General features: G+C 39.1%; 9 protein-coding genes across 23 annotated transcripts in view; 4 read left to right on the forward strand and 5 right to left on the reverse strand.

The window, feature by feature from the left end:
- Window positions 1-3,708: 3,708 nt before the first annotated feature.
- Window positions 3,709-9,050, forward strand: csrp1b (cysteine and glycine-rich protein 1b). Its single transcript, XM_065955176.1, has 6 exons — window positions 3,709-3,860; window positions 4,824-4,933; window positions 6,870-7,038; window positions 7,346-7,475; window positions 7,603-7,696; window positions 8,379-9,050. The coding sequence occupies exons 2-6, from the start codon at window positions 4,825-4,827 to the stop codon at window positions 8,453-8,455; spliced, it is 579 nt and encodes a 192-aa protein (XP_065811248.1). The 5' UTR covers window positions 3,709-3,860; window position 4,824; the 3' UTR covers window positions 8,456-9,050.
- A 5,463-nt stretch (window positions 9,051-14,513) lies between these two features.
- On the forward strand, window positions 14,514-17,093 carry LOC109981751 (troponin I, slow skeletal muscle-like). The gene is made up of 5 exons (XM_029276763.2): window positions 14,514-14,633; window positions 14,711-14,842; window positions 14,995-15,084; window positions 15,870-16,046; window positions 16,466-17,093. The coding sequence occupies exons 1-5, from the start codon at window positions 14,625-14,627 to the stop codon at window positions 16,568-16,570; spliced, it is 513 nt and encodes a 170-aa protein (XP_029132596.2). The 5' UTR covers window positions 14,514-14,624; the 3' UTR covers window positions 16,571-17,093.
- A 3,204-nt stretch (window positions 17,094-20,297) lies between these two features.
- On the forward strand, window positions 20,298-29,441 carry LOC109981749 (troponin T, cardiac muscle). Of its 3 annotated transcripts, none has more exons than XM_065955172.1 (13): window positions 20,298-20,406; window positions 20,541-20,960; window positions 22,164-22,259; window positions 24,003-24,023; window positions 24,146-24,167; window positions 24,259-24,322; window positions 24,431-24,547; window positions 24,701-24,778; window positions 25,010-25,111; window positions 25,200-25,309; window positions 25,435-25,525; window positions 26,347-26,387; window positions 29,082-29,441. In XM_065955172.1, the coding sequence occupies exons 2-13, from the start codon at window positions 20,801-20,803 to the stop codon at window positions 29,113-29,115; spliced, it is 936 nt and encodes a 311-aa protein (XP_065811244.1). In that variant the 5' UTR covers window positions 20,298-20,406; window positions 20,541-20,800; the 3' UTR covers window positions 29,116-29,441. The 3 variants fall into 3 exon arrangements, with proteins under 3 accessions (XP_065811244.1, XP_065811246.1, XP_065811247.1); XM_065955174.1 differs by having other exon boundaries at window positions 20,299-20,406; window positions 25,203-25,309; XM_065955175.1 differs by lacking the exon at window positions 22,164-22,259 and having other exon boundaries at window positions 20,304-20,406.
- Window positions 29,442-29,990: 549 nt separating this feature from the next.
- LOC109981744 (plakophilin-1) lies at window positions 29,991-46,338 on the reverse strand. Its single transcript, XM_065955160.1, has 13 exons — window positions 46,019-46,338; window positions 44,153-44,241; window positions 41,781-42,574; window positions 41,541-41,682; window positions 38,412-38,619; window positions 37,816-37,975; window positions 35,614-35,731; window positions 34,324-34,500; window positions 33,664-33,834; window positions 33,416-33,569; window positions 33,008-33,194; window positions 32,758-32,842; window positions 29,991-31,291 (listed from the first exon to the last, which is right to left on the reverse strand). The coding sequence occupies exons 1-13, from the start codon at window positions 46,209-46,211 to the stop codon at window positions 31,217-31,219; spliced, it is 2,553 nt and encodes an 850-aa protein (XP_065811232.1). The 5' UTR covers window positions 46,212-46,338; the 3' UTR covers window positions 29,991-31,216.
- A 2,849-nt stretch (window positions 46,339-49,187) lies between these two features.
- Window positions 49,188-58,110, reverse strand: smpd2b (sphingomyelin phosphodiesterase 2b). Of its 3 annotated transcripts, XM_029276765.2 has the most exons (12): window positions 57,745-58,010; window positions 56,371-56,470; window positions 55,808-55,927; window positions 55,609-55,705; window positions 55,355-55,431; window positions 54,757-54,850; window positions 52,966-53,055; window positions 52,790-52,872; window positions 52,465-52,597; window positions 52,041-52,145; window positions 51,750-51,933; window positions 49,188-50,710 (listed from the first exon to the last, which is right to left on the reverse strand). In XM_029276765.2, the coding sequence occupies exons 3-12, from the start codon at window positions 55,855-55,857 to the stop codon at window positions 50,286-50,288; spliced, it is 1,338 nt and encodes a 445-aa protein (XP_029132598.2). In that variant the 5' UTR covers window positions 55,858-55,927; window positions 56,371-56,470; window positions 57,745-58,010; the 3' UTR covers window positions 49,188-50,285. The 3 variants fall into 3 exon arrangements, with proteins under 3 accessions (XP_029132598.2, XP_065811235.1, XP_065811234.1); XM_065955163.1 differs by lacking the exon at window positions 56,371-56,470 and having other exon boundaries at window positions 57,957-58,110; XM_065955162.1 differs by lacking the exon at window positions 56,371-56,470.
- A 1,124-nt stretch (window positions 58,111-59,234) lies between these two features.
- tead3b (TEA domain family member 3 b) lies at window positions 59,235-95,203 on the reverse strand. 9 transcript variants are annotated; one of them, XM_065955164.1, is made up of 16 exons: window positions 95,030-95,202; window positions 94,518-94,684; window positions 78,976-79,230; window positions 70,551-70,615; window positions 68,900-68,962; window positions 68,695-68,757; window positions 65,848-65,859; window positions 64,774-64,899; window positions 64,650-64,690; window positions 64,423-64,479; window positions 63,903-63,967; window positions 63,678-63,814; window positions 63,237-63,410; window positions 62,177-62,320; window positions 61,923-62,075; window positions 59,235-61,470 (listed from the first exon to the last, which is right to left on the reverse strand). In XM_065955164.1, exons 3-16 carry the CDS (start codon window positions 78,980-78,982, stop codon window positions 61,357-61,359), a joined length of 1,221 nt encoding a protein of 406 aa, XP_065811236.1. In that variant the 5' UTR covers window positions 78,983-79,230; window positions 94,518-94,684; window positions 95,030-95,202; the 3' UTR covers window positions 59,235-61,356. The 9 variants fall into 9 exon arrangements, with proteins under 9 accessions (XP_065811236.1, XP_065811239.1, XP_065811237.1 ...); XM_065955167.1 differs by lacking the exon at window positions 64,423-64,479 and having other exon boundaries at window positions 95,030-95,203; XM_065955165.1 differs by lacking the exon at window positions 94,518-94,684.
- A 2,668-nt stretch (window positions 95,204-97,871) lies between these two features.
- LOC109981701 (tubby-related protein 1-like) lies at window positions 97,872-110,869 on the reverse strand. 3 transcript variants are annotated; one of them, XM_065955177.1, is made up of 15 exons: window positions 110,830-110,869; window positions 110,646-110,705; window positions 110,070-110,118; window positions 106,680-106,812; window positions 106,458-106,568; window positions 106,241-106,369; window positions 103,491-103,610; window positions 103,145-103,279; window positions 102,975-103,057; window positions 102,724-102,888; window positions 102,449-102,561; window positions 102,234-102,342; window positions 102,008-102,106; window positions 100,339-100,510; window positions 97,872-99,364 (listed from the first exon to the last, which is right to left on the reverse strand). In XM_065955177.1, exons 2-15 carry the CDS (start codon window positions 110,690-110,692, stop codon window positions 99,231-99,233), a joined length of 1,599 nt encoding a protein of 532 aa, XP_065811249.1. In that variant the 5' UTR covers window positions 110,693-110,705; window positions 110,830-110,869; the 3' UTR covers window positions 97,872-99,230. The 3 variants fall into 3 exon arrangements, with proteins under 3 accessions (XP_065811249.1, XP_065811250.1, XP_020486269.2); XM_065955178.1 differs by having other exon boundaries at window positions 110,070-110,115; window positions 110,830-110,864; XM_020630613.3 differs by lacking the exons at window positions 110,070-110,118; window positions 110,646-110,705; window positions 110,830-110,869 and adding an exon at window positions 109,566-109,724.
- Window positions 110,870-124,918: 14,049 nt separating this feature from the next.
- LOC109981767 (adenosine receptor A1-like) lies at window positions 124,919-129,034 on the reverse strand. Its single transcript, XM_020630718.3, has 2 exons — window positions 128,666-129,034; window positions 124,919-127,078 (listed from the first exon to the last, which is right to left on the reverse strand). The coding sequence occupies exons 1-2, from the start codon at window positions 128,995-128,997 to the stop codon at window positions 126,364-126,366; spliced, it is 1,047 nt and encodes a 348-aa protein (XP_020486374.1). The 5' UTR covers window positions 128,998-129,034; the 3' UTR covers window positions 124,919-126,363.
- Window positions 129,035-134,933: 5,899 nt separating this feature from the next.
- LOC109981768 (adenosine receptor A1-like) overlaps window positions 134,934-142,207 on the forward strand; it is an 8,083-nt gene continuing 809 nt past the window's right edge. The window contains exons 1-2 of the mRNA XM_020630719.3: window positions 134,934-137,354; window positions 138,334-142,207. The exon at window positions 138,334-142,207 is cut by the window's right edge and continues 150 nt beyond it. Of these exons, the coding sequence (XP_020486375.2) occupies window positions 136,999-137,354; window positions 138,334-138,949 (972 nt within the window). The 5' untranslated portion in view covers window positions 134,934-136,998 and the 3' untranslated portion in view covers window positions 138,950-142,207. The remainder of the gene's footprint in view (window positions 137,355-138,333) is intronic.

The following is a 142,207-nucleotide window of genomic DNA, read 5'->3' on the forward strand; positions in this document are numbered from 1 at the left end:
AGGCTTCTTGAGTTCATCATTGTCTCTTCCTATGATGGTGAAGAGCCTGGCGGGCTCAGAGAGCGAGAGAGAGAGAGAGAGAGAGAGAGAGAGAGAGGGTGGCAGATCGAGCAGCATCTCTCTCTGCTGGATTTTACTTCCCGGATTGTATCGACTGCAGTCTCCATATCAGTTTCACCTCTGCTGAGCCTCCTCTTATAGGAAGACATCTGAGCCATGCAGGAAGTGATAACATCCATGTTTTTTTTGCAGCACAACAGATCAAAAGAAGTGAGGAGAAGAAGATCCAGAGTACATGGTATTGTAGGCTGGGAGTTGATTTGGTGGACAGCAGGATGAATTTATAGTAAAGCTGACCATCCATCATGTAAAGGTCACGTGTGTGATGTGCTCTGATAAAGCACAAGAGACGGTGAAACCCTCCCTGCACGAGTGTTGAATGTCAGAGTTTACAGGATCACCAGAAAATGCCAACCATACAATGTTCAAGTATTCTTAGTGTATAGGGTAACGCATAGAAGTCCTCCAATACTACGATTGTGTGGCTGAATTATTTTTTCAAATTCAAGTAAAAATCCAGAATGTTTTATGAATTTGACTTTTTCTAAGGGTTTCTTTGTCATGCCTGAAAGACCTTGAACCAATTATTTAATCACAGGACGGCAAATTCAAGAAATCTTTCAGATACAAAATAAAAATCCAACCTTTGAATACGTGTGCTATGGTGGGTCACACTTTGGTTTGTACCTTCATTTTGGGATCAGGGTTATAAACCAAAAAAAGAAAAAAAGCCACAAAAAGTCCCAGATGCATATTTCTAGGTGTGTCTTTGATGTATTTTCAACCGACAGCTAAGCAAGCTACAGTTTGTTCCATCTGTTGTCTTTCAGATCTACCTGGGATAGATGGTACAGCCTGCTGTGTATTACACGTTAAACAAAAAAAAAAAATAAACGACAAAAAAATGAGGCAAAATAAAAAGCAACACAGAAATGAATACAATCTCCTAATATGGACATTTTAAATAAATATATTGTAAAATATAAGACAAAATAAAAAACATGCCATTAGGAGTGATGTATCATATTTATAATGATTTATGAAGTGTGTGATCACATAGCTTTAAGTTTCACGGGAGGTCCATCCATCTGTTGTAAGTGGACAGCGGATGCAGCAGTTACTCATGGTCAATCAGTCCTCATGTACGCCACTAAAGGACCACTGATTGGCTCATGCGGGCACAGGATTGGACATTGAAGTATGAGCACTTTTAATTCACACTTGAAGCCGGAGCATCTACCACTGCATATGTGTATTTTACAATAAAAGGCAAAGAAACTGGCCTCAGAGGGAATATACTCATTTTAAGAGTGAGCCTCAAGTGGCCATTGGAGGAAGTGCAATTTGGCGCATCTTGTTGGCCTGTTTGTAGTTCAGCCACTAAGGCTGCCGCTCGGTCCAGGAAAGGTTATGCAAAATGTCCCAGAGTAAGATTTAATAAGTTACAAAAAGCAATTAATTTAAGATTTTTCCTGTTGGGTTTATGATGTTTGTTTTTCAATTACAGGGAAATAGGACACATGCAACATACTGTATATATCAAATGATATCATTGCCGGAGACAAATGTCTGATTGTTCTGACCCCATGAGTCACACAGCTGGATCAAATCCACACAGAATGACTCTGAAGACAGCCACTAATCAACAGAGTGAGATTAGACATTCCATGCTTTCAGCAGAACACCTTCTAAGGCAGCAGTGTTTCCTCTTGCATCAGACGAGATATCAGTGCTTTCCCTTTAAAAACAGGGAGTACAAACATACAACTCACACGGTCACTGAGTGAGAGGACAAACACACGGCCGCACAGACATCCACTGCAGGAGCTGTCGTGACAAAATGTCAGATATGGTTAAGAGCAAAAAAAAGTCCAACACTTGGTGGGGAAAGGAAATGGTGGTTGTTGCTTGCTTGACATAACATGGTACTTTCAAATGTGATTACTTAAATGTGATTCCAGTGAGCCATTTTGAAAGAGAATGACCTTCGAGTCGAGTTTGGCAGTATTCTCTGACCTGGAAGTTAAGGTGAACTTCCAGCTTTACGGTTGTTTGAGGATCACATCCATATTAGGTGAACAGTGTTGGATCTGTTAACCTTTAATCTTAATAGTACCCCAAGTTTCATGACATTGCTGCAGCAGGACAACAATAATAAACGGATGCAAAAAGAAACCAAGGAGCTTTCAGGGTGCCTAACAGTGGAATGCGCCTAACTTGCCAAATCAGTCATCTGAGCTCAATCCAACGAATCATGTGTTCCACTTATTAAAGATCAGACAGAAGGGGGGGAAAGTAATTCCCTGAAACAAGCTGGAAGGAAAGATGGCTGCAGTAGAAGCTGAGCAGAGCATCACCAGGGGGCCTGATGTTATCTGAGGGTCTTACACTGCAAGAGATTTGCAAATGAGAAATCGCTATTAAATGCATGTTATGGATAATTGGGAGAACTTTGCCATTTTTTTTTTCTTTTCAAGATGCTGTGGTGAACTTGCTTGCAACAGAGGCAATATATATATATATTTGTTTTTTGGGGGGGGGCAGATGTGTATGGAGTTAGATCAGTCTCAATATTCACAAACGCACACAGAAGGATTCACAAATGTATTTCAATGCACACACAAATATATTTAATTCTATATAAATGTAAAACAAATCACAAGATTCACAAATGTATTTCTGATTCACATACAAATATTTATAGTTTTGTATATATGTAATAGAAATCCACAAACGTATAATATACATATATATTTAAAAAACACATTTATATCATCTTACATTTATATACAAACTGTTCAGTCTGCATTTACAAACTGTTTGACATTTGTGAACCTCACTGCATTTGTGTGTGGGACTTTTGAGACTCCCCTGCCGTGGTTAGATTCACAAATGCATTTTTTTCAGCAGGGAAATGTCTGTAGCCAATCAGATGTCTCCTTCCTATTCAGCCAATCACAGTAGCGTAGATTCAAGGGTATGTTTTAATGTGATCACATTCAGCGTTAGATCTGCGCAGACAGCGATTAGCCTATTGTCTATCAGACAATCTGATTAAGTCATCTTTATTCTGACCAGCACAAATAGTCCCTGTGATTGTCGTACTATATGGAAAGTTGTTTATCGTGTTGGGTATATTGACTGTGTGTCGTTGGTTTAACTGGTGTTGAATAAACTGGTGATATTACGGCCGAAGTGTTGGGTCCGAAGCTTTTGATGGACCCATTGTTTACTATGCTGTTGTTTGTGCTGGTCAGATTCTACCCCCGTTCTCTACTAGCCAACAGTCAAAGCGCGTCCTCAAGGACAGAGTTTATACTGGGAGTTAACTTACCACTAAATGAGACATGAGACGACGTAGTTTCTACACAATGCAAGAGATGAGCTGAGGTCCACTTCTAGAGCAATGGTGCTTGTGCATGTGAGGGGCGTGGCTTTTAAGGGAGCACAGAGGGGGTAGGTGTAAACAGAGCACTGAGGGAATGCTACTTTCAAAATCATCTTCGAAAATGACCAACCATCCCTTTAATGAAGGGTACTTCATTCAGCTGTGTGCATGACGTCAGACAGAGTTGAGTCTGTAGGGAGTGCTTTGAGAAGGCCCACTGTCTTTCTCTTCCTCTCTCCCTCTCCGTCTGTCTGTCTGTCTGTCTCCTGACTCCTCCTCCTTCAGTCCAGCCTGGTGTCCTCTCAGAGTTCCTCTGCCTCTCCTCATCTGACCGGAGTCTCTTCACAACTCATCACTTAAAACAACTTATCACCCACAGAGAGGACAAGCCCTTCACCTCAGCTCAGTACAGGTAGGGTTGTGTACATTTTAAGGGCAGAGAAGGAAGTTTAATATGCATTGCCTGCTAAGTTTTATAGTTTTATAGAGTGTCAAGTTGTAATTTTATGTTTGGATGTTAAATTGATTTGTGAAATTAAATTAAAAAGAAAGTTCAATAAGTGCAACTTAATAATAATGCCTCTTAAAAGCAAAAAGTTTTGTTTGAATCGTATACTTGAGATCTAAAGACAAAGCTACTTGTACTGAAATAACTATGATGTTATTGTAAGAGGCCTACATTTCCTCACGTCTTGTATGGAATAAGTTTATTCCTCAGACATGTTTCCCAAACCTCAGCAAGAAAGGCATTGGAAAAAAAATAGAAAAAAAAAGGTGGAACTGACCCCGGCAAACACCACAAGCGAGGTTTTTAAAACTTGAATATTTTGGCTAAACTATCCCCAGAACTGTGTTCTGCATTTTGTTTTATTTAAAATCATTTCAGGACTAAAACTTGAATCATATGTATCCTGGTTTGTCTGAGGTCAAACTGTTAACATTGGCGATTACAAAGTTAAATTCAGGGAATTTCCTGTTTATTCAGAGTGATGAAGTAGATTTCAGACTTTTTATTGTGTGGAGGATAACCTTTGGCTGACACCTCTTGAACATGATGTCATCATCACCATAGAAAGACATAATACTTGAACTGATGTCATTTTATCTGCACGAGGTGGTTTGGTGCCAGCAGGTACTTTGCATTTTACAACCAGGCATGAAAAGTTCTTTAGATATGTGCTGGTTCACTGTATCAAAGAGAGAAGGAAAGTACAGTGCAACACAGCAAACTGTTACCTCTCCTTTTATAGGTATTGTTGCTTCTAGCCTCAAGTGTTGCAGATGTTCTCTGTCTGCTTTATTTACCACAGAAGAGCTATGATGTGTATACAGTGAATGAAAAATGTACACACACAGCTCTCCTGTACGTTCACAGAATGCCTTTCGGAGGAGGAAATAAGTGCGGCTGCTGCCAGAAAACAGTCTACTTCGCTGAGGAAGTGCAGTGTGAGGGGAAGAGCTGGCATAAATCCTGCTTTCTTTGCAGTGAGTATTTAAGTTCTCAAGTAATCTGCTTTATTCCTCCACTGACTCCCACTTCATAAAACACTCTGAAATCACAAGAAGTGCCAGGATGGAATTTCAAATATTTGGCATCAGGGGATAAAAGTGAGCGTCTGCAGGGTTTCACTCAGATGTCTCAGTCCTTTTTTGGATCCAGTGGAAACATGTGATAAAGGATTGGTCTCCCTTATATGGCAGAGGAAGGTACACACACTCCCTTCCCCCCCCCCCCCCGACAGCACAGACTAGTATTTATCTGAGGCATGAAGTGGATTTGCCATATTCTTCTTTGAAATGTCACTCATAGTTTGCGGCAATGTCACAGCAAGACTTCTGTGAAAAATGTCAAGAGATATTTGAGAGTTTTTGTATGATGTGCTGTAGACGGTTGTGAGCTTAAGACGGAGATAGAAGTCATGGTTACTGTACACAACACTGATGTTGTACAAGCAAATTACTTATGGATCCATGCAAATTGTATCTTGCTGTTTTACTGATTGTTTATTTTAATCTCGTTTTTACCAATGGTTCCCTTTAAGTATTGATCATCGTTGTCACTTTGTCTATCATGTCTTGTGCTGTTGATTGTGTGTGTACAAGGAGGACGACTCACTCACCAGCTATGTTTACATGGACACAGCTAATCGGAATAAGAGCCTGATCAGAATAAAAATGCTTTATGTAAACACTCGAAAAAGACAGATCCAATCTGGCTCATTCTGAAAGAAAGTTCAGCTTCGGTTTATGCCGATTGTTGTTCCGACCATTATCCATGTACACACTTGATCCCATCGTTTCATCCTGGTTGGTGTTAAATAGCCTTACTGTGCATGTCTGAAGGTCCTCATGCACTCTCCCTGTTTAACGACCGCAGGGCAATTAGCTCTTTGCGTGTTCAGAATGTTTTAATTCTCATTAAATGCTTGACGCATGAACTTGATGTCACAATTAGATCACTTTATTTTGCCTCCATGTAAACTTGAAATGAAACCAAATCAACCTATGCATACAAACAGAGCAACCTAATTTAACCCAACATTACCTAAGAATAATAGCAATAAGATTTTTTTTATACCTAATACCAATTTCAATACCTACACTTGAGTACTGGCCAGTATCTCGTACCCCTCCAATACCAGTACCATAAAAGAAGAATCAGTAGACAAAAGGAATTCTCACCTAGAAAACAGCTACACTAAAGTTAGCCTCAGCTCAACTCTAAGCCTGTCCTGGCATTGTGAAACTGCTTACTGTGTTTTTTTGACATCTTTACTATGTTAGCACCAAACTGCTGTTGTTGTTTGTTTTCTATCATCTCATGATATATTATCTGAGATTAGAGCCTCTTTTCTGCTCAGACAGCCTTCTATGGTGGCAGCCTCACTATGTATACGTTAGAGCTGTAATGGAAAAATGCAATTTATGAGCAGGTGTTATGACCAGCTCGACAAGGCCATAACAGACAATGGAGGTCCACACAGTAACTTGCATATAAAGGTATATTTGATTCCATACAAAACCCCAAAACACACCATGTCAGAAGGTTGTCAGTCTTGGTTTGCAAGGGAGAGGGGACCAGGAAGCTGTGGCAGCCTGGCTTATATACCCTGCTACTCAGGTGTAGCCCATCTGCAATCAACAGGTAGGTGGGCGGGTCTCCCAACAACCAGCAGGCCTGACACCCGCAACCACCAGATGACACCAAAACCCTGAAACACATAACAACAACAGTACCAGGCGAAACATCATGGCCAGGGACGTCACAGGGGGCTATTCAATTAATTATGACATTGATCAGTGTTTCCGATCGATAACATTTTAGGTTGTTAACAAGGCCATTGCCAGGACTGAAATCAAGGTTGAAAATTAAAGTGAATCTGTTTGTCTAATTGTTTTCCTCCTCCTTTTTTGTTGTAAGTGGTGTGTAAGAAGAATTTGGACAGCACAACAGTAGCCGTTCATGTGGATGAGATTTACTGCAAGTCATGCTACGGCAAGAAATATGGGCCCAAAGGCTACGGCTTCGGAGGTGGAGCTGGCACCCTGAGTATGGACACGGGAGAAGGACTGGGAATAAAGCCTGAAGTGTGAGCAACACACCCCCTGAGTCCTGTTTCTTTTAAAATGGAGAACAGTATGAAGCATTTTGTGGATGCAGTTAATGTGATTATAATTAAATGAATGTCTGTTATGTGTAATTTGTATTTAACGTTCTGTTTCAATTAAACAATGTGTAAAAACGATCTCCATTTTCAGATGCTGGAAAGTCTTATCTGAGAGATGAAACAAAAAAAGGAACTACAGTATATTAGTTGCTATTCCTGATGTTATATAAAGTTGAACAGCTGATTCGTTTCCTTCCTTCCTATTATAAAGCTTTGTTTATTTTGACAGACAAGCACCTCATCGCCCTACAACTAACCCCAACGCTTCAAAGTTTGCCCAGAAACCAGGAGGATCAGACGTTTGTCCTCGATGTGGGAAAACAGTGTACGCAGCAGAGAAGGTCATCGGAGGAGGCAACGTAAGAGACTTAAGTGTACCATTATGTGTTTAGAAAATTGAACCTAAGAATACATTAAGAGATGATTTGTGAGTTCTTCTGAGTATAATCTTTCTGTGGTTGAACCAACGCTCTGCTCTCTCATCAGTCCTGGCATAAAAGCTGCTTCCGCTGTGCCAAGTGCGGCAAAGGACTCGAGTCTACGACTGTGGCTGACAGAGACGGAGAGATCTTCTGTAAAGGTCGGTTTATATTAAAAAAGGAGCTTAAGAACTTGGATGGTGATTTGATTCACTGATGGGTAGACAACTAAGGAGAAACTATGCTGATCACATATTGCCAAAAATACCAAACATTTCCTTCATACCATAGAAAAAAGCTCCATGAAGAGTTCCACTGGGCTTAAGGATATTTTTATGGCCATTTTCAATATTTGCTGACAGCAAACACTTAATAATATGTTGATCAACAAAGAAATTATACTAACGATAAATAAAAAATGGAAAAAAAAAAAAAGATATTGGCAGTCCCAAAATCAAACATGAATGAATTCATTAAACATTAATGTAAAGGAGTACATGCAACTTTTTGTGGCAACAGATATAACTAATAGATGTAATCAGTTCATCTACAATCTAGTAACATTTATTCTTCATCCAGCTGAGCAAAAGCAGTTACTTTAAATTACTTAAGACGGGACCAATAGGTCAGCGGCCCCTCTCCCCTTTTGCCATTTAGTATTCTCTATTTTTTTTATTCTATTTGAACACCGGATATGTATTTATTGACCGGTTTGAATAATCGGGCATGTGGCTGAAACATTCCCGGGTTCAGATACTGTGTCTCTGATCATTTCAATTTATTAAACCTTGTGTTACTGTAGCTCTAGTGTGTGTTTCTAAGTCTCTGTAATGTCATTGACAGGCTGCTACGCAAAGAACTTCGGTCCCAAGGGTTTCGGCTTCGGTCAGGGTGCAGGAACTCTGGCTCACTCGCAGTAAAGCCTGAAGGTTCATCTCTCCTGAGACTGACATCTGCGCTCTGATAACATCGCCTCTAGGATCCTTCAGTCGATATCTCACCTATTTCACGCTGCCCTTTCACTCCAGCTGAAGGCAAAGAGGAACGGAAAGATGAACACAGCTTTTTATCCCAGTTCACTGAGAGGTTCTGCTCTGAATGTTGCGTTTGAATGTGGATTCTGATGTCCTACTTTAAGACTGGTTAGAAAACAACTCACTGAATTCTAACTCTGTGTTTGGATGTGAACTTTATGCGAGTGGTTTACAGCATGCTATAAACTTTGTGGTAAGAAAAGGAAGAGACATTTGCACAGCTAATTGAACAGAGCAGAGTTTGACAAATGTCGAGTTTGATTAATATCATAGTCTGTCTGAGCAAGAACAAAATAAATCTACATTTGTCAAGACTGACAGCTTTGAATAAACAGCCTCACAGCATGCTTCTGTTACACTCAAAATAAAGAATTTATTTTTGCCCTAAATGTCAAGTGCTGTACAAACTGTTTCAAGATATGCTTTATTGCTGACATACAAAATAAATATTAGGAAAAGCAAAAATAAAAAATTGAACTTTTCTCTTTTTTCCTTCAAAGCCAAATTTTGTGAGCTTTACACAGTTGTCTTTGTTCTGCCTGTTTCTCCGGTCTGATGAAATCAGTGTTTATGTGTGCATGTGGGTGTGTTGTTATTCCTTCTAATCATCGTCAAACAGAGCAAAATGCCAGCTGTTGTGGTGAACAACGGAGTCGCAGTGCTCAGCGCCGTCACTGCCTGCGCCGAGGAGCTGGCACCCTGACCGGAGAGCCAGGCAGCTGGGATGATGGTGGTGGTGGTGGTGGTTTAGGTTGCAGCTGTTTGTTTTGGCACCGACTGCAACATGTGTGAGTCACATAAATGGCTAAATAGGTCGGAAATCCATGCAAAGATCAAAATATTAAAAGGGGTCTGATGAAAAGCCTTCATGTGTTGAGGATAATGGTAAATAACTGGAACAAAAACCTGATTAATCTCTGACCTTAGACATCTTGGATTTATTGAATGTTTGCTCTTAATGTGCTGCAGCAAGTATGACAATAACACCGCCTAGTTTAAGTCCCTTTAGCCTTTTATCCACTAGAGGGCAGCAGAGTGACCTAATCTGACAGTGAGTCATCAAGTAAAATGATTCTGTTCGTTTAAACGTAGAATTAAAAGCTAATAAATTATACCATAGATTGTATTTTCAGCTAATGTATAAATTTAAGAGCATTTATTTATTTTTTTGCATAAATTGCATTGCTTAGCTATCATAATAATCATTTACATACAATCAAAAATGTAACTGTTGTTTTCTAAGCCCCTCCCCCAAACACAAACTGTCCAATCATAGCTTTGCAAAGGTAGCAACACAAGATTTACTGTCAACTTTCAAATGATGAGTTCGAGCTTGTTGTGCTTCCCAAACCAAAAAACACAAGAGCAAAAATATGAGAATCAAATTTCTTCTTCAAAGTTATTCTTATTGAATTTTGGATAATTACAGACATTAACACAAACAGATCCCACCCGAGAATCAAATTTCATGTGTTTGTCTGCTTCAAAATGAGCTACACATGCTAGCATGCCATAGCTAACTTGCTTCCTATTAACAGCAGCAACTGTGCATTAAATTTTCTAAGGAATATTTCATACAATCTTATTTTTGGTGTTGAAGGTAATATATAAGGATTTAAAGATTACACTCAACCCATGATACGATACAGTATGTTTAACAATACTGTATAACGCCCAATCATAAAAAAGGACTGTTTCACTGTAGCCAATCATATTCAGTCATACCACGTGACTGTGCCTGCCCACTGACTGCCAAAATAAGTTTCTGTTGCAGCAAATTTGTATTTAGGATAGAGCTTTTAACTTTAATGTAGGAATGGTTCTATGTGGAAACTACTGTATAATACACTGCTCTTTAATCCCCTGGCATCTCTGCGTATGAGTCAGTGTTTCCTAGAGACACTCCAGCAAACACATAGGACTTTGTTAATCCTGCAGCCATATATACTGTGGGATTATAATCAGCTGCTGTGAGCCAACAGTCTGAATCCCTGGGTCCTAAATCAAATCAGCATCAGAGACTTTAAAGTCCTGAATCAGCGGGAGCGAAAGAACAGTCCAAGTGGAAATTTCAACTGTCATACCATGCAGATGAAGTTATTTTATACATGACTCATGCAGTGGTGACAGGGAATAAGAACAGGCAGTAGTTTCCGATCCTTTATGTGCTGACTATAAGTTTGTAATAAACAGCGGAGTTGGTGGGCCAGCAGGTCAAAGACACTGTGGTGTCAGGATGTCTGCAGCTCAGCAGTTCTCCCACTGAGCGGCATGTTGCTCTATTCAGACTGCTGCTCAAGGTGCCATATTTACATCGCAAGGGATCGACGGAAGCAGCGAGGGAGCGCAGCGCAGGGCTGTGTGTGGCGCTCCTGCTGTGCTTCCTAGCACAACTATTAAGAGGTTAGAAGCCTTCTGAAGCAGACATATCGGCCTGTATGAGCATATCAAGTGACTATCCGTATCGGCTACTTTGGTGCATACATCAAGTAATATCTGTTCAGTCAAAAAACAGTTCATTTTATTACAAAAGCTTTTTCTCTTTCACCAAAAGTGTGCTATAAAGATAACAACTATCGCTCTCCAGAGTGTCCAGCAGTGATGCACATACATGCGCAGTTACTTTCCAATTGAGTGACCAGAAATCACGCAATAAATATGGGACAAATCAAATATCTAATAAAGATATCGGCCAATATATCGGTATCAGATTTTCTCTCTCCCTAATAAAAAAAAATCCCATATCAGTCGGGTCCTGTAGCGACCTCTACGGATAGCCTTCCCTCTATAGGCTATGCCCCATCTCCCTTTGTCTACCTTGTGATCAAAGATGCTGTGTCATTAACAAGTGTTACTATGAGACCGACTCTCAGTCTGAACTTCTAACTTTGTGCCTCTGCTGCACAAGCTGAACACAATTCCACCCGTAACACAAACCCTAACCTCCTAACCCTAACACAAACCACCAGACACAGGAGGATTCATTGAAAGACTGATTGTCCTTGCATGAGTGAAATTGACTTGAGTTTGCACGTGCAGACACTTTCATCTGTGTTTATAATTCTGCACAAACGCACACAAGGGCACACAAACACTAATTTGCTCAGTGCAAGAATCAAAGAGTGGCAGCATCACACGGAGCAGCAATTTGTCTATGTTTAGGCTTTAGCTAAATGTACAGTGGAAACAGAATTCCTAAGCTTAAACCGCGGCTTAGCTTCGTCTGCAGCTATTATCCTAATTAGACCGAGGGGGCCCTGCAGTCTCAGGGGGGACGGCGTACATTTCCTACTCCCTGTTGGTAGGCAAATCACCTCAAGAAGACACCTGTAACTATAAAAAGAGTTTGGATTCCGCTGCTTGAGTTTACTACAAGACGAAAAGATAACAAGATACTTCAGCTTTCAGTAAGACTTGTGCTGTGTGTAGGGCTGAACAACACTGGTGAGTTAAATTAGAGATCTCACTACAAGGTTTATATAGTACAGGCATGTAAAAAAACAGAAATAAAAGATTAACAACTACATGGAAACTCCCGAAGTGAAAGTTGATGAGGATGCTATGTCGATCCCGTCTTGGCACACTGAAAGGTTCACACACATTATAACAAAGTAGCAGAAAGCCGCAATCTGTCAACACAACATGACAATCACAATCACTATTATCCAGAGACCTCCCCCTCTCATAGTGTGTGTGTGTATGTTTGTACTGTGTGTGTGTTTCTATTTAAATCTCCCTGTGATAGAGGAGGGACAAAGGGGAGCAGGAGATATCACTGTGTAGTGTTCTTCTCTCCATCACTTTGCATCCACAGCATCAAGACACAGAGGTAAGGCCTGCAATCTCTGATACACTACATTCATTTAACTACTGGGTAAATTACTTCAATAAAAGATAATGCTCTCCTTAAGTCGGGTGGTGTTGTATTGGTTTGATCTAAACTGAATTTTTACTTTTGGATTGGATCAGTTTGACGAGAAATATTTTTTAGTTTTTTTTTAATGAAGTAGACAAATAATGTGAAAATTTAAGACACAAATTGAGGTTATTTTTTATCATGGAAAAATGTACCTGTTGTTGTCTTGACTTATCAATTAATAATACATTTTTAAAAAGTTGCATGAGCCTGGCAGGACCTCTTAAAAAGGCATCTTATTCAGTTAGACCATTACTCTAAAACCTTTTAATATCACAGACAATGAAGCAAACACTTTAATATGACTCAAATATCAACCACATTAAGATTATTGGCTAGTTGGTCTGCTGTTAGCTGATTGAGTGACTAAACATAGTTTAAAAGATACACTACAAGGTTTAGATGAAAACATAATTTTTGCTCGAACTGCATAACAAATCTGCTATCAATGCAGTATCAATAAAACTGTTGTATTTTGCAATATAGATGTATATTATGACTAAAGTGAAAATGACGGTTCAGTGGTATCATGACCAAACAGAACAACAATTTCTGGGGATATATAGGGGGTAACTGATTTGAAGGTCTAATACACCCAGAGATAGTGTAATGAGAGATACCACAATATATAACAAGGATATTCAAGTGTAGAGTTATTAATCGATTAGTTCTTTGACGGAAAAAATTATAGGATATAGACATAGACAATAGAAGGTTTGTTAAAAGGAAGAATGCCAGACATGTCCTAATTACAAGGTTAAAAAGCTGCTTTTGAATGTTTTTTTTTTACGTTTTATTTTGGGCTTTTGTGCCTTTATTTTGAGATAGGACAGTCAATAGAGTTAGAAATCGGGAAAGAGAGAGAGTGGGGAATGACATGAGGGAAAAGAGCCACAGGTCAGATCTGATCCCGGGCTGTCTGCTTGGAGGACTATAGCCTCCATACATGGGGCGCATGCACTGACCACTAGACCACCTGCGCCCCCCAAATGTTTTTCTTATGTGATGGTAAACTGACTCTCTAATGTCCGTCAGACAAAGCAAACCCTAACCCTATGAATGAAGAAAATAATCAAAAGGGAAATAAGTTGGTTGAAACCTTAAAGAAATTGATGACAAAATTACACAACCCCAAAAAGTATTAAATCAACCAAACTATGTACAATAAGCACATTGATTTCATATTTTTCAATGTGATGTAACTTTAACTTAACCGGCCAATTGCTGTGTAAAGTTAGCCCTGCATCACTCAAGGCTTCGGTCTTCTGGGAATTAAGGAGCCGGTCTATATTTGTGTCTTTTATCCAGGGGAAAAGTGAGGGTGCAGGCAGGAAATGTTATCTGTTGGGGCCTTGCATGCTTCACTTTGCTCCCTGGCAGATAGGTGTGTTATCAGCACTGAGAGGTGACTGTATGAGTCCGTCCATCAGGCTAAGACATGACAATGCATGATCAAGTAAACAAGAAAACAAAGAGAGGGAGGGTGGCTACGTGAAAAGCTCCATCATCGAGTAATGTCTTACATATACTTGACATTTGACTGCAAAAGTGCAATAAACTGATTAAAGTCAACACTTTTAGACAGTCAAAAAAGATCACTGGATGTCTATAAATACTGTACATTTCCGTTGTTGTAACACTAGACAGTCGACTCGTGGTGGAATGTCTCCATAGTGGATCTAAAAGGAAAGCTAAAGTTAAGACCCTTTGGGGCACTGGGCACAAGTGGTCCCCTCGGCTGAGCACTTCAGAGGCAAAAAGGTTTTATTTCTGTCTTCCAGGGGGAATCCAAATAGCCAAGATGCCTGAGAAAGCGTAAGTGTCATTGTGTTTTTTGTCATTGTTTCCATTTCCAAAATCAGTGTTGGATTCTTACAGCATATGGAAATTAAGTATAATATGGAAAATGTCGAATTACAGTTCATTACAATTGTTGTAACTGAACGCTAACACTTCCTTTTCTGTGTCTGCTGTGTCCTCTTTTTCAATTTCTACCGACAGGCCGGAGGTAAGATTTCAAAAGAGAGAACTTAATTTAACCCCCAAGTAGATTGGTTGCTATAAATTGTCACACTGAATATCTATAAACGTGTTCTTCTTTTGTAGAATAAATCTAAAATCTCGGCCTCTCGCAAGCTCATGCTGAAGGTGAGTCCAGCTTGCACAGACTGCATCTTCAATGAGTGAATCGAGCCGTTAGATGTCCTCTGTGTTTGGTATTTCAGAGCTTGATGGTCGCCAAAGCCAAAGAGGAGCTGGAGCAGGAGATGGAAGAAAAAGAGGAGCAGAAGGCCAAGTACCTGGAAGAAAAATCTCCTCCTTTACAGGCCAGCAGCATGTCCTTAGCTGAGCTACAGGTATGATTTACATTCATTACAGAGTTGTTCATTATGCAAACTAAAAATGTGAAAATGATCTAAGTTACTGAAACCGTGCATCTAAAGATCAATTTTTTTTTACTCAGAATGAGAGAAACTGAACTTCCACTGCTCTCTTTTTTTCTCTATAGACGTTGTGTGAAGAGCTGCACACTAAAATCGACACGGTGGACGAGGAGCGGTATGATATTGAAGCCAAAGTCATGCACAATAACAGAGAGGTAAACGGAACACTTGATAGGAAAGATAACAATGTAAAGCTGTGTTAATTGTTATTACATCAGCCAAAGCAAAATAATATTTAAATATCAAACTTGCACCAATTTAACCCATTGATTGACCAATAGACACTCTGATAACATTTTCCTGTGCCTATAGCGCCTTTGATACCGAGACTTGATATGGCGATTACTCTAATACCAGTGGGATAAATACACTGACACAGACCTTTTTGTAACAGCTACTTCTAACATATGTCATGTGGTTACTATCATTACCAGCCTGGATAAACACAATGAAGAAATCAGTAATACAGTCCGTTGTGTCTCAGGGATTTATCCATTCTATGTGTACTTTCTCATCATTCTGGACGCTTTGTAATGAAAACCGTTTCTCAGATCTACGACGTTAACATGGCTTAAACCTGGAGCATAACAGAAAGACACCACAACAACATTATGGGCTTCCCATCCTGAGCGTGAGGTCATGGCAACATGGCCGGCCGTCATGGGAATATTGTCCATATTAGTTTATGAAAAAGGTATAAAACGGGCATGCAAATCACTCGTTGGGGCGGGCCGCCCCCTTAATATAATGGTAGGGGAAACACTGTATTGGATCTGTGTAATCGCAGATACTTGATACCATTTCAGGCCGTATCAGAGGCTTTTTCCACAAGTAGCTGCATGAGGACAAATCAAGTCAAAACACCTCAAATATTTACCTTCATATGAGCTCACACAACAATGGGACACCTTTGTTAACTTCCTCTCTACTGTCCAATCAGATCAAAGACCTAAACATTAAGGTGCTGGACCTGAGAGGGAAGTTTAAGAGACCCAGCCTGAGGAGGGTGAGGGTGTCTGCTGATGCCATCCTGCGCTCCCTGCTAGGCTCCAAACACAAAGTCTCTCTGGATCTGAGAGCTAATCTCAAATCAGTCAAGAAGGAGGACACGGAGAAGGTGGGTTTGGGAATAATGTGACTAAATACAGAGCGAGCCGAAGGGATGCTTTTGGCAAAGGAACCACACAGCATGCAGCTGCGGCAGAGATGTTTCAATGCCATCATTTATGTTTGCACCTCAAACCTTTGGCCGTCATCCAGAATTAGAGCGACTGACAAAGAATAAACCAACTGAATCAGCTTTCTTAGTTTCCCAAAAGACAAATATGCCACTGACACAAGGTGACATCACATCTCTGTGTAAGAGATTCCCAAAGGGCTTATATGGCTCCAGTTAAAGAGATTAACTCTTTTTTTTTAATCTATTTGAATAATTTTAGACTTTTGGATGTAAGTTGCATTGGTCTAAATTTGCAGAACATTTTTAGATTACCACCTAACTGGTGATGATTTGAATGATTTTCTTCCTCTGCGCAGGAGAAGACGGTGGAGGTGAGTGACTGGAGGAAGAACGTGGAGGCCATGTCGGGGATGGAGGGCCGCAAGAAAATGTTTGATGCAGCGAAGGGACAAAACCAGTGAACAGGTGTTACTAGAGAAACAGCTGGCTTACTGTATATATTACATCAGATGTCATCACTTGTAAACCAAAGAGCGCAGAGTGCAGCATTAACACACAAACCCTCCAGTACTTAACAACATCACAAAGTACATGTCTTCATATGTTCTGTTTGTTTTGTTTCATTATCACTGAAATAAAAGCTCCAGATGTGGCATCTCTTGTCTCTTTGGTCGTTTAGGGCATTTTTTCAAGAGACAGTAATATGATAAGCTTTCACATCAACCAGGTCTATTGTTTATTGTCATTTAGATTTGTGGATATATTTTTCTGTATTGACATTTGGTGTAGGTCTAGGGTCGTGGTTGTTGAAGTGTAAACTTTATTCCTTCCTCTTTTCGACATCATGTCACACGATTGTTTGCTTTGTCTTCAATGATATTGTCCTGTATGTTTACTTTTCATCTTAACTACTGCGTTTCTTATTAAGTTATCTACTTGTAGTCTATTTATCAACTTGCCTGAAGTATAGATATTAATCAATCAATCAAATGTAATCCAGGTCAAATAAACACTACAGTTGTTAAATCAATCAGTTGAGTAACATTTAGTGAAGACCCACAACAACTGAGGCTACAAGTAAATATAGACCTTGTTGAAAATATTATTTGCACTTAGTCACAATGGATGATTATTTCCAATAAATGTAATATACTAAAACATCATCACGTGCAGCAGGAGCAGACGAAAGGTGTCGTAAGCAGCAGATGGCCTACCTGTCGTAGCCCGGTAAGGTGAAGCAGTGATAGGCCTACGTGACGTCTCGGTGAGGATTAATCCTCTCGGGAAAGTTTGTCTGCCCGTGACAGCACGACACATACCGCAGGTGAAAGGTTATATCTGTGGTTGAAATTGTTTTGACCTCCAAAAGTCCAAGTCTGTCCAGAAACAGCATCATTTTCTCTGCATCTGAAGTCAACATTGACCGCGGTGGAGAGGGGGGGGGGGCTAAAACAGTTAAATAGCCCGCTCACCTGCTGTGAAGGATGACGTCACGCGTCATTCAAACTTCTAATTATTTTTTTATACCTCAGTTTTAGTGACTTGACTTCTTCTGCATTTGGATTAATCATAGTAGGCTACAGGCAAATAAACTCTCAAGTCACAAAATTATAAATACAAACATGGAAGAGTCGGTTTTTATTATTTGAAAGTTATTTTTTACGTCATGAGTCATAGGGTTTTTTGTACATTTTTGGCTACAACCTTATAGGCTGTTACATTACTGTTTATGGTGATGATTATCGCTCCCATAAGAACACAAGCTTTTAAAGTTGCATTCATAACTTCTGTTTAGCCTCTGATCTTCATGCCCAAACTTGTTTTGATTGTTTAATCTGATTTTTTAATGGCCCCAAAAACTACAGCTGAATCGTGAAATCCTTAAAGTGCATGTTTGACCTTCTTATTGGACAATATCAAATATTTAAAATAGGCCTACAATATGCCAATTTAATCAGTTATTATTGTTGTTATAATTTTCTTCGAAATGACTAAATACAAAGATCTAATATACTTTGCCTGTAACGTTTTGGCTAAGTTTTGCTACAACATTAAAAATAACTTTCATTCTTTTTTGTCACTTACCAATCTCTTACTCTCTGAAGGCAAAGATCCCAAAAGAAAACTTTAAAAAAGAAAACAGTAGCTTTGGATTGCAGTTTCTATTTCTGCCACAAGATGGCAGTAAACGCTCACATCCAGTCCACTGAGAAGTCATGATCAAGGTTATGCTTTATGCACAAGTTCAACAAACTAAAGATGTTATCAATCATGGGTGATCGAGACTTATCTGAGCTGAACATCTCTGTCTGGACACGTATTGTTTCATGCTTTTAAAGACTACACAAAGAAAATGCTTTGTGTTGTTTGTTTTAGTTGAGTCAGCTGCCAGACGGGCGGAGTTCACAGCAACACAAAGAGGAGGAGAAAGTTTATTCAGTACTGTGATTGTATGATTTCAAATGTCGCCCTGGCAGATTTTACTGAATCTTTTGATGGTTACGAGTAGCGTAACACTTTCTAAACATTTAACCATAACACGTATTTATTGAGATGTTTATTTAGGATATTTAATTATCTACAAGCCATGTTTGTCCTTGTCTATTACAAAAGTCTCTTTTAAGGTCATGTTTTTAATTTGAATTATCTCTTCTGTATACTATGAATTTATGTAAGCATGATGTTGATATTTATTTCATCATGTGGACACCAGCCGTTTTTTCTCAATTCAGTTTATTTAGGAAGGGGACAGTGCAAATTAATAAAACACATGATCATACATCATAGAAATGTCAGAATTAGCCAAAACGCTACTTGTCATCTGTAGTCCCCTGGCCTCGATGTTAAAGAGGCTTTTTAAAATACAAATAAACAAGGAGATAAAGGAAAAAGAACATATTTTTTTGAACATAATAAACAAGAGGGAGTATTTATGGATAAATCGTAATGCATGTATAAATAAAATAATAACAGTAAATTGAAACAAATATACAATATTAATCTACATAACAAAACAGCCTAGATTATTTAGACAATAATAAACCATCCTGCTAAATGATAAAAGAATGAAAAGTAAATGTATACAAACCTAAAATATGATTTTTTTTTTGTTGATCAGAAAATGCTTTTATTAAAACATGACCAACAAGTGCTTTTTATCACCCAGCCTGGTTGTTTAATAATCTGTCTGCTTTACATTGGTATCTCCTTCTATTCTATATTTTGAGCTCTTTTGTATAACTTGTCTCTACGTCTCTGCGTCTTTATTTATGTCTTTCAAACCAATCGCCCCAAGAAGGATTAATAAAGTTGTTTGAATCTAATTTAATTGTCAGCCTTCAGAAATCTGATATTGACATTTCTCTTTTCCACGTTTGTGAATTGACTTTCATAAACGCCCAAAGACTCAAGAGTGCAACTAGCCTCAACAAGATTTAAGACATGAGTCCAACTTGTCTCCACTGACTAGAGACTTGAACTCACTCCTGAAGGCTTTAAGAGAGCCGCAAACAATTTGTAAACAAAGCCAGGAATGAGGTCGGAGGGGGAACATCATTCAAGTAAACAGACTTAACATTTTGGCGTTGACTCAGGAAAGACAATCTGTGATGTTATGATCCAAACTGTGAGGTCAGGTTCAATATTAACAGCAAACAGAGGGAGTATCAAAAGACTTGGCATGATCATAAGGGAGTTGTTGATAACATGCTGTTGCATGCAGGACTGAGGGCAAATACTAAAAATTAAAGGTGAGGTGCAGGAGATGGAGTCACTTTTATTTTTCTCATTCCACGGGTAACCTGCTGTGGGAACAATGCACAAACATTTGACAGCTAACATCTCCAGCCTGTGGAATGAATGTTCCCTGTCACTGTAAAGTCAATATTTAAAGAGCTATCAATTGATAGTAATACAAGGTTAATAGTCTGTATATGCTTGTAAATCAGAGGAGCTTCAGCCGTCCTTTTGTGTATTTCTGTGCACACAGGAGCACAGGATCACATCCAGCCTTCCTCATGCCACAGCTGAAATATTGTACAGTAATCCCGTGCTGTTATGGCTCCGTTTTTGCCGTGTAAAAATAGACAATGCAAGTCCATGGAGAATGCATGTTTTCCCAATACGAGTTAATGCCATCTGCCATCTGTTTGCAGGTATGTGCACACCCATTGTAGACACGGGCATGGTGCCGCCATGTGATCCGCTCCTGGGTTTAAAAGCTTAAGGCCCACAGAGAGGAGCACAGGATACAAGTTCCCCATTGAACATCCTCTGAAGAGCACATCACACTCACTTGGTAGGTCTGCCTGCTCTTCTTATATGTTTTTTTTTAATCAGTTATCAGATTCTTTCAACACAAATATTCAAATTGGGCTGTTTTTAAAACTTTATCAGTCATTATGCTTCTTTGAATTTGATTTTCTTGTGCAGGCGCTTCATCATGTCAGACACAGAAGAAGCAACACATGAGTGAGTAAATCTTTAGTCTGCACAGATTTTGGGGCGATAATAATAAATGTATGCAATGCACAGATGGAATCAATTCTCACAAAAAAAAATGATGTGTTGTGTTTTTCTTTTCTTTCAGGGAACAGCGTAAGTCATTTTGTCAGGTCACAGATGTGAAAGAGATGAGTTGTCACAGTTTGTAAATGTAGTGTAGCTAAGGGGCTGCAGATTCACACATCTGGATGCAGACAATTGCTTCAAATTCGCATGACTTTTGTGAATATGCTGAATGTGTACAATCCATAAATGCATTGATGTGTAGACTGCTTTATATTCTTGTTGCATACACTGACCTCTTCTCTTTGCCTCTCGTTCGCTGTGAAGAAGAGGAGGATATTGTTGGTATGTACTGTAATACAAACAATATCTATTTGAACAACGTTGCTTTTAAATGCCAAAAAACTAAATTGCTGCTTGTAATTTTTTTTGCCACTTTGTAACTGCTTTACACACTTAAGCCATGCATCTCTTAGTTACTTAACACACTGCATCTGCTAAGCTGCTGGCTTCACCACAGCTTACTGTATTTTTGGCGTGCTGGTGCCACCGTATAGAGGCAGCTGCTGGCTTTGAAGCTTTTGTGCAGGATCGACCTTTGACCCTCAGTCAGTCCTGTTTGTCTGCGGCTGGAGATAGTTCAGCTTCTCTGAACATCCCAGCAGATATGTTCTTTCAATTCAAATAGCACGGTGGGTCACCATCGGAGAGATAAAAAGGTCATATATCTTTATTTCTGTCTCCACTGTGAGGTGGTCCAAGTGGGCCACCGTACAGCCCCTCTGTCCCTGACACTAAGCAGCACCTGTCTTCATCTGCGTCGCTGTTGGAGAGCAATGTAGGTCAGCTTACGTTCTCAATAGAGGACCTTGGGGAGAAAAGCGCCCCAAGCACAATGCTCACTTTCATTTTAAGGCCTGTTAGAGGTCCGCTAAAAGCAGCTTGGCTTACCTTTGCTGCAGCAGAGAGAGGTTAAGTTTCCCTCTGTGGCTAAAAGGACTCTGACAAAAGGGTCAGTATGACCTTTTGTCCAAAAAGGTCAATGAGGAGGACGGCACTTTTTGGGACAAACACACACATTTTAGCTGCAAATACATCTTACGCTTAATGCTGCTATTGGAATCTGGTGGCAAAAAGTAATGTCTCTCCTTCAGTGATGATAAGATGTATCCAATTTAATGTATATAAATGATGAACCTTGTGAGTGCACTTTAATTTAAACATAAACATTTTAAAGGTTTTTATTTGCACAGCTTAATTAAAAAAATTATAATTAAATGCTTCCGATTTCATAAAATCCAGATATCGCTAATCTCCAATACCTGTATATTTAGAGACCCATTGTACAAATCACTGTTCGATTAAAAGTCCAAATTAAAATGTCAGGTTGTAGAATGTAACACGAAATCCCACAGTTCAAGCAGGAATCTAAGAAAAGTACTGTCACTGTCAAAAATACGCATAGATCGTAGAAATACATTTTGATCTAAATGCTTTTGAGATTATTATTTTGTTTGCTCTCTAACTCTTCATGCTTGCTTTGCACAGAGAATGAGGAGGAGGAGGAAGTGGAAGAAATAGAGGAGGAGGAGGAGATGGAGGAGGAGGTGGAAGAGGTAGAGGAGGAGGAGGAGGAGGTAGAAGGTAGTACAGCTTATGCTAATATGTTTTTGCATGCCTGCAGTAGATAGAAGTGACTGTAATCTTAATACATTGTTGTAAACCATGACGTGTTATTATCAGGTGTTAAAATGTAAAGAATGATCGTCACTGTAAAAGGAAAACCATGTTGGTGCATTTTCAGATTGGTCTTAATAATTATTAGAATAATCATATCTTGATTTTTTTTTAGCATCTTTGAAAAAAAATGTTTACAAAGTGCGTCAACATAAAATGTGCAAACTGGATGCTCAGAGGGCAACGCAAAAGTTGAAATGATTAACGTTGTAGCTTAATACTCACAAAGTGCCAAAATGAGCAGGAGTTACATGGTTTGTCTTCAACAGTGATGACTTCTAAACAGTGGGATACTAAACGTGCAGCTACCGTTTCTCTTCCATTTGAAGTTAGTCATTATGGTTCAGATTCCAATATTTAACACTTTAATATAAACCTTATATTATGAAAATATGTGTATATGTTTTTGAGATATTAGCATGTTTCTTGTATTTTCTCATCTCAATCAAAGGAAATCCATTTTAGAAATAAGAAGTGCATTTCTGTGTCACAAAGCAACATTGATTTATTTTCTGTTTCCTGTGTAATTTCTTACACTGAAGTCTTTGTTCTTTGTTCTCTGTCGTTTTGTTGCTAAGCCCTGCCTCAGGTTGAGACACACACAAGTTATCACTGCAGGTCATCTAAAGCTCGCTTTTTTAAAACTGTCAGAGAGAGAAAAAAACACGACTGCATCTTTTACCAGCTCTGTTCATCAGCACTGACAGCAGATGTTATCTGTCTGACTCTGTCACCTGCAATATGTCAGAGGTCATGCCAGCTCCATTATGATTGACAAGTCAATCCATACTGACACCCAGTTTATTAAGATAACGTCATGACAAACCAGAAAATACGGAAGCCCTAAGAGGGAGGTTCGACAAAAAATGTAGGTGTTTCAGAAATCATACATCTTTTATTTTATTTGTTTTAATCAGGCATCTTTTAACAACAACAAAAAATAAGTTAGATACATACTGCCACATGTTTTAACCAAGTCGAGTTGTTAATTGTTCTCATATACCTGTAAATAGTTTTATACATATATTTTGAAATCTATAAAATCAATTCAAATTTATTTTTAACAACTTAGAAAATAAATCCTTTCAAAATAAAATTTCACTTGGAAATACTTAACTCATAACTGCTCAAAGATAAAAACACCAATCAAGGAATTCTAAAAGAGTGACCTGGTAAAACCTTTATAAACCCAACAGTTCTTTAGTGAGAAACACAAAAGAAACAAAAACGTATTAGGTTCAGATTTAGAAATGAATCACAAGATTTGTTTTTATAACTTGCCTCTAACTTGCCATATAAAAAAATAATTTAGTACCCTGGTGAAATAATGTGTAAGGGCTTTATTCATATTTATTTTATCAAAGCACAGTAAGTTTTTTAAAGTAAAAAAATATATATTTTACTCCCACATACATGCAATGATAGAGATAAACTGGTACAATTACTTTAACAAAAAAATCCAGATGTCAACATCAAGATTGAAACCAAATAACTACCTCCAACTAAACACATTTCTACAGCCGCATATTCAATTTAAAGACTTCATAACACTTTGAATCCACTGTGATCTTGTTCATGTGGGTCATCGTTCTTCACATTTCACCTCTCACTCAACGTCGACTTTTTACTGACCTTGTTATCTCTCTGCAGACGGGGCAGAGGAAAATGGAGGTATGTATGACAATTTGAGGAAGATCAGAGGAAGGTGTTGAGTGAAGAACATGTTTGCTATATTACTTTTAATTTATGTTTTTTTTAAACTTATAACTATATACTTTGTTTTATTTTCATAGAAGATTCAAAGCCCAAGACAAAGTAAGATCAGAGTTGAAACATCCTTATACCTCATATAAAAACACAATTCTTCATGATAGTCACACAAATATTTTCTGATTTCTATCCTTAGGACTGGTTTTGTTCCTGGCCTGGCACCTCCTAAAATCCCAGAGGGGGAAAAAGTTGACTTTGATGTGAGTTCATCTAATGATTGCTCTAAAGTTACTCCTGCAAGCTGTCTGTGGAGTTGATTTCTTGATTATATTTCAGCTCACACTTTGACCTCTTCTTACGATTTCAAGGACATTCACAGAAAACGAATGGAAAAAGACCTGAATGAGCTCGGCACGCTGATTGAAGCTCACTTTGAGAAGCGAAAGAAGGAAGAAGAGGAGCTTCTGAGCCTCACTGATCGCATTGTCTGTTCATATCTTTGTCATTCAATGTGTTAAATGACACTTTTAGAATTCCAATATCACTCATATTTTTGTCATTACTGTCGTATTTCAAGTCCTATTCTGATTTTACAGGAACTGTTTTTGACTGTAACTTTTACACCTTTTCCTCATTAGGAGAAACGCCGATCAGATCGAGCAGAGCAGATGAAGATCAGGGCAGAGAGAGAAAAAGAACGACAGAACAAAGTTAATGTACGTATTGAGGAAAAATACTTTGTTTTAGATCATAACTGTGGAACAGATGAGCTCCCTTAACCCTGTAAGATGTCTAGGAAGCCCAAAAAAGAGAAACTGACATTTCAGAGTCTGACCTCAGGCCAATCCCAACTATGAATAATGCTTAAACTTCATTAAGCAAAGTACAAAGAATGAAATTAATCAAAATATGTTGATAATGGTTGGAGGCACATTTTTGTCCCCCAGGAAGAAAAAGCGAGAAAAGAAGATGAAGAGGCAAAGAAGAAAGCGGACGATGACGCCAGGAAGAAAATGATTCTTTCCAACCTGAGTTTCACTGGATACAAGGTGATCGATTCCTGACCCTTTTAAAATACCCACACACAATGAACTGTACATTGTAGCTAACCACCACATGTGTCCTTCCCCTGACCAGCAGACACAGACTGGGCCAAAGAGACAAACAGAAAGAGAAAAGAAGAAGAAGATTTTAAATGAGCGACGGAAAGAACTGACTATTGATCACATGAGAGAGGATGCCCTTAAGTAAAATAAAAACAAAAACATTTCCTGTTCCTCCTTTCAAGCCAAAGACATTAATGATCAATATGAGATACAAAACTTCCATACTTCATCCTGTGAGCACTGCTTTACCTTTTTTGTCCATGCAGGGAAAAAGCAAAGGAGCTGTGGGAAAGGGTGCACCAGCTGGAGGCAGAGAAGTTTGAACTTCAGTATCAGGCCACAAAGCAGAAGTATGAGGTAACATATCACAAGGAAATGCATCACACACAAAAAATGTCTTCATTCTCATGTGTACATCACAAACATTGATGAACACACAGACTCTGGGAAGCAGGCCAAAACAAAACAGGCCATGACAGAAAGAGTTATGAGATACTTACATAGGACAACAGATAATATCTGGCAACAGATTTCACAGCTCCCATAAGTGGACCTCAGCCAATGATAACTTGTGCATTGACAGTGATGAAGGAGAAAAAGTCTTAGCTGCAAGCATGTTTATTACCCTGCTAATTAGCTTAGGTTTTAGCTCCTCTTCCAAGTTATCATACATAGACAACACAAGGCTTAAAAAGAAGTGTGTAAATCCAAGCTGAACTAATAAACGAGTACTTTTCATCAATTTTAAAACACCTAATTAGGTTAACTAAATGAAGGACAACAACTTCAAGTGGCAGGAATTTCAATTAAGTCAGAAGTTGAAGCTACAAATGAGCTACTCTGCTAGCTTGTTCCGATTTAGCACGACTAGCTAGTTCAGAAAGTGTTAGCCTAGTGTACTTTTACATTGTTCCCTCCATAACAGAAGGTTTGGTCATTTCCTTTAATGAAAAAAAAAATCTGTTAATAAGCCACATATGAAATATCTGAAACAAGTAGGCCAAGTAGGTTTATTTTGGTAAAGCAAAGGCTAGTTAGCTATCTCACAACCAAGCTTAATTTTCAGAACAAGCCTCACTATAATAAACAATTTCCACATTTTTCCTTCAGATTTTTTTTGAAGCAGTACACTGCAGCAGGTTTTTAATAAACATCCAAACACATCTTTTTCTTTGCAGGTCACTGTGCTGAGAAACCGGGTCAGTGACCATCAGAAAATGTAAGTCAATTTTGCTATGGGAACAGTGGTATGTGTTTTTTTTTTTTTTAAAGGTATCATACTATCCTCCTTTTTAAACAAGTTAAATAAGTCCCAGAGCTCCCTGAAACATGTCTGTGAAGTTTCTTGACAAAAATCCACTCTGATCCTGTATTTGATCATGTCTATAAGCCCCTCTATTTCAGCCCTGCTCTGAACAGGATGTTTCTGTGTCTGTAGCTTTAAATGCAAGTGAGCTATGTCTGACCACGCCCCTCTCTAGAAGGGGATATGGCTTGGGCTTTCTTGCACCGTGCCCAATTGTTTACGGTGAGAAGGCAGACTCAGAGGGCAGAAAAAACACCTAGCTGTGGGAGTGACACCCACCTGGGGGAGAGGTTACTGCCCTTTGTGATGTCACACAGGGAGAATCTCCAAAACAGACTGTTTGAGCACTCATTTTCTGAAAAATGGAGCAGGCAAAAGACGGAGAGGATGATCTTCTCATATTTTGGGGACTAGGTACGCATATTTGTGTTTGAAAAACATGGTAAAGTGTATTTTGCATAGTATGTAACCTCATTCGGCATGTAAGCTAAATATTGAGAAACAGCAAGAATAACATATGTTCAAAGAGAGACATAAAAGGCTATTTCTGTGCAGGCCTGTATCACCACTTTTAATAATTAGGCTACTTAACAAACAAAGTGAACCTTCTATAAAGATTGTATAAACTCCGAGCAAAGTAGAGTCCAGTAGCTTTGAAAGTAAAATTAGATTAAGTATTGTTCAGTTATTCCTGCACTCCACTCTGCTTTGATAGAATAAGTCCTTAAGTGACCTCCTTTATTTTCCCCCTCCTCTTCCTGGTTTGGCCTCCCTTCAGCTCCTCTCACATCACTGATCTCCGTTCGTTTGAAGCGGCTTCAGTAACAGCTGTTTGTGCCAGCTCAGTACATCCAGTCAAACAGGACTGGGAAAACAAAAACGCTCAAGCACATGAGAGGTGTTTTTATAAAGGGCAGGCCAGGGCATCTAAACAAAATATATGAAATTGCAACAGAGCTACAACAGCTGATAGATCTTGTAACTGCTATATGATATCATCTGGGTTCATGTAGCTCACAATAAAACAATGACTGACCCCTGCTGCCATCCAAATCATGTCAACCCTTCCTCCTGATCACTCAAGGATCTAAAGAAAACTTTAACAAGCTGATCATGTTCTTATTTCAGCAGAAGATGGAGACTGGCTTTGCAAGCATTTCGATTATGTTGCTGATATTATTCAACTGTTATTTATAACCATAAATTGTAAAAGCTCAGAGTGTGTCGCAGAATAATAATTAAATGTAAGTTGCAGGAGTCTTGTAGATGGGGTAGCAACAGAAGATAAAGATAGCAGGAAACTATTTGGTCCCAAATCCCCCTCCAAAAACAGACTGCTGCAAAGCTTTCAGTAGCTACAGTATCTGAGGCCAGCAGCTGCTTTCTGCAGAGCAGTGGTTCCCAATCTGTGGGTCAGGACCGATAGAAAGAGCCCCAAGATAATTATTTGGGTACAAAGATGGGACAAACTAAATCTTAAACATCTCTAATTTTTCCAGTACCTCTTGTTGAAAATTGCATTGTTTTGCATGTTCATACAGGCAAAAGAAAACATCTAACAGCTAATTCTGAAATATGAGCATAAAAGTATTAAAATAAAATGTTAGTAGTGGCATTATATCACGTTATGTTGCTTGAAAAAAGCAAGGCTTACCTCTCCGGCATGATTTTTTCTGAAATGATTTAAATTTCAAATTCAGCTGAAGAGAATGACTACTTTGAATCAGTAGGATAAAGATGTTCTGCAGACTTTAAAGGTCATGTATTATGCAATATACACTTGACCATGTTTTTCTAACACTAATGTGTCCCCAGTCTGTCAAATAATTAAAAAAAGTCCATCCTCTCTGTCTTTTTCCTGCTCCAACAGAAAATGTGTGCTTAAACAGGCCATTTAAAGATTTTCCAAAGTAACCCCTCCCCCAGGCGGATGACACTCCCACAGCTAGGTGTTTGCTCTGCCCTCATAGTCTGCTTTCTCATTTTCAACAATTGGACATGGTGCAAGAAAGCCAGAGCCACCCAAACCTTTCCAGAGGGACGTGGTCAGACACAGCTCATTTGCATTTAAAGCTACAGACACAGAAACAGCCTGTTCTGATCAGGGCTGAAATAGAGGGGTTTTATAGACATGATAAAATACATAATAATAAAATGTATAACTTGTTGAAAAGGATAATATGTGACCTTTGATATGTTTTAAGAGCTGTTAAATAGATGATATGAAGATGAAACACATGAAGGCAGGTTGTGAAAAGACATTTCTTTATAAATCTAAAAAAAAATCAGCATTTCATAAATGTAAAGATGTTTAACAAGGCATTCATTTAACAATTAATCTGTTTGGGACTTATCCATGCCCACATTTTAGCACTGATTGAAATTATGCAGCAGGTAGAGTCTGGACCTGAACCAAGAGGTGACTTTATAATTTCTAAAGTTTAAATTTAGAAGTAAAACAAAAGCAAAGAGCATGAGCAAAATAGCTCATACTATAATACTAATGCATGTACAAAGAAAGGTGGTTGAGTTCGCATAACAGATAAGGCAGGTTGTCTATATGCTGGCTTGTATTAAAGATTTCTGCTGACTCAGCTTTATTCTTAGTCCAAAGGGGAAGAAGCGCGGCCTGAGGAAGTAACACCTGACATCAACCTGCGAAACACTGGCATCATTTGACAGCCAAGAAATTACAGAGAGAAACGTGAACAACATTCTGATGCTTGAATACTAAATACTATGTTTATTTAACAGGGATTTGACAGGACGTGTGTGATTCATAATGACTTTAGCATTTAAGGGCACATAATTCGACACAACTGTGCTTATGCAACACCTACAAATATATCTGTAATTTCTAGAGTACTAAAAGTGGAACTGAGACCAATTAACTGGTTCTTCGGCCTTGGATGTTGTGTTTGCAATAAATACAAATCTTTCTTTAACAAGCAGAAATAGAATCTTTTATTACCTGTAAGACTTTGGTTCTTTCACTTGTGGGAACTTTTTGATGAGCACTAACTTCAAGATGGTCACATAAAGCCACACCTTGTTTAATGAGGTTGAATTGTGTTTGCCAAATTTCTCAGTCATTGTTTGCTATGGCAAACCAGTTTTTGCAATTGGCAGTTTTAAGTCAATTCATTTGGCTTAGAATATAAAGATTATACCTCTAACAGTGCAAAGTGATTAATTTAAAAGTGATAAAAAAGCCTCATAAATCTAAATATCACCAGTGACACCAGAAAGCTCTCACTGCTTTTGTTGGATTCTGTGTTACATAATGCACAGTGTAAGAAAATGACAGGTGTCTGGCTCCGGGAGCTCATTCTAAAGCCTTAGATGATAAATTATCTGGGTGGAGTACAACTGAATTCGAAAGATGTGCAGCTCATCTGCCACATGCATGAAAGGGGTGTGATGAGACGTGAGGAGGTTCACTGAAACTCTTTCTGGTGCACCAGCGACGATGACTAAGGATGAGCTTAAGTTCTCAATAAGAGATGATTCATGGAGTCATTTTACGGTAAATCTCCGCCGGCTTTATTAACACTTAAAGACACAAGGTGAACCATTCAACATCACACTCATACATGTTTGTAAAAAGCTGTCTTTACTAAATGTAAACACACGTCGCTGCTTAAGATAATGAGCCTGTTCTTAAAGGCATAATGACAAAATCTAACAACTGAACATTTTCTGTAATTCATTTTCAATTTACAATGTTATATTATGATATACACTCATCGACCACTTTATGAGGTACACCTTGCGGGTTGGAGGGGTTGGACCCTCTTTTGCCTTCAGAACTGCCTTAATTCTTCGTGGCATAGATTCAACAAGGTGCTGGAAAGAGATTTTGTTCCATATTGAAACGATATCATCACACAGTTGCTGCCGATTAGTCGGCTGCACATCAATGAGACGACTCTCCCGTTCCACCACATCTCAAAGGTGCTGTATTTGAATTGAGATCTGGTGACTGTGGAGGCCATTTGAGTACAGTGAACTCATTGTCATGCTCAAGAAATCACACTGATTTCTTGAGCATGATATGAGCTTTGTGACATGGCGCTGCTGGAAGTAGCCATCTGAAGATGGGTACACTGTGATCATAAAGGGTTGGACATGGTGAGCAACGATGCTCAGGTAGGCTGTGGCGTTTAAATGATGCTCAATTAGTACACAGGGACCTTGGCTGTAACAAGTGGTTATTTGAGTTACTGTTGCCTTTCTATCAGCTCGAACCAGTCTGGCCATTCTCCTCTGACCTCTGACCTCTGGCATCAACAAGAGAACTGCCGTTCACTGGATATTTTCTTTTTTTCAGACCATTCTCTGTAAACCCTTGAGATAAAGTGGCTGGTGAGTGTATAACAAACAGGGATTTTAGTGCAAAATAAAATCTTAACCCTAAACTTATAAAGCAGGTGCATGGAACCAGAGAGGAACAGACACAGTACTTATATTTAAAGACATTTGACATTTGAAAAGTTTGCATCTGGTTGCTAACATGTTACATATCAACCTTCACCCAATTTTCCTACAGTGCTTCTGTTTGTTACTTTAAGATGATGGAATGATTATATGGTTATTATATGTTAAAAAATCTCTAAGTCTTTGTGAAATGAAAAAGGATGCTGCTTAGCCTTCGGAGCGTTTCCATCCCCGTGGATGTGCTGAGGACTTGCAGGTGAGTTTTGGCAGAGGAGGACTTTCAGAGATAGGTTTGGGCTGCAGAGTTAATCCACTATTTGAATTGACTTTTGTGCCGCTGTGGTAATGTCGTTCACAAATGAGGCCTTAGTCATCCCTTGCTGCAGGATCAATAGAAAAACATAAATCAGTTTTCTATCTCAGAAATAATGATGCACAAACACAAAGTGACACATCAGCAAACACATGAACAAAGCTCCACTGTTAACACAGACATTTCTTGATTTAAAAAAATAAAATAAGTGGAAGTAAAGCAACAACAACTGAGGTTGAGAAATGAAGAGAACGCAACAGTGCCAAAATCTGCAGTACCTGGAGCGGTCACTCGAGGCTGGCTCCGAAGTGAGTCAATCCCCATCATGCCTCACATAAATATGGCAAATGTAACAACAGACTTATAATGTTTACAGCTGGTACCAAAAAAAAAAGAGAGACCATTTTGTTCTTTTTTAGCTTTCATGAACTGTATAAATTTGTAAAATGGATTGAGAGATTAAGGCGAATGCTAGGTGTTACTCTTGCTATTTCACTCACTGAACTTGACCTCTCGGCTGTGTTTGTATTGTCGGTGCCTTTTAAGGACTTTTCATGCAAATATTAGACAGATTATATAAGTGGTTTACAATTTACCAACAGATCCGAGACATATGCTTCTTCAGTGAGTTTAATTCAAGTATGAGTGTATTTGGATGTTAGCATTTAGCATTGATTTATGAATGGTTCCCAGGGCGTAGGAGTCAGGATTGTTTGTATAAATAACCTTGGTAATACAAAGAGCAGTCCTTTAAAGTGACCCAGTACATTGCTTTTTAGTCTTAAGATATCCAGTCATCTACAACCAGAAATATAATTTTATTCTGTGGGAAACTCAATGGTTGAGTAGTTCATTCGCCAGTTTAAGAATTAGCCATGGGCATCATCTGTATTACTTTGATATCTTGATAGCTTTACCTCTCCCCTCTTAGCCAAAGGATTGATTTCTACTATGATTAAACAATCTGATCAAACTCTGCTTACAGGGTGCCAAACCTAAGTCTTCAAAAAGACAGTTGTCAGACTGATGGCTGACGCCAGGATGGCTACTGGGGTTTGCACAGACTTGTCGACTAGTTGACTTTACAGCTGGTGACAAACCTGCTGTTTCTGTATGTGTAAACTCTCTGATTTCAGCAGCACATGGAATAAGTTTTGCAAATACATATTTTTGGCTGGTGGCAAAGCTTTACGTAATGGCTACGTCCATTATTTCACTGGTTAAAATGTACTCGTACACTAAGAAGCAGCATTATGCATCTTGCTAATATGCTGTCTTACAAGTGCAAACATTGCCCTGCATGTGTTCCTCTGAACCTGAGCTGCTAGATTCCAAAGCTGTATCTTTTTAGTGCCTCATTTATGTTGGCTGGGCACTTTCTGAGAACTCTGTCTAATCCCTACAACCTTTCTCCTTCAGTTTCTCACAAATACCTGAGAGAGGTGTGGACGCTTTAGCTGAGGGTAGCAAAAGGAGCGAGGACACACCCAAACCCTGACAGATCTTGGCACTCAGAGTTATGATTCATCTCACCTTCTTCAGGAAGCCTTGCAAATCTTTTTCTGACCAGAGGTTGTAGAGGAGCAGAGCTGCAGCTTTTTTAGACTTTGGAAAATATCTAAAAGGAAGGAAAGCAATAATTAAAGATCAGTTTGGACTTGTGGAAATCTAACATGTCTGCATAACACAATCCCTGGTGAGTCATAGGTATTCCCCGTGTCTTGTATTATTTTATCTAGTGCGTAGGCAGATACACTCTCGCTCTGCTTATAAGCAGCCTTACTCGTTTTGGCTGAGTTCATTCAGTGAGTTTATCAGCTTGTGGTTTAACAGGTGCTTGCCCATCTCAGGATCCTTCATAAGCAGGTAGTTGGCGGTCCGGCAGGCCATGGATAATGTATCGTCAGACATGTCCCCTCCCTTGGTGCCGGCGTTGATGATGCTCAGCAGCTCTGGGAGGGCTTTACGAGCTTCAGAAACAAGACAAACAAAAGCCCACGGGGCTGTTTAACATGAGCAAACACTGCAAGTGAACACTTAAAATGATCAATTTCCAACCTGCCAAATACCTAAAAGGAGACTCTAAAGATTTATTTTCTGTCATATTTAAGTATTTTAAATGTTTCATCATGTTTATAACAAGCAGGTGATGTGTTTTTAATGGAAATTCCATCCTACACCTGCGTCTTACCGAGGGTATTGTTCAGGTTTGGGTTCTTGGTCAGGTTTCCTACCAAAGCCACTGCATTCCTCTGCAGGTTGACTTTGTTTGACTTTAAAAGGGGACTGATAACTTTCAGGCCATTTAGCTTCTGTACAATGATCTGGCTCATTACACTGGAGACCTGTAAATAAAGAAAACCCCCGGTTGAGTGCATGAATTCACTGTAATAATACAATTTAAAATATTCTTCTTTTGTTTTCTTTTTCTTTTCTTACAATGCCCTCCTGAGTGGTGAGGTTCTGCATCGCTCCACAGCAGGCTTCTTGGGTTTCTTCTTGCTGGCTGGTGGCGAGCAAAGACAGGTAACTCTTCAGGGTTTGGGAGTGAATCAGCCAACCCGCTCCGTTCGGCTGTGGCTCCTCAACGACTGGGAAGTCAAAGTGGCGCTAGAACAGCAAGGAGACAGATCATCCTCAGCACAAACGGAAATGTTTTTTTTACTTTAAAAAAAACAACTAAATTTTAAAGATTGTGAGGAAAAAAATGTGTAAATCAAAATGTTTTTTTTTTTTTTTCAAACGTTGTCCCTATGCATGAAGCAAAGAAGCAACACTTTGAACACTTGTGTTTATCTTGCCTACAGACTCCATACAAAGGAAAAAGGAAAAAGGTATCACCTTCAGAAATCAGGGCACAGAGCTTTACAGGCCAGCTTAATGCCATTCAAAAGTTTTAATGTAATCATTATTGCCATAATGTTTATACAATTACAGTATAAGCCACACTGAGGAATAGGATTAATGGCAGTATGCATTCTGACAGGTACTGTCTAGACAAACTGACAGGTACTATCAACAGGTACTCCTGATTCACCGTCATAACCAGAAGTATCCCCTGGGCATCAGTATGTTTGTTGATCTCTGTTATCGTCTCACCTCTTGTTCTGGTGATTTGCTCGGCGGACTGAAGCAGCCGATGGGGCCGCTGTCACCCGTTGACTGGCTCCTGTTCACATTTTTGGCCAAAGCTGTGATCCTGCTGAAAAGAGCCGGAGCCTCGTCCTCCAGCTGGAACGTCAGGTTGTGCAGGATGCACACGCAGTTTTCTACAGACTGTTTCGAAAAGGTAACACACAACACAAGGGCGATTGTTATACTCTGTGTGTGTACGCGTGTTGAACCTTGATTTCACACAGAAAAGGCAACACCTCAATTTAGTTGTCGAGCACTTTCCCACACACTATTGTTTTGCTTTGTGACATATTTAATCGGATTGTCAGACGGTGCAGGATCGGTTATTACTTTGCACCATCCCTGTAAATTAAATTGGTAGCTGAAAACAAAATATTTCTCAGTCTATTGTGAATGGAGATACTTTGCCTTTAATTAAGCTGCAACACTGAAATCGCTAACATCAAAGGGATTTGAGGCTGAGAAATTAAGACAACATTTGACTGCCTTTCCTGCATTAAAACACTTTGAAGAAGCTCTGGTATAAAAAAAAACAATCTCATAAATGTGTGTCACATTTTGCAAAAATTACTTTGTTATATTTATTTTAGTGATCAGGTTTAAACAAACTTCTCTGGCTTAGTTGAATTAAAAATGGTTTGGGACTTACATTTTAACTCAATCAGAAGAAACTGATAGTGACAGAAATAAGACGTGTGCAGACGAGAGCTTTTTAGTTTTCTAAAGGAAGTTTTGCAGAAGAATACAGAGCACAACCGCAGTATGACTCAGCGATGTGTTTCTTGCAGTAGAATTATTTCTTTCTGCAAATGACAATGATCATCTAAATACGGCTCATGCAGCTTAACTTTAAACTGCGGCTCCTCACTGCATAGTCAGTCGATTTATCTCAAAAAGAGCTGAATGCAGACACAATTACAATAGTTACAATTACCTTATTCAACATGTGTCCAAAGTAAATCTTCATGCATTTATGAAACATACTTATTTCAGGTTTAAGGGTAAAGTGTGAAGCAGTCTTGGTGAAATGGTTAATATGCTTGGCCTTTTTTTACCTTTGCCTTTCTTTGTGTGTGTTTATGAGCTCAGACTTTCCTACTAAACACTTGTAGGATATTCCAATTTCTAATATCCATTTTTGGTAATGTCAAACATAATTTAGGGACAAATTTCAAGTGAAAGAAGGAGAGAGAGTAACAGAGACAGAGCGATAGAGGAGACACAGTTGACCTTGCTGAATAAATCAACCCTTACCTTATCATCTGGCCTTCCTGCGTCCACACAGTCTCCTACATAACTGACCAAAGAGTCGACCAAACCTCGACATTTTCTCATCGCCTGTCGGTTGTTTTGCTTTGCACTGCTGATGTTTCTGTGCAAAATAAAGATGTTTTACATTCTAGTTTAGAGAAAACAGACATTCACATTAATGTAGGAGGTAAAAGAGAAGAGGTATGAGGTGTCTTTTTATGAACACACAGATTGTATTCACAAATACGTTTTTGCAAATATATATGTAGGCATTACTCAGGAAGAGATTGACACCGTTTGACCCAATCATGTCAGAGTTAATAAGAAAGGATTTAATAGAAAGTTTGACTGATAGGATTCCACATGGCGTTGAAAGCAAACAACAGTAATCTCGTATAAGCTCAAGGAAGTGAATAAAATACAGCAACAGTGGAGTCAACCAGTAACAACACCTCCCAGAGTGAATCAGGAAGTCAGTTCAATCTTTTTCATCTCTCCCATGTGAATGGCTCACACAGAATTCATGATAACAACGGAATAAGTAGCAACACCCTTTGGACGATCGATGGTCGTGTGACGCACATCGATTTCAAAGGAGGGTTATAAAAAAAAAACCTCCAGACGCTTCTGCCTGACAATCTCGTATTTTTTTTGTTTTTTTAAGCAGCAACTGAAGAAGCAAAAACCTCTGCACACAATACTTTGGCTTCATCTTTGTGCAACAAGAAAAGTTATTTCTATCATCCCGGGAAAGATTGAGCAACACCTGTATGTGAAAGTTTGCACAGCTGCATAAAAAACCCTGCAGTGCAGTTTAACAGCACAGCCAAGTCCAGCCTTCTAAAATGAAAATATCTATCTAGAAGTATTAACATTAATGTTTGTTTTTACGGAATTATTTAATGCAGAGTTTCTGAATCAAACTACATTTACATCTCATTTAATGTAAGGTCTTATTTAATCAAAGTAAAACACTACAAATATTTGTTCAATGGGTGAGCAAATAAATCAATGTTTTAGCTCATCAATTAGCATATGCTACATATACAATATATATCCACTTTATTGAAGAAGTATTTGAAAAAAATCTGTGTTTCCCTTTACTTTGAAACCAAGAACATCATGCTCATTACAACCCTACCCACCTAGATATCAACAGTTTGAAGGGTTTGGATGTTTGACAGAGTGTACTTCTATTATTATTACTAAGCAAGTTATTTAAAGTGACAGTGTTTTGAGCACATTTAAGTCTTCCCTGCCTCTTGTTCACTTCTATAATGACTGATTCAACATGTTGATGATGCAGAGCAAGCAATTATTTACATGGTTTGTTTCAGTCTTGGCTTATCATGAATCTATCATCATGCATATAATCATAATCTACAATTCATTTAGCAGACACTTTTATCCAAAGTGACGTACATCAGAGAGTAAGAACAACACAAGCCAGTTTAGGAGGAAACAACGTCAGTAAGTGCTAAAGAAATGCTTTAAGTTTGCACCGGTGCTGACAGGCAAACGCAGAGGCAAAGCATATTAAAAAATGTCATCATCAACAACAACATGAACAGCTTCTCATGAGAATTCTTATCAGCATCGACAACATCCTAAATATCATTGTCATCATCTTCATCATCATTATCATTATCAGTGACATGGATATCATTAAGTGCGTAAGTGTTCCTGAAAGAGGTAAGTCTTCAGCTTTGTCTCAAAGGCTGAAAGGGACTCTGCAGATTGAATATAGGTTGGTACAATACATATACCACGTATTTGTGTATATGCATATAAACATCGCACAAAAAGTAAGGAAATGTGTGTTTGGTAGATTATTTCTTTGTTGTAACAATGCTTTTTGGCAATAAATCTTTATTTCTCTTTTAAATGGTGCCACATTTGTAAGGAACATGCATTCTTGGGATGAGCAGCAGAGCTGAGTATGTGGGTCGCACCCATGAAAAACTTGCCAAATCTTCTCTGCCAACAAAGAAATAATCGACCAAACACAAATTTCATTACTTTTTGTCGGATGTTTATGTATCAACCATATGTACAAATTAATTGGACCTTTGCAGGGAAACATTTAAAAGGCATACAAAGTTTAAGCTTTGTCATGAGCCACACAAGGGAAACATGATCAGCATACGAAAGCCAAAGCAAAGTCACGTCTGTGACACAAGACGCTGTGTGGAGTTTCTTGCTTACCTTAGACATGCGGTGGCGTGATAGAAGACCTCGGGGTCACTGTTGGACTGGTCAGGACCTGTGGTGTAAGGCAGGATCACGCGCTCCATCAAAACCGGTAGAGCGCTCTTCAGCAGGTCTGGCTTCAGGCTGTCCACGGAGGACAGATTCCACAGGAGACCTGGAACGAGTAAACATTAGCTCTTTAAGCAGAAGGTCAAACAAACACTTACTTATTGCTTGAGTCAAAAATATTTAACAGTTATATTGTTTGAATAGATTCAACATTCACTTGAGGCTGATGGCAGGACGAGAACAACATTTTCTGGATACAGTTCAAATGCAATCATATTTTAACCACAGAACATATGTATCCAAATCAACATTTGGATACACGTTACTGCAAGCACAGAAGCAAGTCGATTTTGGCAACGTGATTTAAGCTCTATTAACACTTTGTGGTACGACGAAACTCAAGAAGAGGCTTAATGATTCACAGCAGTAGTCAAACAGGGTTCTAGTATCTCCTCTCTCCTGCCTCTGTCTGCTTTGTTTGCACTAAAAGATGTTTGTATGTGAATGCATGCTCAGTCGCATATTTCAGAGTTTACTCATACCTGTCAGCTGTTTCTGTATCTCCACAGAGTCGGTCTCTCTGAGCAGAGCCACGGCCTCGGTGATACCGCCGCAGCGATGCATCTCCTCCTTGTTAGTGTTGCTTTTAAAGGACAGGTTTCGCAGAGCAGCAGAGGCCGTCTGGTTCACTTGAACACTGGGACTGCGTAGAAGACCCACCAGAGGAGGGATCCCACTCAGCTTTAACACCTGCAAAACAAGAGGGTGTCATGAGTTAACACAGCTGAGGGAATCATTTTCAAACAGTCAAATTAATATCAAATCAATCACACAAAGGTACAGTTATACTTTACTTTGGGAAAATAGCACCAAAAACACATGTCAGAGGCAAAGCTGCTAAATAAACTAAGAAATGTCAACCATGCAGACTCTCTAAGAGAGATTACATTAAACATTAGCAGCTGCATTTTAAAGATACATTTCTTGAAATTATAACCATGTTTTTGATGATAAAAATAGCCCTGCATTTTTCAGCAGTAGCCTTTTTATGTGTTACTCTCCTGTTGTTACCTCTGTATGTAGTAGTTTTCAGTTCAGATTTTCAATGCATACACAAGTGACTCATGGGAAGTCTAACAAGGCCGTATTAAAGCTAAATGCTAATGCAAACTGGACATTTTCTATTGTTACAGGCTCAAGTTGAAGCATTAACCTGGGGAAACAGAGCAGCTTTTATCATCCAATCACATAACTTTGTTTGGGCTGTGCTGTTAACATACACCAGCTGCTCTGTTATGTATTTCACAAAATAAAACTTGGTTAAGCACAAACACTTGAGAAAAAAAGGGCGAAATACCTCAAATTCTGTAAGATCCCTCCCTAACAGCATAATTGTAAAATGCCACAGAGGAGTGAGAGGCAGTAATGTGGGAGGCGTGTCGTTGTGGTTTTGGTGGAGTTTGACCTCAGTTGAACTGAGCCTGCAGTTTTACTACGAGATTCTCTCTGCTGTTTGAGCGAGTGTGGACGACGCCCTTTAGTAGTTGTTATCACATTATTTATCTACAATTCTACAATTCTACAATTCACTTAGCAGACGCTTTTATCCAAAGCGACGTACATCAGAGAGTAAGTACAACACAAGCAAGAATCTAGAAAAGAAAGGGAACAATGTCAGTAAGAGCAAACGATCTAGCTTTTTCAGATTGAATGGAGTTTGGAAGTTCATTCCACCACCGGGAGAAGAGTCTAGACAGCGTCTGAGGACCCTGTTGTGAAGGTTGGATCAGACGCCTTTCATTGGCAGAGCGTAGTGGGCGGGAGGGAGTGTAGACCTGGATGAGAAAGTTAAAGTAAGGAGGAGCCGTTTTTGTCGCTGTTTTGTACGCGAGCAGCAGAGTTTTAAATTTGATGCGAGCAGTAACTGGGAGCCCGTGTAAGGAGATGAACAGCGGAGTGACATGTGCTCTTTTAGGAAGGTTGAAGACCAGTCGTGCTGCTGCATTTTGTATAATTTGCAGAGGTTTGATAGTGCATGTAGGAAGACCTGCCAGTAGAGAGTTGCAATAATCGATGCGTGATATCACAAGAGCCTGTACCAGGAGCTGAGTAGCATGTTCTGACAGGTAAGGTCTGATCTTCCTGATGTTGTACAGGGAAAATCGACATGACCGGGCAATCGAGGCTACTTGAACCTTAAAACTTAGCTGGTCATCAATCATGACACCTAGGTTCCGGGGAAACTTTGTGGGCATGAGCTTGGTTGTTCCAAGCTGGATATTGATCTGTGGTTGCATAGAAGGACTGGCTGGGATGACAAGGAGCTCAGTCTTTGAAAGGTTGAGTTGAAGGTTCATTCATCCATTTAGAGATATCAGCAAGGCATGATGAGATTCTTGCAGAGACTGTAACATCGTCTGGCGGGAATGACAGGAAGAGCTGGGTATCGTCTGCATAGCAGTGGTATGAGAAGCCATGAGAGCAGATTATTGAACCAAGTGAGCTTGTGTATATTGAGAAGAGAAGGGGACCAAGCACTGACCCTTGAGGATAAGCTGTGCGCTTTGGACACTTCTCCCTTCCACGACACTCTAAAGGATTGCCCAGAGAGGTAGGACACGAACCAGCAGAGGGCAGATCCTGAGATCATCTTCAGCAAAGGTGACTCTTTATCAGCCTTATATGTGTTGTTAAGCTTTGCATATTACAAAGTCCTCAACAGGCCCTAATAAATTGTGTTTAAAGCCTCTTATGAAGCGTAATAGTTCATTTATGATGTTTGTTTCTGCTTATCAGACGTGCTAATGCAAACATTATCAACAGCTGTGAACTGCACATTCTGAGGCTATAAGCCATAGTTCTTCTTTTAATGCTTGGCACATTAGCTGCTCTCACATACACAGAGTCTAAAGTATGAAATATGCCTTTTTAAGATAGGACGGCTGAAGAGAGACAGTTCATGTTGGGAGGAGAGAGTGGGAGGGATGACATGCAGCAAAGGGCAGAGGTGGGATCCAAACCTTCAGCCACTGCAACGAGGATTAAAGCCTCCGTATATGGGGCATGGGACATAACCGCTAGGCTATCTAGCGCCCCATTTTGGCAGCTTTTTTAACAGACGTGTGTAAAAAACTGGAAAAAATACAAATTTAATGTCATATGTCCTCTTTGAGTTGTTTATATCATTTACCAATATCAAGTTTTCTCTCAGAAATATGCACCAATGAAGTACAGTATCAACTAACAATTCATTTTTTCCAAATTGTAGTAGTGTTTTTTGTTTTGCTGCATGCTCCTCAGTTGAGGTAGTTGCTAAATAACAGCTCAACTGGACTCGTACAGTTTGTTATCTTGTTCCCTCAGAAAGGATTAAAAACACATTCTTTCTGGTCCCCATAACAAGTCAAACCAACCTTGGTCAGTGTGACCTAATTCGAAAAATATCTCACTTCAGGGTGAAAATTTTAATTCAGCACACATGGCACACATGGATATCAGCAGACACGGTGAGAGTAGGTAATGACTCAAATTTGGCAGGAAAATACATCCGATATTTTCCTTCAACTTTTCTTACCTGCTATTTGTCAAACTCCCCTCACCACTAACTCTCAGGTTACACCCAGATGGAAATTATGATCAGTCTAACTTGATAAGATAACAAAGCACCACACCTCGTCTTTGGCCTTGTCATCAATAAAAGTATTGTGCTGTATGAAGGATGCGCCGCAGTGCTGATACGTCTCATCATTGTTGGACAGATACTCCACAGCCTCCTTTATGGTGATGTCTGCAGCGCCACTGTTTCCAGTTGACCTGCAAGATGAACAGTAACACAAAGAAATGGTTTGTTGGTTCAAATATTATTCACATGATCTATAAAATTGATTCATGTCAGTGAAAGAAAAACTCACCCAGAATCTATTTGAGTCTTGGTCGCACTCTCGGTAACCGGAGACTTTGGAAAAGTTTTCAAAGTTTCAACTTTGCTGTTCACAAACTGAGTGTTTGTTTTGGTCAGACCTGTGCCGTTCACAGCGGTGAAAACAGGCTGCAGGTGAGTGGGAGACTGAATCTGAGCCTGGCTTTGAGACTGAATCTGAACCTGGCTATGAGTCTGAAACCGAGGCTGGCTATAAGTCTGAAACTGAGGCTGGCTATGAGTCTGCATCTGAGCCTGGCTATGAGACTGAATCTGAGCCTGGCTATGAGACTGAATCTGAGCCTGGCTATGAGTCTGCATCTGAGCCTGGCTATGAGTCTGCATCTGAGCCTGGCTATGAGTCTGCATCTGAGCCTGGCTATGAGTCTGCATCTGAGCCTGGCTATGAGACTGAATCTGAGCCTGGCTATGAGTCTGCATCTGAGCCTGGCTATGAGACTGAATCTGAGGCTGGTAATGGGTCTGAATCTGAGCCTGGCTATGAGACTGAATCTGAGGCTGAGACTGAAACTGACTTATGGGCCTTTCGATCCTCCTGGTGCTCATGTTTGAGAGGAGTATCTGTGAAGCCCCAGAGCGTTTTGGCATAGAGCGCTGCCAGGCCAGATCTGGCTCACTGCGACTGGTTGTATTTTTCCCAACTGCCACGGAGCCGCCTGCACCTAAGCTCTCATAGTGATAGTTAGAAGCTGCAGCGTTCTTCTTCAAAGTGGATCTTGTTTGGTTGTTGACGACCTGACGGCTGATGTTCTTCTCCAGAGTGAGCTGCAGAGCCAAAGAATACATATGTTTGTGATGAATGCCCTTTCTTTACAAGGCTTATTTCAACAGCAAATATGTGAGGCGACAGAGTGATCGACACTGAGCTGTCAAATCAAATTGAGAAAGATCGTTTTTGGTGTTCAGTAAAGCAGCTTGTTTATATGAAACTCTGGTAACCTCTGTGGGAATGTCTCGAAAACACATTTTAGTTTGACAAGAGGAAATAACTGGAATGATGTGGAAACAGGTATTTGAGGAGGAATTGGGCGAAAAGTCAACTGAGGACAACATTCTCAAGCCATTGAGTCATACTATTGGTAAGAGGGCCTCATCATATGTAATATACGTAAAGAAATTATCTGTTTATAATACTGCAACAATCAGGATTAGATTTTGGGAAAAATAACACTGTGATTAACTAGAAGCCAGCCCGTACAAGGGTTGAAGGCAGGATAACAAAAAAATCTGAGGTCTGTTTAAAAGACTCACTGTTAAAAATACACATTTAATCCAAGAAAAGTTAGTGTCATGACCCTTAGATTGCTGATTTGATCCATCCATAATGCAGTTAATGAACAGCAGACAAGGTAGAGGAGACCATTAAAAGTAGAGCCCAACCGGTTAATCAGCCAGCCAATAATATCGGCCGATATAAATTTATCCAGTCACTATCGGTATCAGCTAATTTTATAGCAGATATGCGCCGATATTACAAAATGTATTCCCCAGTCAAAAAGCATTTCATTTGAGTTTCATTGTATTGAACTAGCAGTTCTCCAGAGTCAAGCAGTGAGAGAGAATAAAACCTGAATGTGGCAGTAATGCTACACTGCAGTACTCGAATACTTCTGACTTAATACTTCTGCTGTCTGCCACTTTTTGCATCGTTTTTATATTTCTTAATTACCTATTTTTATTTTAAGGGTGTTTATATGCTCTATTTTGTTCCCATTTCTATTATAGATTTCTATATTTGGTAAAAGAGCAACTGTATCCCTAAATCGGATTCTGTAAAACTGTTAAAAAAAACAATTCCCTCTATGCAACCTCTCCCTCGTAGAAATGTGATCATTCATATATTTTTAGACACTTTTATTAGATATTTTTTTCTTCTAATGCGATAATAATTAGTCAGCAGACTGAATAGTCAACTCATTTGTTAGAGGAAAACTGAATTTGTGTTCTGTCTTTAGTGTTGTTGTGATTTATGGTGTAAAGACCCGGAGGGACCAGCGTAGGAAATTAGCTTTTGAAACACTGTAGGTTTGACATTTGTTCATCAGCACATTTTTGTCCCTACACAGAAAAACACATATTGGTAAAAAAGCTAATTCCAAGGTATTAACTTAAAAAAATAACAACTAAATCAGCCAAATAAAACTATTTGCGTCATTTGTTCAGAGCAGAAGAAAGAAAAACTCCTCCCCATGTTGCTTCAAGGCCACAAATATGAGACACAGACCTCGGTGGTTACTAAAGCCCTCCTGCAGACCAACATTTATTCTCCATGACAACACTGAAGATAACAACAATACCGGGAACAAGAGTCAGACAAAAATACAGAAAAGCTCCATAACTTACAGCTTTAGAAAATCCATTCCCAAAGAAGACACCTCCATTAGCTGCACTCGTCCTGGAGCCATCCACAAACACAGTCTCACACGCAGGGCCTGAGGAGAAATGTTTATCAGCTGTTATCATATGTACTATATTATATCAGTTATATTATACACCTGACATCAGTTATATTATGAGATAAAGATAAAGATAAACTTTATTGATCCCCCGTGGGGGAAATTTGTGCATTACAGCAGCTCCAGAAAACAGGGGGCGGGAACATAATTATTCAAAATAAAAATAGAAGTTAAAATCAAATCAAACATATTTACATCAGTTAAATAAAAAAAATACAATAATGTAAAATTACACAGTAACTAGACAGGAAAGGGTTATTGTTCTTAAAAAAACACACACAGTGTGTAGCATGAGGTGGTGATGCTGTTAAAGAGTCTGATTAAACAGTCTGACGGCAGATGGGATGAACGACCTGCGGTAGCGCTCTGTCTTGCAGGGTGGGTGTCTGAGTCTGCTGAGTCATACAGGGGGTGAGAGGGGTTGTCCATGATGATCAGCATACCTGACATCAGTTATATTATATTCCTGACATCAGTTATATTATATACCTCACATCAGTTAGCTCGAGTTTTCATGTAACTTAAAGAGGAATTTAAGTCCAAAAAGAACGGGGAAAACGCACACAAATACACAACGACCTACTTTATATCTGTAGAAATAAGAGCACTATAACTGGCTATAATGGAGAAAGAGCAAATCATAATTTAATATTTCACGAGCATTTTTCAATGTTAACTTGTCTAAACAGAACCATATTACATTTTAAAATCATACTTCTCCTCTGGTGGAGACGGTGGAAACAACTATTCTTAGTTTGTTTTTTTAAATTTTTTATCTTGATGATTTAAAATAAAATATGAAAAAGTGAACAATATTCAGGAGTATCTTCTAAAAAAAATAATATAAGGCCATCTTAAATCATTAATTGTCACAAATAAGTGAATAGCTTGAAGTATCCAAGTTCATGACGCACCAAATACATTTGATCTCCAAACAACAAAGTCTGAAAGGAAGTCTGAGGCCTTCTTCACAGGTAACAAACTTAGCCCACTCACTTCATCTTTAAGGTCAAAGAAGTCAAATCCACGCACATTTATTCTTCAAAATACTGAAAGTGTGTAGTTATAAAGACTTCCACAGGATTAAAAACCTGACCTCAGTGTCATGTCAAGGAATTGAAATATAATGCAGTTTGTAATTTAGCATTTATTAGTATTTTCTGACACTTTCATTAACAGGAAAAAATTGTTCAAAAGAAATATTCTGAAAGGGGCGCTGGTGGCGCAGCGGTTAGTGTGCATGCCCCATGTAGCCTATGTATTCCTTCAAGCGGGCGGCCCAGGTTCAAATCCGACCTGTGGCTCCTTTCCCGCATGCCATTCTCAATTCTCTCTCTCTCCCTGAATTCCCACTATATCCACTGTCCTATCTCTCCAAGTAAGACACAAAATGCCCAAACATAAATATATTAAAGTCCTAAAAAACAATTAAAGCAAACACTACAAGTGAAATCTGAATATTGTGTCTCCACTTTCAATAAGGAGTTCCAGATTACATGATTAAAAACATCCTGCGACATTACAAGCAAACTACTGAACAGATGTATTGTACATTTAGTTTCAAACATTGACGTCTGGATGTATTTGGTGTTTGTAGAACAATAGGCTTAAATAGTTGTCACAATAGGATGAACAAGTTCCTCGAACTCTCTCCCCCCCCGCCCGCCCCCTATAAATCCCGATCTGTATATACATGCAGTATAGCCTACATCTCTGTCCCTGGGGTATGAACAACAGTGCTGTCTGCTCTTACTTGTTGGAGACAAAGAAGTAGATCCCCCGCTCCTGTTGCTGGAATGTCTCGACTTGGTCCTCCGGAGAGTTTGCACTTGTTCCAGGACGCGCTGTTGTCCTGAATTGAACTGATTCACAGACGGCAGAGCCAGAGACGTGTCGTCCACATTAAGGATGGAAATGGCTGATTTCAGCGGGTCTACACTCGTCATTTTGTATTTTATTTTTTGAACTGTCCGTCGCCGATCGCCGATTCACCAGTGTCCACAGGAGGCTCAAACAGGAAGCCAGTCAGCCAGCCTTCGGTGTCGGTGAGTTCGTCTGAAGTAATAAAAGCGCACCTTGCCCTGCCCTGCCTGCTCCATTAGACCGCGCCCAGACCCACAGGCACAAACACAAAACGCCTACGATTCTAAACTGAGGGCTGGCTCATGAGCTTTCACTGTGCACTTTCTCTGACTTGTATTGACAAACGCCTTTCTTTATAATGGACCTGTGAGGCTGGTTAACATGACCCCCAAGGGCAAACAGTTTCAGGAAATACTGCAGAGCTGTGCAATTAACGACACCTGTAGAGTATACCACTTAGTTTATACTTCATTCATATGCAGAGATAGATACTACACTTTTTCATAAACTATTATGAGAACACTGCCATTGGCTTTAATTGGGTAAAGTAATGTGTAATCAGTCAAATCTACATGATAAACAATAAGAAACACTGGCTCAGCAGTAAATTTTCCCCTAAGATCAATGTATGTTTGACATGAAATATGACATGACATGTTTATGACTGATGTAAAGGTGATAAGTTGTGGCTTCTCTGGTTCAGGTAAAGCTTCACACAGCTGTTAGGTATTGATTAACTTGACTGTTTTAAGACTTGGAGGACATTAAACTGTTATTAGAATAGAAAAACCCATGACCGAAATTTAAAAGGAGAAAACCCACATTGGGGTCAAACTGCTAACAGCTTCATGCACTATGAAACATGACAAAACTCACACTTTATAACGGGCTCCTAAGCAAAGAGTCTGTTGTATTTGACAGTTGTATTATTTTATTGCGTTATATACAGTAAATCTTAAGTACCGTCGTTGTCATGACAACTGGGAAATCAATGTAGTGCACAACTTCTCTCTGACATATAGGCTAGTGCAGTAAGGACACTTAAAGCCTTGGAGGTTCTTACTGTAGACTAGCTACTGGTTGAATAAAGCTGATCTGGGAAATAAAGAACAAGAGACATAAAAATACCCATAAATCTTTTAAATCACAGAACTTAAGTTAATGTTTTAGCTACTTTACTATCCTGTGAAAAAAGCAAGCTCCCTGAATACATACCTGCTGATATTGTATTATTTGACATACAGTACCTCTGTACTTTCACTTTGACTACAATTTACATGCGCGGCTTTAGCTATCGTGGAATAATGTAATACTGTATGATGAATGGGCTGCATTGTGCAACACCTTTCTAGTCCACTAGAAAGCACTTTGCTCTTCATGCTTCCTGGCTGCTTGAGACATAATATACATACTATTCAGAGTTGTATTTAAGAAACCAATCGAAGCAGTTCACCTACTGATGTTTTATCATCTCGTAGGGTCTGGAAACCAACCGGTCAAAGAAAGTTTCAGTCCATCATGTTTTCAAGTCATGTCGAGGTAAATATAAATATAGATAGATAATCCTAAGAACACACTTATTTTGTAGCATTACTTATTTATAGCATTTATTTATTTTTATTGCATCCCATTAAGCCAGCCATCCAGATATACCTCATAATTCACTTTTTTTTGGCTACATCTGTAAATTTTGCAATTACTGTACATAGCACAGAATTACTGTACATAGCACAGAATTACTGTACATAGCACAGACTCTTGCACTCAATTACTGTACATAGCACAGACTATTGCACTTTCTGCTTATTTGCACTTCTGGTGAGATGCCAAACCTCATTTCGTTACTCTATACTTGTATATGTGTAATGACAATAAAGTTGAATCTCATCTCATCTCTCATCTCATATGCTACTACAGCCTGTTCTTACAGCCATGTGCTTTAACTTAATCAAACATGTTGCATAACCAGCACACAGCAGACTGGATCATGACAAATGAGAGGGAGGTACTAACTTGAGTAGCCTATAGCGCTATTATTGTAGGTTATTATAATGTAAAAATCTAATTTACCCTCCACTATGGCTGAATTTAGACCCGCTCACAGTAGGTTGAGCCTTCCTCATGAGCTGCCAGTACTGCAATAGCTGGTGCCTTCACTTATTTATAAGGAGAAAAAAATGTGCTGTGGGAAAACTTCTGTTTTCAAATGTGACTGCATTATCCAAAGAGATGCAGAGACATGTTAAACCACAGTAACGTACTACAGTATATGGTGTAAAGAAAGCATCCATCGGCTCTTACATCTGCTGTTAAATGACATTTTTATCCAGAACCAAAATAAAACTATTGTTGAAACACACTCTATTAAAAGATTCAAGTAGCTTAATTAGATGTAGCCTAAAAAAATTATTGTTCTGTACTTAATGGAGTTGTGGCTGGAGGTTGCATAAGAGATTTGTAGCACGTGTTTCAACTGCCAGTCAAACAAATCAAAGATCGTGTACTTTCAGATTACATCCTCTTCTGTTAAAATCCAATGACTGAAACATTTTATCCTATATGTCCAAAAATCAGAGTAATGCGTGGGCTAACTTGTGTTCGTTTTGTATCCTTTTAATGTCAGTGTTTATCACAGTTCAGGGTTCAGTGTCGTGTAGTCTCAAATGTCTGCAGCGCTACAGTCTTCTGTTTTTTTCTTTATTGATGTCAAAACTACTCTGATGTACTTAAAGTGGTGTTTTTATCTGGTGTCAATGTGTCAATGAAACTCATATTGTTTAAAAGAAAAAAAATGCACCACGCCCTGGGTGCTCTTGCCTTGAGGGTTTACAGTACGTGCTAGCTGCCATGTGGGAGCCAGTAAATTACACATCTTCTCTGTCAACTTTGTCACCATTGATTTTAACTGCTCTTCAGGTGCCAATTTGTTTTTTCACTTGGAAGAAGCGCCCCTATGAACCTTTCTGTTGTACTGATACTGTCCTCTAGTGGTGAATGTGAGGATCTGCTGTGTATCAGCACAGATGGACACGCACTATTCACCACAGCAGTCACAAGGCTTGACAACAGATTCTTTTATTATTGCTTTCATAATAATGCCCGTCACATTTAACAGCTGAACATTCTCAATTAAAGTTGATTTAATTTAAAAAATCATCAATCATTTCTCAGCTCCTGATCAGTCACAGCACTGTTTTAAAGTGATACAGAACATTAGGTAATTTCTAGGCACACATAAAAGGAAGTGGTTTGTCGGGTTAGTCAAGTGAGTGCACTGCACACTAAAGACATATTAAGCAGTTATAATTACCCCTACAGTACATGATGTCTTGTAAAACACGTCAAAAGACGAGGTGAAAAGTTAAAGAGTACAAGACTTGAGTGCATTCCAGCTGTTTAACTTCTAGAAAGAGGAGTGTAGATTGTCTATAACATACAGATACTTTCAAGTGCAAGACAGTCGGCATGGTAACGGAAAACTTAAGAGGGAGTTGTCCCTTTTTCTTCTTTTTTTTTTTACACTAACTGTGTAAAGTCTAAACGGGTGCATTTAGGTGCTGCTGGAAGCTCTCAGTGATGCACACCTCGAAAAAAAAAAAAAAATACAAATATTACTGGCCAAAATGTAAAACGCCATCCATCAGACTGTCCTTGTCTTCCCTGCAATAGAGACCACAGGGCTACTTTCTGTTAGTCAATCAGGAAGCAATCTGAAGCCATTTAGATTACTTCTTGGTGGACTGGAATATAAAAACAGAAACGACTGGTCCCGCTGAAACTACTAAAAGGATGGAATGCAAGTGGGACGTGAGGCTTAAAAAAAAACACAAATCATCACATTTCTGGCCTTAAAGAAAAGAAGTAGCACGGAAGTATACTACATGACAGGAAGGATCTTTGCTGAGGTGCATAAAATAGTTAAAAATAGGCTAAAGACAAGTATATAAAAAGTATTAAAAAATGTCAAAGCATGTGTCCTGCACTTCTTTCAGAAACGTCCTTCAAAAACTACTTCATTCAGCAGCACAGATCTTAATCTCACTAGCATTTAACACATTCAGAGGGTAAATGGCTCCTTTCTTTCTCAAACATTCATCTTAAAGCTCACTTCTAAGGCGTCATTACTGTAGCCCACTTCGACACGCTTGACTCCTGTATTACTCCTCTGGGTCAAAGGCACTGGGCTCCTGGCCCTCTGGGGGCCTCCTCTGCGGATTGTATTGCTGAGCCAGAGGAAACCCCCTGAGCTTCTCCTGCAGACTTCCTACAGCCAGCCTCATCTGGTCCTCAGCCCCCTGCAGTGATTTCAGCTCCATGGTGTAGAAGATGTACAGCAGAGAGGTGGTCAGCAGGATGGCAAAGCACAGTGCAGCCAGCAGGTAAAAGGAGGTGCGTGGGAAAGGTTGTTCTGCTCCCAGAGCCAGCCAGGGAACAGCAGCGATGGCCAGCTCAAGAATCAGCAGAGCAAAACCCATCACTCCGGTGCGTGCTGCTGTGTAGCGCATCCCCTCAGCGCAGTGCAAACCAACCTTGACTTCTGTACGCGCCTCTGTCACGATATCCACCAACTCAGCCACCTTCTCTGAAGGCACAAATCGGAGACGGTGTCAGGATTCTCAAAGCAGTGCTGTGCATCTGTTCCACAGCCAAACTGTGATTGGATTAACTTCACAAAATTACACTTAATATTCTCTGTGAGCCCTGTTAATTTAACTCATCAACCAGCATGCAATTACAGGAAGTGGTTTGAAATTGATGTGGACAAAAAGCAGGACTAGCCAAAAGAAAACAGCAGTGCTCACATTACAGCAGCTCATTCACAGAGCTTATATAACTTATTGCTCTTCTGATGACTCAAGCACTTTTGAAAGCAGTCACAGTCATTTCCCAAATAAGCCTCAAGGTTATTGATAATGCATCTCCTTCTTTTAGCTTATTAAAAAACATTTGCAAAGCTACACTTACCACAACTGAGCTTTTATTAATTTGGTTTGAAAGATCCAATTGATATATTGATACTATACAGATCCGATTAAAGTTGTAGGAAGACCTCCTTATTGCAAAACAGGGAATCACTGACAGCACAAACAGTGGTAAAAAAAACAACCACTTTCTTCAGGAATGATCAGAGACAGTATAAAACAAGGATGTAGACTCAGTGACATCACTTTGCTGTTTGTAAAGAAGCGTCAGTCAGCCTCCAGGAAATCAGCTACAACAATTCCACCTGTCAGTGAACTCTTAGCTTTCATAGTATCAAAACAAATGACAACTTTCCCTGTGAAATTTGACCAATGAAGAAATTATCTTCAATTAATTTTGACCCAGGCTGTAAACTTGTTTATCTCTTCTGTTTTTGGAGCCAGCCTCAAGTGGACACTTGAGTTACTGCAGTTTTTGCACTTCCCCATTGGCTTCATTTTTCATCACCAGAGGTTGCCACTTGGAACTTATTCCCATTCTAATTAGGCTCCTGGCATCGCAATGCTCTGTGCTAAAGGCTAACAACAGCATGCTAACATGCTGAAAATGTGTATGTTAACACCCTGATGTTAAGCTGATTTTAATAAGAATCCATAAATTATTTTTAAGTCATATAACATGGATTTTTTTTAAAATACCTGCAGGAGAGTCCTGCTTCTTGGATTGGCTGCCGCTGCCGCTGCCAGTGTCAGATGGAGTGTGTGTCTTCAGCCTGAGTTCAGCCGTCAGAGCTTCGTGGTCGGAGTACGGGAACGGATGGTCAGGGACGGAGCCTTTGGTGGTGCACATGAAATCACAAGAGATGTCTGTTTTAGGAGAACCCTGAAAATGAAAAAGAAAAGCTTTGAGGTATTTGGAAGTCAAAACACAGAACATCTTGAGTTAAGATGAAAATACACCATCTGTGAGTACACAAAGAGCTCACTCACCTTGAAGAGGATGTAGTCGATTCGAATTCCCTTTTCAAAGGGGCCGAGCTCCTTTTTACTGATAAACGGGTTGTCTGCTATTAGAGTCAAACCCTCATCACATCCCTGCAACACAAAATCATTTTGTGGATTAAAAACTTTACAATCTGCCTCTAGTTTATTCACCATTGTTTCTGCTGGTGAGGATGAACTCTTACAGGTTTAATGTTTTGAGACAGGGAGCCAAAATGACGAAGTTAATACAGCTTTACAATTAAAAGAAACTACTTTCTGAACAAGTGTACTGTCTGAGGATGTGTTTGTGAGATGTTTGAAGTACCGTGGATGAATATTTCATAGGTCTACAAACAGAGTTTTTCTATAATTACTGGATTCTAGTAGACAAAATAATATAGTGTTATGCTGCACAGTGTCATCTTCCTACTTCAAACTTCGGAGTCTCTAAATACGAGTCTTTGAGTCCTGTGTAAGTCCTCAGTAGTCTGTTACCCAGGTCCTGAGGGTGCATGTTGAGGTCCCCACCTAAAATCACCACATCTGCTCCAGCAGAGGTATGACTAAAACAAAAACATGATTACTTATAACACAAAACAAAGCCTATTACTGATAAGGAAGACATCCAGGTGGTGCAGAGTAGTTGCTTTAATTTTTTCAGTATCCCTTAATTCATCTAGAGCAAAATGTGCAAACCTACACCTGAGGAAACAAACAGTGTCTCATGCTACGTGTTGAAAAGACGCAGTGTGTACCGAATGAACTGCTGCAGCTCCCAGGCCTGAACCACTCGGTGAGGTAGGTAAGAATCCTTGTCTCTGCAGTACTCTGCATGCAGCTAAAATCAATATGCAAGGACAACAGCATATTTATCAATATGTGTGTACAACCCAATGGCAAGGCTGAGAAATTTAGTACGGAAAAAGCTTACATGAGTAACATAGACGTTTGCAGTCAGGCTGCCAATGCTCAAAACAGCCATCCCGACCGCTTTACCGCCGAACCAGTCTCCATGGTGAGCCTAAATGTTTTCGAGAATTACAAGAAAATAAATAGAAAAAAGTGAATGATCGTCTCCAAAGAGAGGTTTTAGCTCTTAGACAGGAAATAACACTAGTTACCTAAACTTTAAATAGAAGATTTTCTTTTAAGTGACATGCTTAATCCATAAAAGTCAGAGAAAAGTCAGAGATTCTCTGGAGATCAGGCAAGATAGCTCTTTATCAGTATTTAATCAGATCTGTTTTCACACAATAATGATGAACCAGAGGTCTGACTCAAAGTAAGTAGTCCCTAGATTTGTTTCCCTCTTTACAGCACATAACCCTGTTTCCATGCTGAACCAATGAAAAGGACAATGAAAAAAAATAGACCTTGGTGCGGCAGTCAGTCATGATATCTGGGAAGCTTCACCAACTCAACTAACATCTCCAGCTACCTGTAATTCATCGTATGCTGTATCTGACTAAAATGACTCAAAATAAGCCACAAAGTCAGTAAAGTAGCTGTCATGTTCTCTGTGTTGTTCTCAGATGTGCCACTTGGACACGACTCAACTTGGCTGTGCATCCCTTTTCTTTTTGCACATTCATGTGTTGTATTATGACATTATGTAGAGGAGTGTGCTCAGGCCCGGTTAGTCCTGGAGCAGTGTGAGTGCAGGCCAGCACGGGAATGGGGAGAGGGGACAATTGTGTTTAAGCATGGTACGGGGCAACTGGGCCTAATGTGAGTGCGCCCTTAAGGTACGTCACAGGCTTCTCTACTCCTCCACTAAGTTACTCTCCTTTTACCCGGCTGTCTCTCCAACCTGTCCTAAGTGATAATCAGCTCAGGGCACTTCAGGCCACCTATTCAGATTTTTGCCTCAAACTAAACAAGTTCTGGTCGGATATTTTGAAGTGCTTTTTCTTAAGTATACAGCTGTGACATTACATCAGATCCACACACAGACAAGGAACCTGCCATCTACTAAAAATAAACTAACTAACAACCAAATTCTTTAATAATATGGCATGGTTGTTGCATAGAGGAACATTATAGCTCTCTGTGGAAAAAAAGATGAACCTTCAAAAATAAAAATCCTGGCTAAAAGAAATGACCAAGCTGTTACATACTGTATATAGAGAAGGTCCTACACAGTGTCTCTGTCAGTTCTGCACCTTTGACAAAATGTGTCATAACATAAAACCTGCAAGTATGTACAAACAGCTGTGACTACTTTGCATACATGTACAGGAACCATGAATGTTTGTATCCTGTCCTAAATCATTGAGACACACTGTGACTTTGAATTTTACAGTTGGTGCCGAGTTTGTTGATAACTGTTTTGTTTGTATCCTACAAGTGCATTTTTTTTATTCTGTTGTATTTTCTCCGATTTGTCTTGCTTTATTTTTCATACACAAGGAGTTGTTGTTTCCTTTGTAACTGTGCTGTTGGTGTATCCATGAAATATTAATAAACACAACAATTAGAATTTAATTTGTGTATATGTTATAATAATTCTGTGTTTGAATTTTGTTTCTTTAATCTACGTTTGTAGTTGCTCTTTATCTTTTGCACTGATTAACAACATATTGGGACATGAATCTTACGTTTTTATAACCTTTATGAAGCTTTTGTTTGGCACATAATTCATCTTTTTCAAATGTTTTGGGAATCATCGATCACTTTCATGTAGACACTCTTCTTCCTGTATGTCAGGGCGCTGCGGACTTACCATGTATGGATAACCGTTCAGTGAGTAACGATAAACAAATGTATCATGGATTCTGTGTTTGGAGAAAATTGCCAGACCGCTCCCAATGACTCCACTGCAGAATGAGAGGAAAAACAAGATATGAGTAGAAGTCATAAGCTCAAGATTTACCCCAGCTTTGATTCTGCCTGAGTATAAACTAAACTCAAAGCCCTGCTCTTAATGTACATCTCCATCATGTAAGCAGAAGTACCAGAAGCATATGTCATCTGAAGTGCATGTGAGAACTTAACGACCAGAGTGGACATTTTTGTGAGCTGCAGAAGGGATTAGGAAGTTTGGGGTTTTCGATAAATCTCAGTCTTATGCTTTGGAATGAAGGTCAAGAAAGAATTAAGCTTCAGAAGTTAATCCTCATAGGTAAGGACTAAGCTTTACTTCTAATTTTCTGATTGATCAGTGCCATGGAACACATTGTTTTGACACTAAGGTCCTTCACGAGCCTTAAATAAAATGACAACTTCTAGCATATGGATTTTAATTAGAGTTTGAAAGATGTTCAAAAGGAAACAGGTGGAAAAAGAGTTTGCAAAGGGACCTCGAAGAGTCAAAACATTACCTTTTAAAGTAATGTGAGTGGGGATGACTGGAGGCAAGTTTCTTCTTCAAAGACAAATAATCTTTCTCACTCCACACCTGGAAAAAAAAAGTATTTATTTTACTAAAAAAAAGTAGAGAATCAGACATCTTTGAACGTTAAGTAATTATTGTTTGAACATAAATTATTGTATATTTTTTAAAGAAGCACAATGAGCAGAAAAAGTCAAAAGTGGCTTTGATCATTTCTAACTTTGTCAGATGGTTTTCACCAACCTCTTGCAGTAAGACAACATCATGCTCCTCCTTGCTTAACATCTCTCCTATCATAGCATAGCGTTGAGGACAGTGCTTGCTGAGGTAGTGGATCCCCCTGAAAGATTATTATATTAAATGCATTTAAATGTGGGTGTTAATAACAAAAAAAAAAATCGAAGAATTAAGAATCACTTTCAGTAAATCCACAGGCACTGACCAGCAGTTCAGAGAGAAGACCCGCACACTGACAGCGTCTGTGTTAGCCATGCTGGCAGGTCAGTGGGTCAGTAGATGTGATGATGGATTGTCAGATCAGGTGAGATGACTGGGACAGCTCCTTATGTGACACAAATAAACGGTTGCCGTTATCTGAGCTTGATTTGGAGTTTGTAGAACACAATAATGTATCACAATAATGATTTTAATTCATCAGTTAAAACAATTATAAACCGAGAAAACTAGGGTAGTCACTAGGGATGTAACGATTCACTCAACTCACGAAACTGGGTTCATGATACAATTCTCTCACAATTTCTGTTACAAAATGAGATATGTAGACATGTTATGACTGAAAAAGATTCCTATAGAGGCTGCAAACCCACTTGTCAGTGTGGTTTGGACTTTTAATGTTTTTTTTTTCTCACAACAAGGGGAGGTGATGAGAGCTTCTTGTTTTGGTGTCGATTAAATGATGCATCATGTTGGTTTTGCTATTTGTGTAGTTTCCTGTCTTCTCGCAATATTTGCACACAGTTTTCCTCTTGTCTGTTATATTCTCACCTCTTTCATTGTCTGTCTTGGGGAAGCCAAAATGCTTCGACAACTCCGATTTAAGACGATGGTGCGTCCTCAATTTATCACAATTTTACGATTTGCATCCCTAGTAGTCACAATAACAGAATTATTAACTTAGATACAACACTAGCGAATAAATCAAATGATATCGTCACATGTTTCGATACAAGGCTACAAAAGTATAAGTCCTGGGCCACCAACACTGGGTCATCCATTGTTTTTAACGAACCAAAACCTGCAAGCAAACTTCTGCATACTGTCTACATTGCTCAAATACATTTTGCAACGCCGAGTGAAACCTCCTCTGCTCGCTCACAGTTCATAAGAGGAACTTGAAACTTAAATATTTACCTCAAATTGAACTTAAAAAGTCGAAACATGTCTGCTTAGTTCCCGTAGTGTGTGTAATTGGATGTGAAAAAAATGTGAAAACAATTACAACAGCCTATGTTTTTTTTTTTTCAAATATGAATTTATCATCTGAAAACAAGAAACTGTGCTTTATGGAGCTGCTCTATGTGGAAATAAAGACCAAATGTTTGATAAGTGAACTGATGTTGGCAGATCTCATCATGTCCTGCAGTGGGAAAATGTTGACTTTTCAAAAAAAAAAAAAAAAAAGAGACAAAGTAAAGAGGCGATAGCATTCACTCCTATCTCCTGGGAGTGCAACAATACACCAGCCCTAAACAGAGTGCTGACATAGCTTTGCTCTGTCTGGAGATAAAAAGGGGGGAAGCAGCAATGCAGAGAAAAGAATCGAAGAGGGCTTTCATGTCAGAGGTCAAAAATAACTGGCTAGTCTTTGTTGTTGTTACAGAGACAAACAGAGATTAAAACAATACGTTCAGTAAAATATACAAAACACTGTTGTTTTTGTCTTATTCACACATGAGTATACAGATGATGCAGACAGGTAACATTTAAGTAGCGCACAGTGGATTTAAACCCCCAAAATGGACATCAAACTCTATTTCCTTAAAGAGGGTGGTGCAATAGATTTTATGTGCCCTGGATCTTTTAAAGCCAAATTACTCCAGATTAAGTCACATGTGACCCAAAATGCCGGTAGTCTGGTGAAAGTCAGGCGTAAATGCAGAGGACAATGTGAATAAAGTTTAATCCAATGGGACAAGTACACTTGTTTTCCTTCTCAGTGGTTATTTAATGATGTATAATGTACAGTTATGTTTATATTAGTGAGCTAGCTGTGAAGTTAATCACCGCAGGTAACCCTTAGTAACAACTGCTTAGCAACTGCAGTTAGCCATTCAGCTAGTCTCAGACACGGTGCCGCCTGCTCCAGTTTCTGAAGACATATTTACCTGAATGGTTTATTTATAAGTTAATTTAACTCACCTCAAGAGCCTGTAGACGCCAGCTAGCAGGACAGGTAACGTGCAGTTACAATGTCGTTAATGGTTTTAGTTCCCAAAAAAAAAAAAAAGACTACACAGCCAGCCTAGTTTAAAATGCTTGTGTTGGTTAATTATCACCCAGAGTTGACATAGTAAGGATGGTCATCATGTCAAACAGATTAACGCCGACTAAAAGGTGTTTCCACCACTTACGTTGCTATGTGCTGTTCCTGGCGGGGTAAAGTCAGCTGCAGTGAAACATATTTGATGACCTCCGGCTCTGTTTTTTTTCGTCCTCAAAATAAAACAGGAACTGCAGCTGCGTCCGTATTTCAGTGACATTGTGTCTTCGTTGGCAAATATTTGTAAAGGGGAAATTAGCTTAAGTGAAACATTTATGTCAAAAGCCTTTTTATTATTATTATTATTAATCTGAGATAAAACAAATAAACAAATGGTTTTATTTGAGCTAACTTGACAGGCATTTCCGGTTTATTCTCAGCCGTGATTGATTCTGGGAAGTGGAGTTCCTGCTGCCAAACGCTTTAAGGTGCAGTCACCTAAGTGGGCTCTTTCAAACAAAGCTTAGGTTCTTGTAGTAAACCCGCCCCTTCTCTTTTCACAACACTTTCTACCGATTTCAGTTAAGATTATTGTGCACTAAATATAAAAAGAGCTGATAAGGTAGGTAAGGCTATGTGTTTTATATAAATGAAACAGCAATGTAGGCCTGTAGTGCATGTGAAACGTTTCATAATAACATCTTCACGTATGTGGGATTTTACTGCTTTTCCGATGATATACATTTTGTATTCTTTTTTTCAGTTGTGGTAAAACAAACACGAGGATTTGTGGTTAGGAGGCCTTTATTCTCTGTTTGGTTTCAGTCCTGAACAAAATAGTTTTTTTTTAACTGAACCAACTGCAGCATTTAAGTCCTGCTTTTCACTTTAATGTAACCTAAAACATTATGTACATTTCCATGACAACACTAGGATCATATTCCTTACCATCATTTTTAAATTCAGGACTTTTACATGTATTACCATTTTTTTTTTTAAGTGCCCAATATATGGAGGCTGTAGTCCTTAAAGTGGTCTTACCTGTGGCTGCTTAACTGCATGTCTTCCCCATTCTCTCTCTCTCCCTGATTTGTTACTATATAAACTGTCCTCCTTCTCTCTCTCTCTCTCAACACATCAAAAGAGATGCTTATTCTGTCACTGTTCAAAGTTTAAGATCTCAAATTTTATCAATTACATATGTATTTTTGGTTTAATTAACAAATGTTTTAGCCAGAATATTAGTGCTGCTATCAAAAGTATGTCATCAAGTCTGAATTTAAAAAATAAATAAAATCTGTAGCAACACAGTTCATGTAGCTCTGAATAAAGGGACCTTCTATTCAGCAGTAAATACATAAAATAAGCTAATATTGCTAATACTTTGTTGTATATGCCCCATCTAAATAAAAAAACCATCACGATCAAAACAAATTTACAAACATGTTTAATAGGTTTTTTTTTCAGGGGGGGAAATGGCCCCAACGGCACCATGCGTCTTTTATTGTTAGATACATTTGTTTGATTACATTATCCAACCTCTACTTGGAAGTATAAAATTGCAATGCACAATGGTAACAAAGACAACAGTAAACCACCTTAAACCAAAACAACAACAACAACAACAACAAAAAGAACTGCCCACACCGTTCAGAATATGATACATTAGATATCTCATTATTAATTATCAATATCAGCACAATCACACATTATTTTCAGTGAAGCATATGGCAAACACTGAAAGTCAAAAATACAACAGAATCAAAACAAAAACATTAATCTTGATATTGGCAAAAACAAGTCTGTATAAAAGATTAAACCTGCAAGAGGAGGAGGAGTGTTATTGTGTCTAGCCTGTGAAATATGACATTCAAAGCCAGGTGTAGTTATTACACCGTTAAAAAAAAGGTGTATTTTTGTAGCACAATTGTCCAGTGAGCCACACAGAGTAGACACTTGTTTAGCAGGATCCATGACAGGACAGTTCTGTCTCTAACATGAGTCCTGCAATACTTTTGATACCTCCATCACAATGGAAAAAGATCAATACGTCTCCAGTAACCCCACCCTGCCCTTCCCCTATTTCTTTTCTAACCCCATAAATAACAATCAATGGTCATACTCCACAGCACAGAGACAATAGCTCTCATTCACGACAATGAATCAATTCAATTTCGTGCATAATGTCAGTAAAAAATCGTCTTAAATATAAAAACTGAACTTATGCAGCTTCTCCACACGTTACACGGAGAAGGGTGAAGCAAATCAACCGACTTCACAGCATACAATCTCTTTTTTAAACAAAAGAAACAGTGATGAACTTCTCTCCACTTTAAGCCATGGTCTCTGTGCTGAGTTATTGATCACAAGTATGGACATATAAAGGCTGCGCCCCCCGACAAAAAAAGAAACATACTCCTATGTAACACATATTCCTTTAACATCCACTTACTCACAGTACAGAAACTATTCATTTTTCAATTAGGCTACATAACTCAAGGCAGAAATAAGAACTGCTGTTGCTTCACCCCCCCCCCCCCCCCTCCCAACACTTCTGGATCTTTTAAGTGCAACCAAGCACACGTCTTCAAACAGAGAGAAATAACAGGGGATCTCATAAGGATGGCAAAGCCCTGGCTTTCTGTCAGAGTAGCAGTTGTACAAGGCATCCCTAGTGTCAGAAGTGATCTACAGAAAGATGCTTGTAAGACCTGATTTTTGAAAACTGTGTAATAAAACATAAAAAGGCAGAACCTAGAAAGTACTGTCACACAATAAACCTTCTCCCTGTACACTTGGACTGTAAAATGTGGGACAAATGGTTTATAAAAAAAAATGAAAGTGAACAATCCCATCCCATTCCTTTGTGTGCCAGAATACAAAAACTGCCTCTATGCAGAACTGAGAGGTGTCTTTCCAATTTTCTATGACAGAAACATCTGTCTGAATATTTTATGTTTCTTAAAAACAAGAGGTAGTAAAAAAAAAAAAAAGGCAATCCAAAGTGGCAGGCAACGATATCATCTTTGGAGAAAAGGCACTTTCTTTCCTAACAAATCTACAAAAACAACACTACTTGGCTCTTGTTTTTTTTTCTCTTCCATGGTCCTGCTCTCGCTACTCTTTCAATCTTTTCAAACTTCTCTTAATGCTCAAAGTTCGCTTAGTTACTTTAAGAGTCCTTTCAACACTATCACATTCTCTTTCCCTCAATCAAACATATCAAACGCCATCGATTACCTTGGCAAAAGTGACCCACTTCATAGAAAGCATGTTTAAACACATGGAAAATAGCTCTTTGTTAGAAAAATCCATAATTCTTCAAAAATGTCTTTGCGTGCTGGCAAAATGAGATTCACTCCTTAATCTGCTGTGAACAACTTTTTCTTTAAAGCATTTAATGTGTCCATGTTAGTCCGGTCTAGGATTGTTTGAATGTTTTTTTTTTTGTTGTTGTCTTTCCTGGATGGTTGAGCTGGTTCGAAGAGAGATTGTGTAACGCTTCTGTCTGGCTTTTCCAAAGAAAAAAAAAAAACCTTCCTGAAGATCTGTTAGTCTTTAACAAGTCTGTAGACGTGATACTGAGCTCCATGTTCACTTGTAGAAACCTCAAAAACAAACGCTATACAGAGCAGCGTCTCCTGGGTGTCACGGTTTGTCACCACCTGGCGGGGGGGGAGGAGGCATATGGGGAGTTAGTAAAAGATATTGCATCCAGTTAAAATCAGTTGTTTGTTAAAGCAATAGTTTGACATTTTGGGAAAAACATTTTTACTGCTCTCTAGTCAAAAAATTGACAAGAAGTCTTATACAGTTCTCTTGCTGTATCTTATCTAGTGTTGTAGTACTTCAAATTGGTCTCGAGACCACTTTTTGAAGGTCCCAGTCTCGTCTTAGAATCGAAATAAAAAGAGCTGTACAAAACAAAATATTGTAGTAAGGTTTCAGGCTAGCTGTTTTACCCCAGGTTACACTCTTTATGCTAAGCTAAGCTATCAGAAGTCGGCTGTTGTATCAAACTGACTGTAGAAACATTAAAGTGTTATCAGTCATCTCATCTATCTCTGGGCAATAGGGTAATATTTTGTATACTCCCAGAAATGGGAGTGTTTGTTACCTGTAGGATAGTGAAGTTTTCAAGAACACTGTTCATCATGTATTTTTCCGGCAAGTGTTTGAGTTTGTGGATAAAGTTGATCATGTACTCGCACATCGGAGAGCGGTGGATCCTGTAAACACACCTTCCTCCCTCCAGGCGAGCGTACTCTGTCTGCAACACACACACAAACACACACACAAATCATGTAAACTGAAGAGTATATCAAGTGTTTGAGTGAAAAATAGAGTTCATTAATTAATTAATGTTCTTACCTCTACTTTCTCTACCACCTGCTTGCCAAACGAGCAGACTTTGGTTGAAACAGTGATGGTCATGTTTTCAAGGCTGCTGTACTGGCTGCTGACGCCATAGAAAGAACCAGGGCCGTCCTGCATGCCGCTGCTGTTTAGATCCGCCTGCATCAGTCATCCATTTAATCAAGTTAGTGATCATCGTCACATAAGTGGATGAAATTTAATTTGTTCGTAGCACATGGATTATGTAGTTGCAATAAATTATTTTAAATGGTATTTTTTTCTGTGCAACAACTTGAGACGAGGGTTGAGGACATAAGTGTGAGCAGACTGTTTACTAACAAAGATAAATGCACGATGCAAGAATCCATGTTGTAATGCCGTCACATGATCTTACGATAATATCTTTAACCAAGGTAAGAAAACCACCACTCTGTGATAGAATAAGGAACCTTTTTCACAAGATTTGCTATCAGATGTGTCCCTCTGAAGGTAGTCAACTTAAAGAAAATATGCAAAATCCTGTATTTGATCATACCTATAAACCCCTCTATTTCCCCTTCTATTGACCACGCCCCTCTCTGGAAGGGCCTGGGTGGCTCGGGATTTCTTGCTCCATGTCCTATTGTTTACGGTGAGAAGGCAGACTCTGGTAGAACAAACACCTAGCTGTGGGAGTGTGACCCACCTGGGGAGGGGTTAGTGCCCTTTGTGATGTCACAGAGGGAACATTTTCAAACGGCCTGTTTGAGAACACATTTTCTGAAAAGGGGAGCAGGCAAAAGACGGAGAGGATGGACTTTTCTCATAATTGGGGGGTTTGGCTAGGGACAAATTATAGTGTTCGAAAAACATGGTAAAATAAATGTAGCTAAATCTGTGGCCTTTAATATTAGTTAGTTTAGTTAGTTTAGAGAACTAGCCAGTAGAAGCCAAGTCATTTTAGAGACCTGATTATATTTCTACCCTTTGAGCTAAAAACGTCAAACATAATGTAAGCTTTTCTTTTTTTCGGTATAATGTTGCACAATGAGAACTACAGTAAGAACTTTTAGATAGTACTGTGATACCAACCCACCCAGAATTTAACTAGGAAGAACGCGTTCTGAGGGCCTTTCTCATAGAGCTCTTTGAGCCCGCCCTTCTTCTCAGGGAACTTGTCGTAGATCTGCCGGATGTCGACGGCCTCGAGAAGCGGGTCGCTGTAGGAGGGGTTGGTCTGTCCAATGTGGACAAACAGGTGTTTGCTGTACTGCAGTGGACAAAGATGGAAGAGACGATAAACAAAGCGGTTGACTTCAAGAACATCTTAAACAAAAATAAACATGACATCGTGGTCGAATAGTATCTGTAGTATTTAAAAAGCTTCTGTACTATCGTTTTAAAACATGTGCTGTTGAAAACTATCAAAGTATCAAAAATGTTGACAACCATTCCCTGGTCCTAATCAGGGCCTGTTCAATACACCCTCCATGTCTGTATGATACTGTTAGATAGTTGACTGTAAATGTTCACTCACGTTGTCTGGGTCTCTCTGGACCTCCATGAAGGCGGAGTACTCCAGCATCCGCAGCTTGGAGGAGGCGATGGTCCGGTCCTGCCACACGGGCACTGCGGTCGCAGACGGTGGAGGAGGAGGTGCCAAGGGCTCATAACCTGGAACGCACAAAAACAAATGATTAAATAACTGAAATCTGTTTCATTTTGAAAAATCCTCTCACAGAATTCCTTCATTCATACTTACTTGGTATGGATGTTGGCACATGACCTGAAAGGCTTGGGTATGGGGGCTGTGCAAAAGGTTTGATACTGAAAGAAAAGGATCGGTATAGTAAGACAACAGTGTTCTACAAACTATTTAAACCTGATGATTTCACACACGGGTTCTCCTTTATTTGCATTTCTTCAATAATGAAACTATGTTAGTGTAAAAAGTGTAAGCATGTGTTGTTGCACCAGCTAGGCGTAAGTCCACCTGCTTCATTGCTCCTCAATAATGCAAAATAGCATCAGTTCATTTACTTGAAAAACTGATTAGAATTTTTTTTTTGTAAGATATGAGTACTTTCTTGGGGGGAATTGAGCTCAAACTCTGTGAGGATTTATCTCCCCTGTTCCCGTTTTCTTAATCAAATTTGAAGCAGTTAATTTGCCTGGTGGTGGTTTACATCAGTGCAGGAAACAAACAGTACAAAAATACAGTGAAGAAGAAGAGTTAGTGCTGCTTTGTGGCCACAGCTGAACCTCGGCTAGGGGGAACTTACGCATGGCTGGTGCGGCCAAACCCAGGACTCCTTCCCGGGTTGAGATCTAGAACCATCCTGGTGTGCAAAAATTTGATTTGTTAAACATGCCCACCTGACATTTGACCATACTCCCTTACTCACTCAAACACTAAATATTTACTAATCTCTAGAACCATGTTCTCTCTAAGCACACCCTGATACCACCCCACATAGCTGTTGTGGGTTCTGCAGCGAGGTTTACTTACTCCTGAGAGGGTCCAGGCTGGGTTTGGATAGCAGGCCAGAACTGAAGGGTAAGAAAATGTGTTAATTTATTGAACGATGATCAAATTCAAATATCATTTTGCATTAAAAATGAACTGGGCTCACTCTGGGTGGTTGGTAGGAGGCAGGGGGCAGTGGTGGAAGGTGATTCTTGATCATAGTCGGGGAGACGATCTGTGCAGACGACAGTGCTGCCATGTTCTGCAAGGCTTTGTCTTTAGACGCCTGATCCTACAGAACCAAACAGAAGAGTGACCGGAGTCAACCACAAGGTGGCACCAGAACCTAAACATTATATCTACTGCGGCACTATGATGTAGCGTGAAGCAAAAATGATTTATATTTTTAAAAATGTATTTGTAGCTTTAAGGAAAATAATTTACCAAACTCTGAATTTAAAAATGTATATGTATGTAATAATTCAAAGAATAACTACTTAAGAGTTTACAAGCCATAATTCTGTTCAAACTATACTAAAAACTTGAAAAATAAAATAATACATTGAAAAAAGCAGCTTGATAGAAGCAAAGAGAAGAAGAGAACATGTTTAGGCTCAGCTCACAACACAAATTGATCATTCGTATATAATCGGGATCACCACAGGAAAAAGAGAATAAAGAGAGTGCATTGATTTGAAATGCAGATTTGCATCCCTGTTGCTTCCAACAGTGTATAAATCATAAATTCAAGTTTTATTATTCTGATGAAAGAAGTACTATGTAAGAAATGGGTAGAAAAATATATAAAAGCCAACCAACGATGGATATTTTAGAATGAATAAACACATTCATTAAAATGCATCCTCTCGTTTTTTTTTTCATGTCTGCAAAAAACAAACAGATCAAATAAAAAGCATTTAAGCTACTCAAGCTATGACTTTGCAGTCAAAAGAAAGATGCCTCAGGAGCAAGACCCCGAATCACAGAGCAACACCTTATTCAAAGCAAGCAAGATTTCAGCCTCTGGCAGAGGCTGAGGGGGGATTACGCTACATCAGGCAGGAGCTGCAGCACTACTGTGTATTTCAAAGCTTGGCTGTTTCTAAGCATTGCTTCACTAAAGGACTGCAATGGGGCAGGACGCCATGCCAGCAGAGGGCCTTAGCAAGGGGACAGTGCACTGGTGCGGCCAAACAAAGGAGGGGAGGGGAAGCATATTGCACAAGTCAGATCAACTTACCAAATTCATCGCCTGAATCAAAAAAGAGAGACACATTAGTTCTGTGCAGTTCTACATGATGTGTTCAGATAAGTGAAGTTTTGGTTGGTATTATATTTATCTACATGCTCTTCAACCAAAATTAATTTCAATCGCAGCTGTACACAGTTTTATGCCTTACTATGGAATACAATCAACTAACAGTTTTCAGAACACGGACAGTACATTTGCCTATTATGTAATCCAGGGGCGGAGCCAAGGGTGGCCAGGGCCATAAAATCCCAAGATATGATTGGCTATTTGCCTTGTTAGAGGCATGTTATGTTACGTGTTGGAATCAACAATTTGCGTTTTGTTGCAACTGGCAGCTAGGAGCTTTCTTTGCATGTCAATGTTTACGTTTCCCTTTGTAAGTACTTTAAATTGTGACTTTGGACATACAGCTACGTTTGAGTCCTTAAATATGATTTAAATGTTGCAGCTCTCTTGTGTAACTTTTTAAATGTAATGTATAAACAATAATGTAACATCTGTATCAAACCTTCATGTTAGTAGTGGGCTGTCAAATACATTTCAATAGTTAATCGCGATTAATGGCATTTTCCATTACATCATTTCACATTTAAAAATAAAAGATGTTGTGCTTCTGTTTAGAATTTAAGTACTGCCTTCAGATGAAAGTACTTAACTTGCTGTTTGAATTCAACCCAGCTTTGATTTTCAAATAAAGTAAGGACCTTCAAGAAGATCGAAGGTTACAACATTAACTTAACCACAGAATAAGGAACTCGTCAAGGATCAAAAACTAAATAAAAACAGTAAAGAGGATGGTAAAGTGTGAACTGTTTGATGTCATAAGGTGGATATTACTTTGGACTCTTCAACTGAGCTGTCTGAGAGTTTTTGTTTTTCAAGTGAAAATGAGCCATTCATAATGCAGCATTTTGTTTTCCATCACTGTGACTACGGGGAGACTGTGCTGTGGCCTAAAGGGACAACATAGCATCCGATTAATCGTGGTAAAAAAAAAATGAATGCATTAATCAGGATTAACTAGTTGATGTCGACAGCGCCAGTTTTTTAGTTAAATAAATTATAATTGGTGGATATGGAAAGGATGAATAAATTGCATACATTTGTGTGTGTGTGTGTGTGTGTGTGTGTGTGTGTGTGTGTGTGTGTGTGTGTGTGTGTGTGTGTGTGTGTGTGTGTGTGTGTGTGTGTGTGCGCACTTCACACTTCAGGCCCCCCCTGCATAAGTCAGTGTCCCAGCCGGGCCACCCCACTCAAAACAGTCTAGCGGCCCTACCTCAGCTGAATTTTACAATATGTATTTCAAAAGGAGATTTACAGTTTTCTTGTTTTTCTGTAGCACAATCATTCAATGTTTCACTATTGACACTGCACTGAGTAGACTTTTTAGCAGCCACACTTTTACTTCAGGTTTTTTTAAACTGATGCTACAATTTACATAATTCACTTCGAGAAAGCAGTTGCATTTCGCCAGCATGTGCCCACGACTGTGAACTCATGAAATACAGAACAATACTGGTGTCATTTTCCTAAAGATAATATTTCAACTCAAATATGTCACAAAGTGCAAAGGAGACAAAATAAAAGATGTTTTATGAGCAGGAAAGTTATCACAAAAAGTATTAGAGAAAGACAAGATGAATTCCTCCAAGAAGAGAGAACAAAAGAACCACATCACAACAGAACAGGTGGTTTTATGAGCTTATCCTGGCTACTGTGGGGTCAATTTAGAACAAGTTTATACAAAGTAGGTTTTACAATTAAACACGTTGTTTTTAGATAAGCTAACCCCAAAAGTATATATGTGTTTGGAAACTTGTGTAAATTTAAACACGGCCTTTTTTGATGCCTTAGTGTAAAAGTGAAAAGAGTGGGGATGAAAATATGGTGGCTCTGCTTTGTCAGTCACAAGACTTTCCTGTTGAGAACTTCTAACTTCTTAAAAATACAGCAGCAAATGAAGGGCCGTTTTGGCTCACTTTGATCAGTCTTATAAGTTTGCATTCAAGATGAACGTTTCGTGGAAAGCACAGAAAACTTGTAAAAGGAAAGATTTGGTCTTTGAAAGTTGATTTCAAAATCATTGTCAATCAGGGATACTATTGTCCACTGCAGGATTAGTGTGCATAAAGAGGTGAAGTTAAGTCAAAGTTAGCATGTTTTGTAATTTTCTGTATCTAGGTTATGTGTATGGAAATATGAAGAAAAGACACGACACAGAAGATGTAAAGAGAACGGGGAAATAGGAAGAACAACAAAAGGTCAAAAAGTCAATGAATGTTTTTTTTTTTCTGGATGATTTTAGCAAATCATTTCACACACAGATTGATTAAAGTCTCAGAGTAGAGGGAGTTTGAGGGATAGAAGAAGTCTGAGAGAAGCTGCAGAAGCTCGGTTGGCACAGAGGACAGATTCAGAGCTGGAGCAACATGCAGCAAAATACAGTTTTTTATTGGCTCTGAGTAACTGCAGCTCCTTTAGCATTCCTTGACAGACAAAGCTTTACAATCGGCTACCATACATTTACTACTGAGTGGTGAGATTAGCCTCAAAGTTAATGCAGCTTCGACCTCTTTGAAGAGGTCAAAAAGAGTTGTTTGTTGGTGCACTGCAATGCATGCTGTAGAAGCAGGAAGTAGTTCAAAGATAACTCATTCAGTTGTTATTTGATTCATTTTAAACCAATATAGTATAATAGCAGAGCTAGCATCCACTATATCTAGCATGAGCTGGCCCTGGATCAAAGCATGGACAGATAATTCTGCACACAAATTAGCTGGTTAGTGCAAAGCCAAGCCGCAACCAGCCCCGCCGAGCCCGCCGTGAAGCGCATACCTTTAGCTTTGACTGGATCTCGCGAGATTTTCTCCGGGCGAGAACTTGCAAGTGGCTAGAAACCTGCACAGAAGAATAGCCAAGAGGAGGGAAGAGGAAAAGGAGACAGGGAGAGAAAAGACAAGGGAAGAAAGAGAGAAGCCGTAACCAAAGAGGAAAGAGACGCCCAGTCAGTGTCGCCGGGAGGCAGGCTGGTGGCACCTACCTTTATACCCGCCTGGTATTCACGCACTTTCTTCCGTGCTAACACCTGTATGTGACTAGACACCTAAAGGGGTGTGAGACAGTATTTGAGCATAAAAAAAAAAGACATGCACTCAGTTAGAGGCTCATAAACGTGCTGGCAGAAACCGTTAATACACACTTACAGAGATAATGAGTTTAATACTAAATAACATGCAAATAATCTGATTTAAAGGAACAGTGGTTGTATTTTATCCTTTAATCATAAAAAAACAAATCCCACGAAGAGACAAAACCAACAAATAATAATAAAATAAGACATGCCCTGTGTATGTCAGATTTGACCTCAAAATTTGATCCAAAAACTTAAAAGAATTCATCAATGAGCCACACTGTTGAACCGGGTGACCTCCTCCTTCACTGAAGTTCATTTTAAGCAACAAACATTGTCCCGCTACTTTGACCACTCACTAGGGCATCGAATGTGTATTAATCCGCTCCTAAAAATAGTCCCAGACAAATGCATAATATACTCCTGGTTAAGCATTGTTTACTACAGTGCCCAGGTATTCCAAGGACCTTGTTCATCTTTTAAAAATAATGTAATCGATGTGTTTCTGAATAACTTTGAAAATTCACATTACCTGTTCACAAAATTAACGGTAGATTGTGCTAGTGTTGTCATAAAAGACAGGGCCGATAAGGTGAAAAATAGATTACTATAAAAGCTCTTTAACTCTTAGGACTAAAGTGATTCCAGTTTCGAGCAGTGTTGTTAGTGTCAAATATATTCAACTGTAGTGACATGTCTCTTACTGTATACAACAGATAGCTCCGTCTGAGTATCTCAATCGGACGTAAAACAGCACTGGGACTTCACTATGTGTATCACTTCCTTGAAGTTGTTCTAAAATGACATACATGCATGCCACATAATCGATCTTACAGCAAACGGTAGTGGTCTAGAATACTTTTTAGACAACTTTGCACCACTAAGGCGGATTTGTTTTGTCACATATCATTTGAGTAAGTGGGTTTTATGAGTTTTAATGTGAAGACATACACAAGGGAGCAAAGTGTGCAGGAAACTGTTTCTGTGTTGATTGGCAACAGCCCAGTTCCTGTCAAGTTGCAGGACTCGTTTTGTTGGTAGAGCCAGATAAAAGTTTACAAAATGATTTAAAGTTGTTGCCTCTAAATGTTGACTACAAAATGCTGCTTCTGGAGACATTGTATGAAAGCAGTATCTCAATGCCATACTTAAATGATACTCAGTACAACAGTGTGGCCTTTAATGTGACATCACTTCTTGTGTTTTTACATAGTTTGACTTGAATGTAGAGATTTATGTTAAATGCTTCTCATATTTCCTCATTAAGTGTATTCTTCACTTCTCAGATTAACTATAACAGAGCTGGTTTTGTTTTATTCATAGGATTTGTTATCAATACAATATGAATATAATAAACTCCATTAAATGATTAACAATCATCTTTTTTACATTATAAGCAATCGATGCATTAAAAAAAAAACTGTGGCTCATTGAAGCAGCAATTCATTCTTTTAACCCGTCTGGTTATCTATGTTTTTATTCTCATTGTTGTCAGTTACTAAAACAAAACTCATGCAAGATTATTGAACTCAAACCATCAAAGTCATTTAAACCTGTTCACCTGTTTTCTTGTGCGGGTTTTTCCTGTCCTCAGCTTTATGTACCTTGCTATCAATTCATTCCGACCTGCAATAAAAAAAACACAGATGGACAGGTCACAACCAAAACCAATATTATGAAAAAACAGAGGATGAGACATTTTGACATTATGGACAATACCCTTTATTGAACACAAGGTGGCACTGTCATCACATATTGAATACACATCAGGTAGAAAAGAACAGCAGTGTGACCTTTCCCAGAGCTCCTCAGAACCTGGGCAAACACACTTTTGACACAGGCCACAGGTCACAATAGCACCTCTGTTTCCTACAAGAGACTCTGTTTTAAAATGCTAGCTGTCATTTTTTGTAAAAAGCCAATGTAGGCTTTTAAACGGTGGATTTTTTTTTGTTTTGTTTCATTTCCAAGTTTTCATTAGCCTGTTTTCACACCGTCTTATTGTCTGCTCACAAGGCCCTGAAACCTAATTACAGATTGCTCAGAAAACAGAACCATGTTTTTCATGACATAACATCTACTCTCGACATTCTGCACAAACAGGTTGTGCAGAGAACAGGCGTCTATTCTGGGCCGCCGTGGTCCTCTTTACACTCAAGGCTTTGCAATGAAATTTAACAAGCTTTGCCGTCTCAGCAGAGTGCACCTCGGATCAGACAAGAATCATCTTGGGGTAAATGAGAAATGCAAAACAGGCATCATTATAGTGTCTAAAGGAAAATTAGTCTTTCCCTTTTTTACTTCTTTTTCTTTGCCAAGTCATGTTTGCTGGGTTTTTGTGGCTGAAAATTGGGCAAAGGGAAGAGGTTGGACCACTCGATGAATAATGACTTCAACTTGTAAAAATTTGCTGACAGTAATTTACATCAACATAAACTGGTCACGACTGGCCTTCTTTTACCAAAAGAGACACACACAATAGACAGTGTGTCTAAGCAGTTTAACAGCCTTTAGAGTATCCAGACACATAATGACAGGAGAAACAAGTCCTGTTTCTCACACACTCTTTAGGACTTGGCCTCGAGAAGGCCCTGGTTACTGCAATTACCATAAAAGTACTGCAGCCCATCTCCAGCAGGCTTGCAGCATTCACCGTTCCCTCCAACCAGTCAGCCCGGCGGTCAGCCAGCAGAGCAGAGCTGAACTGTCTGCCTATACTGAGCTGGCCCGTCCCCCCTCTGCCTGAGGCCAAGGATGGACACGCCTGCTCCAGCGCCTCCGCATTCCTCACATTCCTCTAAGCCTGTCACATCTGTGCTAGCCAGTCTGATTGGCCTTTGCCTGTGAACACAGCCAGAGCTCTGGTGAACACACACATGCTCATATGCTCTTCCAGCTCAGGGAGAAGCAGGGGTTAGAGCCGGGGGTGAGGGCCATTAGGTTGGGGTAGGGGGGTCGACAGTTAGAGGGGCAAAAGGGGCAGCTGATGCTGTAACTCTTGGAGGAAACACAAAGCCATAACTGTCTCTGCCAACAACTGCCACCTGGCAGCAAAGCAGCCCCTTTTCCCAAAACAACAGCACTGTGTGACCCCGCACCCAACGGACAGCAAGCACCTGCTGCCGACCGTCCCAGCTCAGGATGGCAGAGAGAGAACAATGCCAGCTCGACCCCCGCACAACTGTCACTCTCAATCTCTTCAGCTCAGGAGCAGGGGGGGACGGGGATATCTCAACAAAGTAAAGACAGAGTTCTACAATAAATCTTATAGACTGCAAAGTATCATAAACTGAGCTTGTCAAACTTTCCCATACTTCAATACTTTACAAATCAACTTATGTTGAAACAATACGATATCTGCCATTTAATAATTGATATTAACAGAAAGTACTGATCTTTAAAATGATTATTAAACAAAATGTGCCGTGAGCAGAAGAGAGATTAAATAGCACTTAATACATTGGCAATATTTTGGAACTGAAACGTCGAGACATATCTGTGCTGTTTAGGCAATGTGCTGGAGTTTGCCTTTTAGTATTTTTGGTACTAAAAAACAAGAAATTACCCCATTTGGATTCCTAGGACTTTTTAGTATTTTTGTTGCTGTGGTATCGAACCAGGTATCATTTTATTGTTACTAAAATCTCACAGATTAAAACTCTAGTATCATGGCAACTCTTCTGTACACCGAGGCACAGTAAAAACTAGGACATACGGGTTTGACTGAAAAGATCAACAACTTCTCAGAGAGTGGTACAGTTGGTTATAAATTATCTGCAGAAATTCACACACTCCAAGCTAAGGAGTCAAAACTGAATCTTTTATTTTAAATGTTATGGGAATGATCCCAAAACAGAAAACCATATGTTTTATAACGGTGCTGAGCACAACAACTGTAGGCATGGCACGACAGATCAAAAATGTGTCTTCATCTGTTGAACAGTGCAGTACTGTGGTAGGGAGCTGTTGGGATGATCACTCCAGTTTTTCCACAACATCTGGTGGGTTTGATGAAATTTTAAATTACAGCTTTTGTTTTATGTGATATACAGTTGGACAGCGAGTCCCCTCTTTGGAGCGGGATAGCAAATATCTCCAGTTTCACATCAGTTTTAATAAGGTTTGAACTGACTTGGAAAAGGAACTGTAAAGCAGAAACTCTGGCTCCCCTTTTTCTATTTTATGAAGAAGGACAAACTGGATCATAAAACTATTGCATTAAATTAAACAGACACTTGTTTTATCATTTGTAACATCCTTTAACAAGGCCGAAAGAAGTGACTTTAGAAACACTGATGTACTCAGTCTCCCACATCCTCCTCTTCACGCCCACGGTTTTGTAAAGGACAGCTTATGACACAAATGAAGGGTTAACATAATCACTAAGGAGAGACCTGAGTTTAACCCCGGTCCTCACCACAAAAAAATTGCTGAAAGAGCTTAAACAACAGTGTCTGCTTCATCAAAACCCAAAGATTGATTGAGCTGAGGCCATCAAAACCAAACCTGTCACTGGATGTTATCTTACTGGTAAATAACATTTATTATGGTTTGCACATTTTGAGGACAATATAAACTACTGCCTGTTTCTTTTAGAACAGTATCAAAGTAGATGGAGATTTTCATTATCTACTATTATTCAATGCTTACGATATCTTCATTTTAGAATTAGCCAGTTTAGAGTTCCCCTCTGCTAAAGGTGTGGTATAAAGAACCAAATATGATTATCAATATCTTTTAACAGTTGTTTGCCACTTAGCTTGTATAGATCTGATAAGTGCTATTATTGTTGTGGCCTGGCTGAGCACACCGAAGGAATTCAAATGTTTAAACGAGCTGAGAACCTTCAGTCATGCTAAGCTAAGCTAAGCTAAGCTAATGTAGCAGCAGCGGCTCAGATTTCAGCCTCTTCCATGGGGCACAACCTAACCGCTAGGCCATCTGTACCCCGTATACAACAACTTGTTCATTGATATTTGTATCCATGGGACTATATGGAGTAGTTTCTTTAACTTTTAGAGTTGTTTGAACTACCTTTGTCTTGTATTTTTTGGTTTTAAGTGAAATATGTCAACTTGCCTGTCTGAACTTGATGAATGTTAAACTGGAGTCGAATTCCTTGTATGTTCCCGCATCTTTGGATAATAAAACTGCTTCTGAATCTGAATCTGAAATTGGTTTCATACAGAGACAGTAAATTATGGTGTTGGATTATTGCATTATAGCAATCTTACACGATACCACATTTTTGGTTTTTGAGGCATTTTTAAGCGCGGTATCTCAAACTGTACTTCATGATACTTTTAGTATTTAGACGTATTGCTGCCTCGAGGCCCAGCAGACATTTTGGCCGCAGCTGTAGAGAGCCCGGATCTGCTCAGACTTGACATGATTGAAGGTCAGGTAGATGTTGCAAACACTGGTCCAACACAGCGGGGGAACATGACAGGTGCGTACACAGACACAGAAACACAGCTGTACAATCGTGTGCACAGCCCTACTTTTCCTCAGCTTCTCATTTCTCCACCCGTGCTGTCTCCCTACCTCTCTACCCTCTCTCTGTGAGCTGCTCATGATTCCCCTGTCGATTGCTCAACACCCACTCAGATCGCTGCAGGCAGCCATTCTTCTTAACCTCTTCCTCGACTGAACACGCCCATCTTTTTCTTTTACTACATGACCGCTGGAATTTTCCACTTCCATGCTAAGATAGCGAGCAAAAAGGTGATCTCTCTTCACTCCCTGATACTCCCAACGCCCCCCTCCTCCCTTTCTCTCTCTCTGTCTCTCTCTTGAACCCTTTCCCCACCCATATTCTCTCCCCTCCTCCCTTCTCATAACATTGAGGTAATCCTAAATTGCTAACATACTGCTCAGCCATGACTGAAAACATTCCTAACATCTCAGTGAGGGAGCTGACAGGGAAGGCCTGCTCAGTCATCATTACAGAGTGCCCCCCCCCCCCCACACACTTTCCCCCGCCTCTCTCTCTTATACCTTTACACACATCTTTCCTCACTACTTTACACATGCGCTGAACCTGATGCTAATTCCTAATGTGGTCTTCAAAGGTCAAAACAGACATAAGCCTCCCCTTTAGCGCTGAAATCTTTCTCTTTTTTTTTTTTTTGTGTACCCAGAGTGCTTTGCAGTCATGACAGCTGCAGGGCTGAGATAGAGAGAAAGAGAGGTGTGTGCTCTGGCTTTGACATACCTGTCTAGGCCAGAAAACGCAGGGGAACAACATGTCAGTACAGCCCCGAAGCAAAACAAGACAAGCAACATTTTTTTGACATACACGCATCTTATGAAGATACTTCCTCTGAACTTAAGTTGTGAAATGTGTCAACTATTTAATTCTACTAAGAACAAGTGTCTCTGCGCTGCAACTGTACTTTGACTGGTTTGTCTATAGTTTGTTAAGGTTGAGAAGACACCACAGATAATCACATACCAGTAAATTCAATTATACATTGAATCATTCTTTACTTTCCAAGTAGAATAATGTCTTTGATAGCACTGTCATATCGCTCTGTTAAATATAGAGGTCTTTGGTCGAGCTGGTTTTTGGAGATATTATTGATGCAAATCTGTTTGTAAATGCGTACACAAATCTGCAAATATGTCGACCAATTTATGAATGCATAAAAAGCTGTTCATGGCTGAAAAGCCTGAGCGATGTTACACTACACGATCTGGAGTAAAAACACAAATCAGCTCTGCGTATGCATTTGTGGATCTATTTGTGCATTTACAAACAGTTTGGCACCAATAATATCTGTATACCTGTTAGCTTAGCGTTAAGCCTGTAAACACAAGGGGACAGCTGGCCTTTCTAAAGTCCAAAGGAAGTGGAATTGCCCCCTCACGCTAAATTGAGATATTTTATACATGTACGTATGTTGATTTACAATTTCATGGTTTTACTTGGGATTGGGGGATTATGTGGCAGACTTTTTTTTCCTGGCAAAATGGTGTTGTCTTCCTGGTCCAGCAAACTCTTTAGTTTTTGTTCCTTTGTCTGGTGACTTAGATATATATTAGTTTAGAAATGGCTTGCGAGTGGATTTAGTTACTCTCTGACTTCTTCTTCTGTCTCCGCTGTTAGCTGAGCAAATTGGCTGCTAGCTAAAAGATGAAGATTAAAACACAGCGTTTAAGGTGGTACCAAAAATGGTGGAAAAGCGGGCGCTGATTTAGCTCAGTGGTGGAATTGCACAACTCACACTCAGAGGATGTAGACCTCAAAGCTGCGGCCCTGGGTTTGACTCCCAACGTGGCCCTTTACCTCATCTTGTTCCCCGCTTTCTTATCTCTTCTGACCCCATCCACTCAATAAAAGGCATGAACAGCCCAAAAAGAATTTTATAAATGGTAGAAAGTCTCCTGATGCTTCCACAATCTACTCTCTGAGAGCATCATCGTACATCCAACACTTCAACAAAGACAGAATAATATGATTAACATGTCTGACAAATACAGACATAACTGTCAGAAGATTAGAACTAGAGCTAAAACTAGAGGTTTGACTTCTTATACAGTTGGTCTGAAACAATTGGAATAATTATTAACATGTGGTATTTGTTAAAAATAAGCGTTATGTTTCTTTGAACTCCCGGTCACCCCCGTGCTGCTTAAATGACTGGCAATGCTACCGGGAAGTCTAGACAGGTTTGTAGGGCAAAGAATACACATGTATAAGCAGTCATCTTGCTAAGGCAGTGGAAATTTGCAAAGGTTTTCCCACCATATGAAAAAAATCCTGGCAGCAAAAGTGGAATTCCCAATGGGAGGGATGACTTGCCTTGCTTTTGGAGGCCACTTGGAGTCTGAGACTGCAAGGTAGACAGTATTACATACAGAGCAATCGTTAACATTCCCCTCGGCTCACGTCAGGGCAGCTTTTAGACATCTGAGGTAATCACCTTGTGAGAGGGCTTCTTCTGGGGCATGCCTTGGCTGTGCCAGCAGAGCCTCAGATGACTTATTGTAAATTGAGAGGGTGTTTAGTGCTGTAGAAAAAAACAGGCCTCTCAAAGGGGTCCTGACAGTTTGTTGCTAAGAGGGCAGGTTTGTGCACCGCCGGCCTCTTTGTTGACGTCCTCATGATAAACGTACAGAGCCGGGGACACCACACTGACATGCTAAAGAGGACTGAGGGGTCACTTAGGTAAATTTAGATATGCCTGTAGTGGTCTGTGCAAATGGTCTGTACACAAATTAAAAGCATGTTGTAAACTAGGTGCCTAATTCTGGGAATTAAGAGTCAAATGTTCCCTTTAATAACTGCATTGCATCCCATAAAAAAGGGTTTACTGTGAACAGAATACGGTGCCATGAGTCCAACAGTTTAGTCTGGATCAAACTTTTTTTGCCCTTCGGCTTCAAGTGGAAGATGAAGTAGTCAGGTAGCAAGTTTTTAGTCTATAAAATGTCAGAAAATTGCAAAAAATGCATATCCCAAGATCCTCGAGGCCAAGGAAATGCCCTACAATGTCTTGTTTAGTCTATTACCAGTCTAAAAATCAACAAAAATGTGAGTGACAATGACTTTTTTTTTTTTTATCTTGAATAGAAATAAACTGCTTGTTTCCTCACTAATATGCTCCTTGGATCAGAGTAGCAGCAGGAGCTGCAGCAGCCGCTGAGTAATCTCAGGTATGTGCTTCTCCTTGAATATCCAAATCTGCCCTGACGAATGAGAGGACGAGATTCCATCTTGGCTGAATCATGCCAAAAGAATCCAATCTGACGTCAAGCCATTAAACGTTAAAAAAAACCCGCCTTTTTCAACACAAACACTAATGCTTTAAAAAAAAAAAAAAAAAAAAAAAAAAACACAGCCTGCCGAGAGTCTGGTGGCAATGATTGATGGTTTTTATGGTCGCTCTGAAGCTGGAATCAATCAACTTTTTGAAACTTGATGGACAATAATTAAAGGGCAGGAAAGTCTTACAAAGCGCGGCCCCGAGGGAGTTGTATTACTCTGGTGAAAATAACACAATTTCATAAAAACCAGAAAGAGGTTTGGTGAGGACAGCAGCAAGAAGAACAGTGAAGCTTTAATTCTTGTCAATCAACATTTACTGCTGCTCAGCAAATCTTTGCATGCAAAATGTAATCACAAGAGCATGCACTGTCTCAACAGCAGGAACGGGAAAGAGGGTTCGAAGTAATGCAAAACAAATGTGTTAAACGTTCTACACCTGGATGTGAGAGATTCTGCCAAACAACTCGCCAACTTTATCCATCTGGAGTTTTTCAGGACATTAAGGGCTCAACACCTGCAGTTTAATGAACGCACTGCAGGAAACAGCATAACTTCTTCAAAACAATAAGGATGTATAAAATCCTTCTAATGCCAACTCGATGTTTTTGTTCCTGAGTCTCGCTGAATTCCCGCCGTGCTAATTATCGCTAATTTAACCAAACCTTTAGCATCAAACGCAGCGCTCATGAAGGAAACGGCTTCAACCAATCACCTGAAGGCAAAACTCTCCCAGCGATACCGGTTTTTAGGAGTGCATGATGTTAGGGATAAAAAATAAAGTAAAACACAAAGGCTGAAAGGGGAGTGAGGAAGAAGAGAGGCTGTAAAACAGAGGGCATAAAAATAGGCTGTAAAGAAAAGAGCTGTGACGAAAAAGACAGGTGTAAATCAGGGGGAGAGATGCTTTCAGGACAGCAACAACCAGCTCTGAGAGCGCTGGTGTGACTGGAAGAACCTGCCCCTGGGTCACAGCCCGACAGGTAGAGACTTGTCAAAGAGAGCTGTGTGTGGAGGGAAAACATTCACCTCGGTGTCAAAGCTGTGACACGAACACAAGAGGAAGAAAAGAAGTCTTCTCATCTCTCTTTAGGGCACTTTAGTGGATGTTTGAGCCACAAACCTCTGTGGTATTGATGGGTTCTCATTCTTGTGCATTCATTACCGGAATGATTTCCATATAATCGTTGTTCTATTGTTGCTCTGGCTTTGGACTCACCATACATCTTCCCCTCGTCTGACAGGATGATTTTCCTCCTGCCACAGGGAGGGTAGATGGCGAGGGCCTCCTGGAAGCTCTGCTCGATATCCGGGCTCCACACCCCCTCGGCGTCGCCATCCAGGGTCTTGTCCTCGTTGTCCACGTCCAGCCCATCTTCTGGGCTTCCGTTGGCGCTCCACTCGTTGGACGCAATGGTGGCGGCTCCCCCTGGGCCCGACCCCGAGCCCCGATATCAAATGATCTGTAGGAAATCTGTGGAACACAGACACAAGATCTTCAAAATAACAATCGTGCAAAACACCAAACAGTTTTAACCCTTCAAAAACGTTTTTTTTTGTTACAATTGACGAGTTCTACCACAAAACAAAACCAACAGTTATTGGACACATTCATCGCACCAAGAGACAACTCATTCCTCTAAAACCTAGAGATCCATTGGTGTTTAAACATATATCAGTGCAGCCCATAGTTTTTGTGGTTATGGTCTTTAGATTCTTTCTTTTCTTCTGTTTTCCTATCTTTTCCAATGTTTTACTGACGGTTACATTACGTGTCAGACTAACAAGGAGCAGCCATGGGGGCTTGTCTGTGATAGCTATGATTTTGATGTTTGCTTAGAATGATTCCTGTATTAATATTCTAAGATAATTGTAATCAGTATTTTTGTGAGGCATTTGTTCTTTACACCTTCCCTCTAATGGTATTTTAATGATGCTTCCTCTTGAAGTTCTTCACCTAAGGCTGTTTTGAATGTTTGACCACACCTGCCATCACAGTCACTGTCAGCATTTAAGTGTACTAATCTGTATATACTGAACATGGGCGTGGCCCCCGGTGTTCATATAGTATCACCTGAAGAAGACCTCTGCTCCAAACGCTGTGACTGAAAGGTTTGGAGGCTGTGAGTGAGTGTGCAGGTAGAGGTGTGGGAACAAATCAATCTTATCTTGTGAGATTTTAAATAGATTCATAACTTCCATAAATCAAATTTGTTGGGGCTAATCAGTCAGTCCCTGCTAAGTGCTAAGGCTAGCTCTTTAACTCGGGAGAATGACAAACAGAGCAGCAAGATTCTGAATCTTGACCCCAGAAATCGAATCGAACCGTGAGACACCCAAAGATTTACAGCCCCAGTGTGCAGGCGCAGCTTTCTTTTCTGACAGCCATATAGAGAATACAAAAGTCATGAGTATGACACGTTGAAAAAAAGACATGAAATAACAAGTGAAAGCAGCAAATATTTTGTTGAAACGACCACGATCATAAATAAACTTTTCAGAACATTTACAGCCAGATGTGCCTGCCTCCAAGTCGTTTTAAACCACTTTTGAAGCATCCAATGACAATCCTCAGGTCTTTTTTTGTTATTTGTTTCAAGTACAGGGAGCCACAAACCCTTTTCCCCACAGTTCTGTTAGTTTTAAGTTAACTTGCTGCAAAATATCCGGGTCTTATAAACTCATGGTATCTGTTTTGATCCACAGCAGGAAATAGTACCAAACAAATGTTCTTTTTACTTCAGACACTTTCACCAAAACCCACTGCCAAACTTATTTTTTTTAACAAAATGAAGGCATCTAATTAAAATGTAAAATATATATCTGTCATTCACCTTTGAGGATACATTTATTTATAGGAGTTTATGGGCTTGGATAGATGAGTGTGAGAGACTAGAAAGTCAAGCAGTACCAAGAGAAGAATTCATCGATTGTTAGTTTTTGGCTTTTCGGGGGATTTGTTGAAAACAACAACAACAGAAAAACTGAAAATCCGTGAATGCACACATTGTGTAACTGCTGGGAAAACACTCACCACCAAGTAACAAGCTGTTATCAGCCATAATTTAATAAGAGTGTGGCACTCAACAGAAGAAATACATAGCTTAGTGCAATATCTCAATTGCATTTTTCAAATGCGTGTGTAATAAAGATCTGTGTCACTGTAAAGCCCTGCTTGCTATATCCAAATATTAGAAAACATAAGAAAATAAAGTCTGAGATGCAAAGATGATCATTGTAACTGATTTGAAACATGTCACAACTGTTTGTTATTTTTCACATATTCTGAGACAAAGTCGACAAAGGTTATTTTTAAAGGAAGATAAATCTATTCAAACTTTATCTCTCCGGTCATAAAACTGAAAGCTTACTCTTCTGTAAGACTTAGACAGCAATAAATCCTTTTTTTAAATTCAAATTCAAGCTTTGGAAATGCTCTTGTACAGGATATAATTTGTTTATACTTTATTAATCCCAGATGGGAAATTCTGGTTTACACTCTGTTGTTGAGAGACTTGCTTCTCAAACACAAAGCATTAATGAAAGCTACACACTGCTACACAGGGAGTGCGCCGGAGCTGTTTGGGGTCCGATGCCTTGGTCAAGGGCGACTCCGCAGTGCTTGGGAGCTGGCCTGTCTACAGCTACATACTTTGGTACCCACACAACTCAAATCCTTACAGACTGAGCTACTGCTGCCTTAATATTAGCATGACTATAAAAGACACTAAACATGTCAAATATGTCAATTTACAAATACTATATAGAGAGAGAAAAAGGAATACACTAAGAAATATAGCTTGAAATAAAATAAAAAATCTAAATCTCTATGTTAAGAAGCGTCTTATCAGTGTTTTATTCTCGTGACGCTCGTGTAGAGAAACAATCACGCAGGTATGCAGAAACCTGAAGGACGCTACTGGAGTTTGTTCTGGATGAGCAGGTTTTTATGAATCACTGAATAGTTTCCTCCTTGACTGCAACATTACATTCATATTAACACACTGAACTGTATTAATCATCCACAAACAGGTCATTACAGGGAACAGCTCCTTTAATTGCATAAACGCTATTACATCTGCAACCTCGCTCACAGCTTTCCCACCGGTTGACCTTAATCTCTGCTAAAAATGTTTTCCTTTCTTTTTTTTTTTTTTTTTTTTTTTAAATGCACATACATTGAATTTCTCAAGAAGCTGCAAAAGAAAGATGCAGAACTGTGTGAGTTTATGTCAAGCTTAATGAGAGATGCTGCAGAAAAGGAATGTTATTCATCTTTAGGTCACAAGTTTGGCTTTCTCTGACATTTTCTTAATTGCCGTCATTAAATGTGGATGAACAAACAATGTTAACCGTAATCATTACGATAATTTCCTATACTTTATGTCTGTGAAATGGCCAAATGAATGCAAGATATTCCATAAAACGAAGCTTTAAGACCTCACTAATCAGCACTAGCCTCAAAGAATTCTTGTGGTCTGGGAACTGTGTCCCGATGTGGTCGGCTTATGGCTGACTGCAGGCAAAGATCTTAAGTATTTTTCAAGCTGCCTTTTCAGCGTTGTATTGTTTCTCCGATGGACGTCTATGAGGTAGCCGTGATCCTCTCAGGATGCTTGTGTTTCTGCTGCAGCATTTCTGCAGATGCTGACAGAAAATAAAGCATAATGGATAAATACAGAGAAGGCCAAAATTATTAAATTATATTCTCTTTAGAATTTATATGACAGCTGTGTGATACATGATCTGTTTTCAGTTGTTTCTCCATTGGAGAGCATATATCTGAACTCTTTTATGATGTTTTGCAAAGTAACAGAGTCGGATATTATGACCAGTGGGATTCCATTAAAAAAAGTTTCACTCTTAAAATGTGATTTGTTCTTAAATCTTAAAAGTATGAAAAATGTTGCTGCAGATCAGGGAAACTCTTGATCTCAAGACCTATGAAATAAGATTTTTCACTGTAATTGCACCAAAACTGTGCAAAGAGGACGTTCTGAGTTAGGGACATTCAGTATAAGATGTGAAATGAAATAAAATTGTTGAATCAATAAAAAGATAAGCCTTAGCCTTCTCTTTGCCATTTCTTGTCAAAACTGGAAAAAAGATTCACACTTTATAATCGCTGTCGTTCCACCAAATCATCCAACAACCACAAACTGGTGAAGAAGAGGAGAGGGAGGATTAGAGGCGCTTCCTTTCCCTTCTTATCATCGTTTGACTGGAATTATAAAACATCAAAGGCCGGTCCGTTCACTCTAACAGACCTAACCACACGTAACAACAGGAAACGTATGAACCCGAACGAGAGTTTGACAAATATCCACAAGTCAAGCGGCTAAGTATAGCAGCAGAGAGGATATTGGTCAAGGCGGACCCTCTGCTGCTGCAGGGTCACGCTGCTATAACTCAACACTGAAACTGAGATCTCATCAGCAGCTCAAGTGATCCGACTCAGTCCGCACAGATCACACGGCTGGATCTCTCCCAATGACCGCAGACGTCATACGACTAGGCGTAGTTTTAATCGTACTCTGCTCTGCCACGGTGGATAGATGCATGATACTGGCTCTGAGACAAAGAAAGAAAGAAAGGAAGTCGGTAAATAATACAAATCTTAAATAAAATGAAAGCTGCAGTGACTCAGTGTATGTTCTTCTATAAGTGAGCCAAACAGTTTCAGGTTGGAAGACAAAACGGAAGAAAAATGACGCAGAAGACTCAGACGCTATCCAGTAATGGGAATCAATGCTATCCTATGTGTAGTCAACACATTCAAAACATCAAGGAAATAGCAGAGAAGAACAGGCGACCAGAAAACACAATGAAGCGGATTCAGTTCCTGCACGGAGATTGAACCACCTGCATACAGACAGTCTATGGTTGTGTCACCACCCCTATTAGCATCACCCCCCTCTCCCTCGTGGTGAATTTTCCTGAATATTTCCTGCTGCATTTCTACATCAGCTCACCTCACCTTAACATGGAAAGCAGGGGACTGGCAGGAAAAACCCTGGCTAAAGTCAGAGTTAAAAAAAAAAAGCAGCTCACCCTGAAAACTTCAGAACGTTTTTTTCTAGAGTTTTGTGCGTGTGTGAAAGCACCGAAACAGTCCAAAATCCAATGCATATTATCATGCAGGATTTACAAAATCCTAAAATATGTAAATGTAGAAAAATGCAACCAAGAGATATTTTTTCAGTTTTTGAAAAGATTACTGAAAGGATTATAAAAAACATCCAACATGAACACATTGATATTTTACAAATGAACTCCATGAAAGTTTAAATATGACGCATTGAAAATTGAGATAGGCGTTTCATTTTCTGATATGTTTGTGTCATGATGATCATTATAATTGAACATAAATCATGCAAAGGTTAATAAACCAGTAGAAACACATGAGCCATTGTTCAGACAGCTATTTTAAGATCTCTGGCAGTCCGTCATGGCATTACTCATAGGAGCTTGTTTGTTGCTACAAATGTAAACTATACACATAAACAGCTATAGGAAAAAATAACTTTCACATCAACTCTGTAACCATTCAATCCATATTTCTGCCTCAGCGTTTATACAAGTCTGCTGTCTGTGTGGTCCGCTGTGAAAATGTCTTTGAGGCAACTCAAAGTATTTCATTAACGAACACACAGGTGCTGCAGGGCAACAGCGTCAGGACAGCCCGGGCAATAACCACCGAGAGAGAGAGGGAGAGAGAGAGAGAGAGAGAGAGAGAGGAGGGGAGAGAGAGGGAAGGAGGGGCACCCGTCCCATTGTTTATCTCCAATTATAGCAGAGAAAACACAGCAAACTGCGAGCCGTGAAGAGCAACAAGCTGCGTTCAGAGCCGACGACCTCGCTGTGCTCACGAGTGTGCGTTCAAGAGAGGCTCTTCACCGAGAGAGGGGCCTGAATTCCAGACATGTCCTTATTAAGAAAGGGCTGCGAGTGCTCACTGTTTCTCCTCCTGCCTCCCTTGTGTCAACCCAACGCCCTCCCTCCCCTACACCCCCCCCCCCCCCCCCCAACCCCCCTCCTCCACCCCCCGCCCCCCTCTCCACCCAGCTCTCAGAACGTCTCTACCCAAATAAGGACAGGAGACTAGGGGATGCGTGTAGGGAGGAGTGGGTGCTGGATGGGTGGGTGGGTTGGTTGGTTGGTTGGAGAGCAGAGGAGGGGTAAAGGGGGGTGTGTATGTGGGGTGAGGGGGGGGGGGAGGGTGTTGTCCAATTTAGGCGTCCACTTTGGGGTCTGGAAAACAGAGGGATTGTTCCAGCTGGAATGCAACATCAGCAGTGAACACGCTCCCGCTTTGTGACGCTCCGAGCTCGGACCAGAGACAGGGCTTTGTCAGAGGAGCCGTTTTTTTTGTTTTTTTTTTCTGTTTTTTTCCAACACGTCCTCTTATTGGAGTCACAGGATTCAAAAAATCTGGACAATAGTCATGACTTCATGATACAAGAGAGCAATAAAGAAAGTTACTGAGACAGTTACTTACACGCAACAAGAAAAAAAAAAAAAAAAAACACCAATCGCAGAAAGTTCTTATGAAAAGTTTCGAGATGGATTTAGTTTCCCAACATGATTCACTACCAGAGCGTCATTTCAGAATAAAAGCCTTTGTAATCAACATATTCAATAAATCAGAACAGCTGTTACAAAACTCACTGTCGTGTCCCTTTGAGCCAAGTCAGGGTGAGAAACTTCACAACACAGTAATGACTCACAGTAGGGCTGCAACTAATGATCTTTTTTCTGTTCTGAATTAATCTATCACTTGTGTTTTGGAGTAACTGATTCATTGTTTTGTCTAAGCACTGTCAGAAAGCTGTAAAAATCCAAACGTCAGTTTCCTCGAGCCCAAAGAGATGTCTTTATTTGCCTCTTTTGTCAAACCGACGGCTTGAAAATGTTTTCATTTACCAATTAATGAAGAAGTAAATGCTTAGTTTGATGACGCTGGAAGCTTTAAATTATTGACATTTTGACTAAAACATAACTGAAATAATGATTTGATTCTAAAAATGTCCGATAATGTATTCTCTTTTGTTGAATTCATGCATTCATCTGTTTATCGTTGCAGCTTTAATTTATACTTAAAACAAACTGCAGATACATGTGTCCTCAGAGTGAAATAGAAATCATGCATGCATGCATTGTGGTCCTGCAGAAAAATACAGAAAACTGTGGAAAACTTAAAGGCAGGAAATGAAGAATATTTTGTCTACATTCACAGATGGTGACCCGTTATTTTTGCTACTTGGTATATCTGATGTTTATCACTGACTAATAGACTAACCTTCTTTTCAACACTGTCACAGACGAGGCTTCATCTCAAACACACCGGCACAGAGTCATATATCTGGGTTTGTCTCACTAGATTATTTGACATGTAGGTTTTACTTTTCAGTGCATTGGAACCCTTTATGTCGTCTGAATATTTCCTTTTACTTTCATTACAAGAAGGTTTATGTAGTAGACCTGAGAGATATGCCTCATGTATTCCTGTTATTCTATACTTTCCTTTTAATTGGATTTTGTTTTAATGTGTACAATGTGAACCCTGAGCCTCTCCCTTCTATGAATTTAAATGTGTATGAAGAATGTGTGTAAGCCAAATGTTTAGTCTGTAAGTTCCTTTTTTAGGACTTTTGAACACACATACTGCATCTTTTAAACTGCAAATAAATGAAACTACACATAAACAAATATCAATCAACACACAAATACCGTTATCAAAACACAAACGGTCTATTAATCCATCAATAGAAATATACATCTGCTATTATTTTGAAAATCTCTTAATCGTTTAAGTCATTTCTCAAGGAAAAGTTTCTAGTTCCAGCTTCTCTTTGGTGAGGATTTGCAGCTCTTTGGGTTTTTACGCTATAATACATTTTATATTTTCTAGTTCTGTCTGCATTATCTGATGTAGGTAACAGTGATAGGAACTTTTTAAATGAATAAGTCTTCATTCAGACCGGTGTGTGAGCCTGTTAGTCTTAGGAGAGCGTTTATTGAAGGATCCTGACTGTATGACACACATGCAGCTCTCATATTTGTCTCATCCATCAGGGACACACCTCCCCTCCTGCTCTCTGTGACTCAGGCCGTGGAACTACAGAATTCCTGTGTGCGGCAGGAAAAACGCTGCAAAACTATGCGACTGCACATTCATTCAAACGGCACCATTCATTCACCAGAATCCCTCTCTCTATGTTTCCCAGCCCTGCTCGCAGCGATCACATTGCAGTCTGTTAGCAGCAATCAGCTTAACTCTGCTCCGACTCCGTCTATGAACCAAGAAGCAGAGATTATTGGCACCGCACTGCGTTTCCCTTCTTTCTCTCCTTTTTTTTTTTTTTCTTCTTCCTAGACAGGAGTGTGTGCGGTGAAATGTCCCAATGAATTCCTGTAATTCTACTGAGTCACTCTCAGGCTGCCGGGTCACATGGAGGAGAGCTGGCCGTATATACAGCCTGAATCAGGAGAGGGATTCCATCACAGGCATTTGTTTAAGTGTGCCACGCAGCGAAGGAAATCCCTTACAAACACCTACAGGCAGGAAAACAAACAAAGCCTGTGTGTTCAGATAATACCAAGAGGATGATGGCACCACATTCAGGAGACACAATAACACTTTTTCAGTGACAAAAAGCCGAGCCAGCAGTTCTTTAATCCTAGATTTTATCTCCTACTGAACATGAGATCATCCTGATGCACCAAACAGCTGGCTTTCTACTTACACAGAGGTATTTAAAGACGAGACCTTGACTCAAAATGTCTCTGTCATGTCTCAGATTTTTATGGCCTGAAGGCAAATTTTCTTCTTACGCTAACGGTGAGAAAGGAACATTCACAGAACCGACATTAAAGACCAAACAGGATGGATTAAAAAAAATACATATCCTGAGACTAAACATCCCACCATGAGAGCCATGCGAGCCCACTGAGCTCAGACGAAAGTTTGAGATTTCTGCTCTTAATTTCAGTCGAACATTATTTATTTAATGCTGAAGGTCTGCTGATGTGTTTCCTCACTTCCCCTTGTTGGTTCTCAAAGCAGCCGAATGTTTGAACAGAAATGGGCTCTTCCTCATAACGAAATGATTAGACAGAAACTTTTATTTTAATGAAGTCAAGAGAGCTTGACCGGGATGCATTAAAACAGGACTTTATTTTTTGACGTTGCTCAATAAAAAAAAGTTGTAAAATGTTCTCCGAAGGCAACACAACAAACACACACATGTGCATTTTGTCAGGCCAACTCAGACAGAAAAGTATGTGCTAAACACTTCTGATGCCCTAATGCATTGTGGGACAAAGCAGTGACACTAAATAAGAGACTACTGCAGACGCCACATTGATCATGTACAGGTATGTAGGATTGAAGATGTTTAGAGTCACAGCTTTAGATTGGTGTAAGAAGTAAAACTCACCCAAACTCATTTAGATTTAAATAAATGCCTATTTAAGTCACAATCGATCGCAGAATATGTTTACAGGATGTCGACTGAGCATATGACCTAGTCTTAGTTCTGCAAGCAAACAGCGTCTATGGCCAAGGCCCAAAGCTGAACTTGATGAAGTTGAAACAAAAACCTTTCAGTGAAAAGTTGCTTTTATTACAAATATATATATATATATATATATATGTTTTTGGCGGGCTTTTTATGCCTTTATTTCAGAGATAGGGTAGTGGCTAGAGTCAGAAATCTGGGAGAGAGAGAGAGTTGGGACTGGCATGCGGGGAAGGAGCCACAGGTTGGATTCGAACCCAAACGATCAGTAGGATCTTCAAGTAATTGAACTGCTGTATGTTTTTCTTTACACTCTTTTGTTGATACTGTGTTTCTGTCAAACTATGCATACCACTGGTATAAATGCAAATATTCTCAATGTAGCATCTTATAGCGGAGTCTGTTCCTTCGTCCGCCACTTTCCCGCCGTTCTTTTTACGTCATGTCTTGCCTCAGGAGACCCCCTTGCCCTACCCTTGCACAAACAGTAGGTTTATGAGAGATTTTTTGACAAAAAAACAAAACAACAATACCACTGAGAAATGCTTTAAAATGGACAAACACCAAATTTCTGGGTTTTAAAACCAGGCACTGACTGCCACTGACTCATGTTCACAGCACATTGGTAACAGACTTGTTTGTGATCTGTCTCTTCAACAAATGATCCATTAACCCCGTTGTGTTGCCATGTCTCTCCATCACTGCACACTAGCAGTACATGTTGTATATAACTCTTTTTGTCTGATAACCAACACTCTACAGGATGTCTTTTGGTCCTTCAAAAAGCAGCCTTTGTTAAGTTGCTTTAGTATTTGGGACACTTGTTGGCAGTGAACGGGCCCCCCCCCCGCTGGCAGCCAAAAGCCCCCCCCGCTTAGCCGCGAGTTAAACACACCTCTTTTGAACTTAACTTTTATACAGAGAAACAAATCCAGAGACTAAAAACTACTCCACATAAGAACTGCACAGACTTGTTGGAGTTGAGGGGCACTCACAGATGTAAAGTGAGAACCCCCCCCCAACCCCCACTTACTGACACGCACACACCAACAGCCACACAAACACACAGGGGCGAAACAACAGGACTTGGTGGCAGAAGGAGCAGCTGCTCTCTAAGGTCAGATTACAGATAAAGAAAACATTTTAGGTTGCAGGCCAGGAGAGCTGCTCTCAGGGAAGAACACACATGCATTTAGAGAGAATATGTTAGAAGTGTTTCTGCTGCTCTTTTGAGGGCTCTTCTTATGCTTTCCCCAGAGTCATTATAGCATGAACCCCATCATCCAAAATCCCCACCCTCTCCTCTACTCTCCTCTCTCGTCTGCGTTTGGCCCTAATAAATTCTGTGCAGCTCCTCCAATAACTTCCTCCTACTTCCTATCTGGCACGGCGCTCAGGAAACAATCAGAGCTGAGAGTGAGAGGAGGAGGGCCATGCAGCCAACAGCTCACACGGCAAGAGTTAGAAGGAAAAGGCAAGACAAACACACACATAAGGACACACAAAACACACACACACAGCATGCACACATGTCAAGTCAAACATTTGCAGTCTGCAGATATCAGCTGCATGCCCCAGAAAAATAATAAATGCTCATGCGAGCGCCTTGGAAAAAACTAAAATGTGCAAAAAAGTCTAAAGCTCCCATTTGCATTTTAAGAAGATTTGCACAATAAAAATCCTCAGAACAAACTCTTGTCAGACAGCATGGCAACAAGCTAACCCGCCATGAGGTAAGAAAAGGTTTCTGGTTTCCTAAATGAGTCACATCCAGACTCAGGTGGATTAATGAGTATCAAAAGTCGAGTCGGCGCATGAACATAAGGCCTGATTCATCCATTTATCCATCTATTTTTACACAGGACGCTGCTTTCTATGTGGTCTACCTTGAATTATAACACTTGCTGAGAATTAAGCGTAATTCCAGCTGAAGAGAGGGAAAGACTGACAACGAACAGGGCGCGTGTGCCAGAGTGATTCTTTTTTTTCCTTTTTTTTTTTTTTTTTTTTTTAAAGTCAAACAGCCTGAATCAGCATTTTGATCGGAAATTTTCCAGCAGAGAAGTCGTTCTGGCCTGAATTGGTCATTTTGTGGCGAGGCGAGCGGTCTAAGCCATAATCTGCGAAACCTTTAAGACATGCTGAACTCTGCAGCAGAATGCACAAGCCAATAACTCATCTAACCAGAGAAAATATGGAACAAGACATTAAAGTCGTGAAGGCTTTGATCGGGGGAACATATAGAGGGGATTTACACGAGGAAAAATCTAAGATTAGACATTAAAAAATAAACTTGCTGCACTGTTTTTACTAAAAACGTCTGAGGAACACCTGTGTTGTTTTATATTAGGAGCACGCAAAACTCTGCGCTGTGGAAGGATCATCCCCCAACCCAAAACACTCAGAGCGCAGGGATTAAAGGGGTTTCACATGAGTGCCCTTGGGTCACTGAAGCTCCAGTGCGACAGTCGAACACACACACACACACACGTCTCTGGAGCACCAGACAGGCCCAGTGTGAGTCTGAGCCTCCTGTTATCTATAAAGGAGTCTCGATGAGGCACAGAAACTGGCACACACACCGTGCCAGACATTTCTAACCCTTCTTCTTCTTCTGTGGAGTACATTTATGTGAAACGTCGCTGCCAAAAGTTGCTCGCCACAGAACTAGAAACGTTTAGCAACTTGGGGACAGCTGACACAAAGAGTACACTGTTCTAGGCCACTCCCCGGCTCCTCCCCTGAGCCGAGTCGGAACAGGAGGCCAGGAAGCTTATCTGTTAAAACCTCATGGTTTGGAGGATATGTAAACATGTGCAATGCATTAACAGGAATACAATGTAGATAAATGTCATGCTAGTGAATCTGAGAGTGAAATGTTTTGTTCTCAAAGGTTTCTTTATGTGATCCTATTTTTTTCCCATAATTGAATCTTTAATGATTAAACAGTCGTTAACAGTGTTAGTTATTTTTAGCTTAAAGCTCCTGTGAGGGGGTTTTATTTGGTGATGGAACATATTGAAATTTATACTGATGCCTCTACATGACCATCAGCGACAAGATCCCTCATTTAACAACATGACTATTTCTGTACAGTAATCAGTGCATGTTACCGCCGTGTCAGATCAGGTGATACCTGCACGCTGTTGAAAAAGCCTTTATTTACAATATGTACAGCAAAATAGTGAGTGATAATTGTGACAGTTCAAAGGAAGCAGGAAGAGATTTTGCTTCACAGAAAAATACAAACAAATGTAGAGCACACGATCAGCAAAGAAATAGGATTGTACTGCTTTGCCAACAGGGGGCACTAAACTCAACATAAAATGATCTGCCCTTTGAGTAGCTTTAACTTCGACTGAGTTAGTCCGATAAACGTGATCCAGTTTAGCAGCAGACTCGTCCTCCACTTGGAGTATGAGCTCTCACCATCTGGCAGCCCACCAATGGAACATTTTAAAAAACGTTTTTGTGCCCGCTTTGATCCAAACTTTGATCATTGTGTCTTCAGGCTGTTTGAGTTGTGCCACAGCGTTTTCATCTTTCGTCTTATCATTTTCATCTGAATGTCTGAATAAGTCATCTGGGTTGAATGGAGTAGTAGGTTATACTTTGTTATCATAGCCTTACGCAAAGCAGTCCTCTTAACGGCATTGGATTTGAGTAAAGGTGGCATAAAGCTCCACAAATGTTCGGTGTCATAATAATGTTTGTCATTATGTGTAAAGACACATATGGTTGGTACTGAAAGGTGCTTGAATTGTTTTATTTTCATATCTTGGGGCACTGCTAGTGAAAAAGTTCTGTCTGGATTAGTTGCACTACTTAACCCAACCTCTGCTAGCTAGTCTCAAGCTGCACATTGTTTTCCAGATTGTCACTAATGCCCTCCGCTGAGCGCTGCAGGCTCTTCTCTGAGACCCTCTGTGTGCTCTCCACACAGACATAAGTGCTATTTGTTCAGGTCCCGGCTGACAGAGGGGCAAGTGTCCACCATTTGGACGAGCACTTCAGGGGATGGTGCTAAAAAGCGAACCAACGTCTGCACAAATGGGCAAAAGCTCATTAGCCGCTCTTCTGTGGGTTTGACACAAACGGGTGAAGCTGCTGCAGACAAACGGTCAACAGAGCTGCAGCCGAGCAAACACTCTGCAGAGCAAAAAGTGAACATCAAATGCAAATGATCTGCAATACTTGCACAGTCCAGACCGCTTTTTGGTAAAAACAAGCTTTAAAAAAAAATCTAAAACATTAGAGGATAATACACAGTTCTTATCCTCATGCTCATTACCTCTTCCCCCTGATAAATCCCCTGAAGGCAAACAGCTGGGGAGTAAAAAAAAAAAAAAAAAAGAGAGAGAGAGAGAGAGAGAAAGCGACCACTTTAAGGGGATATTACCCCAAGTAATCTAATTGACCTCCAAGACATGGTTGGAGTTGTAAAACTTTCCCCTCGCATTTAACTCTCACACGAGCTCCAGCAGAGAACATGTGAAATCCACAACGGCTGAGAGACATAAAGTGAGGAGGGGAAAAAAGGAGCACATTGTGCACGGGGAGGCCTGATGTGTTCATGCTGCTTAAAAACAATGAAGAGGGAATCTGTCGGAGCAGCAGAATGCATAATCCTTTCCAGATTTACCCATCAGCATCGAAATCTATTATTAGGCATCTTGGCGTGGTCTCATTTACCAAGGACACATTGTTTGGTTGTACTGGTTCGGTTGTTTCGTTTCAGAACATCATTTCCACATGTTAATGAAAAGTAGTTGTTAAGAAAGGCTCAGACAGGCTAATTTAGGCCCTTTAACCTCGACCTCACAAGAGAAACGGAGGGGATCATTTTTCTAAACATTATCTGATCATCCTCTAAATCCTGTAAATCAGTTATGAATTCAAAGACGACTGTACAGCTACGGCAGACGATTCAGAAACTTCATTAAAAGTCTGTTAAATTTGTAGGAACAAGGTTTAAAGACAGGGTTGATAAACTTGTTGTCTTCATTAAGCTATTTCCAGAAAACAAAATATCCATATTAAAATTCAAATTAAATGAGTTGAAGAAAAGTTAAAGACAGCAAAATACAGTGAGCAGACGCACAGAAGCGATAACGGGTTCTTCTGCTTACTGAGAGCAACCTGACAGACTGCATTCTGTTGTTCAGTCAAACCTGTTGACTGGCAGTGATTGAATTCTGCAGCTCAAATGACTGCTCAAATTTTGAGGATGAAGGAGGTGCTCAACATGTAGTTTTCACAATTTATAAAAAAGAAAAAACAGCTTTATCTCCAAGCTCGGAAAAAAAAAAAAAAGAAGAGAGACAAGGAAGAAAGAAGGTTACGTGAGCCTGAACAAACAACAGGCAGAGAGCAGGTGTAGCCTGAGGTGGCCCAAGTATAATTATACAATTAGCTGGCGTACAGATCCGTGCATCGCAAATCCTCACCTATGAATTATGTTCTTAGGAGGACTTTGCAGAGTATCAGCACATGCATCGTTTGTTAGCACAAACAGAGAAGTAAAAGAATGAGAAATAAAACAAAAGAAAGTTTCTGTCTCTATTAAAACTAAACATACAGATGAAGACAGACTGATAGATTTTCTGCTTATTTCTTATCAGTAAAGGTTTTTTTTCTGCATTAACCACAGATTGTTTTTGTTAAGTATTTATTTTCAAAGGTTTTTAGATCAGCTTATAAACTGATACAGGACCTTTGGTATTTGTTGGTAAAACTTTGTGGCATAATACCGATGATGTAAGAGAAACCATTAAATGCACAAGTGTTGTTCGAGGTTGGTAAAAACTCTGTGAAGTCACTTTTCTCTGCTGGCATTTAGTGTTGTGTTTATGTGCATTAACTTACACTTACAACTCAGGGTGCTCGTTCTGTGTATTTAAATAAAGTGTTTTTTTGAAGAAAGGATAAGGTCAAGATTTGTGAAAAAAAAGATGTAGAATCTGGATTTATTTTCTCAAGAGTTGGCAAAAAAAAAAAGTGTTAAAATGATCTTAAGTAAATTAAAGTCTTTTTAAAAGTGGGCATTTTATGTTTAGTTTGAATCATGTGAATTCTCACTGCTGTCAGACAAAAGAGAAAATACATCAGACCAAATCTTTTTTTTTTCTTTGTAAATTCTTGTAAACAATCAGCATGAAGTGTTTTGTAACTTCTTGTTCTGCTGCTGAACGAGCTGCGCTGTTTGCTTCATTTCTACCGACAAATCAAGAAGTTCTCCTACCTTTTGGGATGCGGAGGTCCAAACCAGACTCAAGTTGTGTATTCCTCCAAACGCTTTTTTTTTTTTTTTTTTGTTTGTCTGCCTCTCTCTCTCTCTCTCTTTCTGCCTGTAGGTAAAAAGTGATGCAGTCCTCCTGAGGAACTGGAAAGAGCCGATCCAGGTATGAACTGAGCGAGACACAGAACAAACATATTGGCTCAACGATTCTGTGCTGTCAAAAGAGCCGCTTTGTGTTTTTGTTAATACTGTATTGAGTCAATGAGCGGGGCTACCGGTGTTAAAAAAAATCTGATTGTACAGAGGCTGTCAAAAGATATCCATGCACTGTGGGAAAGTCACACACAATAGACTATCAATCTGCAAATGTTTTCTTCCCTCCCAACGCGGGGAGCTGCGCGGAAAAATGTAAAAAATGACAATGATCTGAAAACTTCAACCGACACAAGCAGCATGAAAAAAGTGCCCAGAAAAGAGCTCCAAACAGAAAGAGGGAACTTTAGAGGAGAACTTACCTTCTATTAAATGTGAAAGTCACCTTTTTCCTCCTCAAAGAGAGCAGCGGGTCACTTTGTGTTACTTTGTTGTAATTTGGCGCCTTGTTGTTTTCCGTAATATTTCTCAGAGGTTTGACAGTATAAGTGGAATGTTAAGTATGACTTTGGTATGAAATCAACGCACTACACTGGAAAACGAAGGGGGAGGGAGAGAAAAAACTTGCAAGGAGGAGCCATCGGTGCGCGTCAATCAACAAGCACAGGGGGCGGGGCCTTCGCTCCAGACCACGCCCACCACAAACCTGCACTTACTGAGCTGCTGCTTCCTGCCCTAAAACCCAGGCTACTAACCTTAAACCTACAAAACAACTACATATCCCTGTTAGATCCAGGAAATAATAATTATCTCCATACCTTTAAGAACTGATAAGCTGTTCTAAAAAAACTGACACTTTCACATATTTTTTAACATTTCTTCGTCTGTGAAGCCAAAAGATGATTTGATTTTCTGTCATGTTTATGACTTAAGAATAAAAGGGATTCTACGGGCCAGTGCAAAAGGGAGTATATCATTTAGTAAAATTAGAAATCAGGATTAAATTAGTCCACAAATACTTAAAGTCTCCCATTTAAAATCCCAGTTAAAGCACATTATGTAACAAAATGTACTAAAAATGACACAAAAGTGGAAGAAAACCAGGCACTCCAAACAAGACAAATGTACAAATAAGGAATGAAATACTATTATAATGGCTTTATCATTTAAAAAATAATCAGGTTATTAAAAAAGTATGATAATTTAAACCATTATAATAAAGGCCTTTTAAGTATTTCCTCCCTCATTTTGTCATAGTCCTACCTTAGAGTGCCTGGTATCCTCTCCTCTTGTTTAAAATGTTTTCCTCTGTTTTCAAAGAGAACCTATAACACACTGTTTTTTTGTCTTTTCTTACAATTTCTTATCTACTTTGAACACAGTGAACAACCAGTCAACACCTCCTTTTTGTATTAAAAATGAGCTGAAGTTAAAGTCAAGTTTTATACTGTATCGTACATAATATATAACGGATGATTTTTATTGATGTGTTAAGCTTTTATATATAGGCTGGTTTTTATGTAGATGGTCAAGGAGACGCTTATTTAACTATAATAAGTTAAGTCTATAAAATTCATTTTCATCAGCAGTTCATCAATTAAGCATGTAAGTGTTATCATTGTCTGTCAAACAAATGTATAAATAAAAAAGAGTCATGGTCTGTATACATACAGAATAATCATGAAGGCGCATTAAAGAGGACTCTAATGACCAAGAAAATGATGCAGTCTACCTTGAGGCCTCTTCTGTCACTGCAAAGATCATTTTATTTTTTTAAAGAATATAAAACATACACAATTGTCAGACCCCAGACAGAACTCTTTAAAAAAACCTTGAACATATTTTCATCCAGCAACAGCTCCTTCTGTTGGTCAACAACATGGTTGCAACATGTTCACAGTATGCGTCTAAATATTTAAACATGAGTGAGAGACTAAATCAGAGCAACTGTAAATGCAGATATTTTGAAAGTGACCCACACATTCGATAGATACACAAATGGTACCAGCTGGAAAGGGTGACTACAGTCATTTTGGCGGTTGTTTTGCTGGAACTCAAATGACAGAGAGAGGACAATGGGGGGAGGGGGGGGGAAGAGGGGGGCGGGAGGAGAACTCACCTTGCAGCATCTGTCCAGAAAAGCTGCCAGCTTCAGGCTTCATTTAATGTGCGAGTTTGGACAACTGCCTGAGCAGGTTCAGGCAGAATACACACCTCTCTGTGACTCTCGGGGCTCTCGGCTCAAACTGGTTTTTCTTCTGACTGAGGCTCCTCTCGAAACATGTCAGGAAGCTACTGCGCAACAGCACGACCAGAATCTCTCTGATTAACTGCCAGCTGCCGACTCAAGATAATACAGTCATAAAGCAAGTTTTATTTATAACTTTCATCAAAACATCACAGCAATCTACAGCAAGGGCTTTAGAATGAGTTTGAGGGTGACTTATTTTTAGAATAGATTGTTTTTATTACAGGAGTGATAAACTGCCCATCAATACAAATGTGCATAGATCCATTAATGTATATTATTATGGATATTATGTGTGTTTAAGCAGATAGCAAAGATCCAGGACATGTAACAACAAAAGGGATTAAACTACCAAACAAGAAGAGCCCGACCGATTAATCAGCGAGCCGATAACATCAGACGATATTAGTATATCCAGGGACTATCGGTATCGGCTAATTTTATCACAGATATGCGCCGATTTTACTCATGTATTCACGAGTCAAAAAGCCTTTTATTTGAGTTTCATTGTATTTTACGAGCAGTTCCCTTTCATCAGCAGAGGGCGCTATATGTATATCAAGCTTCATCACCCTCCAGAGTCTCAAGCGGTGATGACCATCTCATCTTGATTGTATATCTTTTTCATAAATATTTGATATCTGCATTTGAGGGATCAACACAATAAATGTGTCTATCTATATCTATCTATCTCTACAGATTAAAGACAGATCGAAGAAAGATATCGGCCAATTTATCGGTTTATTTTTCTCTTCCTCATATCGATATCAGTATCAGACTCAAAAATCTCATATCGGTCGGACCCTAAAAACAACGGGCGTTGTTGTCTTTGTTACGTGTTACTTTGGCTTAAATCAATGAATTGGTACGACATCATTGTAATTACGAAGCCTCTTTGGGTGTGTTCCTGAGTAAACTGTATCCATATGAGAGATTTTAACAGAAAAGGAAACCAATACACATGTTTCATTGGACAATATGTTTACAATAAAACAAGAAATACAGCAAAGGCAGAGTTCAGAAAAATAATTTCATTATACAAAACAAACAAACAGAAAAAGACACAATATAGAAAACACCTACAAGAGTGAAAGTAGTCCCAAACTGAGATGGGCAGAAAAATAAAACTTAATCAGACTTTTCTATTTTTTTAACTTTGTGTGAACAAAGACAATAAAACAACTAATCATAAAGACGCACACCCCTTTTACAAAATGTGACACTTCTAAGAAAAGCTGTGCCCTACAAATTATGTTCCACGATCTCCAAAAGACAACAGTTTGTCAAACTCTCGTCTTAGAATATAAAACACATTTCCTGAGTAACAAAAACATTTGAACTAATAGGGTTCAGAATATTGAGATTTGAGTGACTTTCAATTTAAAAAACAATTTTTGCCTCAAAGGACCATTCTCCCTTTGACATTTTTGGTGTGTTTGTATTTTAAAGTCACATTAAGGGACCTTTGGTATGTGGATACAGCTCAACTCACAGAAATACAATACAGACCAGAAAAAAAGCCAGATCATAACAGTGTTTAACATCTTTAAGTGTTGTAGTCAAGACCACACTGACCGAGACCAAGACATACCCGAGACCAGAGTTCTCAGAGACCAAGACAAAACCAAGACATTTACAGATCAAGGCCGAGTCCAAGACCAAGACCAAGACCAAGGCAGGGTGAGACCGAGACAAGACCAAGACGAGGATGATAAATATCACTGAAAAATCATCATCTTGTGTGCAGGGGACGTTTCACTCACTTAGATCGTAACACCGGGAAGGCCGTAACTGAGGGATAAAAATGTTATTATGAATGAACTGAAGTTATTTGTTCTTTTAAAAAGAGGCATTTTCCTTCTAATCACAGTAATTACATGGACAAAAATAGCCAATCAGTGGTGATCTTGACTGATAAAAAATCCATAAGTCTGCCAAGCCTGAGACCGAGACAAGACCGAGTGAAAATGATTTTGACTCTGAGTCGAGACCGGCCTCGAGACCGGCCTCGAGACCAAGACCGATTTGGAGTACTACAACACTAACATCTTTAAAAGACGTTTGTAATCTTCAAAAATCTTAATCATTCAGGTTTGACAACATACTCTAAAACAACCCAGAAGTTTATGTTCAGAGACAACAGCCAGAATTCTCCCATGTCATGTTGGCAAGATCAGATGATGATATGAGACCGACTTCAGACTGTGAGTGAAAAACACACCCACAGGGGTAACAGTGCCGCAGCACGTAAAGACACATTCACTAAACCATGACCTGTTATCAGAGTCCATCACAGGAAACGTTGAAGGCGGTGTCCAAAGACAAGAGTTGTTCTGATGTGGGTGTGGGTTCAGGTTTTTGTGTGAGCCCCGCTGTTATTCACAGGCGATCTTCCCGTCGAAGCTGGAGAGAGCAATGGCGAAGGCCTGCACGGCACACAGCGGGTAGTTGAAGTCGAGCGTGAAAATGTCGTCAGCTATACGTCCGAACTGCATCACAATGTAGTCCACTGGAAAAGAAAATCAGGAGGGTTTTAAAACTAAGGAGCATTTATCTACTTAAATAACGACAGAATGAAGTTTGTTCAGGTGAGAAACATTAGAAATAAATAAAAACACGTATACTAAGATGTTGTTGTGCTGGAAGAAATACTGGCATGCTAAGATGCTAAAATTGACAACGCTTACAAGCTAGTGTTCAGAAGTTTTAAGATCAAACACATACACTTAGTTCCTTTGAAGGTTAGCATGCTAACGTTGCTGATTAGCACAAACCGATCATCTGGTCGACCTGATGAATGCTGTGGATGAAGGGCCGAAGGACTTAAGTGATTATAATGTAACCTGAGGGGGGACAATGAATGTATGTACCAACTTTAATCATTTCCCTTTCTATTACTGCCTGAATAATATTATTAAAAGCTAACAATGTCAACCATGTGGTGACGCCGTAGAAAAAGTTAGACGATCTCCACCCAAAATGTCTGTTTGTAATTTAATGGGTAATGCTAACAACAGCTACTGAGATTCTTCATTCTGCACCAAAATGCTCGTCCCAACAACCAACCGTGCTGTGAATACAACGAGTTATTGCTTTATTATTAACCAGCACATAGCACGCTATGCTAGCATCCGTTGGGAGGTATTATTGGAGAAGTCGTTCATAGAGGCATGATTTGGTCTGTTATTATTTCTGATTGGGACAGAACTTTTTTTGATTGACCAAAGTAGGTTGTTTTGAAATGTGTTTGCTGTCTATTATTGAAACAATGACAAATATAAGAAATGCTACATTTTTGCCACATTTTAGAAATATTAAGAGAAAGCAAATCCAACATATCGGAAAGTACTTCACAAGGTTTTTATGTCTTCATGATTTTGTGTAACTTTTTTGTAGAATGTTTTGTATTTATTTGTTGAAAAACTGAATATCTAATTGTGAGTCCTCATCAGGGACACCTAGAAGCTAGCTGGCAGTACTCACAGTCTTTGTTATGAACTATCTGGAAGTTCTTGATGGAGGCCTGGGTGACCCTGCCGTTAAAGTTGAGCACATGGGACGCCGTATCTTCGTTCCACACAGGCGTCTTGTTGCGCAGCTCGATCAAGTTGTCCGTCCGTCTATTCTGGTGTCTCAACAACAAGCCGTCGCAATCCTGTGATGAAATGACCGAAGCACGTCAGGGAAACACCGACACAGAGTCAAGTGAGTGATATGATAAATGTTAACCTTTGTTGCTCTCATAGCATACAGAAAAATGAAAACATCTACCTGTGAGCAGTATGAATATAACATGTTGACATTGTGCTCTGCAAAGGATTCTGGGATGTCTTATTTGTTTCCTGAATCATCTGGTAGAATCATGCATATGACTCTACAAGTGTAAATATACGGTACTTGATTATTTCACACCAATTTCCCACTTTCTTTACTGATGGAGGTTTACTCATATTATTGATCACCACAGATAACTTCCAGCAGGTTCCTATGTGGGATTTGGTCAAACTGCCAGTCTAATCACATAAACTATTCACTAACCCAGATGGAGTAAGTGAATACATACTGGAAGGGACAGGTTAAAGGGATAGGTCAGTTTTGAAGTGGGGTTATATGAGGCACTTGTTAATAATAAGTGTATCGACCACAGGAGATGCTGGTCAGCTCTGCCCCTTTGTTGAGAAACTGTCTGGAGTGCTAGGCTACAGACAAGGGCCATTTGCACTAAGTATAGCTAACTGAAAGACCCACCAACCTAAATAATCAAGGAAGATTTAGGCTACATTTGGACATTTTTAACAGCATTACTTTGTCATAATCAAGCCACAACGTTTTAACACTACTTCAGCACACCATATATGATTTCCTCCACCTGCTGCAAAGTGATCAGCTGTTCTGATCTTCTGCACCTGAAGACTCAACAGGTCCGAAAGAGAGAAGGTGAAACTGTGGAAACTTGAGGACAGGAGAAGTCCCAAGTTACCTGGACGGGTGGGACTTGGTGAAAACGATACTTCTGGATCTTTCTGAATCAGAGGATACCAGCGGCTTATATTCTCCTGCAGTCTGCAGCCCTCACACTCTACAGCCACTTGCTGCTACACACTGTGCTGTGTTAGTCCGATAATCTTTACACATCTTTCACTGCAGAAGTATCAAAATTCACAATATACCGACAAGTCTACGAGGCAAATTTTGCGTTGACTCGTACAATGTAGACCAAGAGCGCAGCAGGCAAAGAAAGACGAGTGTGGTGAACTGAAGAAGTGCTAAGCATAATGGCTTGCTGATGCCAATGTAATGCTCTTAAAAATGTCCAAATACAGTATAGCTTACATTAAGGATGTTTAGGTTTTTCTTTAAATTAGATGAATGACATGGTACAGTTTCTCAAGAAATAGGACGAGCTGACCGGCATCTCCTGTGGCTACTACACTTACTATTGACAAGTACCTCATACAACACCAATTCAAAAATACGGAACTACGATTAATTTATAAATCTGTAGAAGATTATTCCTTTTGTGTGTTTGTTTTAAGACACATATACTGTACATGTTTTCCCTGTGAAACAATATATATATTTTTAAATGAATTGTTTATAAATATATTCTATTTAATGTCAAACCAGTAAAAAAAAAAAAAAAAACTCCTACATTTCTTGGTCGTAGAGGAACCCGCTCGTTGTTTTTGTCCATTCCTGGAATAACAACCGTCATCCTTCTGGGACCCTTCATCCCTAAAACATTTGTTTCCTGGAACACAAAGTAAAAAGTAGAATCTGATGTTTAAATTCATTTGGTGTTAAAATGAAAAAAACATTAAAACAGTATTAATGTAATGTAAAGTTAAATGTTTATTATGAGCTTTCAGATGTCTTACATAGATGATCCCTGCTAACTCCTGGCGTGCGTTGGACAGGTCAGGAAGAGCTCTCTCTGGATTCAGAGCGTTATCAAATACTGTGAACTTTGTGCCCATTAAATTAGACCTTGAAAAAATACCAAAGAAAAATCAATTATTAAAAAATAAAATTTGGCTGTTCATCATCATGTACCTGTTTTGAATCAATGTTTTTTTTTATTAGTGCAGTGTACCTCAACTTTCCCACAAAATTCTCGCCTCCTCTTGATAAATCTGTGGCATCAATGGAGATGAGGTAATTTGATGTAGCGCTCTTCTTACGTTTCCTTCCAGCCAAGAGGAACGTCTACACACAAAAAAAAACATTAGATTTAAAGAAACAGAGCAAGTTAATTTGGTTTGACTTTTTATACTCTAGATCTGGATGAATACTTATCCACTAACTTGTTCTGAGATTGCAAAACATATTAAGTGCTCAATTCCCCTTAACTATGCCTAACACTTTGACCTTTTGTTCGTTGTCCAGGTGAAAGTAATACAGAGGGTAGAGACTCTTATCCATCCCTCTCTGGTCTCGTGTCACTCGGCACTTGATGGTCGTGCCCTGCGGAGCCGGCTGCATCACAAACTTCTCCAAGTCGTCAAACTCAATCTCAGGTGACGGAGATCTCTCCTGGAAAAGAAACATATCGTCGCATGTCGTCGTAGACATGAATTTAAATGACTGAAATGTCTTTTAGATTGTGAGCTTTGAAATACCTTTTTCTTCTTTCCTTTGCCCTTCTTCTTCTTGGATTTTTCTTCTTTTTCTGACTCTGAATCATCACTCTCTTCTGCCTTTGCTGAAATATAAATATAAACTGATCAGATACTTGTCACTGATGGAAAAAAAAAAAAAAAAAAGGGGGTTAAGTTTCAAGTGAACCTGCCTTTCTTCTTCGTCTTCTTATCTTTGTCCTTGTCTCCTGATGTTTGGAACATGGACGCTGAGCCGGCGGAGGATTTCTTCTTTGATTTGCTCGACTTTGTTTCCGCTTCACTTTCGTCGCTGTCAGATTTAGCAGCTGCTCGGGGAAGAAATTAAAATATTCCTGACTGAACCTCATACACTTGTAAGATCCTGACTAAGCATTAAAGACACATTTGAAAATAAAATCAACAGTCATGCTGTACAGGTACAGCTGTAAAGGAAGCTACACGATCACAAGAACATTAAAGGAGTACCAATGGCTTTGGAAAGTTTGGAGTTGTGAGAGTAGATCAAAAAACAAACACCTTTCTTTTTGCTCTTTGTGTCTTTCTCTCCATTTATCTGGAACATTGAAGCTGGTTCCTTCTTCTTGTCCTTGTCTTTTGTTTTGGACTTTTTCTCTTTCCCATCAGAATCTTTGTCCTCTGAAAAAAGAAAAGAAAAGAAAAACAAGTGAAGTTTGAAAAATGTCACCTGTCCTTGAATGTGATCCCAATCAGAACTCGTGTGAGCACACACTGCCTGGGGAGCTCCTTTTTGTCAAAGGCAAATAATGTGAGTGTCTTTGCTCTAGGTGTTAGAGATGTTAGATACAAGAAGAGTAGACTAAGTGTAAAACAAATAAAAAGTCAATAAGCAACAACTTGAGACAGATTTGTATGAGCAGAGCAAATTTCAAATGTGCAATGATTTTGTTTGCTCAGTTTGAATTTGCTTCTGTTTTTTCTTACAACTTCTGTTTGGGACAAAGGATTTGAAAATATTCAGGTTACCCCAGGAAGAAAATCATACTTGGTTGTTAGGTTCATTGATATCATTTACTGTTAAAGTATCTTACGCAAAGGAAACCGCTGATAAAGCAAACTGGGAAGCAGACAAACATTACTTGCAGATATTTACTCTGCTCTCAGTCAGTGTTTACTCGCGAGGAATACAAACCACCAAAACCGAGAGTGCATAACTTTAAAGAGAGACCAGAGCTGAAAGTGCCAAATTCCTTACTTGTATCTAGTTGCAAACATTTTGTGGCCTTTCTAAAACTCGATGACAGTCGTCATAAAGTCACTGCTAACTTTATAAACATCCATATGCAGGAAGCTATGCTAACATGCTCTTTAGTCTTGATTAACTGTTTGATTACTCATCATCATTACTCATCTGTTGGGGCTGTTTGTAAAGTTGTGGCAATAATGAACTTTAGGAATTGAAAGCATGTGGTCCAAAAATGTGCTTAGCTTCACACTTCAGCTAAGTGCTAAGCTAATACATTTATTCAATTATGTATAGTCACTGTTTTAAACTACTCTAAATGTTACTTTATCAGCCAGAGTGTGCCATTTCTTTAAACACTTTGTCATCTTAATAAAAAAGCATGCCCCAATATTCAACACACTGTCTGAGTCTGTGAGCCTGGGCCCAGGAATCTTCTGTGAATAGTAATTGTAAAAGCTATCTATCCACAGCAACCATTAATAAGCAGCCGATATATTTAAATATTTATTTCCATGGTTACCAAAAACACTGCTTTCCTTCTCTGTACAGGAGGGGCAGGGAGCTGAAAACATGTCAGAGCGTGTATTGCTGACACAACTGATGGCTGCTCTGAGGTTGAGGTTAAATTCAGCTATGAAGCAAAAGATCTGGAGACGATCCAACGAAACGATCAGGAGGAGTGAACAACTCTGAGCTGAACACATACACTAGTCCAATAAGGAAGTATAAATACATCATCTCACTGGCACTCTTTTCATTTGAGCTCAAGCCAACGGAATCATGGGAAACATGCATCCAAGGATGTCCCTTCCCCTACTGTTCAAGACACATGATATAAACATATTCTCTTTGAAAGAATGATTTGTTGTATGAAAGTTGCTGAAAGTCACAGTTGTCGTGTTCAGGTGTTATATGACCGTACTAGACGGGCTAGCTAGTAAAGCTACACTAATGCAGAGCCCTACTTTATGCTAAATGCTAATAAAAGCATACTAGCAAACTCATGATGACAGTGCCAATGTGGCCACGCTCTTTACTTTACAATATTAGCATGCTAACTGAGTACAACTAAAGCTGGGGAGAAACAGGGATTTGGTCATAAACCAAAATATTGGACAAACTTAAAGTTGGCCTTTGTATGGAAAAAAATGTTAGGGATCACTAAAGTTATATCAAAATGAATTACGCAAGAAAGGGAACATGCCATGTTACTTTAACTTTCATGTCACTTTTATATAAAATATTCTTTCTTATTGTGTTTGCCATCTTCCCTATTTTGTCTACTTGGCTATTCTGTCTTTTTGTTGTTGCAGCAGCTGAATCAACCTCTGAGTGATCAATAAAGGACTTCTCTTATCTTATCTTTCCAACAGATATTTCATTAAAGTGTTGGGCCAACCAACCGGCTGACATTGCCAAACCAAATGTTGCTACTAAAAAGCTCTTCTTACCAAAACATAACGCAGTATTTTCAGGTACTTCAGTTCAATGGTAAATGGACTTGAGCTTGTATATCACTCTGCCCACGGGCATGTGGCTCCAGGAGCTGGGAATCGAACCCCTATTCTTCCAATTTAGAGACGACCAACTCTACCAACTGAGCCACAGCCGCTTCTGGAAACAGCAGCATCTCTCAGACAAGGGTTTAATACTTCAAAGTCTCTACATTTTAGTTAGCAAGCTAGTTGGTCTACTAAATTTGGGTAAAACTAACTGAAAATGTGCTCTAACAGTTTTGAAAAATAAACCTCATGATCTACCAGATCTTCAGAGTTAAACTGCTACTAAAGACGATCAGACGGATCTGTCCTAACACTTCACTTAAAGTGTCAATTTTGAGTAGAACTGAGAAGAGCACTTTCAGGATATGATTGATTGTTTTGGAATGGTACACATACTGCTGTGTTTTGTGCCCTCTGTTTCCATGTCAGTGTTTTCACTAACTTAGCATTAGAGGATAAAATTGTGCAACCCTCTTAACAACATAAAGCTGGTGTTGTAACTGCTGCTCACATCACTGTTAATGCCTTTAGAAAACTGTTGTCTCGTGTTCTGGTCATACCTTTAGATTTAGATTTCTTCTCTTTGGCAGAACTCGCTGACAGAGAGCTGTCCTTTGTCGCCTTCTTCTTTGTCTTCTTTTTAGGGTTGTCTTCATCGTCATCATCGTCGTCGTCATCTGTGCCTGAATCTGCAGAAGTGGAGGACAGATTTATGTTTAGTGTTGTTGAGTCAGAGTGTTTATTTGAGTGTGTTTTAACACAGCACTGATGATGTACCTTTCTTCTTCTTCGGTGCACTTTTGGCTTTCTTTTTTGGCTCTTTTTCTTTCTCCTTTTCTGGTTCTTCTTTGTCTTTTTCTGGTTTCTTTTTCTTCACCTTCTTTCCATCTACAATGTTGACAAGGACAGCGTGTAACCAATGTGGTCAGAGTTAAATAATACATCTTCTATCTTTGTAGGAAATGCTTCAATAGTCAAAGTGTCAGTGAGGATCCTCACTTTGGACGGCAGGACTCTCCTCTTCGATTACATCTTCATTTTTCTTGCTCTTTGCTTTTTTGGGCTTGGCCTCTTTGCTGTTCAGCTTGGCTTCTGATGTACCATTAGCCTCCTCTTTCTTCTTTTTTGGCTTCTTTGGATTTTCTTTAACATAAAAACAAAATTAAAATTGAATCTTCATGAAAAAAGAAAGTGAGAGATAAAAGAAAAATAGAAGAGCTAGAGAAGCAGCGTTCTTAGTGAAGAAGAACTTACCATTACAAAGTCAGACGTGAAGAGAAGCAAAGGGAGGAAAGAAAAGATATATTTTCACTGCTGCTACAGATTTTAATATTGTTTCTTTAAAATCAGACATAGAACATACACGGTTTATAAAGCTATAAATACATCTGGCTTCTGGAAAAGGTCCATGTGAAGTTGTCTATATTGACTTTAATTTGCAGTTTAGGGAAAGAAATTGAATAAAGAAAGAAGTCATGAAATAGAAACAATCAACATATTTGCATAAGCCTTCATTTGTTACAGTTAAAACATTTAAAAGTATTAGTGATAATAAAGTTTAGTAACACTTAAAAGCAAGTTTTGTAACCAGTTTTGTGTCACTTTATCCTCTTGGGAACAGAGACTTAAAAACAGCATCGAACACGTCTTAATTCCAAACTATATATTTGTATTAAGTAAATGGTAAATGGAATTGAGCTTGTGTCTTGCTTTTCTAGTCTTTCTGACTACTCAAAGTTCTTTTACACCGTAGGTCACACCTACACATTCACACACTGATGGCAGAGGCTGCTGTGTAGTGAGACCATCAGAATTAACTAATCCTATTCATAAGCTGGGGAACAAACCCCCAACCTTCCAGTTGTGAGTAGATGACTACCACTGAGCCACAGCCACTCATTAGTATATTACCCTGTGCAAGAAATAGTGGAGCAGCCACTAGAGACAAAATAAATCTAGACTGTCAGTTATACATTTGTTGACTCTTTTTTTCCCTGTTGATTTCAGATAAGATCTTTACTCTCTGCATGTTTGATCAAAATGTCAAAATTCATAACTCTTCCCAATTTACTTGCACAGGGCTTAAGGTTTCATCTGTCTACAGAGAGCTTGGGGTGAGGTCATGAGTGGGGGTATCAAAGGACGGATCCTTTAAATCCAGCCACACAATGTCTATGTGTTTTAACATGCATTGGTCAAAACTCAATTTTGCCTTACCAAAACTTTTTCAGAGAGCACTAACCCACCTCTTCATTAAGTACAATTTCAATAAAACAATCATTCAATAAATGAAGTTTTGTTTGACACCGCCAGACAAGTAATGGTTAAACCACACCTTTATTACTGCTGTTATAGTTTGCAACAGTGTGAATTTAATTGCATAATATTGAGAAATGTTTGTCATGTTTTGTCCATGAGGGAGGCCGAATATTTGAAACATCTTTCATTAAAACGCACAAAGAAACAACACAACCACTAGGCCATCAATGCTAAACATGAAGGACCCTAATATTTTCTCACAGTGTCAAAGATCTTAAACTTTGTAAAAAAGAGAATTGCTGTATTGCATCACATGACACAGGTGTAGCTTATAACAGGACCAAAATAAGAAACTCGTCAATGCATAAAAACTCAACCCAGAAGTGTTTTTCCCAAGGTTTTGTAATGAGTCTAAAGACTAAATCGTCTCAATCTGTACAGCTGAACAGGACCTGTCTGTCACTGTCTCAGGTCACAAAGAAGCAGGTCAGAGTGATTGCGGCCAGCGGAGACAGGTAATCCTATTAGATGTAGATCCGGCCTCGATGGAGTCTATTTGTGTCCACAACTCAGAGGAATGGCAGCAGATTTGGCCTTTGTTATTATGTGGTCAAAAATTGTTGTGTTAACGTTGCAGAATGTGATTTTGTAATATATTTCTGATGAGCGGTTGACAGAGGCTTGATTGGCTTTCCTACAACTGCAGAGATTGTTCAGCTCTCTGTGCAGACACGTGTTTGAAAACTCACAAGAAAACCTTTGTCTTGCAAATACCTTGGAGCTTCTCTTTTCTTTGGATCTTTTAATATATATATATATATATATATATATATATATATATATATATATATATATATATATATATATATATACATTGCAGAATTATTCAAATTCACTGAAAAAAATGAACCAATAATTACCTTCATCATTAAATAATACAAACTGCTTTCTGCCACGTTTCTGCATTTGATTATGCATGTAAAAAGAAAATGCATGAAAAGAAAGAGGTTGCACTACGAGGGAAATTCTGCTTCAGTTGTATTTTGGATTGAATGTGACCTCAGCAGCACAGTAAGGGGTGGAGGGTGAATGGATTACTGACAGCCTTCAATCCCTCATGCATGCTTTTACAGACGCATGGCGTAGCAGAAGAGCTCCAAAAAACACTGGCAACATTCATCAATATACAAATGAATGGCAGATATGAAGTTTGTCCAAGTCATATTAGTTGAATAATAATGTCTATTTGGGACTGTCTGTCTTCCAGCGCTGGTGTTTATAGCAATTACCTCACATGTTGGTCATAGATTATTTTCTAAGTAATGATTCGTCTTGACTCATCAGACTTAATATACTGAACTATTTAACATCTACTGGAACAAAAAAATGAGAAAATATCTTAAAAATGAATTTCACACAACTCTAAACTCTGCTTTGGAAGTTGAAATCATGTAATGGGAAAGCAGCTAATGTGTCATTTCTTTCTTATTATACTAACCCTAAAGTCTAACTCTTCTTAAATATCATTACATGTCATCACTCAGCAGCTGAATGAACACTAGAATTTATCTTGTTGTTGAAAGTTAATTAAAATATCCACAAAACCACAGCCCCACCCTTTTTTACCTTCTCTGCAGACATGGCGTGGCCTCAGACTTCAGATCAAGCACAGATAATTTTTGGTGGTTGAAAAAAAAACCAAATGGAAATACAGGCTTGGCAGTGGAGATAATGAAAGAGTGAGACAGCCGAACACTCACTGCTTCGCCATCAGCAGAAAGTTGTTAATAGGATTTATGTGTAAAGCCATCTGCTCTGTAGAAACACGTCAACGGGAGAAACCAACAAAGGCTCGGGAGGAGGGAGACGACTTATTTACTTGTTTATACGCCTGAGTCCACCATACAGAGACCTCAAATGAGTATTGATGTACGGGATATTAATTAACATCCTCAACACAACATCTGTCACAAGTCGTTTGTAAAAAATTGTTTGTTCACAACTACTATACTGTATTTCAGCTAGTCGTATCTGTAACTTAAGCACATCCATACATTTTAACTGTCTCCAGTTTTTAACTCATTTTAAGAAAACTTCACGATTTATCAATTTAAATCTTAAAAAATCTACCTGAACTTGTAGCTGTGGGGCTGAAGCAGAATCCTCATCCTCTTGACTGCTGAGGCAAAACAATGACAATATGTCTTATTATAAATTTTTGTCATTATATTTAGTTATTTGCTAGACATACTTTATGATAACATAAACAAGCAATGCTTTCTCATACATGTTTAAATGTCAACTATTGGATGAAGGCCAGGGTGTAATGGCCATACTGTCCCACCCACAGATTACATGAGACCAATTTAGTGTCAAAAAATGATGTCTCTTGTTAATATTCACAGTGAGTTCTGCCATGCAAAGTGTCATCCTTCCAATAACAGGTCACACAGGGTGTGGGAATTGGACCTAAGGCTGTCTGCCTGACAACAACGACAAAAGCTGTCCCTTGATGTTTGATTGGTTAAGCTCCATTAGCTAGTACCAGTAGAAGTGTGTGTATGACAGCAGTAACATTCATTCAAAAGACTTCTCAAGGCCTTACAAATAATTTATATAATGCATGAGGAGATGATAGTCTGAGATGAGAAATGTTTGGATAACAGATTTGCAAAGATCTGTGTTGTTGTGTGTTGACATACGTACCTGTCCTGTGTCCACGCCTGTTTGACGGTGTGATTGTGGAGGGGCATGGCAGAATCTGGTCTAAACGAGGAAAGAAGAGAAACAGAAAAAAGTTTCCAGACATAAGGATATCGACTGCATTCACACGAGTGTGTAACATGTATATCAGCTTGAAGATAAAACATGTATTTATACAATGTCTCACCAGGTAAGCAGTGTTTTCTTTCTTTGCAGCAGAGTGAGTGTCTCCATCCAGCTTATGAATGACCACAGGGCTCCATACACATCCTGCTGCCCACAGAGAGGTCACATGACTCAACTTCTAAGAGGATTTTTAACAAAGCAACAGGTCTCCCCCACATGGACGTCCACACATCCGGGATGCCCTGACCCGTCGACCAGGATTACTCTAATCAGCTACTCACCATCTGTGAGCATTTCTAGGATTTTCATAGAGAAAAAGAAGGCAGGCCCGAGTGTAAATTTCACTTCACTGGGGGAAAGTGAAACAGATTGAGGGATACAATAATAATTCCTAATTTATTACAAAATCCTTAGAACCTGCATGAACCAAAAAATATGTATTGATCATCTTAAACTGCACAGAACTCAGATTCCAGGGATTTTAACAGAACCATAAAGACATGACAGCACACTCCCGTTCTGGAGGATACCTGAACAATTTTTACATTTGCTTCCAGAATGTTTTTATGACTAGTCTCTGTATGAATAAACTTTTAAAGATTTAACTGACTCATTCTAATGCACTGTACAGCCTGTCTCTCTGTTATTTCTCTGACCTCTTAGCACAGCATGAGCTGGTACATAGGTTCTTTTCAGTGACTATTCCAAATACCCAACAGAAAACTAAAAGGAACAAAGTATTTTCTCACATAAACTCAGGCCCTCATTCTTTTCACCTGTGTAAATACTAGTCATTACCGTTTAAGCTTACGTTGTCTCGATATATATCATAGACTGTGATGTCAGCCATATGTAACTGGAGGGGGTTTGCTGGAAAACCTGTTGATCAGTAAACTGTTCCATCAAAGTTCATGTAAAAAAAAGTGTGATTTCCTCAGTCAGCCACCAGATGCTGCTGCACCCCAAGAGACAAAAAAACAACAACAAAGCAAGACACAGCTGTGAGACACCAGGGGGCACAAGAAGGTGCTGTTAATGGTTTCATTTTTTCAACAAATTTAGAAATAATAATACATAAAACAAATAAATACCATAAACGAACGTCAATAGTTATATCTAAAAAGTTTGAAAAAAACAATTATCCGCTTTAAAGGTTGATTTGTAATGCTGGCTTTGAGTCTCAGAGGAGGAGAAGGGAGGAAAGTTTTCACAGTTGAAGTGAACACCACCAACTCATGTGAGAGGAAATAAAGAAACAAAAGTTAGTAGTTTTATAAGGCCAGAGCCCTTTGTGTCTCTCTATCCAGTCTGCGCTGACTGCTGAAAAGAGTCTAGACTAATGGCTTTGCTGGCATTTCTGCAAACATTTGACAGTAACATGGCAGTTGGCAGGCGGCCTAAGGAAGGCCAACGACCTCCAGGGAGTCGTAGAGAAGAAATCAGGATCTTAAAGAGACAGTGAGTTTCTCACCATACGCTCCGTTTCCAAACTGTTTTCATGTCAGCTTTGTTTTATTGCTGCGTGCAAGATGGTAAACACGGCTCAGGCAGCATGAGAGGCAGTAATAGCAGCTCTTACTACACCAACAACTGTAACAACAAGCCTGGATGAAATGAAAACACATGAATCAAAGTTATGGTGGAACGGGGACCATTCCAAGCAGTTGTGCAAACATTAAGCCAAGAAGAATTATACTGAACATACAAAGGTAGAGCTTCCAGTGGCAGTGGCCTGTGTGTATTTGAGGGGTGGGGGGGTGGGGGGGGGGGGGTATGATGATGATTATAGTTTAGTTCATCCATGGGTTCAATGCTGAAACGGCACGTTGTTGAGGACGTGAACCCGGTGGCATTGTAAAGACGGGTGAATCATCAACCAAGAGAAGGTCCATATCTCAGGAAGGACAAACAATGAAGACGAAACAGGAAAGTCCGGGCTAAATGAATCCATCCCCACAGGAGGAACTGTTCCAAAAAGGTGGAGGGTTAGAAAAAGAAGACAATGGCAGGAGGTCTCGTCCATTTATTATAAATGGAAAGATGCTATTGAGGTGCAAAAATAGATGAAATAAGGCCATCAATCTCACACTGATTAACCAAGGTCACATCCTGAAGAGTTTAGATATAAAAAGGTAATATTCTCAAACTCACATATCTTGTGCAATTAATACTTATATAACTTTGGCCTGAAGGTGGGGCCAGACAGTGTAGCTATCATTTGAAAAGGATCAGTGACAAACCAAAGACTGATAAGTCCACAATGATGTCACCCATTGGTTTATGAACTTCTGTATTGAAGCCAAGAGTTTGTCATACCGGCCATCCCCATCTTTGTTTGTTTGTTTTTTAACTAGAGGTGCCAATAGCTGGACGAGAGGGTAAAAAAACATTTTTGTAGGTTCATGTGGTGGAGACCTTTAAGTCACATATCAATCAAGTGAGAGCTGAGATCCTTATCATTTTGGACGTACCATCTCATGAACTGAGTTTTCAGTCAGGGGTGAAGCCTTCTGCGGACCAAGAAGCAAACCTAAAGAAAATTAATGTTTAAAGTATCAATCTAGAGATGTTTTCCTGTAGACCATAGTATTGACTTGCAAAAACCTATAGACTAACAACTCTATTACATACTACCTATTAATTGGAAAAGATATTGTAAGAAGTAAGTAATTCCTGCCACTTATCATTTCTGCTAGTTGGGCCTCTGATGGAGTTTTAGTTGTTTTGGGGTGTGATGATAAAATAAATCTCATCACTTTATTTCTATCTGTGAGGTTCAGGTGGTCAACTGAAATGTTCAATGAAACTCCACATACATTTTGTAATGCTTACATATCTTCACCCAACATGAATATATGCTTTCCCCTGAGTAACCCACTTCGTAAACCTGTATTTTGTTTTTTAGATTTAAATTTACATTGAACTTTTTTACCTCAATAGTTGATACGCGAAAAGGAGCCAGAGGTCGGACTTGAACCTGGGCTGCTCAGTTGGAGGACTATGGCCTATGGGGCACATAAACCTGTTTTTTACCTTCCTGTTGCTGTCTCAGGAGCTGAGGTTTCACATTTATTTTGGCATAGTCCTAATGACTAATTCCCAGGTCGATTAAATAGAAATTTAAATTCAACCTAACTGACAAGACTCATTCTTAGAAAACAATCAGAAAACAACCCACATTTAACCATTTAGTTGATAGTTGACAAAATGCACAGAACCCTAGTTTCTTTTCCACTCATCAAAAGATTATCTTTTTAATACATGTGACCTTCACTGGACCTGCAGGGTTGGCTTGGTGAACTGATTAGAAGCAATGGTGAAACGAAAGTTCCTCATGAAGACTTGACCAGTGCGCCACATCTAATAAAAAGCATATGAAAGACACTCTTTGTTGTTTCTTTGTTGTTAATAAAATGTGCAGCGACATAGTAGAGGATCATATTGACATTCAGGAGAGAGAAAAATGTAGAGCAGGCCACTGACATCAGCCCTGTGTTATAGCCAGGCTCTCGAATGGATGGTCCCAGAGGAGAAAAGAGGCGCCATGGAGACTCTTAAGGCTAAATCAATCCACAGTACACTATATGTAATACATTGTCGCACACATGCATTGAGGAAGAATTATGCATTGGAAAATTTTCATGACTTGAGGATTGAAGTGATATATGATGGGTTTCAGGCTTTGACAATAATGCAAAAATGAAGCGATATTTTTATCAAACAGCTGACAGCATGTATTTTTTCAGAATACAAAGTGTTGCTTGCAGCTTTCTGTGTACAGCTGCTTACAGTAAATTCCAAACACAACTGTGTTTATGTAACCTCTGGGAAGGAGCAGTAGTTTCCCATAAGTTTAACTGTTTACAGTAGGTCATGTGATTTTTACACCCTTTTATTTGCATAGATAACTGTGTGAAGGGTCATTGAGTTTCTGGAGTTCACACTTAAGTGCTTTAAAACATTTGCACAGCTTTTAATCCAGCAGGGAAGAGAGAAGAACGACAGTAAATCAAGCACATCATAAAGGGAACAACTTACACATTGAATAAGAGAATGAATGAACCTGTTTAATATGCATATTTGCTTCATTCTTTACAAGTACTGCAAAGACAAATAGCTAATTTGGGGAACTTAAAGTGCAGCAATGAGAATGCCTTACGCTATGAGAGCAGAACTAAACGGCAGAGCAGCCAGAACCTGGTGTGAACTGTAACACAAGCAGCGCCAAGCCTCGTGAGAGGTTGACACACATCTGAAATGGAGGACAAAGTATCCAGGAAATAGTGCTGTAGCTTGCATTTCCTATTCTCTTGGTGTCTGTGATACACAGCAGCTTCATTGGAGCGATCTCTCGTCGTTAAGGACCAGATGCCTGAACGGCTGAGCTGGCCCGAGTTGGCATATTTACCCTGAGAGCAAAGAGAAAAAGTCCTGAGAGCGGTCACTGCTCTGAGCCCCCCGAGAGAGAGAGAGAGAGAGAGAGAGAGAGAGAGAGATTGCAAAGAGCCATCGCTCCCCTTGCAGACTTGTCCCCTTCTGTTTTTCTGAAACAGGCACTGCTCTTTTGAAACGGTGCCAATGGAGGCTGGCCCAAACTCTTGCAGCTGAAACTTTTACAAGCTCAGTGTTCGCGAGCAGGAAGAGAAAGACACAGAGTCAAGATTTTGAAAGAGAGTTTGCAGCTCCTCTCCTCCTCTCTCCTATTCTTCGACCCGCCTGAGATGTCAGGACAGTGATTTATTCTGCATTTTTTGTTCATGTAAACAACAAATTCTTCAAGATTATGCACATAAATGCCTGAGGAAAGAAGCATTTTTAGTCCGTGTTTTGGGAATAAATGTTATAAAATGAGGAGCCAGTGACGTCACACAGGAAGCTGTCCTGGATATTGCCTGAGGAAAGATCCAATGAGTCTCTGTGGCACTCTGGTGTGGACAAATTTAAAATTTAAGCTTGGGGCTTCTTTAGGACTGGGATTAATTTACTGCATCTATTCTCTTTCAATTGCCTTTTCCTTAAAGTTGACCCTACTCTTGCCCTTATTTTCACTTCACAGATCTGTGACACACTTTGTTACTTTTGGATGTGATGTGCTAAACATCCCGGCTCTCTCGTTTGGCTTGTTATGTTGACAGTAAACACCAGTTCCCATTCACAAGTACAAACAAATTAAACCAGAGTCTAAAAGGATACTTTTCTTTTGTACCGACTCTGCTACAAAGCCGAACAAAAACACAGGCAGGTGCAGAACAACTAAAGACGTCCGGAGTGACTACCGAAAATGGGAACTGTGAGGCATGTACTACCTGGGACTGAAGCCAAGTGCTGACAAAAGACTTTACTGCACGACTCTGAGAGAAGATTTTAACTCATTTGCCCTGGAATATTTGGCACTGTTGTTTAGCTGACTAACTGTCTTCTTGGCCTCATTACAAGACAGCACGTAAGTACTCACTTCTGATATCTTATAACTTATTTCTGTCTCTCTCTCTCTCTGATTCTTTCCCCGCTCTGAGCCCCTAAGCCTACAGCCAAGTGAGATGTATTTCTGATGACAAGTAATCTACTAAGTACTCCTTGACTTTACTTCAAAGCCAAACTGGGCCGTGTTGCATACTCCAGGTGGAGTTTATATCTTTAATAAGAGCGTGTAAGCACAATTTCTCTTCTCCTTCTCTTTCTTGCTGTGTCTCGCTCTTGGCAGCGGGGCAGAAGTGGGCAGGCAGAGAGAGAGAGAGAGAGAGAGAGAGAGAGAGAAAGAGAGAGAGAGAGAGAGAGAGAGAAGGGCATGGCCCAGAAACTGCTCTCAAGCCCCAGCCCCTGTTCGAGTGGGGTTTCTCGCTTAGAACACTGCTCAGCCTTTCCCTCGTCCTGCAGGCCAAAGAGAGGGATGTGGAAATGCATTCTTGTCTCATTTGTAGCACGTTTTTTTTTTTTTTTTTTTGTCTCTCCGTCGCCACCACGGCCTAACTCTCTGCGGCTGAACACTAGCGTGACCTATTCGTAAAAGTCACCTCCAGGTATTTCTCAGTTTTTTTTTCTGCTGATATTCGGCCCTTTTCATTGCATTGTGATGAATACTTCTGTCAAAAGGTTCTGTTACAGTCCTAAAAGTCTTGTATTATTACCTTCCAAACTGTACACGTGTCTGCTTGCTTGTACCGCACACAATGCCTGATATTCGCCATGATTGTTTTCGACTGAAACACACGAGATTTGTTTTAAATATGTATCAACTTCTTCGCATAAACAAATTCAATCGTTTACACAAAGTTACTGTAATGAGCAGTCTGTTTGTATAGAGCTGTTCAATAAACTACATGGCCTGAGTAGATTTTTCAGGGTTGCATTACTGCACCTAATAAGCCGAAGCCAAAAAGAACGACAGCACCAGTGGTTAAAATCACCCAATCAAAAGTAATAACTACCTCTGTAAGTTTCACACAGAAAATTGTTGGATAAAAGGCATTTAGAGGTTTTTATTAAACATGTTTTTTGTGTTGCAGGATTGCTACATAGATTTATTATGGCCAACATGAAGTGTCCTTCGGCCTTGCTGTGGCCACGTTTCACTGTGAACCACAAAACCACAAAAAGAATCCCCTATCGGTGGAGAAAACATGTAGAAAAAAATGCGCCTTATATATATATGTTATATATATTTTGAATTGTAGAGGAATATCACAGAGTTATCTGAAGCGATTTTGAATGCTGCAGTTTGATAGACCTGTTCACAAACCAGTATGAACCAGATCTCTCTGTTGCAAGTATTGTTCTATACATGAAGGGGCTTGTAATGTAAGATTGCAGGGTCTCCGTTTCAGATCAAACATTTTTTAGTTTGTCTGCATATTTTAAACATCCGAGAAGCACAAAATGCTTTTAACAAAGGTAGAATTAATCAATATCTATTCACTTTTTGACTTCACAGACTTCACTCTAACGTGAACTTTTACAAGCTGAAAAACGTGGCACATGTTCATTTACGTGCAGATCAGTGTATTTGTTTGTACACACTCACAGGTTTTAGATCTGTGTCATGGATTATTGCATACCATACAGTAGAGATAGTGTTTGAAGCAAACAGGGAAGGGGGGGGGGGGGGGGGGGGGGTGCAGGGAGGATGGGCAGAGAGAGAGAAAATTGACTTGTTTCCTCCTCCCCCACAGCTCTCCTCAGATGAACTTTCTGTGCCGCTTGATGACATGTTTAAAAAACCATATCCTCCGCTATTTGGGTTTCTCTCCTCCCCATGGTTAGAGAGACTCTGAGGTTACCAGGATCAAAGTCTCTTTTTTGGGGGGGTTGTTGCTATTCTCAGGTCATACTGCATACACACTCAGCTCTTCCTGTTTGTCAGCAAAACTGTTTCAGTGGGTCATAAACAGTATTTGATCTGACTATTGACCATGGCTATTTTACATAAACTACCACTCAGAACGGCAGTAGTTTAGAGCAAAAGTCTTGAGAGAACAACATCTGGGAGGTCCACAAGTATTCACACAGATTTTAGTTTCCTCATATTTGTTTTGAGCAAGTGTGGAACATTAGATGGGCTGATTCCCCTAACAGGATAGGACCAGGTATGACAAAAGTTCAGTCAAAATCTTTAAAACACTGTAGTGTGATTTTCTTACTTAAAGGCTTTATATGTGATTTTAAAACTTAAATGTAGAAATCAAGTATATCCTCTGAAAATAACTCTGTGAGTAATGACTGTCTACAATGGGTGTAACACCCGAGTCCCACTGTCTGTGATGGTTTCCGAGTTTTCCGAGTCATATTTTCAGTTTGTTTATAGTGTCGGGACGGCCGGCTGACTCCTCCCCTCGCAAATAAAAGTTGTTTAATTAAGGGACTAGAGAAAAGAAGAATAACATACTTTACTCACTGCTTAACTGCGTTTCTAGATCACGCTCATTTTGGGTAAATTTACATGCAGTGTGAAGATACGAGCATAATAAAGACCGCTAGAATTAGCACGCTAACACAACAATGCACCGCGAGTTGTTTTGGTTTCATGCTGGTGCTCAAGGGCGACATCTGCTGGATCAAAAAAATATAAAGCCTTTAAGCACTCATTGCACTCAAACTGCTTAATTTGCCCAAAAGTATTATTATCTTTTTTTTTTTTTTACTTGAGTAATAAAGATAAATCAGTGTTATACATACAAAAGAATGTGGATAAGACTCACAGGCCAAAAGACAGGGAACTGCCAAAGATTGTGACTAAATGTAATACCTAACAAAAGTCATCTAGCCTCATTACACTAATAAAACACTACAAACAAAACAAAGCAAAGATCTTAAAAATGACTGCCAGTAACTAGATATCTTCAAGGTAAAAGTCCTTCGCACCAGAATTAGAAGTGTTGGAAAATGTTATTTTAGCCCAGAGTCTACCATTAATGCCCAAATGTCCATCAGAATTTAAATATATGATGCAAATTACTTATGGTTAAGATGATCACTCTTTAGGGCCTGTGTCCACTTACATCGTTTTTTGATTTATTCAGACCGAATTCGTTTTTTTGAACCAAGCTGTAAACAAGTTTATTTCTGGCTTTTTTTTAATGGTTGTGTATTGGACTTCCAGGAGGAAGTGGACACTGGAGGAACTACAGTGTTTTACACCTCAGCACTGGCTTCATTTTTTGACACCAGAGGTTGCTGCTTGGAAGCAACCTGAAATGGAGAACTAACAGGCGCTTAAGATTGTTGAGATCAGTGGGAAGTACATGTATTTCCAAAAGACTATATTTTGCCATGGTTTCTATGTTTCTTAGACTAATAAAAAAAGAGGATTATTTTGTTAACCTACATGATAGTCATTGCATGTACAGAAGTACTTAATTTCACGCTCATGTCATTATTTGGACTTGTAATTCTCTCTTCTAGTGGTTTGACCTGAGGCCCTAAAACTAAAGTCAGTCCATCTAATAGAGCCATGACATAATGTGGGGCCCATTTCTCTCAAATTAGGACCAGATATTCAACTGTGTATCAACGTTTTCTCCGAGGGGACTGAAAATTAATGTAGGGGTCTTGAGATGATTACTTGGTAAGGAATAAGAAATAACAAAATTCTTACAAAAACTTTGCTATTTTTTTTTCAAATTCTGATTTAATCATTCTTGTCTAAGATGTGTGGATACACTGTTTACAATTTGATACAATACAGGGTTTACTCAATTCTAGGCTTTCAATTGGAAAAGCTGTTTGACATGCACTAAAGTAATAATACATCATTCATTCAGCTTCCTCAAGGACTACCTATCAGCACCAACCCATGCAACAATATTAATATCATGTTTTATCAGCTCAATGAAGATTGCTTTCTCTAGTCTGTTCACCACAGTAATACAAGCAACACTTTCCAGAATGTCCATGAAGGCTCGCCATCATCCAGATCAAGGTTAATTTAGAGTTTGATACAAGTCCAGGCAACTGGACTTATTTGAAGTTGTTGATGAGGTTTCACCTCTCCTCCAAAAGTCACCTTTATATGAAGCAATATCATTCTATTTAGGCTCTTAAACCGGTTATAATCTGAATAGTAGGCTCTACTGTACATGTAGATACTGCATTAACAGGTATAAAGCCTGACTATTAATGAAGATTACATTGTCATGATTGATTTCAGCACCAAAAATATCCCCTAATCCTTTCTAGTTTGAAGTTAATGCTGATGATAAGCTCAACACCAACAAATTGTGAATTAATACTGTGACTTTATTGTACTCAAGAGTTAGTGTACAGGAAGGCTGGAAACAATCACTCCTGAGGATTACGATTGCAAATACTTCTTTTGAAACATAAAAGATAGCTCAATTGTAACTACAAGAAATGTAGAAACTTTGTTTGAAGTAAAGATGTCAAACAGTTACTGTGGGAGAACATGTAATGTATGGCAGACCGAGTCAGCCTGCAAGGATGTAAACTCTTGCTGACCTCAGTTTATTAAACAATATGCATCACATATGATGTGACTCAGCTGAAACCCTATACAGACTATAAGCACTCGTCCAACATATGGTCAAAGTCTGATTATGAAACTATGGACCTTTCTTAGATGTGTGATCAACTAGCTCACACAGCACGGACGCTGCACAGAGCATCTGGCAGCAAGCTATGCCACCAGATGTTATTGTGCGGTATCAAACCCTCTTTCTGACATGGCATCCTCCCATTGCTTGGCTGCCAGTACTCTCCACCCCCCTCAGCGGTGGGTTCTGCCATGCTGCATCCACGACATCACCCCCTTTTTGTCTCATTGAGATTCAGCCTGGCACGCAGACAATGCCCTTTTCTTGGCACCAAATATTGGAAAGAACCGCTTAAAGGAACCAGTCTCAGTCTTTTCCTGCACAGTCGTCCCCTGTATCCCGACGACCATCATGGACCAACGCCAACTTGTTCTAGGTATTTTTTTTGATGCTTTCATCTACTAAATTCTCCGTTTTTTATCGCACGGATTTATTTGGCAACACGGATATCCTGAATAAGTTGTAGATTTTGAAACTGTAAGATGAGCTACTGTAGCCATCTTTATTTGAAACAACATTAGATTATCCTGTCAGTGATCTGTTGATTGGCATGTGGATTGTTCTGAGTGACTCGTAAATGAAGGTCATGGATTGATAGCTCTGATCATCATTACACTCTGCAACAGAGCGGCCATTTTCCTTTCATCAATAGCTTTGGGATGTCACAGTGAAACCATCACTTCCGGGTGTGATAAGCATTTGCTTTAGTTCTTGTTACCAATGGACTTGTGGGAAGAGCTTATTACTGTTTACCTCTAAGTAGCTCTTGTGGAAAAATTGATGTGCCCAATAACAAACGAGATGTAGTTGGATGCAATCCAGGTAAGAATGATTCATAAATCTACGAGTACCTGTTTGCATGCCTTACTGGGCTGTGGTTAAGAAGAGCATATTCTGATTGTGAATTACAATTTACGTCCAAAATAATGGTTACAGTACAGTATAACACTCAATTGAGATTTACAAACAAATGTTAGTTCTGACCGACTTTTGATTATTTAATAAATCAATGGGGACACCTGATTTGAAATTTGGAAGTATTTTGAGAAACACTGCTGATTAGATCATGACATGATGCAATGTGGAGAAAGAGCATTTGTAGTTCTTGTTTAACTTTAGATATATTATCTGGTTTTTACACAAAGTTATAACAAAAAAAAATTATATTGTCATATGTAAAACCATGGTGAGCTTCATAGCCATAACTTCTCCAGATGGAGCAGTGTTAAGCTTCCTATACCAATACAAAAAATTATCCTGGACCTAATCATGCGTCCCTAGAGAACCACACATAATGGCCCACCTACACAACAAATATTGTTAGTAGTCAACACAACTTTTTTTTGTCCAAGAAGTTGAACCAACTCCCGCTTTCACTTTGTCCCCTCTGCATAGGACAGCCAGTTTGATGAGTTTGATACCATTTACCTTCTAATTAATTCAACATCTCAATTAAGGCCTCCCACTCTCTGATGCCCCTGTGCTGTTTCATTATAGCCCGATGAGCATGCCCTGGCACAGCAGCCACAAAGCCTGCCAAAACATTTCAATCACTGTCGGCATTAATTAGGCCAAAGAGGAATTCAGAATGTTAATGAACTGCCCAGCCGCCTTTCAGCCACCATGGTTCACATGCTAATTTATGCAAAGCGTCCTACTCTTTGCATGGGTTGACCATCGTTGTCTACCATAACAGTGTCTGGGCTCAGTCAGCTAAGCCAAAATATGGCTCGGTCGGGGCTCAGACAGCTCTGCCCAGTCTGTGTCCCAGAATCTAGCTGGCACGGTAAACAGACTTCTTCTTCAATAGACTTGAAGTGGCTTTCACACTGGGAAAACTGGGCAATTTTCTCAAGTCAAACCCTTCAGCTCGTCTGAAAGAACATCTCAAGACAAAACATGAGGCACACTAAGAATTTCTTGGCATACTTTAGTGACTCACCAACACACAACTCAATAACAACTAGGGTTTATACCACAATTTCATGGGGTAAAGAACATCTAGCTTACTGTATGTATATGGATTGAACTGAGGAGGCACAAGTTAACAGGTTGCACCACAGCTGTTTGGTGTCTGTATCAAACAACTCCATAAAATGGTTGAAGTAACTGCCATTTCCAGTTCCATTTTCTCTTTGTAAATGCTCTTGGGGTGATGAGACTGACTAAACGGAGGTTCTATTGGGAATTTGAGCAGGAAAAACCAAGACAAGATTTTAAGTCAAAGAGGCTGACACACTTGCACTACATTGGTAATAACTGAATGTTACCTGTAAGGCTTACACAGAACACCAAAACATTATGTGGGGACAAAAGTGTATGTTTTGTTTTATTATTAGAACGGCAGTAATCAGACGCTGATATCATTTACATAGACATGTTGTTTGTAAGCTGTGAGAACAAGCGATGGTTTGGCGAGCCAAGATGGAATAACTCCTAGAAAGTAATTATTGATTCAACTGCCACCAGAAAACCATGGCAACGAGTGTTATTTACACCATGTGGATTTATGCTGTTTGTATTAGTTTTTAGGTTGCAATTTCAATAGCTTGCTACAACAGGTGATTTAATAAAACAAAGGTTTTCCATAGGAAAATTTTTGAATTGTCTTTTTAGTATTTATGATCAACTCGATGAGATTTTTTTAAATCATAAAAGGTAGCCTCTGTTCTTACGAGAAATATTTTTCTATAATTGTTTGGATAATAATAATAGCGTATTCTGTCTTTTTTTTTGTTCACAGTTCAACCAACCAGTTTCCAAATCTACCTGCAAAAGCATCTGTCCCAAAGGCTGAGGTAGTAGATTGAATAGTTGTGGGGTTTGATCCTCCCTCAGAGATAACTTTTCAATCTACTGTCTTTCCTAAGGAGACAGGATGATCTGCCGTGATGATGAAGAATCAATGTGTTTCAGAAGCTCCATGGATAAAAGAAGCCATGGACTCAAAAAAGATGATTTAAGGATCAATTGATCCAACAAATCTGAGGGGGAGGTTGTGGATACAAAAAAGACTTTACAAATGTAACTGCTATAATTCTTACAATGAGTAATAAAGCGCACGTTTAATTTATTTATTTAATAGGGACAAGGCAATTTAACATAGTTTCAATACATACATGAAACTGATGTGCTGCATAAAGAGTATCTATTGCTAATTTCCAACTCTTGTCCCTTAGTTGGTCCAATGGGTAAAGTCTACTTTTTGAGGGTAGTCACTGGTGCCTGAAGTTGAGCCTTGCAAGGTGAGGTAGTAGGTTGTATAGTTTGTGGGATGGAGTAAATCCTGCTCAGGTGATAACTATACAGTCTATTACCTTTCTTGAGAGGTACAATGAGTGCTTGGAATGAGGCTCACTCACACAGAAGAAACAACTCTGACGCCATCTTGTGACCAAAGACAGTAAGATCAAAGATATATTTGCATTTGGGCTTCTTCTGTATGTTTCTGGGGTGATTATGCAAAGCTTTCCAGGCGTGAATCTCCAAAAAAAAAAGGATGGTTTTACTGAGACGTTGGGAGAGTCAAGAGGAGCCATGAGGCTCATAGATCCAAAGTCTGTTCAGCAATAATTTTTCATTTTAAATCTTTTGATACAAAGATGACAGTTGCATATCTGAATTTTTGCACACACTTAGTTTATTTTTGTTTGTTGCTTTGTTTAAAGGTCTGGCTGTGTTTATCCATTGCCATTCCTAGTACGTTGTATCTGTACGTACACAATTCTATGTATGATAAGACTCTGATTTTGGGAAATAGTTTTTTGTAATTCCCTGTTTAAACCATTAAAAAGTGTTGAATGTTTAATAGTGGTATCAATAAGGACTCGGATCGTTAGGAAATATCGACAAGGGTATCACTATAATTAGAAATGAACAATCTCCATTCTAATCAAGGATCCCAAAAGAGTCACCTGTCAATGTCACTGTGAACTCAATGAGGAGGTTATAAAAATGTTTTAGTAACAGGGTCAACCCTGCCTTTCGCCCCTGTCCATCTTTGCATTTAGCTAAACGTTTTCAGCAGCAAGTATACTCTGAGAAAAGGTATGAAATGTATCCCTTTGTAACCCCAGTGTGTAAAACAAAGATCCAAAAATGCCATTCATGTTGTCTCTAGTTCTGTTTACTCTTTGAGATTACATGTCACAGAATGAATAGCAGTAGAAACACTGAAATAAGTACATCATGTTCCATTTGTTAATTGTGTTAGTAACATATTAAAAGCCAACTGATCATCAAAACAAGAGTACCTGTACATTGGAATTCAACAAATAGGTCATGCTACAGCCTTTATGAGACTTTGATTGTTGTTGAAACTAATTGACTCAACTCTTCTTTGATAATTGTTTTGGTCTATACTTTGTGGTGTTGTTTTTTTAGACTAGATGGTTTGGAAATGTGTGTTTAACATTACAGAAATCAACATTTTCATCAGATTTTGGATGTCAAAGTCAAAAAAAAAGTAACAACTCCAATACAACCAAACAATGTAGTAAACTACCAAATCAACTAAATGAGCAAACAAAGAGTTGCAGCAGTCCTATATGTATCTATTGTCGCTATTATCTTTCTCCAAACCTTCAAATCAAAGCTCGAAACACACCTTTTTAGATTAACCTATTCTGTCTGACCATGCCCGTCTTACTATTGCTGCTTTATGTTTTATGTAGTTGATTGTGTTCTTGTTTTTACTAACGGTTTTACTGTCTGTAAGGTGACCATGAGAGATGAGAAAGGCGCCCATAAATAAAATGCATTATTATCATTATTTGTTATTATTCCAATCAGGTTTACACAGTTCATTCATTGAATTGCATTGCAGACAGTTTACCAGGTCATGTTGGCTAACCTTTTTTTTTTTACATAGAATTAATGGAAAGGGGGATTTCCAATATAGTGTTTTTTTGTGGAAATGAACATGAAGAACTGGAACTTGATCAGAAAGTGAAAAAAAAAAAACAGTGATATGAAACTCAGTGTCAGACTAAACTTTGAGACGAGTTGAAGTTGCCCTTCTCCTCTCCAAGGAAGTTTTTTGTAATACAAACACACACATTATCACCCAACTATATACACAAACACACACACGTGCTTGAACCTTACAGATCTTTCAGTGCACATGCATAGATTTGTTAACCATAGAAATGTAGAGAATATCATCTTTTTAGGTTAAGTTTAATGTCTTTTTGACATCAAACAAGCGCAGCCTCTGTGGCAAAAAAAAAACACAATGCAAATGGCCCGGTTGTCGTTTTGGTGCTATTTATTTGGATATAGAACATATGGATTACTGTGAAGCTTATTGTGCTAACAGATGGTCCAATAAGACTGTGCTTCAGCTGTTTAAAGTGAGTGATTTTAGCACCCTCATGTTAGCACTTACAGTATGATCAAGTTATCAACCTTTGCACTCACCATACCTTGTCTATTAGCTTGTATTTCTCATTCACTGATTTCACTGGGGTCCTCTTGCAGGAGAATCAGAATATTTGTTGGCTTTTCCTTTCAGAAATGATGGCAGGAATTGATTAGAGGAGCTTTTATTGTTAAACAACAAAGTCTACTTTACACACCTGCTGCTTGTTCTGCAACCCAAGATGTGTGCACTTATTTTTGGCTTCACTGTTCGTGTTACTACTTAGATTATTGTCTGTTGTCTGGCTTGTCTGAGACCCTTGGATTTCTTTTCCACATGCAGTTAGCTGTCTCCAAAGCGCCAGGTACGCAATCTTGATCTTTGGTATTTTGAACGCATACACAACTGGGTTTACAGCTGAGTTTGCGTGAGAAAGCAGGATGCCAACATAAAAAGCTGTGCCTGGTACATGAATCTCCACATCAAAGTGAACAATGCAGTTCATGATGTGGAGAGGGAGCCAGGACAGGGCGAACAGAGCCAGGACCAGAGACAGAGATTGTGCCAGCTCGTTCTCTTTCTTCAGGTAGTTCTGACACTGTTGCTGGGCCCCGTTGCCTGGTCTCTCTCGGAGGTTTCCTCTGATTGTATAGAAGACGTATCCGTACAATGCAGTCATCACCAACAGAGGTGTCAGGGTGCACAGAAAAAAGTTGAAGTAAACCAGATAGGACATGGGGATAACAGCTGTAAACTGGCAGATCATAGCAGAGGTGGTTGTTGTGTTGGATGAGGTCGGATGTTTGTACCATCCAAGCATGGGAGCAAAGCTCAGTGGTATTGCAACAAGCCAGCATGCTGCTACCACACGTCTGGAATGTATCTGTGTTACTGTCCTTTTGTACCTATAAAAAAAACAAAAATTATTAATATAATCAAATAATATAACACCCTTTCTTGAGAATTGGGAAAAATCACGTCCCAGGCGAACAAACTTAAAAGAAAAAAACACTTACGAACACACTTGTTCCTTTTTTTTTCAAATGAAAGTCTCTTTTTAAAAGATTTTTAAATATTAAACAAATTTGAATACCAAATTTTGGGTCTGATTTCTTTTTTTAAAATTTCTAAACCTGCCCTATGCCAGAAAACACCCTTATCCCAGACAACTATATAAAACTTTAAACAATTTAAAAGTGTGCCAAAAGCATATAAAAATCTACAACACCTACTGATACAATTGGTGTAAAAAATATTATTATAGCCATCTACATTTAAAAATGTATTTATGTATGAACATTTTGACCTGTTAAAGTTGTGTCCCAGTTTTTTGTTAACTCCGTCAGACTTTTATAAATACATAAACTAATCGGGCATAGAAAGAGGAGAGCTACAACATAAAGGACCCATGTCTTAATTCCTGGTTTTAAAAAGGGGGGGGATGCTGTTCAAGCATCTTTTCTATTTTTTGAGAAATTAATTAAATGATGTTGCTATCAGGTGTGTCTCAACCATAACAGGTCAAGTCCATATCACTTTAAAAATCAGAACTAAATAAGGTTTTATGGTTTATTAATTTGTGTTTTGGTTAGCATTGAGAGAACTCTAAGTAACTTTTAAAACTGAAATGGCAACTCACCACAGATGTGCTGTTAAATGAAAAAATATAACATTTTGTCTAGAAACTTTAGGTTCTTTTAAGAGTGGTCTTAAAACATTGCTTTTCTCTTGTGCCTTTGCTTGCAAGTTTATGTTTGTGTGTGTGAGTGTGTGTGTGTATGGTTGGTGTATGGTCCCTGCACTCTATAGAAACAGGTGTATGTAGGTGTGTGTTGTAGGGGATGGTGCATGCTGTTTTACAGAAATGTTCTGGTTTAAAGTGAGCTCGTGAATCCACTTCGTTCATTTATTATTATTTTATTTATTATTTTATTTTTATTTCCCTTATTATTATTATTATTCATTAATTTTCTGTAACATTATTATCCTATCGTTACTACATTAATGATTGAGTGATTTTAATAGATGCATATTATATATTCTGAAGTCTTTATACGATGTCAACTCTGTCAATGAGGTGTCACCTCCGTTACATGGATTTATTTGTTGAATAAAAAGAAACCAAACTTTTGGATGATACAGCTAATTGAATATTCTTGTTTTTAATAAAAATAAATACAAAAAAATTTCCTTGATGTTTTATTTTAAAATACTGAGACTATTTGTTTATCTGACGAAGTTGACAAAAGTCCTCAGCTGCACAAAATGGTATTTTGGGAAAAATAAATTACTGGGAGGTTGGTTCATCACAGGGTTTAATAGATTTTGATCTTTATTCTACAGCAGAATAAACCAAAGAAAATTGTCATAATTTAAGTTAACTTTAGTAGATAAAAATGTTAAAGCTTGTGATTCAAGCTTTAAGCTTGTGATGCTTAGCTCCACTGTTACACTTTTCACTGCATAATATATCATCTCAGAAAAAATCTTACCTGAGCGGGATGTAGACACGGAGGAATCGATCCACTGCGATAGCGACAAGACACAAAACGGATACCAGAGTAAACAGGATGACCACACAGCTGAGGAAGAGGCAGCCATAGAATGAAGTCCACAGTCCTACAGCCGCCACCACAGCCAATGGTATGGCCACACATCCGACCATTAAGTCAGCCACAGCCAGAGACACAATCAGGCAGAAGGTCGGCTGCTTAATGCACTTACAGGTCCAAAGCGCCAAAATAACCAAAATATTACCAAGACAGCAGCAAACAGCAATGAACACCTCCAACAAAATGTAGATCAACGTGACAGAATTCATCATGCTTCCAATCTGACACAAGTTTGCGTCTGGGCTACAATATGCAGTGCTGTCTCATTTATCATTCATCTTGGTGTTGCGAAACATTTGAGGATGTCCGGTTGCCACTTTTTTTAACACCATGTTACACCCTAATGTTTTCAAAGTGTAAGCATTAACTTTTTGCTTGTCATTGTAAGGTAAAATCTTCTTATATTTGGAGATATTAAATCTGACATGAATAAGTTAATACTTTTGGCTGTTGCAATATATAGATTTCTGATACTGACATCATATGGATGGTTTGAATTATTTACTTGTTTTGCTGGTAGGCTATTATCAGGGGGAAGCCTTTTTTTCATTGTGTTGGGTTTCAAAAGGGAAATAAAACCAACCAACAAACTGATGTGCGCAGTCAGTTTCATTTCCAGTCTGCATTATTGCATCCATCACACAGTTTTTATCTTATATGCACTGAATGCAGTTTTTGTGAAATAAAACCCACATCTCATCATAATCTTTTTTTTGACTCGTGGTTTCTTGCCTTTGTTATTGTTGTTATAGCTGAGGCTGGGTAGTGTTGATGGATGTATCATATCAATTTATGGATCTATGCCAATGTTACACAGTTGCATATGTTATCTGCAGTAGAGGTGCTACCTAGAGTTAACACTCACCACACTCCGCAGGACCACAAAGGTAGTTCCAGTTATACTGATGGAGACGAAAAGTGTGTGTGTAACCTCAAGAATAAGTTGTGCTATGCTGTTTTTGTTCCCCGAATATATCCAAGTAAACTGAGCACTGAAGCTAACCATGGAGGACGAGGGGGCATCAGTGGCACCCCAACCGGGAACAAAAAAAATAACAAAGAAGTGAATTTAATTTGATGCTGTCACAGTTTCATCTTGTGCACATTTGTCAAAAAGCATGAGACTGGCTAAGGCCGCCATGTCTCATTCAAAACGTCGGTCCTATGGGAAGGATTAGATGGCAAAGAGTCGTTTCTATGCTGTGTTAAGTGGGATCATTATGAGTGATATGATATGGGAATTCCATTCATTATCTATACCGCTTTTTTCCTGTCCGGTGTCACAGGGGCTCGAGTCCCGGCATGGACCAAGTCCGGAAATTGGTCTGGTAGCTGGAGAGGTGCCAGTCCACTTCCTGAGCACTGCCGAGGTGCCCTTGAGCAAGGCACCTAACACACCCACCAGCTCAGGAGCGCCCACTGCGGGCAGCCCCCTGACTCTGAAACCTCTCCATTAGTGCATGCCTATAGGATCCTGTTTGTGCATGTGTGTGTATTTCAGCCTATGCTTGTGTAGCATGTTAACTAGACAGAGTGTAAAAACAAATTTCCCCTCGCGGGATCAATAAAGTATACATTATTATTATTATTATTATTATTAGATCCCAGCTGTCATGGGCGAGAGGTGGGGCACAACCTGAACTGTTTGCCAGTCAATCACAGGGCTGACATAGAGACAGACAAGCAACAAGCTATTTAGAGTGACCAATTAACCTAGTGAGGATGTCCTTGGACTGCAGGAGGAAGCTGGAGTTCCGAGAGAGACATGCATGCAAAGGGAGATCATGCAAAGTCTAATGGAAAGTGCAATATGATATGATGACTATATAAACAAAGTCATGGGGGTCAGAAGGTCACCCGCTTCCCTTCCTTGATCAGCATAAATGCTTGAGTATCGCTGTTCTGTCATGACAAAGAGAACATTTATCAAACAAAGCAAATAATGATGACAAACAGAAAAATACCATATCACGAGTGATATTACATTTGAATATGAACATGAAAAAAATCCCTGTATCAATAGGAACTAAAAGAGGATTTAAAAAGCTTTTGTAGGGAACTTTTACTCAACATCACAACATTCAACAAGGAACTTACAACTATCAGCACACTGGTGTTTGTTAAGTAAACTCCTTCTGACAATTTGAATCTCAACAATCACAATCAATCAAACTTTGATTGGGTTTGGTGCCTAAATATTTAGCAACGATTTCTAAATATTTAGCAACGATTTCTAAATATTGAGCTAAGATTTCTAAATATTGAGCTTTGATTTCTAAATATTTAGCTTATATGCAAATTCACTATACCGCCCACCGGAAGCACCAAAATGAAAGTTCGAGGAAGCGATCCAACCATTGTCTCCTACAGGAGACTGGCGGGATTTTGAAAATGTCGAACGAATTAGCGGAAGATGTGGAAGATCCTGTGGCCGACACCGAAGAAGTAGTGCTTTGAAAACCCCGAACTGCGGCCAAAACGGCCCTTCCAACATTCTCCGCTAATTCGTTCGACATTTTCAAAATCCTGCAATTTCAAAATTGGATCGCTTCCTCAAACTTTTATTTTGATGCTTCTGGTGGGCGGTAGAGTGAATTCGCATATTAGCTAAATATTTAGAAATCGTTGCTAAATATTTAGAGAATATCTAGAGTGTAGTGGCCAAGATAAAATATATGAGCACTTTCTTTAAAACAGTCTTACTTTTCATTTGAGTTGTTACTGAATGCACAATACTACCTTTTTACAACAATTGGGCTGAGTAAGTCTACAAATATAATCATCACTTTATATTAAATAAAATAACTTCTCAAATGTTTGAAGATAAAAAACTTATTTTCATTTTATCCAAACAAAGAAACAAATTGTGTGCCACAAAACAAACAAACAAACACTGTCTGACCGGTGCAAAGGAGGCTATGTTTCATAACCTTGTGTCATTGACTGATGTAGTAAGAGCTGTCTTGTACATTTAATATTCAAAGCCTCAACCTATGTAATATTGATTGCATTCATTCTGGTTTATCAATTTAAACCCTTGTCTATTTTGAAAAGTGCTGAGGTTGATGGATTAATGAAGGCGAAAGCAGAGACAACCCAGCAGTGTTGTCATTGTGTCAGATTGAAATAAATCGTTCACTATGCGGAGAAGCTAGGCGAGGATGATTTTGTTAATTAGAACCGGTAATAGAAGCTTTTCTGTCTAGTAATCCTTGTGACACATGCACAAGCGGATCCCTGCAAGGCCATAATCAAATTCATTACTTCTGTTTAGAGATAATGATGTGTTGTGTGGTGCAAACAATGGGACAGTAGAAAAATACAAAATATTAATAAAGGAATATGGTGCTAGGGTATAGAATACATAATCAACAATTGATGGACTACAGAAGGATGTATTTTAGTTGTATGCATAAAGTGTTATCCATAACTACAAAACTGCAAAGAAGAGATTTTACATCACTTGATTGATTCAAGAGAAAGAAAAAAGCTAAACTCAAGGAGTGATTTGGGCAACCAATAAAAGTGCTACTACTGCGGATATGTTTTATACAGAGGTAGATGTTTAAAGCCTTTGCACGCTGAGTCTGTTTTCTTCGTCCAAAATTGCTGCACGTGTAAAAAGATATACGATCTCATGTTATAAGTCATGTTTGCACACTGACTCCAAAACTTTAATCCAACAATAGATGGAGCCAGCATTTTTATTTTTTTTAAACAAGTCAAAGAACCAAAAATTAATCTTCACTACTTGATGACTTGTTTTCAAGCACAAGACATTCAAAAAGCACATAAGAAAAAAACATACTTGTTGTGCTAAGACATTTACTTTTATCACATTTCATGCGTGATAATGCATGAAGACTACCACTCGAGTTAATGAAGGCATGTGGAATTACAGTGGTCTAATAAAACTGATGTAGTGTCTGCTGATGTAGACTTCAATGTATTGAACAGTGCCTGGGTGATAGGCAGTGTCCAAAATAAAAAGCCTGAGTCATTACTTTCTTTAGAAAAAATAAGTTTAGTTTACTGATTTACTTTCAGTCGGACAATTTTGCTTCCGTAAGCAACTGAAGACCATCCCAATGATTGCTTGCTCAGAAGTACATGCTGCCAAAAACTTTTCATGCTCCAACAGACAATTACATTACGTTTATGTAAGTAATTGAAATTTTGGATCTAATTCCAATACCTGCAGTAAACCTTACAGATTTCAAATTGTGAAAAGCCTGCATGGACTCATTATGCGGAGAGCTGTAAAAAGATCGAGACATCAATGTACCATTAAAATTAAATGTGAGCACAACTTAAACATGGACAATAAAACATTATAACTGCTAATAAAGCACAGTAGCTTTAAACAACAGACCAAATGTAAGCGCAGTTTTAATGCTATTGTTTGAGGGAACAAGTGATGAATTACACCTCAGTCATAAGTCTGTCATTTTAGCTTCCATTCACCTGATGTCTCTCATACACTGACGTTGAAATATAAAATAATTAACCAGCACGAAATTAACTATCATGAAATATCAACTATCAAAACATTCTTACAATTGGTTTGCATTAATATAGGGTGCCTACTTAATTTGCACTATAAGATACAAGGACGGCTTTCCTTGTAGTAATAGTTTAAAATGTTGGGAAGGTAAGCTGTGTTTGTATTTTCAAGAGTTAGATGAGAAGTTTCGTTTAGAAGCAGGGGCTTATGATTTCTGTAGCAGCAACCTATTAAAAGCTCGTAGGCCTTTTACGAGAGAAAAACGTGATTCACCTATCCCGTGAATGTAGCCTAAATTAATTGCACATTGTTAATTGTTCAACTCAATCAGAATTCATTTTGTAGACAACTTTATGATTTTTTGGGGGATTTTGAAATAGCCTTAAAAATCCCTGAGGGATATTCTGGTTTTAAACTTTGTTATTGATAGACATGCTTCTCACACACATAGGCCCCAGTCACACAAACACATGCGCAAACAAGACCTGGGGACATGCATTAATGGAGAGATGCCAGAGTGGGGCTGCTACACACTACTATGCACTGCTTGCTCAGTGGCACCTCGGCCGTACTCGGGAAGTGCCCTGGCACCTCTCCAGCTACCAGAGCAACTTCCCACCGGGACTTGAACGGTCCCTTCAGACTGAGCTATTGCCGCCCCCATGAATGAGCAATAGTCTGCATTCTTAGGAAAAGTAGGATTCACAACAGTCAGGAAAAACATAAAGTCATAACCAATACAAACAGAAAATGTCGAATTACTAGGAAATACTTCAGCTGTAAGCAATAGCCTAAGATATAATTGAGAAAAATAAAATCCTGTTTCTATGGACACAGTTACCACTTCGGCTAGCTAGTTATGGGGCGCCAATTGTAAAGTTGCGCACACTACAAATAACAACAACATTTCTCCACATTTAGCCCTAAAACAAAACTTTTTATTCACATTTAGAGAAATATTTGTGAACTTTGTCATAATTACTTTTGTGAATAAAAATGTAAGATAATTTCATTGGCAAATATAAATGTTAAATATTATATCTAAATGTTGAATGTTTTATCTAAATGTTAAAAATATATGTCCTGATTCAAAATATTTAGCTATGTTTCTAAACATTTAGTTTACATTCTATATATGTAGCTAAGATTGTAAATATTTATAATCACAGCTAAATATATAGAATAGAAACTAAATATTTAGCAACGACTTCTAAATATTTAGCTAAGACTCTAAATATTAATATAATAGAAATCGTTGCATTTAGAATGTAAACTAAATGTTTAGAAACATAGCTAAATATTCAGAATCAGGACATGTATTTTTAACATTTATATATAACATTTAACATTTCGATAAAACATTCAACATTTAGATATAATATTTAACATTTATATTTGCCAATGAAATTATCTTACATTTTTATTCACAAAAGTAATTATGACAAAGTTCACAAATATTTCTCTAAATGTGAATAAAAAGTGATGTTTTAGGGCTAAATGTGGAGAAATGTTGTTGTTATTTGCAGTGTGCGCAACTTTACAATCGGCGCCTCATAACTAGTAGCATATCGTTATTAGCCCGTGGCACAAAACACACAAAACAAGCGTGCAGCTTAACTCACGACGCTCACTTACAGTAGGCTATTTATGCAACTCCTTCAGAGTTTCCTCTTCTTCTCCGTCTTCTTCGTAGTCCTCAGTCATCCTAATGTCGGGCATCCCAATGTCTCCACTGTGTTAGCATCCTCATCGTGCTGGAGTTAGTGAGCCTCACCGTCATCATAATCTTCTCTCACTTGTTTCTTATCCACGGCAAAAGTAACGCGGTCCATAATCAGCTAATAAGTACAAAGTTATTGTAGCCTATTTCATTAAAGTTAGTTGACACACTTATATTAGCCTACTCCTTGAATACAATCAGAGTACGGGATGGTGTCACACAAGCCTTCCGATAAAATTACAAAAAAAACAAGTTCAAGTTCAAAGGTCATCATCACAGCTGTAACTGGGGTGTCATTAGGTAGGCTAAATACATTAAGCTAACATTAAGGAAATTATATTTAGCCTAATTAAAAGTCAGCTTTTAAAACTCCATAAAATAGACTTGTTCTTAATCCATAGCTCTATTTTTTCCCAACAGAGGGTATTGGAGGGTCTCAGTTTTTTTCTGCCAAATGGAGACTGGAAGCAAATGAATTAGCCTATCTTGTCTTTGTCAATAGGGGAAAACTACGGAGGAGGATTAGGGCCACGTTAAAAAGAAAAAAATATATATATATTTCGAGAAATAAGTCGTAAATTTACGAGAATAATCTCGTAAATTAACTAGTTGTGAGACCAGCCTGTTCTCAAATGACAAATATGGAGCATCTTGCAATACTTTAGTAAAGGTTTCACTAATAAGGAAATGTGTAGTTAGTAAAAAAAACAGTGAGTTCAAGAGAAGTTTTCACTTCAACTTGTAAGACCTAGTTTATCTGTAAAATGATGAACAGGACACAAACTGGCTCTGCACATGAGACACTTTAACAAGGCAGACTGATAACAGACACAAATAGTTGTGTTGGGGCTTTACTTATGCAGATATGAAACTATGATGCTTTTAGCACATCATCATCTTCACATTGTCATAAAATATCAGGAACCTGAAAAGATACTGCAAGAAACTGTGGCTTTTACGAAGAAAGAACCACACTGACTTGGAGGAAGTTGTCTAAAGAAGAAAAGACTCTACTTTCATCATTTTCTACTTTCATCATTTTCATGCAGGGTGGTCTCGAACTCGTTAATTTACGAGATTATTCTCGTAAATTAACAACTTTAATCCATAGACCGTAAATTAATCTTGCAAATTAACGAGTTTAATCTTGAAATTTAAAAAATATATATTTTTTAACATGGCCCTAATCCTCCGTCGTAGAAAACAGCCACAGGATCCTCTAAATGTCTCTAACTGAAATGTTGTTAAAATGTTTGTTAAATTAATTTGAAATGTGTAAAAATGACATGAAAAAGTGAACAATGAAAAGGAGCTGTTAGGAGAGGGTTCAAGGTCTTTAAGATTAGGTTGCCACATAGTAGTCACCTAATAAAAAAAACATTTCTGATAGCCAAACATAAGGTACCAGGAAGAAGTTTATTTAGCCTATATAATGTGTTTTTTGTAGCAACAAAAGCATGGAGCAAACGCTGATAGACATCCTGTGTAAACTCAACTGTATTGGTTAAAAACATGGGATTGCATTTTAAACATGTTTACATTAATAGACAGTAAGATAAAACCAGTGCTGCATCACATTTTTCTCCATCTGAGGGCTTGGTTCATCCAACACGCTTATCAGAAATGCATTCTGCAAAACTGATGCTGCAGTGAGCCGCAGAAAGCAAAGTCCCACCCCTTGTTTTTTTTATGACTCTCTTTTTTATACAGAGTAGTGAGAGAGCGAGTGAGTAAGAGAGCAGAAAGAGGATGTAGATGAGTAGTGATGCTTTAGTACCCTGTCCTGCGCAGAGCATGAACAAAGTATGGAGGATGAACTCTCCGACAAGGAGCACTCACTGTGAAAATATGGCAGAGGTATAATCAACTTCTTTCAGCTAGAGAACATATCTAGTGGAAGATGTTTTTTTCTACAAAAGGTGGAGATTGAAGTTCCAACAACCAATTTACAGTCTGTGTAAAGGTAAGCAAGATTTGTGAAGCATAAAAATGTCGTCCTCTCCTGGTATCAAACCTCGGGAGCATGTGGACCTGGTGTACATCTCCATAGAGACCGCCATCGCCCTGGCCTCTGTGCTGGGGAATGTGCTGGTGGTGCTGGTTGTGTGCGTGAACCGGGCTCTCCGAGACACCACATTCTGCTTCATCGTGTCTCTTGCTGTGGCTGACATTGCTGTCGGCATTCTGGTCATCCCTCTGGCCATCATAATTAGCATGGGATTTAACACTCAATTCTACACCTGCCTCTTCCTCTCCTGCCTGCTGCTCATCATCACCCAGAGCTCCATCCTCTCCCTTCTGGCAATCGCCATTGACCGATACCTGAGAGTCAAGATTCCTATCAGGTAAGGAAATGTTGTTAAATCAATTTCATCAGTGGTCTTAAAAGTGTGATTTAAACAAAAAGAAGAGATACGTTTTGATATTATTGTCATGGTTTATGTTACATTTGCTCTGTTTAGGAAAATATTGCAGTATCCTTAAAGTAATTTTTCATGTGGTTGTCTGCTTATGGTAAATAAAATATCTAAAGTGAGGAGCAAAAGGAAGTGTCAGCACATTCCCCTACTAGTTGTAGTTTCCTCCAGTCAACTGCACCGATATTTCAACAATAAAACTCTGATCCAAACTGTTTTTACCCCCCAAAAAGTAAAATTCTCTAAAATAGGATAAGTGCACATTATGATCAGCCTGATTTCACAGGAGATTACTTGTTCCAGTAAATGGTATCGGGTCCTGTTCAGCCAGGAAGTATGACCGATATGACTAAAAGTTAAAATTATCTCAGCTCTCAGATCTTAAATGCTTGCAACATTCACTAAATTCAATCAGCAAAACCTCATCTTATCTAATAATGATACCTTCGTAGTTGCACAATTTACTGAGCTGCAGAACAAACTGGGGTCAGAAGCACCAATAGTCTCTTATATTACTTCTTTATTCCTCTTATTTTATTTTATTTAGCATCAGAGAGCTAAGTGTGCACCAGTCAATCCAGACCAGGTACTTCTCTGAGCTGATGTCTGACATGGCGCCATATATCTTTGCCTGGTTTAATGCAAATCAATGCACTGGACATCGGAAGCTTTTAAACAAATTAAAATGTGCCTGTCTGCTGACTGACAAAGGCACCGTTTGTTGAGGCATTTTGGCAGTTGCCTCGTTCTACTTTTTGTTTATCAGTTGGATCTGATGTGAAAAAGAAAAAGTGGCTCTTGGAAAAGCCTCTTTGAACAGTAACCAATAGACTGCCGTTTGTTCAAAGAAATTATCATGCAGGATTATTAAGGTTAAAAACGTTTTTTTTTTTTCATCCCTGCTCAGGTACAGCACCATCGTGACCGAAAGGAGGGCGTATGTTGCAGTTTGCCTGTGTTGGATCCTCTCGTTTCTGACTGGATTGGTTCCAATGATTGGGTGGAATAACCATGATGCTCATAGAAACTCCAGCAGCATCATCTGTAATTTCACCACCGTCATGAGGATGGACTACATGGTTTACTTCAACTTCTTTGGCTGGGTGGTGGTACCGCTGTCCGTAATGATTGCTCTTTATGCAGAGATCTTCAGGGTGATCCGACGACAGCTAAACCGGCGAGCTGAGGCGACGTGTGATGGCGACAGGTACTATCAGAAGGAGCTGAAGCTGGCCAAATCTCTGGCCTTGGTGGTCTTCCTCTTTGCTGTGTGTTGGCTGCCGATACACATCATGAACTGCATCACCTTCTTCCGCCGGGACTGTAAGGTACCCAAGATTGCCTTTTATGTTGGGATTTTTATGTCCCATGTGAACTCAGCACTCAACCCAATGGTGTATGCATTCAGGATAAAGCGTTTCCGTGTCACGCTGCTCCAGATCACTCGACGTTGCATGTTATGTAAACCCACAGAACCAACTCTGAGGAGCAGCATACCAGCCCTGGAGAAGACGGATATGTAACAAAGTCTAAATGGTGTACAGTGAGATTAATCCAATGATATTTGGAATATTTACCGATTAACAAGCAAATAAAGCACTTAATTTAATCCTTTTTTTTTTTAATTAGGTGATGCAGAACAATACAAGACAAGTGAGGGATATGACAAGAGCAAAAGTATGTAGGAGGGTGTTGAAGGGCCCTGCTTGTGTATGTGTGTGTGTGTGTGTGTGTGTGTGTGTGTGTGTGTGTAATTCGAGTGTATGCTTGTATTCCCCCCCCTTTTTCCTTCCTCCCTTCCTTTCCTTTCCCTTCCTCTATACCCCTATTCCTATTTTTGTCCTTCTTCTTTCCTTCATTCCATTTTTCTTTTCTTTTCTTTATTATTATTATTTTTTCCTTCTCCTCCTATATATTCTTTCCCCTTTCCTCCCCCTCTTTCTTTCTAAATATATTATCTTTTTTTTTCTTTTTTTACTTCAGTCATTGTGTGATGCAGGGGTGCCCCTGTCTCAGTTGGACTACCACCATCAGCCTGCATTATTTAGTTTTAACTGAATGCTTCTTTAATTGATTCATATTGAATTTTATTATATGTATTTCAACGTGAAGTTATCAAGAAACATTTCATGTTCAAAGGTTTGTTGCATAAATTCACCAGAATAAAGCTACAAAGCTTCTTCATTCAGTATATTTATGTTGTAGTTCATATTTCACCTTTACAACCATTTAGCTATTTAAAAAAGCCGTGCATCTCTGGTCATGGGACAACTCAAAGAGCTTTTGGGACATTCACACATTTAAACACACATCCATCCATCTGAATAAGCCGCATGGCGATGGTGGCTAATCAGACTTGTTGATAACTGACAATCAAATTCCTCATTTTAAAAATTTATTTTTTGCTCAGTTGAAAGGTGCTATACATATCAAACAGCAAGGTGCAGTAGAACGACATCCCTGTCTGAGTTTAATGTACAACATCTGGAGGAAGATTCATAAAAATTACCAGGGAAGCGGTATTACAGTATCCTGGGTACCAATTTGTGATAATCCTTTTTTAAAATATAGCTAAGAAGTAAATCTAATGAAATGAGTTGCATAGAAGTGACGTTTCTATAGTGGCTGATTTATACACAGATGTCAAATCATATATGGATCTGATCTGAATGAAGATATCTCTCCTGCCCAATTACCATGGTGGAAATATTTCCTATTAAGAAGTGCAGTCATAGCCCTCATAATAGTAACACATGTTGGCAACACATTTGAACAAATGTTTATCAGGACAAGATCAATCTAAAATAAACACAACTGGAATCTATAAAGAATTCATTGTTAAAATAACATCAAACTTTCAGGTAACAAGGAGACTGTGGAGTACAGATTTAGGTTGTGATATTACTGAAGAAGAGGGCTGCGTGGAGCCCATATAGTCTCTAAGGATGTTTACTTAATTATTATGATTTGATATGTATGTATATGTGTAAATGTTGAGACTGGGAACATGTTCGGGGGAGTGGGAATTTGCAGGCAGGCCTGAGAACATATAGCTTCTGAATAATCTATGTTTGGAGTTTTTTCTTTTCTTTTTTTTCTCATTGCTTGTTTTTGTTTTTAATTAAAAAACCCTTTAATAAAAAGAGAATTCAAATGTTTTTTTAAAAGTGTGTACTTGTTATCGGCGTAGATTACAAGCCAAAATATGAGAGAGATGAAGGTTTGTCAATCCATGCTGGATATGATTCAATATTTTATTTTTCTAGTAAGAGTTAGCTATATTTATTCATTTACTTTATTATGTATGTATATTCTATTATGTAATATTTTATTATTACATTAATTGGATCCCCAATAGTTGTTCCACAGTAACAACTATTCTTCCTGGGGGTTCCAGCTTTGACTTGTTGGTGGTAAATCTAGGGGATTAAGGAAGTTAAGACTCCTCCTCTGAGCTCCATAAAGGTCTGTTCAAAGTTTAAATGAAAATCATTAGATTGTTGAGATGTTTAAATGTGGATCAAAGTTGTGGAAAACAAAACAACCCACACTTGCCCTTCACTGCCGTGATGATATGGCTGAATATAAGGCTGGATTTAGCACAAGTCTGAATTGCATACATTGCACCAGTTGTCATTGTTATCACTGCTTAAGACGTCTGCAGGAACTTTGTGCCAGCGCCACAGGAAGATCCAAAATAATATTTCACAATTGAAATTGTTAAGTGATAGGCTCATGTCAACACTCATGTCATACAACCCTAGAGCTACTTTACAGTTTTTTTTTCATTTATTTAGAAAATAATCAGTTTTAAAAAGTCTCCTATTAAGCAGTCCTACCTGAAATTAACTCGTTACCCCGCAAAACGTTCCAGTTTTAGTGGTGGTTTAGATTATTGAGATGGATCTGGAGTAGCTTTGAATTTGTGCTGGTAATTAACTATGTAAATAGTTAATAATGGCTTTCTGAACCTTCTTGTAGGTACAGGAGGCCCTACTAGCTTGTCTACGGGGCTGATGACCCTTCAATCCAACAATAAAATAATGGTTGCACATTGGATGTTCGTGTGAACCAAACCAAATCACTTAAATCAATAGATTGTTCTGGACTTTTATGTTTCCACAAAATCCATCCAACATACTGTACAGAGAAGTGAGAAGACTTTTCCTGGAATGCAAATTAACAACACAGTCACTAAACCAGATGTAACAAACAAAATCCAAGCAAAGCAGCTATTACTCTTTTATCACGGGATGCAGGCCCTTTCTTCAGCTAATTCAGCTGGTTTAAGCCATATTTCAGTAGCTGCAGAGAGGCTCATAAGCATTTCAGTAAATTAACCCCAGAGCATTACAGTACGCTGCAGTGATTTATTCCAACTCTAAAGCAGTGTAATTCTGCTTTGTCATCACTTTGATTTCTGCATCGTTTGTCTCCATGCCACATTACCTCCACTCAGAGAGACGAATACACCAGAAAAAAGAAAAGTGTCTTTATATGGCTCATGATTTGCGTTAGCTATGCGGATTATGTTTTCTTATGTATGCAGAGATGCTCATTTAGCTCAGATTTTTGCACATTCACCTGTCAGGTATATGCTGTGGCCACCTAACATATCTTTGTCTGAAACCTGCCCCTCTCTTTGTAAGGCTCTGTCCCTCCCCAACAAACCAGTCTATGAGTATTTTACCATCTGTCACCTTAATCCTTGTCGAGGGATTTGAAACTGCTGAGTGTGGCCTAATCCTCGTCTTATGAGATACTCAATATCCATCGTGACA

Source organism: Labrus bergylta, chromosome 5 (genome assembly GCF_963930695.1).
Source record: "Labrus bergylta chromosome 5, fLabBer1.1, whole genome shotgun sequence".
In the NCBI taxonomy this organism is placed as follows: Eukaryota; Metazoa; Chordata; class Actinopteri; order Labriformes; family Labridae; genus Labrus; species Labrus bergylta.

What these genes read in the sequence shown, in the direction of transcription:
- smpd2b (XM_065955163.1), bottom strand. Translation starts at nt 55,857, where the DNA reads ATGGCTAACACAGACGCTGTCAGTGTGCGGGTCTTCTCTCTGAACTGC. An exon ending in ATGTTGTCTTACTGCAAGAG is followed by an intron (nt 55,432 to 55,608) that starts GTTGGTGAAAAC and finishes TTTTTTTTCCAG; the next exon opens with GTGTGGAGTGAGAAAGATTA. An exon ending in TGAACGGTTATCCATACATG is followed by an intron (nt 53,056 to 54,756) that starts GTAAGTCCGCAG and finishes GAAAACATTTAG; the next exon opens with GCTCACCATGGAGACTGGTT.
- LOC109981767 (XM_020630718.3), bottom strand. Translation starts at nt 128,997, where the DNA reads ATGATGAATTCTGTCACGTTGATCTACATTTTGTTGGAGGTGTTCATT. An exon ending in CGTGTCTACATCCCGCTCAG is followed by an intron (nt 127,079 to 128,665) that starts GTAAGATTTTTT and finishes TTTTTTTTATAG; the next exon opens with GTACAAAAGGACAGTAACAC.
- LOC109981701 (XM_065955177.1), bottom strand. Translation starts at nt 110,692, where the DNA reads ATGCCCCTCCACAATCACACCGTCAAACAGGCGTGGACACAGGACAG. An exon ending in GAAGAAATCTAAATCTAAAG is followed by an intron (nt 103,611 to 106,240) that starts GTATGACCAGAA and finishes TTCTTTTTTCAG; the next exon opens with AGGACAAAGATTCTGATGGG. An exon ending in GATAGTTCATAACAAAGACT is followed by an intron (nt 99,365 to 100,338) that starts GTGAGTACTGCC and finishes TTTCTTTTCCAG; the next exon opens with TGGACTACATTGTGATGCAG.
- LOC109981749 (XM_065955172.1), top strand. Translation starts at nt 20,801, where the DNA reads ATGCAGACAATTGCTTCAAATTCGCATGACTTTTGTGAATATGCTGAA. An exon ending in AGAAGAGGAGGATATTGTTG is followed by an intron (nt 20,961 to 22,163) that starts GTATGTACTGTA and finishes TGCTTTGCACAG; the next exon opens with AGAATGAGGAGGAGGAGGAA. An exon ending in GATTCAAAGCCCAAGACAAA is followed by an intron (nt 24,168 to 24,258) that starts GTAAGATCAGAG and finishes TTCTATCCTTAG; the next exon opens with GACTGGTTTTGTTCCTGGCC.
- LOC109981744 (XM_065955160.1), bottom strand. Translation starts at nt 46,211, where the DNA reads ATGACGAGTGTAGACCCGCTGAAATCAGCCATTTCCATCCTTAATGTG. An exon ending in GCAAATCACCAGAACAAGAG is followed by an intron (nt 33,835 to 34,323) that starts GTGAGACGATAA and finishes TTGCTGTTCTAG; the next exon opens with CGCCACTTTGACTTCCCAGT. An exon ending in TGCAAGGCTTCCTGAAGAAG is followed by an intron (nt 31,292 to 32,757) that starts GTGAGATGAATC and finishes TTGATCCTGCAG; the next exon opens with CAAGGGATGACTAAGGCCTC.
- tead3b (XM_065955165.1), bottom strand. An exon ending in AATACCAGGCGGGTATAAAG is followed by an intron (nt 68,758 to 68,899) that starts GTAGGTGCCACC and finishes TCTTCTGTGCAG; the next exon opens with GTTTCTAGCCACTTGCAAGT. An exon ending in TTTGGCCGCACCAGCCATGC is followed by an intron (nt 63,968 to 64,422) that starts GTAAGTTCCCCC and finishes CTTTTCTTTCAG; the next exon opens with TATCAAACCTTTTGCACAGC.
- LOC109981751 (XM_029276763.2), top strand. An exon ending in TGTCCTTAGCTGAGCTACAG is followed by an intron (nt 14,843 to 14,994) that starts GTATGATTTACA and finishes TTTTCTCTATAG; the next exon opens with ACGTTGTGTGAAGAGCTGCA. An exon ending in AGAAGGAGGACACGGAGAAG is followed by an intron (nt 16,047 to 16,465) that starts GTGGGTTTGGGA and finishes TCCTCTGCGCAG; the next exon opens with GAGAAGACGGTGGAGGTGAG.
- csrp1b (XM_065955176.1), top strand. Translation starts at nt 4,825, where the DNA reads ATGCCTTTCGGAGGAGGAAATAAGTGCGGCTGCTGCCAGAAAACAGTC. An exon ending in TAAATCCTGCTTTCTTTGCA is followed by an intron (nt 4,934 to 6,869) that starts GTGAGTATTTAA and finishes TTTTGTTGTAAG; the next exon opens with TGGTGTGTAAGAAGAATTTG. An exon ending in CGGAGAGATCTTCTGTAAAG is followed by an intron (nt 7,697 to 8,378) that starts GTCGGTTTATAT and finishes TGTCATTGACAG; the next exon opens with GCTGCTACGCAAAGAACTTC.